The 144,179-nt window shown below is 37.5% G+C and overlaps 8 protein-coding genes across 14 annotated transcripts; all 8 read left to right on the top strand.

The window, feature by feature from the left end:
• Nucleotides 1–1,716: 1,716 nt before the first annotated feature.
• LOC306885280 (uncharacterized protein) lies at nucleotides 1,717–19,696 on the top strand (the record flags this gene model as incomplete). Its single annotated transcript, XM_079441702.1, has 7 exons — nucleotides 1,717–1,900; nucleotides 15,402–15,480; nucleotides 17,064–17,095; nucleotides 17,212–17,490; nucleotides 17,647–17,892; nucleotides 18,646–18,717; nucleotides 18,825–19,696. The coding sequence occupies 7 exons, from the start codon at nucleotides 1,717–1,719 to the stop codon at nucleotides 18,995–18,997; spliced, it is 1,065 nt and encodes a 354-aa protein (XP_079297828.1). The 3' UTR covers nucleotides 18,998–19,696.
• Nucleotides 19,697–21,697: 2,001 nt separating this feature from the next.
• Nucleotides 21,698–26,727, top strand: LOC306885637 (uncharacterized protein). The gene is made up of 6 exons (XM_079442300.1): nucleotides 21,698–21,938; nucleotides 24,916–24,956; nucleotides 25,362–25,649; nucleotides 25,799–26,044; nucleotides 26,137–26,196; nucleotides 26,294–26,727. Coding segments are annotated over exons 1-6 (819 nt in total). The 5' UTR covers nucleotides 21,698–21,936; the 3' UTR covers nucleotides 26,476–26,727.
• Nucleotides 26,728–31,605: 4,878 nt separating this feature from the next.
• On the top strand, nucleotides 31,606–44,780 carry LOC306884971 (uncharacterized protein). 4 transcript variants are annotated; one of them, XM_079441250.1, is made up of 11 exons: nucleotides 31,702–31,840; nucleotides 34,484–34,575; nucleotides 35,698–35,747; nucleotides 39,297–39,587; nucleotides 39,713–39,958; nucleotides 40,094–40,150; nucleotides 42,829–42,869; nucleotides 43,108–43,410; nucleotides 43,652–43,897; nucleotides 44,032–44,100; nucleotides 44,212–44,780. In XM_079441250.1, coding segments are annotated over exons 2-7 (651 nt in total). In that variant the 5' UTR covers nucleotides 31,702–31,840; nucleotides 34,484–34,573; the 3' UTR covers nucleotides 42,834–42,869; nucleotides 43,108–43,410; nucleotides 43,652–43,897; nucleotides 44,032–44,100; nucleotides 44,212–44,780. The 4 variants fall into 4 exon arrangements, with proteins under 4 accessions (XP_079297375.1, XP_079297376.1, XP_079297373.1 ...); XM_079441249.1 differs by lacking the exons at nucleotides 42,829–42,869; nucleotides 43,108–43,410; nucleotides 43,652–43,897; nucleotides 44,032–44,100; nucleotides 44,212–44,780 and adding exons at nucleotides 40,253–40,365; nucleotides 40,553–41,826 and having other exon boundaries at nucleotides 31,606–31,840; XM_079441247.1 differs by lacking the exons at nucleotides 42,829–42,869; nucleotides 43,108–43,410; nucleotides 43,652–43,897; nucleotides 44,032–44,100; nucleotides 44,212–44,780 and adding an exon at nucleotides 40,557–41,826 and having other exon boundaries at nucleotides 40,094–40,154.
• A 1,912-nt stretch (nucleotides 44,781–46,692) lies between these two features.
• On the top strand, nucleotides 46,693–51,082 carry LOC306885635 (uncharacterized protein). 3 transcript variants are annotated; one of them, XM_079442297.1, is made up of 6 exons: nucleotides 46,693–46,858; nucleotides 47,198–47,244; nucleotides 47,623–47,934; nucleotides 48,178–48,429; nucleotides 48,549–48,614; nucleotides 50,163–51,082. In XM_079442297.1, coding segments are annotated over exons 1-6 (879 nt in total). In that variant the 5' UTR covers nucleotides 46,693–46,856; the 3' UTR covers nucleotides 50,363–51,082. The 3 variants fall into 3 exon arrangements, with proteins under 3 accessions (XP_079298423.1, XP_079298424.1, XP_079298422.1); XM_079442298.1 differs by lacking the exon at nucleotides 47,198–47,244 and having other exon boundaries at nucleotides 46,770–46,858; XM_079442296.1 differs by lacking the exons at nucleotides 46,693–46,858; nucleotides 47,198–47,244 and having other exon boundaries at nucleotides 47,480–47,934.
• A 6,078-nt stretch (nucleotides 51,083–57,160) lies between these two features.
• LOC306885638 (uncharacterized protein) lies at nucleotides 57,161–61,052 on the top strand. The gene is made up of 6 exons (XM_079442301.1): nucleotides 57,161–57,306; nucleotides 57,793–57,848; nucleotides 58,777–59,079; nucleotides 59,294–59,542; nucleotides 59,642–59,713; nucleotides 59,822–61,052. Coding segments are annotated over exons 1-6 (795 nt in total). The 5' UTR covers nucleotides 57,161–57,304; the 3' UTR covers nucleotides 59,935–61,052.
• A 936-nt stretch (nucleotides 61,053–61,988) lies between these two features.
• LOC306885640 (uncharacterized protein) lies at nucleotides 61,989–134,759 on the top strand. 2 transcript variants are annotated; one of them, XM_079442305.1, is made up of 6 exons: nucleotides 61,989–62,125; nucleotides 62,863–62,912; nucleotides 63,588–63,875; nucleotides 64,041–64,292; nucleotides 64,405–64,464; nucleotides 64,590–65,233. In XM_079442305.1, coding segments are annotated over exons 1-6 (747 nt in total). In that variant the 5' UTR covers nucleotides 61,989–62,123; the 3' UTR covers nucleotides 64,685–65,233. The 2 variants fall into 2 exon arrangements, with proteins under 2 accessions (XP_079298431.1, XP_079298430.1); XM_079442304.1 differs by lacking the exon at nucleotides 64,590–65,233 and adding an exon at nucleotides 134,547–134,759 and having other exon boundaries at nucleotides 61,999–62,125.
• Nucleotides 70,218–82,317, top strand: LOC306885575 (nuclear GTPase SLIP-GC-like). The gene is made up of 18 exons (XM_079442191.1): nucleotides 70,218–70,331; nucleotides 73,128–73,160; nucleotides 73,247–73,297; nucleotides 76,668–76,960; nucleotides 77,069–77,272; nucleotides 77,382–77,576; nucleotides 77,686–77,864; nucleotides 77,991–78,030; nucleotides 78,297–78,380; nucleotides 78,455–78,548; nucleotides 78,669–78,805; nucleotides 78,931–79,104; nucleotides 79,194–79,336; nucleotides 80,197–80,320; nucleotides 80,823–80,931; nucleotides 81,187–81,320; nucleotides 81,402–81,486; nucleotides 81,574–82,317. Exons 2-18 carry the CDS (start codon nucleotides 73,148–73,150, stop codon nucleotides 81,627–81,629), a joined length of 2,115 nt encoding a protein of 704 aa, XP_079298317.1. The 5' UTR covers nucleotides 70,218–70,331; nucleotides 73,128–73,147; the 3' UTR covers nucleotides 81,630–82,317.
• LOC306885109 (uncharacterized protein) lies at nucleotides 102,410–106,527 on the top strand. The gene is made up of 6 exons (XM_079441451.1): nucleotides 102,410–102,548; nucleotides 103,214–103,254; nucleotides 103,910–104,203; nucleotides 105,214–105,459; nucleotides 105,573–105,599; nucleotides 105,685–106,527. Coding segments are annotated over exons 1-6 (744 nt in total). The 5' UTR covers nucleotides 102,410–102,546; the 3' UTR covers nucleotides 105,819–106,527.
• Nucleotides 134,760–144,179: the final 9,420 nt, after the last annotated feature.

The following is a 144,179-nucleotide window of genomic DNA, read 5'->3' as shown; positions in this document are numbered from 1 at the left end:
CTGAGGCAGGTTGAACTTCCTTAGCTGGCGGAGGAAATACAGCCTCTGCTGGGCCTTTTTGACAATAGAGTCACTGTGATTGTCCCACTTCAGGTCCTGGGAGATGGTGGTTCCCAGGAATCTGAATGACTCCACTGCAGTCACAGTGCTGTTCATGATGGTGAGTGGGAGGAGAGCAGGTAGCAGACGTCCTCCTGAAGTCCACTATCATCTCCACAGTTTTGAGCATGTTAAGCTCCAGGTTGTTAAGACTGCACCATACAGCCAGCTGCTCAACCTCCTGTCTGTAAGCAGACTCGTCACTGTCCTTGATGAGGCCTATGACTGTAGTGTCGTCCGCAAACTTCAGGAGCTTGACAGAGGGGTCCTTTGAAGTGCAGTCATTCATGTAGAGGGAGAAGAGCAGTGGGGGAGAGAACACAACCCTGAGGGGTGCCAGTGCTGATGGTGAGAGTCCTGGATGTGAGTTTGCCCAGCCTCACTAGCTGCTGCCTGTCTGTCAGGAAGCTGGTGATCCACTGACAGATGGAGGAGGGCACAGAGAGATGTCTCAGTTTGTCTGAGAGAAGGTCAGGTATGATGGTATTGAAGGCCGAGCTGAAGTCCACAAATAAGATCCTTGCATAATTCCCAGGTTTGTCGAGGTGTTGCAGGATGTAATGCAGTCCCATATTGACAGCGTCATCCACAGACCTGTTTGCTCTGTAGGCAAACTGAAGAGGATCCAGCAAGGGTCTAGTGATGTCCTTCAGGTAGGCCAGGACCAGTCTCTCAAGTGACTTCATGACCACAGACGTGAGTGCGACAGGTGATATTGGGCTTTTTGGGGATGGGAATGATGGAGGAGCGTTTGAAGCAGCAGGGAACTTCACACAGCTCCAGAGAGCTGTTGAAGATCTGTGTAAAGATGGGGGCCAATTGGTCGGCACAGACTTTTAGACAGGCAGGTGAAATACCGTCTGGTCCTGAAGCTTTCCTAGATTTCTGTTTTCTGAAGACCTTCTAACATCCTCTACACAGACTTTAAACGCAGGTAGAATGGTGGGGGAGGGAGTAAAGGGGGTTGCAGGGGGGGAAGGTGAATGTGTGAAGTGCAGATCAGAGCAGGTGCTGGGTGTCAGTCTGGCCTTTTCAAATCGAGTCTGTACTGCCGAGAACTGCTGGCTGAAGTCCTCAACAGGCCAGCCTGGGAGATGGGAGGTCAAGAAAGCACACTTTGTCAACGTCTCTCATCTCGACCAGGTTGAGCCAGAGTTGTTCTTCCCGAGGGACCACGCAGTGACTTAAGTAGCCTGTAAGGCAAAGTCTCCACCTGGGGAATGTCCATGTACCCCCTCCTGCCCCGCCATCGAGGGTAGTGAGAATGGAGGAAGGAGACGAGCAGCTTCTGGCTGTGAAAGGGGCCGTCCACGACTTCGTCATTTTCTTATGCACCTCTGGGAAGAAAGGAACCAGGGCAGAATGCGGTTTTGAGCCACGCTCCATGCTGTGAACCAATTGTCCAGCCGTGAGCGCTCAGAACTGGGTGGTGTATTCACCTCCAGCCCGATGCTCACTGGTGCCCAGGCAAGCATGGCTGTCAGCTCTGGGTCCGATTTGGCAGTGGTGACAACACCCAAGGGGGGCAGCACCGCCAAATCTTCATCCTCAGAGGATGATAGCCCATCCCCTGATGCTGTCATCGACACCTGATCCTCCAGCTGAACACAGGATGAAATGCCGGGACCGCCGAGAGACAGCCCAGCAAAATCACCCGGCAGCCACACAGGACAAGAGCTACCGAGAGGAGTGAGAGGTCCATGGGGACTGGCCTGGCAGAGAAGCTCTCCCTGTAACCCTCAGATCTCCCAGAGCACTAGTCGGCAGTCCTCTGCTGGTGGCAGCGAAACCAGAACAGGCAGTGACAGAGCAATCTGCTCCTTTCCCTTTAAAAAAGGAGAGATGCGATCGCAGCGTTGCTGTGGTCACATGAACCATCTACGAATGCAGCTTCAGCATGCTGAATGCCCAGACACTGAAGACAACGATCGTGGCCATCGACAGAGGACAAAAAATGCCCGCAACCAAGAGGACACGGATGGAATGCAATCTTTAAAAAGACGCGAACAGTCCACTATTAGCACCGTACCGCCAACCAGAACAGCTCTCCGACACAGCAGATGAATGCCTTTGTGGAGTATATCAGCTTTCATTCAACCACTCGGCTCCGAAACAAAAATTTGACCCTGGACCACAAAAACCAGTCTTAAGTCGCCGGGGTATATTTGTAGCAATAGCCAAAAAACGTTGTATGGGTCAAAATTATCCATTTTTCTTTAAGGCCAAAAATCATTAGGATATTAAGCAAAGATCATGTTCCATGAAGATATTTAGTGAATTTCCTACCGTAAATATATCAAAAATGTATTTTTGTTTAGTAATATGCATTGCTAAGAACTTAATTTGGACAACTTTAATGGAGATTTTCTCAGTATTTTGGCCCCTCAGATTCCAAATAGTTGTATCTCGGCCAAATATTGTCCTATCCTAAATTTATTCAGTTTTCAGATGATGAAGAAATCTCAATTTCGAAAAATTGACACTTATGACTGGTTTTGTGGTCCAGGGTCACACATCTGAATGAGTGGATGCACACTGTCGCCTTATATACCCGTATGAATGGGGAGTGGCTCAGTATAAAAATTCCACTAGTCAATTTTCATTGGCATTTTCTCTTAAACTCAGAGATGACTGGGTCTCCTAAGTAAACACTTAATGTCACAACATAACTCGTAGTGACCAACAGAAAAGGAACGAGGGTTACGTATGTAACCGAGATGTTTCAGTTTTATATGGTAATAAGCATGGTACGTTTTCACAATGATGCCTTTAAACAATTTAAAATGTGTATGAAAATACAAGAATGCACTCCAAAAACTAATTTGGATTGAGTTTGCCTTTAATTTTTACCAGAAACCATACAGTAAAATGACACCAAAATTAATACAGAAATAGTCAGGATTACTGTGAACAGGAATCAATTCAAAGGATGAGCAAATCAATAAAGAAAATATTTTTATGAGTGTTTGAAAATGGGAAATGGTCCAAACTCTAGAACGCACTTTGATTTCCAGAAGTGAATTTGCTTTTAATTTTTGCCAAAACTGTAGAGTTAAACGACTTGAAAATGAATACAGTAATAGTCAGGGTCACTTTGAAGAGGAATCAATTGAAAGAACGAGGAAACCAAAAAAGGAAAGATTTTTATGAATGTTTGAAAATGGGTAATGGTGCAACTGCTAAATGCACTTTCATTTTGGAGTAATTTTGAAGTTTCTCTAAAACTATAGAGTAAAATTACTTGAAAATTATTACAGTACAGGATTATTGTGAATAGGAATCAATTGACAGAATGAACAAACCTATAAAGGAAATTATTTTTATGATTTTTTGAAAATGGGAAATGGTGCAACTGCTGGAATGTACTTCGATTTTTGGAGTGATTTTGCCATTAATGTTCTCCAAAACTGTATGGTAAAATTACTGGAAAATTAATACAGAAACAGTTATGATGAACAGGAATCAATTGAAAGAATGAGCAAACCTATAAAGGAAAGATTTTTATGAGTGTTTGGAAATGGGAGATGATTTAAGTGTCAGCATGCCCTTTAAACTTGGGGTGAATTTGCCATTACATTTCTCCAAAACTATACAGTAAAATGACTTGAAAATTAATACAATAATTGTCAGGGTCTCTCTTAATACATATCCATTGAAACAATGAGCTAACCTATAAAGGGACACTTTTTATAAGAGTTGGAAAATGGGACACAGTGCAAGTGCCAGGACTGATTTAGTTGTTTTTGGTGATTTTGATTTTAATTTTCTCCAAAACTATACAGTAAAATGACTTGAAAATGAACACAGTGACAGTCAGGGTCACCCAGAATATATATCAATTGAGAGAATAAGCTAACCTATAAAGCAACACTTTTTATAAGAGTTGGAAAATGGGACACAGTGCAAGTGCCAGGACTGATTTTGTTGTTTTTGGTGATTTTGCTTTTAGTTTGCTCCAAAACTATACAGTAAAATGGCTTGAAAATGAACACAGTGATATTCAGGGTCACTCTTAACACATATCAATGGATAGAATGAGCTAACCTATAAAGGAACACTTTTAATAAGTGTTGGAAAATGGGATGCAGTGCAAGTGCCAGGACTGATTTTGTTGTTTTTGGTGATTTTGATTTTAATTTTCTCCAAAACTATACAGTAAAATGACTTGAAAATGAACACAGTGACAGTCAGGGTCACCCAGAATATATATCAATTGAAAGAATGAGCTAACCTATAAATGAACACTTTTTATGAGTGTTGGAAAATGGGATGCAGGACGGATTTTGTTGTTTTTGGTGATTTTGATTTTAATTTTCTCCAAAACTATACAGTGAAATGACTTGAAAATGAACACAGTGGCAGTCAGGGTCACCCAGAATATATATCAATTGAGAGAATGAGCTAACCTATAAAGCAACACTTTTTATAAGAGTTGGAAAATGGGACACAGTGCAAGTGCCAGGACTGATTTAGTTGTTTTTGGTGATTTTGATTTAAATTTTCTCCAAAACTATACAGTAAAATGACTTGAAAATGAACACAGTGGCAGTCAGGGTCACCCAGAATATATATCAATTGGGAGAATGAGCTAACCTATAAAGCAACACTTTTTATAAGAGTTGGAAAATGGGACACAGTGCAAGTGCCAGGACTGATTTAGTTGTTTTTGGTGATTTTGATTTTAATTTTCTCCAAAACTATACAGTAAAATGACTTGAAAATGAACACAGTGACAGTCAGGGTCACCCAGAATATATATCAATTGAGAGAATAAGCTAACCTATAAAGCAACACTTTTTATAAGAGTTGGAAAATGGGACACAGTGCAAGTGCCAGGACTGATTTTGTTGTTTTTGGTGATTTTGCTTTTAGTTTGCTCCAAAACTATACAGTAAAATGGCTTGAAAATGAACACAGTGATATTCAGGGTCACTCTTAACACATATCAATGGATAGAATGAGCTAACCTATAAAGGAACACTTTTAATAAGTGTTGGAAAATGGGATGCAGTGCAAGTGCCAGGACTGATTTTGTTGTTTTTGGTGATTTTGATTTTAATTTTCTCCAAAACTATACAGTAAAATGACTTGAAAATGAACACAGTGACATTCAGGGTCACCCAGAATATATATCAATTGAAAGAATGAGCTAACCTATAAATGAACACTTTTTATGAGTGTTGGAAAATGGGATGCAGGACGGATTTTGTTGTTTTTGGTGATTTTGATTTTAATTTTCTCCAAAACTATACAGTGAAATGACTTGAAAATGAACACAGTGGCAGTCAGGGTCACCCAGAATATATATCAATTGAGAGAATGAGCTAACCTATAAAGCAACACTTTTTATAAGAGTTGGAAAATGGGACACAGTGCAAGTGCCAGGACTGATTTAGTTGTTTTTGGTGATTTTGATTTAAATTTTCTCCAAAACTATACAGTAAAATGACTTGAAAATGAACACAGTGGCAGTCAGGGTCACCCAGAATATATATCAATTGGGAGAATGAGCTAACCTATAAAGCAACACTTTTTATAAGAGTTGGAAAATGGGACACAGTGCAAGTGCCAGGACTGATTTAGTTGTTTTTGGTGATTTTGATTTTAATTTTCTCCAAAACTATACAGTGAAATGACTTGCAAATGAATACAGTGACAGTCAGGGTCACCCAGAATATATATCAATTGAAAGAATGAGCAAACCTATAAAGGAAAACTTTTTATGAGTGTTGGATAATGGGATGCAGTGCAAGTGATAGGACGGATTTTGTTGTTTTTGGTGATTTTGATTTTAATTTTCTCCAAAACTATACAGTAAAATGACTTGAAAATGAACACAGTGGCAGTCAGGGTCACCCAGAATATATATCTATTGAAAGAATGAGCTAACCTATAAAGGAACACTTTTTATAAGAGTTGGGAAATGGGACACAGTGCAATTGCCAGGACTGATTTTGTTGTTTTTGGTGATTTTGATTTTAATTTTCTCCAAAACTATACAGTAAAATGACTTGAAAATGAATACAGTGACAGTCAGGGTCACCCAGAATATATATCAATTGAAAGAATGAGCTAACCTATAAATGAACACTTTTTATGAGTGTTGGAAAATGGGATGCAGGACGGATTTTGTTGTTTTTGGTGATTTTGATTTTAATTTTCTCCAAAACTATACAGTAAAATGACTTGAAAATGAACACAGTGGCAGTCAGGGTCACCCAGAATATATATCAATTGAGAGAATGAGCTAACCTATAAAGCAACACTTTTTATAAGAGTTGGAAAATGGGACACAGTGCAAGTGCCAGGACTGATTTAGTTGTTTTTGGTGATTTTGATTTTAATTTTCTCCAAAACTATACAGTAAAATGACTTGAAAATGAACACAGTGGCAGTCAGGGTCACCCAGAATATATATCAATTGGGAGAATGAGCTAACCTATAAAGCAACACTTTTTATAAGAGTTGGAAAATGGGACACAGTGCAAGTGCCAGGACTGATTTAGTTGTTTTTGGTGATTTTGATTTTAATTTTCTCCAAAACTATACAGTGAAATGACTCGAAAATGAACACAGTGACCGTCAGGGTCACCCAGAATATATATCAATTGAGAGAATGAGCTAACCTATAAAGCAACACTTTTTATAAGAGTTGGAAAATGGGACACAGTGCAAGTGCCAGGACTGATTTTGTTGTTTTTTGGTGATTTTGATTTTAATTTTCTCCAAAACTATACAGTAAAATGACTTGAAAATGAATACAGTGACAGTCAGGGTCACCCGGAATATATATCAATTGAAAGAATGAGCTAACCTATAAAGGAAAACTTTTTATGAGTGTTGGATAATGGGATGCAGGACGGATTTTGTTGTTTTTGGTGATTTTGATTTTAATTTTCTCCAAAACTATACAGTAAAATGACTTGAAAATGAACACAGTGGCAGTCAGGGTCACCCAGAATATATATCAATTGAGAGAATGAGCTAACCTATAAAGCAACACTTTTTATGAGTGTTGGATAATGGGATGCAGTGCAAGTGATAGGACGGATTTAGTTGTTTTTGGTGATTTTGATTTTAATTTTCTCCAAAACTATACAGTACAATGACTTGAAAATGAACACAGTGACAGTCAGGGTCACCCAGAATATATATCAATTGAAAGAATGAGCTAACCTATAAATGAACACTTTTTATGAGTGTTGGAAAATGGGATGCAGGACGGATTTTGTTGTTTTTGGTGATTTTGATTTTAATTTTCTCCAAAACTATACAGTAAAATGACTTGAAAATGAACACAGTGACAGTCAGGGTCACCCAGAATATATATCAATTGAGAGAATGAGCTAACCTATAAAGCAACACTTTTTATAAGAGTTGGAAAATGGGACACAGTGCAAGTGCCAGGACTGATTTTGTTGTTTTTGGTGATTTTGATTTTAATTTTCTCCAAAACTATACAGTAAAATGACTTGAAAATGAATACAGTGACAGTCAGGGTCACCCAGAATATATATCAATTGAAAGAATGAGCTAACCTATAAAGGAAAACGTTTTATGAGTGTTGGATAATGGGATGCAGTGCAAGTGATAGGACGGATTTAGTTGTTTTTGGTGATTTTGATTTTAATTTTCTCCAAAACTATACAGTAAAATGACTTGAAAATGAACACAGTGGCAGTCAGGGTCACCCAGAATATATATCAATTGGGAGAATGAGCTAACCTATAAAGCAACACTTTTTATAAGAGTTGGAAAATGGGACACAGTGCAAGTGCCAGGACTGATTTAGTTGTTTTTGGTGATTTTGATTTTAATTTTCTCCAAAACTATACAGTGAAATGACTTGCAAATGAATACAGTGACAGTCAGGGTCACCCAGAATATATATCAATTGAAAGAATGAGCAAACCTATAAAGGAAAACTTTTTATGAGTGTTGGATAATGGGATGCAGTGCAAGTGATAGGACGGATTTTGTTGTTTTTGGTGATTTTGATTTTAATTTTCTCCAAAACTATACAGTAAAATGACTTGAAAATGAACACAGTGGCAGTCAGGGTCACCCAGAATATATATCTATTGAAAGAATGAGCTAACCTATAAAGGAACACTTTTTATAAGAGTTGGGAAATGGGACACAGTGCAATTGCCAGGACTGATTTTGTTGTTTTTGGTGATTTTGATTTTAATTTTCTCCAAAACTATACAGTAAAATGACTTGAAAATGAATACAGTGACAGTCAGGGTCACCCAGAATATATATCAATTGAAAGAATGAGCTAACCTATAAATGAACACTTTTTATGAGTGTTGGAAAATGGGATGCAGGACGGATTTTGTTGTTTTTGGTGATTTTGATTTTAATTTTCTCCAAAACTATACAGTAAAATGACTTGAAAATGAACACAGTGGCAGTCAGGGTCACCCAGAATATATATCAATTGAGAGAATGAGCTAACCTATAAAGCAACACTTTTTATAAGAGTTGGAAAATGGGACACAGTGCAAGTGCCAGGACTGATTTAGTTGTTTTTGGTGATTTTGATTTTAATTTTCTCCAAAACTATACAGTAAAATGACTTGAAAATGAACACAGTGGCAGTCAGGGTCACCCAGAATATATATCAATTGGGAGAATGAGCTAACCTATAAAGCAACACTTTTTATAAGAGTTGGAAAATGGGACACAGTGCAAGTGCCAGGACTGATTTAGTTGTTTTTGGTGATTTTGATTTTAATTTTCTCCAAAACTATACAGTGAAATGACTCGAAAATGAACACAGTGACCGTCAGGGTCACCCAGAATATATATCAATTGAGAGAATGAGCTAACCTATAAAGCAACACTTTTTATAAGAGTTGGAAAATGGGACACAGTGCAAGTGCCAGGACTGATTTTGTTGTTTTTTGGTGATTTTGATTTTAATTTTCTCCAAAACTATACAGTAAAATGACTTGAAAATGAATACAGTGACAGTCAGGGTCACCCGGAATATATATCAATTGAAAGAATGAGCTAACCTATAAAGGAAAACTTTTTATGAGTGTTGGATAATGGGATGCAGGACGGATTTTGTTGTTTTTGGTGATTTTGATTTTAATTTTCTCCAAAACTATACAGTAAAATGACTTGAAAATGAACACAGTGGCAGTCAGGGTCACCCAGAATATATATCAATTGAGAGAATGAGCTAACCTATAAAGCAACACTTTTTATGAGTGTTGGATAATGGGATGCAGTGCAAGTGATAGGACGGATTTAGTTGTTTTTGGTGATTTTGATTTTAATTTTCTCCAAAACTATACAGTACAATGACTTGAAAATGAACACAGTGACAGTCAGGGTCACCCAGAATATATATCAATTGAAAGAATGAGCTAACCTATAAATGAACACTTTTTATGAGTGTTGGAAAATGGGATGCAGGACGGATTTTGTTGTTTTTGGTGATTTTGATTTTAATTTTCTCCAAAACTATACAGTAAAATGACTTCAAAATGAACACATTGATAGTCAGGGTCACTCAGAATATATATCAACTGAAACAATGAGCTAACCTATAAAGGGCCATTTTTATGAGTGTTGGAAAATGGTATGCAGTGCAAGTGCCAGGACGCATTTTGTTGTTTTGAGTTATTTTGATTTTAATTTTCTCCAAAACTATACAGTAAATTGGCTTGAAAATGAATACATATATATTGGTAGTCAGGATCAAATACATTGATAGTCAGGAACAAATATTATGAGCTTTTTATGAGTGTTTGAAAATGAGACAAATATACACACACACACAAACATTAAAATAAAAAAATAAAAAATAAAATAAAATGTATTAACATTAATATGATAATTAATGTACAATACAAACTTTTATGTACAATAATAATGTATTTGCAAACATTAAAATCAAAAGTGTAAAGGAAACGCCGGTATGACAGCCTCTTTACATCTGTTTAGACCGCTCGCAGCACCCGTACCGTAAGTGCACGATTAGACGCGCAAACAAAAAAAAGGTGCGGCTGGCTTGACCGTGTATTTTCAACGCGCGGCCCACTTGACCGCAGTGAGCGTACTCGTATATTTTGATTTTAATTTTCTCCAAAACTATACAGTAAAATGACTTGAAAATGAATACAGTGACAGTCAGGGTCACCCGGAATATATATCAATTGAAAGAATGAGCTAACCTATAAAGGAAAACTTTTTATGAGTGTTGGATAATGGGATGCAGGACGGATTTTGTTGTTTTTGGTGATTTTGATTTTAATTTTCTCCAAAACTATACAGTAAAATGACTTGAAAATGAACACAGTGGCAGTCAGGGTCACCCAGAATATATATCAATTGAGAGAATGAGCTAACCTATAAAGCAACACTTTTTATGAGTGTTGGATAATGGGATGCAGTGCAAGTGATAGGACGGATTTAGTTGTTTTTGGTGATTTTGATTTTAATTTTCTCCAAAACTATACAGTACAATGACTTGAAAATGAACACAGTGACAGTCAGGGTCACCCAGAATATATATCAATTGAAAGAATGAGCTAACCTATAAATGAACACTTTTTATGAGTGTTGGAAAATGGGATGCAGGACGGATTTTGTTGTTTTTGGTGATTTTGATTTTAATTTTCTCCAAAACTATACAGTAAAATGACTTGAAAATGAACACAGTGACAGTCAGGGTCACCCAGAATATATATCAATTGAGAGAATGAGCTAACCTATAAAGCAACACTTTTTATAAGAGTTGGAAAATGGGACACAGTGCAAGTGCCAGGACTGATTTTGTTGTTTTTGGTGATTTTGATTTTAATTTTCTCCAAAACTATACAGTAAAATGACTTGAAAATGAATACAGTGACAGTCAGGGTCACCCAGAATATATATCAATTGAAAGAATGAGCTAACCTATAAAGGAAAACGTTTTATGAGTGTTGGATAATGGGATGCAGTGCAAGTGATAGGACGGATTTAGTTGTTTTTGGTGATTTTGATTTTAATTTTCTCCAAAACTATACAGTAAAATGACTTGAAAATGAATACAGTGACAGTCAGGGTCACCCAGAATATATATCAATTGAAAGAATGAGCTAACCTATAAATGAACACTTTTTATGAGTGTTGGAAAATGGGATGCAGGACGGATTTTGTTGTTTTTGGTGATTTTGATTTTAATTTTCTCCAAAACTATACAGTAAAATGACTTGATAATGAACACAGTGGCAGTCAGGGTCACCCAGAATATATATCAATTGAGAGAATGAGCTAACCTATAAAGCAACACTTTTTATAAGAGTTGGAAAATGGGACACAGTGCAAGTGCCAGGACGGATTTTGTTGTTTTTGGTGATTTTGATTTTAATTTTCTCCAAAACTATACAGTACAATGACTTGAAAATGAACACAGTGACAGTCAGGGTCACCCAGAATATATATCAATTGAAAGAATGAGCTAACCTATAAATGAACACTTTTTATGAGTGTTGGAAAATGGGATGCAGGACGGATTTTGTTGTTTTTTTTGGTGATTTTGATTTTAATTTTCTCCAAAACTATACAGTACAATGACTTGTAAATGAACACAGTGATACACCGGGTCACTCAGAATCCATATCAATTGAAACAACGAGCTAACCTATTAAGAAACACTTTTTATAAGAGTTGGAAAATGGGACACAGTGCAAGTGCCAGGACGGATTTTGTTGTTTTTGGTGATTTTGATTTTAATTTTCTCCAAAACTATACAGTAAAATGACTTGAAAATGAACACAGTGACAGTCAGGGCCACCCAGAATATATATCAATTGAGAGTATGAGCTAACCTATAAAGGGACATTTTTTATAAGAGTTGGAAAATGGGACACAGTGCAATTGCCAGGACTGATTTTGTTGTTTTTGGTGATTTTGATTTTAATTTTCTCCAAGACTATACAGTAAAATGACTTGAAAATGAACACAGTGACAGTCAGGGCCACCCAGAATATATATCAATTGAGAGTATGAGCTAACCTATAAAGGGACATTTTTTATAAGAGTTGGAAAATGGGACACAGTGCAATTGCCAGGACTGATTTTGTTGTTTTTGGTGATTTTGATTTTAATTTTCTCCAAGACTATACAGTAAAATGACTTCAAAATGAACACATTGATAGTCAGGGTCACTCAGAATATATATCAACTGAAACAATGAGCTAACCTATAAAGGGCCATTTTTATGAGTGTTGGAAAATGGTATGCAGTGCAAGTGCCAGGACGCATTTTGTTGTTTTGAGTTATTTTGATTTTAATTTTCTCCAAAACTATACAGTAAATTGGCTTGAAAATGAATACATATATATTGGTAGTCAGGATCAAATACATTGATAGTCAGGAACAAATATTATGAGCTTTTTATGAGTGTTTGAAAATGAGACAAATATACACACACACAAACATTAAAATAAAAAAATAAAAAATAAAATAAAATGTATTAACATTAATATGATAATTAATGTACAATACAAACTTTTATGTACAATAATAATGTATTTGCAAACATTAAAATCAAAAGTGTAAAGGAAACGCCGGTATGACAGCCTCTTTACATCTGTTTAGACCGCTCGCAGCACCCGTACCGTAAGTGCACGATTAGACGCGCAAACAAAAAAAAGGTGCGGCTGGCTTGACCGTGTATTTTCAACGCGCGGCCCACTTGACCGCAGTGAGCGTACTCGTATATACATACACCCCGGTAACTTTAATAAGGTTAGTTTCATTTTAGCGTGTTTCTGTCATTGTCTGTAAACAAGCAAAAGCTGACAGCGGTAACGTTATTAACGACAGGGATGAGCACCGGGAGCCGAAGCGAGGAAACATCTCATAAAGCGCTGATTTAAAGTTATACAGTCATGCTAAATGAGACCATTAAAGTTTCTTTAGTGATTCTGGCTGAAAACAGCCACGATAATGTGAACCGCATGACTATTGTTTAGACTAGTCTTACAAAGTTGGTCATTTAATTTGGCTTCTTCAAGACTGGTCTTACCTTGTTAAATTAAGGTATGAAAAGGTAGATTTTTAGGGCCTAAGGCGCAGGGCCCTCTTGTTCTTCTAGGGATTTTTTATACTATCCGGGCACTTTTGGGGGCCTTGTGCTCAAAAACTCTTGAAAATAATAACATTAGGGAATGCATTAACTAACATGAACTAACAATGAAAAATATATTTCTACAGCATGTTAATTCTGCATTGATAGTATGAACAAACAATAAACGTTTTTTTACAGCATTTATTAATCTTTTTAATGTTAGAAAAATTCAAAACGTTCAAAACACCACTGTTGTATTCCATTTTTACAAATGATTTCTATCTGGTGCTAAGAAGTGCTAACTTTACCAATGTATGCAGACGATACAACAGTTTATGAATCTACACAAACATCGGTTTAATTAACGGCTATTTTGAATGAGTTGGAGAGCATAGAAAAGCTTATTTTAGAGAATAAGTTGATCCTAAATACATCTAAAACAAAGAGTATATATAGTGTTTGGGTCTAGCTATTCTCTACAGACCAAACCAGAGCTGAAATTATATATAAATAAAACACTTAGTCAACAAGTTAAGCAAGTAAAATTACTGGGTATCACCTTGGAAAATGGGAAGGGTAGTAGCTGTAGTAAGATATTTTGGATGAAATCCAGGAGGCTTGTGACTGTCCCATTGACTGCCGAGTAAATATGACTGTCAAAGCACAGAAAAATATGAAAAACAACGTCAAAATAGTCCAGTAGTCTCTCTGTGTCAGCGTAGCACCATTTTTGGAAAGCATCTGATAGACGCAAAGTGTGTCGGCTGTTCTCTGTCATCAGTAACGCATGGATATGCATTGTATGTTAATTTACTCTGATTAGTACGGAAACAGTGTATCCATGCGTTACTGATGATAGAGTAACACACTTTGCGTCCACGGTGACGACATTTTCATTTTTGGGTGAACTGTCCCTTTAAGCCTCTGTGTTTTAAAACTACAATCATCCAATGTTTCGTGACTCAGGATATTTGTGTTTTACAATTTATAATGTTCATATTCATATTTATATTGTGAGGGAAATACTTTGATTTCAAACTCTAAATTGAATGTATTTGAACTAACAAAGACAAGTAAACAGTCAGTGATAAAATAATAGATCAATTACAAGCAATGCAGGGTTTTTCCTTCGGTCAGAAACGGTCTTCAGTGGTGGCTGATGGTCATCCTCACAGTAAAAACAACTCTACCCACGTGATCTACGAGCCCAATACTGACAATACATTTAAAAGAAATGCAAAGAAACAGTTTGTGATTTTTATTTATTTATGAAATAGTAAACAATCACTGTCAGGACATAATAAAACAAAGTGCTTACAACTAATTTATATATACATGTGACCATTCCCATACATATAAATTGCCTACAAAAAAAAATCTTAGTCCCCTTCATTGGAAAGCAAAGAAGTATTTTCAAACACTTTACATAATATTTCATCAAATGTATCAAAGGAAATGACAAAAAGCTGCATGTTGTCTCAAGGCAACATTGTACTGTAATGGAGTCTCATGAGGCCTTGTAGGCGTACTAGATTATAATACATACAAGAATAGTAATTCTCATATTATATCTGCACATATTATGATGTTTCTGTAGAGTTGTTTCCTCTGCTTTCACAAGCAGTGAGGCGTCATTAGTGAAGTAAGAGATTGTGCATGTGCTTGTGTGTTTATGTTCGGGCTGAACGATTTCGGAAAATAATCTAATTGCTTCTTTTTTTTTTTACACCAAGATTGCGATTTAATATGCAATTATTATTTAAAGCTTTTTATATTCTGTATTATTCAACAAAGACAAGTAATAAATCATTGTAGAGTATGCAGTGTTGGGCACGTTACTTTAAAAAAGTAATTAGTTATATTTATAGTTACTTCTCACAAACAGTAACTGAGTTACATCATTATAAAAGAAACTAATTACCAGGGAAATAACTATTGCTACTTTTTTTTTTTTTTTTTTAAATGTTCAAATATGTCAAATAACTTGGATGCTCCCAATATTAAATGTTAAATGAATGAAATGGTCACTAAATAGAATAAATTATTATTATAAAACATTGTACACACATAATAACACTTATGATTTTATCCATTTTATTTATTTATTCCAATAAAATAAAAGTAAAAAAATAAATAAATGACAAAGATGAAGGGAAATGTTAATGCTTTTGACATGACACTTATTGTTTTGATATTTTTCTACATGCTATTGTGTCTTTGTGATTCACAGGAGGTGGAGGAGATCTGAAGATCTGGAGGAGAAGCACAGAGAGGGCAGCTATCATCCTCCTGGCAGTTAACCTTCTTTGGTAAGATCCTTTCAGCTCTCACATTGTGATCATATTTTATGTGTAAATAATGCAAACAATTATAAGTTTTTAAATGGTGTTCAAGAGTTTTTGGCGACAGTGATTGTTTAGTCACTGAGTTGGAAACTCTCATCAGGTGAGAAACACAACAGATCTGTAGCTGCGCTCTATGGATTATGTAGCTCTTGACCTCCGTTGGAGTGACCATAATTGGTTTTAATTTACAAGAGAAAAAACCCATCAAGGAGAGACAATCCAAGCTTCTCTCTCCATTCATATGTATCTGAGTAACCTCCAGCGGTACTGGTTTCCAAAGATGGTGTTCAGTAAACCCTTATGTGCACGTGGTAAGAGTGAAGCTTAAAGCAGAACTGAAGCAGTCAGTCAGGTTTGCATTTTTTAGTGAAGTGTTTTCCACTTTGATTAAAAAAAAATAACAAACACGATTAATGTAAGCGTTTTACAGAAAAAGGATGTTTTGTTATCGCTTTTGGAGCAAAGGTGCTGAGATCTTGCAGCATCACTGCGTGAGACGTCACGGGTACCTGTCATGTTTACCTTACAAATCTGATGAAATGGCACACATGGTTCCCAGATGAAGGTTATAATAAACCCAAACTCACAACAGCATGCAGAGATGAGTTTCAGACGCTCCACACGCTCACACGTTCCTGTGAACGAAGCCGCTGTGAGACGCACAAACTTAACCGACACGCATGGAATTAAAGACCATATACTGTGTTAGAACTGCATCGCTTATAATTATTTAATTAAATCATAGCGTTTGTGAATTTACAATTATGCTTATGATTTTTAAATGGGTTTAATATATCATGCAGCCTTGGAAAATAGTCTAATAATGTGTTTTATGGATTCTTGTCTGTGAAATGCGTCACTTCCATTATTTTAATCGAAGCAAGCAAAAATTGACTAGTCGACTAAAATCGATGAATCGAGACAGCCCTAATAGATATAGATGGATATATAATTAGCTTGAATCCCAGAGCCACTTCTTCTTTTGAGGGATCATTGATCGAGTTAATGTTAAGTTTTTAACCTCTTAGATTTGAGTTGATTTAATAAAGCTATTAACTTATAATATCTGAGAGAGAAACTGCACACATTATCTGTGTGCTTTGGAAAATACCTGATAATAGAACAAATCTGAGCCACTCAACCTTGAAGGAATTGCGTTCTCTCTTAATATATGTGTGAATAACTGACTCCAGGACTGTCTTCAGACCAGAATCAATACCTTTGTTAGTCTCTTTTTAGGCTTGTATTAGTCTGATGTTGACATTGGTGACAAGGATTATGAAAATTCTATTGTATCAAAGATTTTAATATCATAACCTTTTTAAAATAAAAAATATATATATCGTGATATAAAGTTAAGTCATATTGTGATATCAGATTTGGTCATATCTCCCACCCCTAGGTCCAGTGAAGTTTGTGTGCAGTTTCTTCTCATATGATGTATAGAAGTGCTGAATAACAATAACATTGTCAGTGTTTCTGTACAATATTCTTCACTTCAGCTGAGATTTGAGGAACATATAACCACCGTTTCCTTTTTTTATCAGGTGCCTGACTTCTCTGCTGTTCCTCTTGCCTGGTGAGTGTGTAATATAAAGAAAAAATATTTGTAAATAGGATTGGTGACATTAATAAGATGAATAAATACCACATTGTCCATATTGTGCAGTGATTTAACGCTGTTTTTATTTGTAGGTGCTTCTTCATTAACTGTGGAGGGACTAAAGGGCAGCAGTATTACCCTGCCGTGTGATTCAAGCAACGGAGAGGATTTATCCACTCTTCTGAGATTTGGATCCAAAATTGCTTATGGTCCCAATCAGCATGAACACTTCAGGGGTCGTGTGCACAAGAGTGGGAGTTGTGACCTCATTCTACAAGACTTGAAGACCACCGATGCTGGAAAATACATCTCAACAGTGTATGCCAACGGTCAACAGCTCGACAGCTACACTTATGATGTCCGTGTTAAAGGTAAGGTCAAAACTGATTTAAATATTGATTTGAGCTTTTGTTGCTTTCATTTAGTACCAGTGTTTATTTTATATTATGTTACACCAGTGTAATATCACACATCATCAATATTATAAAAGTGCCATGTCATAATTATGCTGTATTATTTCTCTTCAGTTAATTTAACAGGACGGACAGGTGAAGAGCTGATGTTTGATGATCTGCCGCATAAGGCTGAGAACGTCACTCATTTTACAAACTCGGACTGGACAGAGGTGTGGAGGAGAGGACTGGGTGTCCTGACTGATCAACTGACCAACAATAATAGCCGCCTGACCTTTAAACACTTCTCATCCAGTGATGCAGGAACATACAGAGTCCTGAACTCATCAGGAGGAATCCTGGTCACTGTGACGGTCACAGGTGAGAAAACTGATGGATGTTTAGAAATATTAATTAGTGGACAGGTGAGGTTTAACTCCGCGATCACTCCGGTGTGATTAGAGCCTTCAGTGCGTCACGTCATCAGCTGACAGGAGCCAGATCAGACGCGCCAGCGCTTGTCATATTATCACAAATATTCAGTGTTTCAACCATATAATGCTTATTTTAGCTTTCAGACATTTAAATACACAAGTACTAGCAAAACCATACATTTATAGTTTGTAAAATACACGCTGATGTCTCTGGAAGCAGCAATAATGATCCTTACAAATATAATCTGACATGTTTTATTGATATCATATACAGATTGTGTAGATAACTATAAACTTTACTCTGCTCTTCTCCTGTTTACCAGAGACTTACTTTAATGTGCTTCGGGAGGAGAGGATGAGTTTACATTTGAAAAACCACCAAATATATTTCAGAATCGGAATATCAGATATTTCATAATATAGTGAGTATGTTTGTGAATATTAATAAACAAAATAGGAAAAAGGGAATAAAAGCGATCCATGTGTGATCCAGCTCTATTGTAGCTGCGGTGTGTCACATGACAAGCATGACGCGTCGCCATGGAAACAATGAGGCTCTACAATCTAAAATAACAGTCGCCTGAATAAACTCAGGCTGGGCTCAGCTAGAATATTTTAAACTCACATGTGAAAGGGTTAATTATGATGAACGGCTAATTAATAATTACCTGTGTAATTAACCTTCCTACATTCTCTACAGAACCTAGTACGAGCTCGAAGGACAAACTGGACCGCAAACACGAGGACGAACCTCATGAAACTAAACGAGTTTGTAAGTAAAACCGAAGGTGTTGAGAACTTCACAAAATCTTTAAGCAGTGAGTTTAAAAAAGAAAAAATAATTTTTAAAATTATTCTCTTCCCACTTTCCCCTTCCAGCTGATGGGGTTTGGATTGGGATTGGGATTGGAGTTCTGGTGGTTCTGGTGGGTCTGGTTGTGTTTGCTGTCATCAAGATACGTCAACATCTGAACGAGAACAAGAACCATGATTCCTACCAAGAGGTCCCAACGAAAGAACCTGAAGAGGGTCCCAATAAGAGGTCCCAATGACAGAAACCGTACAGGGGCCCAGATCACCGAACAGCACTGGTTACTCAGCAGAGGATCCTGCCAACATCTCATTCCTGACTCAGTCAGGTGATTAAATGTCTCCATCTGCTGGTCACTTCAGCTTCATATTTAGGGGCTCATTTTCACTTTTTAAAAATAATAACAAATTGATTCAAAATTCAAACATTCATCAGCTAGCATTATTTATGGTATTGTAAGAGCAGTGTACTGTAAACATCCAGTCACATGCCTGTTTAATCTGATCAACTGAAATACTTACGGTTGTTTTCTGATGGATCTGGTGACTGCTTGATAGAAACTGAATTAGTTTAAATGTGCGCAGGACATTTACCGTTGCCTTTGACAGCAAGTTTGTTTGTTTCTTCAAAACATACTAAGTAATATATACCTGCTACTCCAGCTCTAATATTGTGTATTGATACTGAATTATGTTGCAGTAACAAACTACTTTTAAATTTCACAGCCATTTTTATAAACTCTTAACCAGTGTTGGGGAAAGTTAGTTTTATATTTGTAAACTGGACGCTTGTAATTGTTTGAATGTTTTGTCCTCTATATTTGTACATAGTGCATTATTTAATTTATAATGTTTGTACTGTCTATTATGTCTTTTGTACTGGAAGCTGCTGTCACCAGGTCAGATTCCTAAAATACTAATAAAGCTCTTTCTGACTCTTGACTGAAGTAATACTGTTACCTGCTTTAATCATGCTACTCCAGCTTTAATATTGTGTATTGATACTGAATTATGTTGCAGTAACAAACTGCTTTTAAATTTCACAGCCATTTTTATAAACTCTTAACTCGTGTAAACCAGGAATAGACATGATTTGTTTTAAATAGTACATTTTTGGTAATATAGTAAAAATGATTAATGAATCAAAAGCAGATTCTGAAGCTGTTCACACACTTTAACTTGTCAGGAACCTGGAATATTTATTCCCTCAGAAATCTTTAATTGCATCTACTTGCAAGCTGCTATAGAGCACATACAGTATTGGGAAATCATGAGGAGATTCATTACAACAGAAGTTTGATGCAGATTTCAATAAACAGCTGATCTGATATAGAGAGTCCTGTCTGGAAAGAACGTGGAAACACTGGTTTTATTCTCTGCATTGTGCTGAAACCTGTAGTTATGAACAACAGACTGTATTACTGGAATATACAACTCATCCAGTCGTACAAATATTATATTTCAAACATGAAATTAACATATTAATCTCTATTCTTAATGTTTTTTTGATTAATTCTCTTCTGCTCACCAAACCTGCATTTATTTGAGCCTTAAACAGTAAATATTGTAATTTTAAATAGTTTTGGAAGTGAATATCTGTTAAGATGTAATGTATTTCTCTTCTGTGATATGCAGCTGTATTTCCAGCATCATTACTCCAGTCTTCAGTGTCCATCCTTCAGAAATTACTCTAATATGCTGATTTCCTGCTCAAGAAACATGTATTATTATTATTTTAATGCTGAAAACAGTAGAATTTTCCAGGTTTCTTTGATGAATAGAAAGTTCAGAAGAACAGCATTTATCTGAAATATAAATCTTTGGTAACATAAATGTCTTTATCATCACTTTTGACCTATTTAAAGTATCCTTTAAGTACTAATTTCTATCATTTCTTTCCCAAAATATAAAAATAATATTAACTCCAGCTTTTGAATGGTATAGTGTATAATGTTATAAAAGCTTTTTATTTTAGATAAATGCTGATCTTTGGATCTTTCTATTCATCAAAGAATCCTGAACAAACTACTTAACTGTTTTAAATATTGATAATAATAATCATCAGAAATGTTTCTTGAGCAGCAGATCAGTATATTATTATGATTTCTGAAGATCATGTGACACTGAAGACTGGAGTAATGATGCTGGAAATACAGCGCTGAAGGACATCATATGCACACTTCATACTGTCTATTTTACAGAAATGCTGGATTAACTCAGGCATTGTAGGCACGTGCCTATATGCTCGCCTGTCCAGGAGGAGCCCGACACAATAAAGAGAGAGATATATATAAATTAAACTATGGGCTATCTACAACATTAAAGAACCAAAACCTCAGAAGACGAATTTAACAACCAACAGCAGCATGTTGTTAGCACACTGCAAGCATGTTTTAGCATGATGCTAACATGATTTAACAGACTGTTAAACTTTGCTTGCATGATTCTGCACATTGCTAACATGTTTTATTATGCTGCTAGCATAATTGTTATAGCATTACAAGAACACTGCAAACATGAATTCCCTGAACCCCCCCCCCCAGCTAAAACCAGCCTAAGCTGTCATAGCTGGTTTATCAGGCTGATTTTATATTGGATATACTGAATACAATTAGTCTGAAGAAATGGTAGATCAGAAATTAATCCTCAAATTTCATTCAACCATGAATATCTGAGAAACTGTTCGACTGTCAGATTTCATTTGTCATGCCACGTGGTTTAGACTTAATTTGCATATGTGAGACTTGTGCGCGAACTGTATACTGTATATGTAAAGTTTCCCAGCTATTCGTGGTTTGGGTGGAGTTTATCAGACTAAAAAGTTCCCCTTTTCGGTGCACAAGCCTGCAGTTATCCCTTTTTGTGACAGACAGCTTTGTCGACCAATCATTAAGACCTTTCTCCACCCCCTACCTTTCGCCACGCCCATTGCTCAAGCCTGCAGTTATCTCTGCTTGTTCTCGGTTTGTCGCGGTCTCTTATCTGTCACTTGGAGCACTAATTCAACAGAGGGGTCCTGACGGAGGGGAAAACCGCGAATGCACTATATTTAATAGTAATCAAAAGCGACCCCCTGTGTTTTGTTTCGCAGGTAGTTCTGTATCTGCTCTGGGCTGAGAAAGACACATGAAGATCTCCAGTCACTCACCTGGTTATTGTAGCTGACCACTGGCACTAAACCATGTAAGTTTTCACGTTTTTAAATATAAATCCAATGTTTGATTGTTTGTTTTGGACAGCTAAACCTGCTTGTGATGCCAAGGAAATGTATCACAGTCTTTATACTTAATGTGTCCATAGCTTTCTAAACTATCAAAGACACACTGAGTCGAGATTGCTGCAGCAGACCAGAACAGTCGTATTTATTACAACTTTTTTTTTTGCGTCGTAACGGATCAGGCTCCAGAGATTGCACTTACAATCCTAAACACCTTCTACCTCTTAAAGGGGACGTGTCAAATATGCATGTGTGTATGTAGGTGATGTGTGAATTATGTATCAGTGATGCCTTATTTTTAAAGATCATTATGTTGTGTATTTGGTGTAACAGAATATGTTGACATGCTTTAATGTACAAAAAACACATTATTTGTCAAATACTGTCCATTATTGTAGTTCCTCTATGCCCCGCCTCTCTACAAACCCCTCGTTCAGACCACAAGCACAGTCTGCTCTGATTGGCCAACATTAGCATCGTAATCGTAATGCTGTAGGAGGGGTTTGTAGAGAGGCGGGACATAGAGGAACTACAATAATGGACAGTATTTGACAAATAATGTGTTTTTTTGAACATTAAAGCATGTCAACATATTCTGTTACACCAAATACACAACATAATGATCTTTAAAAATATGACATTGTTCAAAACGTGGGATAATGTAAGAACACAAGTCAGCAAAATATATAACATTGTTCTAGTGGTTTTTGGATATTTTAATAAAAACAATCTTACATATTGTGCCTTTAAGAAACATTGAATTTTGCTGCTACAGTAATATGCCAATACCAGTTAACCTCAATTTAAAATACAAATAATTAAAAATTACATTATGAAAATATACAGGGTACTAATTTCAAGTGTGATTTAATGTGATTTTTTTTTTTAATCCATAAAGATTTAAAAGTCTGCAGAAGAACAGAATAGTTGATCTGAATGTTTCAGCATCTAGGGATTGTCAGTTTCTGTGAGTTCCTCGTCTGGTATCTTGTAAGTAGGGGTCGACCGATATGTGTTTTTCAGGGCCGATACCGATTATTACAGACCAAGTAGACCGATAACCGATATATTGAACCGATATATATGTCTGGTGTAAAAATGAAAATGAATGTCAAAATTAAGAATAACAAGGGCTCTGACAAAAACGGCCTTCCCTAGTGTTGGTTGCACTTCTTACTCTTGTCTTCCCCCATGCACCCATCTACAATAAGGGTAATATATAAAGAGAGAGGTAAAAGTGGGGCCACTGTATGCTTCATGATTAAGCCTATGAATACTAAATACCAAAGCTAAACAGCTTGGGAAAATGTAAGTATTTGGCTTCAATAATTTACATGTTAGAAATGTATGTGTAATAGCATAACCTCTCATAATTCTTCATTAATTATTTTCGGTTGACTAAATCATAACCTACAAGAGGTGACTATTCAATTCATCATCTAATGCACATCAGTTGATTAATTTAAAAAGCGCAATGTATATAATACGTGTAAATAATTTAATTGTCTTCATAGCTCCATTGTAGAAGTTGCGAAGAAGACCACAACTATTTTAATGAAACTATAACACTAATAGCCTGTTATAGGCTCACTTGGTTCAATAGCCTATTGAAATGTCCCAATTTCCGTCATCCTAATCTTGGCCTATGTGACAGTATCTTAGTCTTGGCCTATGTGACAGTATCTTAGTCTTGGCCTATGTGACAGTATCATAATCTTGGCCTATGTGACAGTAATTTCCATTAGTTTTCATTTACAGAGCAGTGCAAATGAAGGCATAAAACATTAATTTAATTTATCTTTTAATCAAATGAGAGTTGAACTCTATTTTTTGGCAAACAAATGGGTTTACTATTAAAATTAAAACATGGAAGAAATAGCGTATTGTGTGATCTTTTAAACAAAAGTTGTAATAATTGTAGTAGCATTAGTAAATAAACCGAACTTTTATTTTGACGGGTTGCCGTCAGGACCTCTTAAGTTTCTGTAGCCTATTTATGATATGACGATCGTTTTACTCAAACGAAACAGTCAAATGCTCATGAAGTAACTCTCAGAGCAGTTCTGGGGATGATGTTCATATATTTATGTCCTCATTTAGTGACATGGCAGATGCGGAATACACCGCGAGTGTCGCGCACTCCTGTGTGTGTGTGTGTGTGTGTGTGTGTGTGTGTGTGTGTGTCAAAACCGCGCGTCTGTGCCATTCACATATACAGAGACACGCCGAACATGCAGAATTCATATTTAAATAGTCTTTTAGCAGCTTAATGTTTACAGATAGTCCATATCATGTCGATTTAAGTGTACTGACCTACTTTTGATTAATTCATCCAAACTTTGACTAATTCCGTGACTCCGCGTTATACAGTAAATTCCATTTATATGACTGGATTCCGCGATTCCCCCTGCGTTTCCCCCACCTCGGAAACCATAAATAGATAATCTTGAGGTTTTTACAACTTCAGTGTAGTGGATTGTAATTTATTGCAACTTGAGCAACGTCTGCTGCTGCCTTTGAGAGAGAACTGATGCGCTGATGAAGCAGCACCAGTTAGCAAGCGCTTTCGGTGTGAGAGCGCCTTTAGTCTTCCACGTTGATTGGTCGGACTCCTGACTCTCAACAAATCAGATGCGCGGTGGGCGGAGACTGCTCTAGGCCACAGAGTGGTGAGTTCCGACAGGCTGCATCAGAGCCAAATAGCGCGTTTCATAATTAAATAATTTTATCGGCACATCGGTTTTGAAAATGACCGATGCCGATTATTATAAAAATGCTTAATATCGGTGCCAATAATCGGCCAGGTCGATAATCGGTCGACCCCTACTTGTAAGCACCTCACTAAGGGTTGTACTAGACTCAAACTAGATCTGTATTGTGTCTATCACCTCTCAGCAAGATATTGTGCCTCTGTCTGTCATATAACACATCTGTTTCTCTCAGGATATATCTTCTGCTGCTGCTGGGCTTTGTCACTTACAGCGGTCAGTATCATTTATGATCTGTTTTAATCAGTTTCAGCTAGTTATTCTAGTAGTTTTCTGTTGTGTCACTCAGCCGAGTGATTTGGTGGATATTTGTGTATTGATGCGGGAAACTTCCCATCATATAACAAATAATACACACTGACAACACTGTTTATTAATCAGTGAACTGCATAGATCATCCAATATCATCAACATCTCAAACATCTGCAATGTGTCACTTCTAATATCATTGTTTACTTGTTGCCTTTATTTCTATGTAGTTTAATTAGTTAAAATATCAGTTAAAATAACTCTACTAGGATATTTTACCATGACTATTACAGAGAAGAGAGAGAAACAGCAGACTGATTTTGCAGTATTGATACTTTGTATTAGATTAATATTTACTGACTGTATTTGCAGGAACCACTGCTACACCTGTGACAGGAGAAAAGGGAGGAAACATCACCCTGACGTGTGAAACTGAAGACCGTGAGATTTCTGTTATTAGTTTAGACAGTCGGTCAGGAAACATCCCTGTGTGTCCGACTGAAGACTGTAGTGGACGAGTATATAAACAAAGAAACTGTGACGTCTTCATCAAGGATCTGAGCTTCAGTGATGCTGGGAAATACTTTCTGAGAGTCTATTACTATAATGATCAGGCAGAGCTGGAGCGACAGATCAGGACGTACCAACTTTGTGTTCATGGTAAAGATGAAACTGATCAAACCAATAGTGTGTGTTTTCTGGTTTTTATTTAATAATTACATTGATATTGCATACTGGACTGGAAACGACAAACTCTGAATGATCACAGATTGATTACAATGATAATTAATGTCTTTGTTTCTCTTCAGATGAGGTTTCTGTGAAAACAGGTGAGGAGCTGAAGTTGGATGTTCTGCTGTCAAACGCTGATAAAGTGCAGCATCAGAGCAGAAGAAACACAGAGTGGACGGAGGTCTGGAGCAGAACTGATGGAGTTCAGAGAGAACGAATCACCATCAGAGATGGAAACCTGATCATTAATGAGTTTACAGATGCAGGAACATACAGAGTTCTGGACCCTGAAGGAAACACCTTGATCACAGTGATAGTCAGAGGTGAGAGAAACTCAGTGAGTGTTTAGAAATATTATGTTTAAACAGCAAATGAACACTAAACTGTTAGACTAACATTTGAATATTCTGTACAGAAACAAAGGAAAAACTGGACGACACTGATAAAGACAAAACTGATGGCACTAAATATCGTAGTGAGTTAAACAGGAGACATTGAGAGCATTACAAAAATACAAGACTGAAAGATTTAAAAAATAAAATAAGTGCTCTCTCTCTACTATTTCCTTCCAGCTGTAGGCTACTGGAGTTTGGCAGCTGCCCTCACTGTGGTCCTGCTGGCTCTGATTCTGACCGCTGTCACGTTACTCAAGCGCTGGCACAGAGGATACTTGAAGGGTGCTGCTAGTAAAGGAAAAGGAGGACTGAGTACAGAAGACCCAGAAGCATTAAAGGATCATGTAGACATCTGCTGAGGGCCCGCTGGAATATGATTGAACTGTACAAAATATTTCTGCAATATATCTTTAATTTTCAGTGTGTATGCACATTCGGACTGGACCTCAGGAATCAGTTTAGTAGCTCTATCTGCATTTTGTATTTATGTATTTATTTAAAAAAACAAAATTATTAATAATGTAAACATGCATATATATATGCCAAACAAAAAAAATATGCTTGTACATATGTATATTTTGTAAATATTTTAATTAAAAAAACAGATGTTTAAATAATGTTTCTATGTGGATTTGTTGGGTGACGTCAGCTAAAATGGGCCACGTTTTGGTAAATGACTTATAAAACCATCAAATACGTTATGCAGGAGATATAATGATATTCTTATAAATTAGCATGGGTCTCTTAAATATATTTATATTTTTTAAATGTGAAAAAGTATAATTGTTTTAAAATGATGAGAGTTAGAGTATCAGCAGGTACCTTCTTGAGCCACGATACAAAATTCAGGTAAAATGGGCCAAAAAAAAGAGAACAGCAGGTTATTTCAGCTTAAATCATTTTATTTTAACAGTAAATTGACACTATTGTCTTTAGTGTGCCGTAGCAACACCATACATGTATTTCATAAAATAGAATTTAAAATAATATTTAATTAAACAATGCAGTTAAAAATGAACTGATCATGTTGTATAGGTGTGTGTTTCTGTGCATTGGTGTCTATTGTGTGCATGCGTGTGTGTATGCTTGTATTTTTATTTTTTTTAAACTTAAGATTTTGTATGGATACATATCTACAGTAGGCCTATAAACCTATTTTCACCCTCAATGTCTGTATAAAAGTGTGTGTATGCAGCCTATTTTAGCTGAAAATTGTGGCCCATTTTAGCTTAACCAGCCATTTCTACATTAAATTACCTTTTTCACAAAAATCAAAGTTTCTTTTATAAATTAAACTGTTTTTATTTGTAGGTGATTATTCTATACCTTTATTTTTTGTCCTGTAAATACATTTTTACAAACTAAAACAAACTGTTGTATACATTCCTGAAAGTATTTTTCCAGCTATTTACAGCATAGCTTAGGTTTAACATCAGAAAAACAACATCAGTTTTAAGCCCAGCCCTGCCTCCAGGTCTTCTGGGGTGAATTACTCCTCAGGGACTCGGAGGACAATGCGGTGGACAGAGGAACGATGCATGTCAAACACTCTGGAGACCACTCTGTATGATGTACCACTGGCCAGAGAGAAGAGAAACACCAGGCTCTGGATTGTGGCCCTTCTCAGAAGATCCAGCAGCACCGTCAGGGCCCAACACCATTAAACACCTGTCCAGCGCCGGCACATTCAGCTCTATCCTGCAGTACAGGGGCTGCTCTGATTTAGGGAAAGAAGGAAAAGACTAAGTAATTAGTCAAATAAATATTGAGGTACTTTAGTAAACTACCTTTAGTAACTACTACCACATTGGAGAAAAAACTACTATTTAAAACCTTAGTTAAAGGGATAGTTCACCCCGACAAAAAAGAAAATTCCAATTATATTAGAGTATGCATTGAGTAATATATGCATAGAGTATGCATATATTAGAGTATGCATTGTCTTGCATACTCTAATATATTTAAGGGATTGAGAGTAAAAGTAAAGGCACAGTATTGTTCTGAAGAGGAATTTGTCAGGATGGTTTGGTATTAATATTACTGCTGCACTGCTGTGTGCTGCATCTGAATTAAGAATATGTTCAAGGTTGTTAAGTTTAAAGTTGTCCTCTTCATATACTGTCGGGTAGTTTAATCTACAACAATCCATCATGTTGTAAAAGACCACATCTTTGTAGCGTTGCTGTCCTGGGAGAGAAAACCCCCCCAAAAAACTATTACTTCACATTTGTACAAGAATGCCTAATGAATGTACTTCCTTACAGTCCATCGCTGATTATTTTGAAAATGAAAATAACATTTCTTGACAGAAAATTGATAAATTGTTGCTAAAGGCTGCATCTGAAGGACTCAGAGCGACCGAACACTGTTGAGCTGTCACAGCTGCTTTCTTATTTATTTAAAAAAAATTTTTTTTCATTTGTTCACAGTTTTATATTTATGTTTACTTAATTGCCTAAAATCAGGGTTGCACACCTTTCTAAATATGTTCACCATGGTCAAGACCGTAAACTATTATAAAATCAGATATCACATATCAGTCAGCATTTGAACTGCTATATATGTGTGAGCATGATTTAGTATTTTTAATATGCATCATTACATTATTCAGGGCAGCTGCGTGGAGCTGGTGATGCTGTTTGTGGAGTTGTCTTTATATATCTTTATTTCAGGTGATTTCATCTAAGGCTGTGGCTGAAGTCAGTTGTAGTTTCATTTCTTGCTCTTTTCTTCAGTGCTTGTTCACAGCAGCTGTTCATCTTTGGCTGAATTCACTCATTAGTGTTCATTCTCTCTGTCAGGTGGGCTATATTAGTAAACTCATGTAGGGAATAGTGAACGAGGGTGTAGGGAGTGATTCAGTGGCGTAACTTTGCTTTGAAAAGTGGTGGGGACACCGCACAACTCGTTTTGCTATTTGTTTATTTAATAACTGAATTTACTTGGGGACTGAGTTCAGAGTTGGAAATGCACTTAATTTTCACTTTGATGTACACATGCATCACATTCACAAATATGTCTATAAACATCCAAATAAGCAAAACGTAACATTCACAATGTGAATGTTACGTTTTGCTTATCACAACACATCCAGGGTAGCTAATATCAATCAAAATACGCAAGATAAATGCTCAGCTGCAGCGTATTCATTAATCCCCAATCAATTGTGTGTGTGTATTACGATTCATTCCACTTTGAATTACTTGAATGAATGAATTTTCTCTTAATACCAGCCGGACAACTTGCTAAAAGCAGGTGTGATCGATGCACGCGCTCAACATTACGTCAAGAGTCAAGACAAGCCCACAAAATGTTTCCTCATCCAATCAAATAATTTAACCAATCCTGAACTACGCAAAACCTCGTGTAAAACATGAATGAGGGTTAATTTGTGTTTAAAATGGCTAAACTACCTTTATTAATTAAATAAATGAAATTGTTTGACGAATCTTTTTTTTTATGACGTTTTTATAAAAGCTCTATTTTTTCCTCCCCCACCCCACATGTAAAGGCTAGTTAATGGTAAATGTTGCTACCTATAGCATAAATGTTAAAACATCAACAAAATGTCCAAAAGAAAGTGTGGAAGTGATATAAGAAGCTTTTTAGTGAAGCAGCCACGCACATTGCACACTGAGTCCGAATTTTTCGCACGTTGAAAAATAAATACGACCTCACGTTGTCAATCACGTTTGCACACTGCCTCCGAAATTGTCGTCCGTCAAAAAATAAATTCGGATCGGGTTCGATTTTTTGCGTTTCTCGCATCCGTATAAAGCATTTTGAGATGCTTTGAGAAGGTGTTTTGACAATTCAGAGCCACCGTACAAGCGAAAGCCAAAATCCAAAATAGTGTCAGACAAATTAATACACTTCGTCTTGCAGCAGAGAGCACTTTATGACAAACAAATTGCGGAATACAAAGATACAGAATATAAAGATTTTATTTTTTTATGCCTGGCGCGCACCTTTCCGATGCCGCAGTTCGATGTTTGTGTGTGTGTGTGTGTGTGTCCATACCTCAGACAGTCTCTGTTCAGGATAAATTGGTTCACGGAAATTGGTGGTCTTCTTTTTATTATGTGGATTCAGTATCGCTAGCAAAGTATCAAACTGAGGCACTGACATCCTGAAATAAACTTTGAATCTCTCGGGATAATCCCGCAGCTCTTTGATAAGGAGGTGGAACTCTCCTTCCTCTCTGCGCAATCTAAGGATTGGATGGACCCAATATTTCCTTTTTATTTTTCTTTTTTTAAAAAGAGAGAGGACAACAAAATCATCCTCACTGCTTGAAGACATTTTGTATAGTTTTGTGAATTTTTCCCCAACGGATTAATTAAAACGCATCGGACTCAGTGTAGGTCTCTGTGCGTGACGAATTTTTAAGATTGCGAATGTGATAAAACGCATGAGAAAATTTCGGACTCAGTGTGCAGAGACCTTAAGACTAAAATACAGTATTAACATTGTAGACTACAAATACATTTTAAAAGAGGTACAGGATCTGTAGACTAATTAATTATAGGGAAAGGAAACTACATATCCCATGACGCATATCGCGTATCTCGCGATAGTTTCACAACGAGACTTAATATTCATCTTTGAGGACGTTGAAAAGCTTCTGTCCGGCGGAAAAATGTGTTAAATGAATGAATTAGATTATGAAGAGTGACGATTTGTAGATGGTGCTTTTCCTTTAATATATACCTTACGCAATCTATTTTTCAGATACTTTTTAAAAGTGGTGGGGACAATATCGAGCCTGGTAAAAAGTGGTGGGGACATGTCCCACCCGTCCCACCCGTAAATTACGCCTATGGAGTGATTTGAAACACTCTGAGTGTTGAATCTGAGTGCTTTTACTTCACAGGACTGCAGGAGGATACTCTCCTGATACTTTACAGTGTATCTAAAGCAGACTGCTAATTAAAGATGACCAGTCCTAACTGATCAGCTAAGAATTATTGTTTCTACTGAATCCATTAATGGTTGTTTATAAAAAATAATAAAATAAAATAAAATTGTATTCATAACGTAAATGGCAAACATGCAAAAAAGACAGTGTGCATGTACATATGTATATATATTTCTTTCAGTTTTCTATTTAAATATATGTTTAAATAATGTTCATATGTTGGTTTTGTTTGTTTAATAGTGCATTTGTATTATTCTTTGTAAATCTGCTTTGAAACATGTTGTTAATACAACTACAATAAACATTTTAGTTGTTGTTTTATATTTTTGTATGAATTATATATTTATAATTATTTAAAATATAAATAGTATATTTACTATTTATATAATATTTATATTTATACTCTGTAGAAATCTAGACACACACATCAGTCATATGCAAGCTAACAGGCCACACACAGCTCAGTCTGCTTTGATAGAATAACCAGCAGAGGCCAATAAAGACTGATCATCCTCCTCCTTCAGACTCCAGACATTTCCTCTGAGAAACAAAGCTCTCATCTGTGAGAATTATACTTTCGGACATGTTCGAACCAACCAAGTCACGTGATTTCAGAGGATATGCAGTAGCTCCTCTCTTCAGAACAAACATCCAGGGGCGGGGAACTAACTTTTGGAGGAGTGTTGGTGAGTCAAAAGACCGCACACTGTCGAATGAGAGAAGAGAACAGGCTGTTTATGAGACTCGTAGTTTAAGAGAGAGAACACGCTGAAGTTTGAGTCGGAGTCTCCACCTCAGAACAAATAGTAAGTAGTTTCTGTACTTTTCTGCTCGCTTTTTCTGTCAGTAAATCAGCAGGTGTGTGTTTTGTACAGGGACGCATTTACCTCTTATCCTTATTAATATCTATAGCCACCCCAGCAAACAAAAATATTTCATAATCAGTGCAAACCGTTACAGTGTTTTCTATCGCAATAATCGCTCATGTTCAGTTTATAAAGATTGAATGTAACTTGAGCTGCGTGCTCTTCATTCATCTGATTTATAAAATCGCGTCGCTCAGATCGGCTCATTTTACACATTAAAATGAAGAATGACATGATTCATGGTATGGAATTGGTATAAATACGCAGTTTTAACACTGACGTTTATTGGCAATGTTCAACTATTAGTTTAACGTCACAAAACTGGCGTCTGTGCATGCTTCGTTGTTTCTCACCCTGTCCTTCGCTCAGTGCTGACAATAGTGATGGGTCGTTCTTGAACGATTGTTCATTTTATCAAATTCTCAATAAAAAACTGAACAGAGCAGATGCAGAGAAAGAGGTGCGTGCGCGCTGACCTCGAGCCGTTGCGGCAGTACCAGCGATCACAGAGACTCGCTAAGGTTTGTCAAAGAAGTCGCTAGATTTGTCGCTAGTCGCTTTTTGGGAAAAAAGTCGCTAGGGGGGTCTGAAAAGTCGCTAAATCTAGCGACAAAGAGAATTGGTTAGTTCGTCTATATCGAGTCTCGGGAACAACTCAAACCCGAGACTCGATCAAGAACTAATCAATTCTCTTTCCGGCTCACGCTGCATTGGTTAAGCGTACGGGGCTGTCACGTGATGAACGAACGACTCAAACCCGAACACTTGTCAGATAAGAGGTGGTGCGCTAATCATAGACTAAAGACCCAGGTAAACAATTAAGTAATATTTTCTGTTTCTTATAGCATAGTTTTGTATTGTTTGTAGTGTGATAAACGTTTGCATAAGTAGTAGATGTGTTTGGAAAGTAACAGATAACATTTGAATTATATTTTGCTAAAATGAACGAAATGACTCGAAAAAAGATTCGTTCATTTTGCTGAACGAGACTCAAAGGTCCGAGTTGGTAAAATGATCCGAACTTCCCATGCCTTCTCTGCACTGCACAGTGCACACTTCCTAACGGGAAGTCGCCTCGGAGCAAGCTGCGCGTGCGCGGGACTCGAGCTACACGTTTGGGCTGTACAAACCAACAGAAGATTTGATTGGTTATCAGTTCAGGCTCCTGGTGACTTTCAGAATTTATGCAGTGCTCCTTTAAATAATCCATAAAGCATTATAAAAACCTTATAATATATTATATCATCTTGTGAATATTCATAAGAACATTTTTAATGTATTAGTTTAGCATTATATTAATATTAGTATTCTAATATTTACTTATTAGCGATTATAGCTTTTAAGAGTATGATGATTTATAACACAGTGAACACGTTGCATCATTTTAAGTTTCAATGGATTATATTTCTCATAGTTATAATGTATTATAAGTCTCATATCTTGCCACCTTTCTTATACTTTACCTAAAGCTATAAATGACCACTTATAGGTATAGTAATAATAATAGTAATATTTTTTCTCTCAAACAGCCATAAGATCAGATCAGATCAGGTTGCTTTGAACTATTTTTATTGTAATATCAGTTTGATTATGTTGATGGTATTCTTTAGACAGCTGTTGATAAGTTACTCTGTAACCACATGTCAACTCTTAGTGTATTGACTAGAAGCATCTTAGCACCTACATGTCAGCTAACTCTCATGAGAGCATCAGTAGACTCAGGTTAAGTTTAGGGTATAATGCTGACGTTCTTGCAAAGTTGCTTATAGTCAGTTTGTCTGTTGGGAAACCATCAAAATAAAGTGTTAGTATATATTTATCAGACATACTACTATACTCCAATGACTGCTAGTTGCAGAGTAACTTATCAACAGCTGTCTAAAGAATACCATCAACATAACAGCTATCTATTTACAAACGTTTAAGACATTTACACTTTATAAAACATTGCATTTTTATCAGTTAAAATGATTAACTAGCTCACATCAATATTAATATTAGCCTCACAGGGAACACATTTAAATATCACTTCACACCTGACCACTTACAAGATGTACTGTAGTAAGATACTATACAGATCTTAAATAATGTCAAGATATATAGTCCATTATCTGTAAATCTACTGTAAAAGTAGATTTAATATGGTGTTCATTGTGTTATAAATAATCATAATCTTAAAAGTTATATGTACAAATGTGTAAGCATTATAATGTATTATAATTGTTGTTATAAGACGATATAACATATTATAAGGTTGTTTATAGTGCATTATGCATTGATTATAATGCCTTAAGAATACCCTTATAATGTATTATAAATATGGGCTTCATAGAAAGTGTTACCGTAATTTTTTTTTTTTTACATTTTGGACTGCAGTGATTTATAAAGTGTAAATGTCTTAAACGTTTGTAAATAGATACCTGTTTTTATACAGTCTATGATAGATGCACTGGAAAAAGTGAACAGTTGGATCAACTTAAAAAAAAAATACTTCAGTTGGTAACACCTATTTGTAATAAATTAAGTTGAGAAAAATGTATTTTTGTGGTAATCAAAAGCGACCCCCTGTGTTTTGTTTCGCAGGTAGTTCTGTATCTGGTCTGGGCTGAGAAAGACACATGAAGATCTCCAGTCTATCACCTGGTTATTGTAGCTGACCACTGGCTCTGAACCATGTAAGTTTTCACGTTTTTAAATATAAATACAATGTTTGTTTGTTTGTTTTTTTCTATCATATGTGTTTTTGGACAACTAAACCTGCTTGTGATGCCAAGGAAATGTATCACAGTCTTTAAACTTAATGTGCCCATTACAATTACGATGATAACAATAACTAAGATTTTTAAAAAAACATTTTTTTAATTGATTTTATACAACAGTTAAATAAAAAAAAAGTTAGTATCAAGAGACTTGCGTTTTAGACACCATATTGCCAGTTTTTGCACTATTTAGCCAACAAAAAACTTTCCAAACAGCTCCAGCACTGTTTTGTGTCTCTGAGCATCACGACAGTGTTTTGTTTCTGAATAAATCAACCTTTAAATGATTCGGTTCAGTGGCAATGACTCACTTGTTAACAGTGACTTACTGCCACCTGCTGGCGGTTTTAATTTCACATTTAAAGTATCTTTTCATTTTTAAAATAACTTCAAATATCAGTATTCAACATTTCATGTTTAAAATATCAAAACTTTATTTATGCATTTCTAACTGCAGGTTAAAGCACTCCATGTCCCTTTAAGCTGCATTAACGTGTAAATACATCTAAATGCCATAAACTTCAGCAAAGATGAGTTTTATTGATACTGATTTCATTTGTTTAGTAACAGCCTAAATGTCAGCTGTCCACGGCAGTCCTTAAGATATCAGCACAATAACATGCTCAGCAAAATATCGTCTAATTATCTTTATTGATAAAATCCCAGACAATATTGAGATTTTTTATTATTTTTTGGTCAATATCGCACACCGTTAGTACTGACACACAATGATTTGCAACGGTTGCTTTGTCACGTCCAGTGTAGACCACCTCAAGCTGTTGGTTTATTTCTGTTGTTTTTTTTTGGATAGTAGAAGTTACGAATTGCCGGTAACTTAAAAATTTAGCAGCCAAATTGGCTGGTGAGTGAAAAAAGTTAATTTCAATCCGTGCTTGTGTGTTAAATCTTTAAATAAAAATGAAAGTGAAGGTTTCGAGTTGGCAGTATTTCAGTTAGTGTCCATATTTTGTTCCTGCATTCATGTCTGTGATATATGTCTGTATCTGTCTCATAACTGCTCTTCTGTATTCACAACAGGTTCAGATGCTTGAATCTTCTGCTGCTGTTCTGCCTTGTCTATCTTAGCGGTCAGTATCATTTTCTTCATAAATCGTATCCATTTCTTGTAGTCAGTTTTTTTCTCAGTTGCACCTTTGACATTTGTTGATTTGTTTTACGTTTCCCAGCATATTACATCATGAAGTCACTGATTTATCTTTGCAGTTCATTTATTTGAATAAACATTGTTCAAATTCACTACAGCTCCAAAGACACATGTGCTACAGTATAATAATGCAATCAACAGTAAAATGTTATGATGTTCCACTGATTATACAATACAATACAATACATCTTTATTATCAACCATGGTTGAAATTTGTCTTTGACCACACCAGCGAAAACCAAATACACACATAAACACATAATCCTACTACAAAACACATAAGAAGAACATCATACTGAATCACACCTTTTGGTTAAGTAATCCGACCGCAGCAGGTACAAAAGATCTTTTATAGATATTTGTCTTTGCTCTAGGCCAGTGGTTCTCAAACCTGTCCTCGGGACCCCAACCACAGCATATTTTGTATGTCTCCCTCATTTAACACACCTGATTCAACTCATCAGCTCATTAGTAGAATTTGCAAGACTTGAACTGTGTGTGGCCTATGAGAGAGACAAACAAAATATATGTTGGCTGGGGGTCCCCAGGACAGGTTTGAGAACCACTGCTCTAGGCATTAAAAATCGTCTCCCAGAAGGCAATAAAACAGATTGATCACACAGAGGATGAGTTATAAATACACTCCGCTTTCCCAACACATCTTGAGGTGTAAACCTCACCCAGCTTACTCTGTGGTCTACCGATGATTTTACTATCTATGCTAGTGACTTTTGCCAGACTATTTTTCTGCTTACAATTAAGGTGCCCATACCATGAAGTTGAATTATAGGTCAGCACGCTCTCTACCAATGATTTGTAGGCAATCTTCAATATGTTTTGACTCACTCCAAACCTACCGATTTTCCATATTAGGAATAGACATCGCATGCATTTTTTCTAAATATAATTAGTGTTATCTACAAAGCTCAGTTTACTGTCAATGAATGTGCCAAGATATTTAATATTATCAACAATCTCAACTGGATGACTCTCTATCAATACAGGCACAACTGCAACATCTTGCCTAGTACGACTGATGACTAATTCCTTAGTTTTGTTTATATTTAATATCAGTGCATTATTATTACACCAGCCCAAGAGGTTCTCAACATATTTCATATATTCAACCGACTCATTTATATAATGTTTTTGGAGAAGTCCTACCAAAGCCATATCATCTGCATACTTAAAAAGTTAAAGTTAGAATTGTGAATAATAAAATCATTAATATACAGTGAGAATAATACAGGTGATATGACACTTCCTTGAGGGCCATTAACAGTGCATTCATCTGACAGCTGACCATTACCTCTGAGTACGGGACAAAAAAGTCCTTAATCGTCAAAACCAGGCACCTGTTGACACCCATAGATATGAACTGTTCTAACAAAATACCAACCCTCATTGTATTAAATGCTCATGTAAAATCTAAAAATACAATTCTAGCTTATGAATTTAAATTTTGTAAATGACAAGTTACAAAATTCATCATAGTTAACACAGCATCATCAGTACCCCTATTTCATCTATATGCAAACTGCAAGGGATCAACACTTGAAACAACAGATGACATTAGATATTTGGCAAGAATCCTTTCCATAGTTTTACATAACACAGAAGTTAAAGTTATAGGGCGAAAATCATTCACAGTATAAACTGAAGGCCCCTTTGGTTCTGGGACTATCACACTTTCTTTCCGTAAAGAGGGTACAGTTCCAGCTTGCAACAAAGCCTGAAATAGCCTTATCAATACACTTTGTAACAGCAGCTCTTTAACACTTTACCACTAATACCATCAGACCCCCAGCTTTACCAGGTTTTATCTTAGAAATAGAAGCGACCACATCTAACTCCGTCAAATTAATAGGTGAGCACTATGGGATGGTCTGACAAATACTATTGCAGTTAAGACTGCTAACCTCAGTATCAAGTCTGTTCAAATAATTATTCATATCATTAATAGGTATAGTAATTGGTGGATCACTATGCCTTTCATCATTCCTACCCATCATAATATTCAGACCATCCCACGCTTGCCGAACATTGCCTGTTGTAATATTTTCCTCAATCTTATTCTTATAATGTAATTTAGCTCCCCTCAATTTACCCCTTACAACTCTTTTACACTCTCTAAAAGTAATAAAACCACTATAAAAAGCTCTCTTTTTTATCATTCAAACACCTTTTCAAGTCTTTAGAAACCCATGTCTTATTATTAGGAAAAATTCTGAGTTTTGGTCCCAATCACGTTTTTCTCACAAAACTGTATATAAGCTGAAATTGTTTATTTAATTCATATCCTTCCCAGTATTAAAAAACAAGTGCCAATCCGTGTCATCAAAACAGTCTTGGAGCTGCTCCACAGAATTATTCGTCCATACCTGAATGTTCTTATTGACCACAGCTTGCTGCTTAAGTTCACTTCTATATTTAGGCAGCAGATGTATAACGTTATGGTCAGATTGTCCCACAGGCAGCCGACACAAGGTTTTATATGCGTCGCTAACATTTCCATTGCCTTCATTTATATGTATTTTTATTCTAGTTGACTAAATTAGCTATACTAGAATGTTTTCAATGAGCTTGATAAAAGAGAATAAACAGAATCAGAAGAGCTTTATTACCAAGTATGTTTATTTACAAGGAATCTGACTTGACAACAGGAGCTTCCAGTGCAGAAGAAAGTACAGACATAGTGCAGACATGCATAGAAATAACACAATAGGGATGGAATATAAGAAAAACAGAATTAAATAATGTACTATTTACAGAATAGAAGTATGGGGGAAAATGTAGTTGTTGAAATAAATGTACAGATATGTTATAAGTGTGCAGATATGTTATTTACAAAGTGTGCAGTTTACAAGTGTACAAATGTAGGATTCTGTGTATAAATATGTCAGTTGTGATGGACTAAATATAATTATGAAAGTTTAATTGTTCAGGCTGAATATAGCCTGCAGGAAATCTGTTCTTGTGTCAGGCTGTTCTGGTGCTCAGTGATCTGTAGCTGAAGAGAGAGTGAGCTGGGTGTGAGGGTCCAGAGTGACTTTCTCAGCCCTTTTCCTCACTCTGGAGATATAAAGATCTTGGAGGTTGGGTAGAGGGGCACTGACAATCCTCTCAGCAGTCCTGACTGTCTGCTGTAGTCTTCTGAGGCCTGTTTTGATAGCTGAGCCAAACCAGACAGTTATAGATGAACACAGGACAGACTCAATGATGGCAGAGTAGAACTGTTTCAGCAGCTCCTGTGGCAGGTTGAACTTCCTCAGCTGGCGAAGGAAGTACAATCTCTGCTGGGCCTTATTAGCAATGGAGTCTATGTGAGTGTCCCACTTCAAGTCCTGGGAGATGATGGTGCCCAGGAACCTGAATGTCTCAACTGCAGCCACAGAGCTGAACAGAAACACCACATTTATTGTTCAGTATTGATGCTTTGTATTGAATTAATATTTACTGTCTGTATTTGCAGAAAACACCGATATACCCGTGACAGGAATAAAGGGAGGAAACATCACCCTGACATGTGAAATTGAAGACCGTGAGATTGTTCACATTGATTTAATCAGCGAGTCAAAAGACATTGATGTTTGTCAGACAAAACGGTGTAGTGGAAGAGTATATAAAAAAGAAATCTGTGACGTTGTCATTAAGGAGCTGAGCTTCAGTGATGCTGGGAAATACATCCTGAGAGTCCATTACAATAATGATCAGACAAATGTGGCACAGCAGAAGGAGCGGATGTACAGACTTCATATTACTGGTAAATTCAAAACTGATCAAACCAAGTTTTTTTTTTTTTTTTGGTCCTCAGTCCTAAATATGTGATTATGACCTTGATTGATTGAAACAATTATAATAATGATTAATATCTTTGTTTCTCCTCAGATGAGATTTCTGTGAAAATAGGCAAATCGCTGAAGTTAGGTGTTCTGTTGTCCAATGCTGATAAAGTGGAGAGAAACTCCAGTGAAGGGTGGAGAGAGGTGTGGAAGAGAGGTCATGGAGTCTGGAGCGATCGACTGACCGACGCTGATGGGACTCTGACTATTAAACAGTTTACAGTCAATGATGCAGGAACATACAGAGCTCTGGACTCTGAAGCAGAAATCTTGATCACAGTGACAGTCACAGGTGAGAAGACACTTGGATATGTGGAAATTAATATTTATAAAACATTTGGACAGCTGAGCTTTATTCATCATGATTTAAACATCAACATAAACACTGATGCTTAACTGTGTGACTGACCTTTGATATTCTCTACAGAATCAGAGGACAAACTGGACAGCACAGATAAAGGCAAAACTAATGACACTAAACATAGTAAGTAAAACAGAACGCATTAAGAGCTTTACAAAAATTTAAGCAGTCAAAAAACATTTAAAAAATGGTGATATTTTCTCATCTTTCCCCTTTCATCTGTAGAGCACTTGATTATGACAGCTGTATTCTGTTTAGTGACTCTGGGTATGATTCTGATTCTGAATCTGATTCTTATGTGGGGAAACCAAAACATATAGGTGTGAAAGTAGAAGAAGGTATTGAGAAAACCTAATGATCTAAACTGAAAGATTTGTTTGTTCATGCAATGCTAATTGTCTTATTTTGCACATTGTAACGACTGTATCGAGAACACAGTGAATTGTTATAACACGTGTGTGTGTGTGTTACTGCTACACCGATGACACACAGCTCTATCTTTCTTTTCAACCACATGACCCAAAGGTAGCTGCACGGATCTCAGATTGGGAGTAATTGGGATAATCTTTTATGACCAGCTGACCTTCAAAGAGCACATTGCAAAAACTGCTCGATCCTGCAGGTTTGCACTACACAACATCAGAAAGATCAGGCCCTTTCTGACACAGCATGCTGCACAACTTCTTGTCCAGGCTCTTGTTGTTTCTAGACTGGACTACTGCAATGCTCTTCTAGCTGGACTGCCATCAAACACAATCAAACCTCTACAAATGATTCAGAATGCAGCGGCACGACTGATCTTCAACGAGCCCAAAAGAGCGCATGTTACACATCTCTTCATCTCCTTGCACTGGCTACCAGTGGCAGCTCGCATCAAGTTCAAGACACTGATGCTTGCTTAAAGAACGACCACAGGCTCAGCACCCTCCTACTTCCCCTCACTATTACGAATCTACATCCCCTCCAGAAGTCTGAGATCTGCTAGTGAGCGACGCCTTGTGGTACCATCACAGAGAGGCTCAAAATCACTCTCCAGAACATTCTCGTTCTCCATTCCTGGCTGGTGGAATAATCTTCCCACCCCTATCCGGAACGCCGGATCCCTGGCAACCTTCAAGCAACAACTGAAAACTCATCTCTTTCGGCAGTACTTGACTTCATCCTAGACTCAAAAAAAAAATAAAAAAAGCCTTAATCTTTCCCTCCTTCCCTTGCTAGCTTGTACTTATTTGAATAATGACTGAGACTTGGTGTTAAGACTTGGTTGTAAATCACTTTGGATAAAAGCATCTGCTAAATGACTAAATGTAAATGTAAATTGCTTGAGTTTGTAAACACGTACAAATGATAAAACTTGTACTCTATTATCTATAAAATTTTGCAATTAATCCTGATCACATGCATGCTGAACCATGGGCCTATCACGGATCACTATCACCTATCACTAAAATATCACGGTTGTATTGATGAGGCTCACACACTGAGTCCTGCTATCAGAATGAGTTTATTCTGTTCTATAACACAGTCCTGGACTTGGTTTACTGCCGCGTTATACTGTCACCTAGTGGCCAAGTGAGCATGGAACACACATCAATACAATCAGATTCCATATACAGTAGATGACAGCTTATTGATACAGTTCTTTATCCAATTTATATTAAATGTATGATGTGTGTCCGGATTTTGTGAAGATATTACAACTGGTGTGACGTCTTTGGGTCACATGACCAGGAAGTTATATAGTTTTGAATATTTGAAAAATTCACACAAAAAAATAATAATAAAGATTTCCAAAATCCAAGTGTTGTATGATGTGTGGCAGGTGTATGTGAAGATATAACTGGTATGACATCATTGGATCACAAAGGCAGAAAGTTATATAGGTTTGCATCTTTCAAAGATTAACGAAAAATACTAAATTAAATTTCCAAAATCCAAGTCATGTCTGATGTGTTAGAAGTGTCACTGACTATATTACAGATACCATAACAACACCTGTTTCTACCAGTTAAAATAAAATATTGGAATACAGTGTAATATCAATCTAACACTTCACAATGAACATCCCAGTCACAGCTTCAAATCATGTATTTATGTTTTTGTACTTAATTCACATCTTTACATTTCATTTGAATGTTTTCAAATCGTGCAATGCATATCTTTTTTTCTTTTCTTTTTAATCATTTTCATGCACTTTTGAGACAGTCCCTTAATTTGCTCTGCGAGTGTCCAGCATAAAAGCGTTACCGTACCTAAAGGAAAACACCTAATGTGTCCCAGCCCCTAATGCTCACGTGTGTGATGCTTTTGCTTTTGTTTCCTCGCGCGAAACTTGCAGCAGCTCACTAAGTTTTGATGCTTGAAAGACTCATACCGAACTTTTACTATGTAAGTTTTTTATTATTATATTTATTTCGATATAAATCCTGCCTGCGTGTTTTTGTGTTAAAGAGTGAACATGTTTATGTTTAACATATCTATTGTTGTGATTATGATTTATTATGGATTCATGACGGATTTTATTAATAGGGATATAGCCCAATTATTAGATGAATATAGTTAATTATTGGATTGGACTACATTGACAAGTGCACTGGCCCTTTGTGTTTCAGGGATCATTTATAATCTGAGTAGCCTATTACTGGAATGATTTAGAGTTTGATGTTTCTTATCAGACATTTAAATCTTTAAATACAATTGAAAGTGTAAATTTGGAGTAATTTATATTGTAGTCAGTTATGTGTTTTTTGTGTGTGATATACTGTATTTCTCACATTATATCCCTTTTTTGTTCTCATCAGGTTGAACCTTCTGCTGCTGTTTTTCTTTGTCAATTATAGTGGTCAGTATCATTTTATGAAATGTAAACAAAGAAACGCACTTCAATTAAAATGCATTTGTGTTGTGAGCATTTGCACCACCTGCTGTCAAACCGATGAAGATGTTTTCTTGATTTGCTGCTGCTTTTTCTATTTGCATGTGTTTTCTGAAGTTGCATGGCTTTGAGCTCTCTCGGCCACCGTATAATAGAGAGAAACACCACAGCTGTTACTTTTTATTAAATGAATCTGTATTTGCAGGATCCTCTCCTGTAGGAACCAGCACTGTATCTGTGACAGGAGAAAAGGGAGGAAACGTCACACTGCCATGTACATTTGAGGCCAGAGAGATTTCTTATATGAGTTTAAACAGTCGGTCAGAAAACATCCCTGTCTGTGAGACTGAAGACTGTAGTGGACGAGTATTTAAACAAGGAAACTGTGACGTCGTCTTCAAGGATCTGTGCTTCAGTGACGCTGGGACATATATGTTGAATATCTATTACAGTTATGATCAGGCAGAGCTGGAGCGACAGATCAGGACGTACCAACTTCATATTCATGGTAAACTCAAAACTGATCATCAGCATGTGCTTTCTGGTATCCTTTAGTAATTGCATTGCTGTTGCGTGTCGGACTACACTGACACATCACACCTAATATTCAGAGTAGTGGTTGTCAAGTCTTTTCAATGGCTGATTTCTAAATGATTCAAAATTATTTGGTCTCCCAATCTTTTTTTTTTATGGTCTCGATTGATTGACACCATCATAATAATGATTAATGTCTCTCTGTTTCTCCTCAGATGATATTTCTGTGAAAACAGGTGAGGAGCTGAAGTTGGATGTTCTGCTGTCAAACGCTGATAAAGTGCAGCATCAGAGCAGAAGAAACACAGAGTGGACGGAGGTCTGGAGCAGAACTGATGGAGTTCAGAGAGAACGAATCACCATCAGAGATAGAAACCTGATCATTAATGAGTTTACAGATGCAGGAACATACAGAGTTCTGGACCCTGATGAAGAAATCTTGATCACAGTGACAGTCACAGGTGAGAAAAACTCAGTAAATGTCTATATATATTTACACACACACACACACACACACACACACACACACACACACACACACACACACACACACACACACACACACACATATCTGATCTTTCAATATCCTCTACAGAATCAGGTACAGAATCAAAGGAAAAAATGTACAACACAGATTATGTAAAATCCAATGATGCAATATATAGTAAGTAAAACAGGAGGTATTCAGAGATTTACTAAATCTTTAAGCAGTGAGTATAAAAAAAACTATTTTGTTTTATAAAATTGTGTTCTCTTCCCTTCTTTCTCCTTCTAGAAGTAATATTTTGGATTGTGATTGTTGGACTGCATGTCCTGGCTCTGGTGATTTATATTGTGCCTTGTGTCAAGAAACACTTGTGTCAAGAAACACATTTTTGTGGAAGGTGGAAGAATATCCTTACCAATGGGCCCCAATGCAAGGGAATGTAAAGAGAGCCTAGAACATCTAGTGATATCGCTGCTTTTGTAATTTATTTTTATATTTAACAGATTTACAGAGGATTCTGTCAACAGATGTATGTAAATATATGTAATTTACAGTACAATAATTGCATTATTTAATTTCATGCGAGTTACCAGGATGGTGTTTAGTGTTTGTGTGAATGACACGGTGCACCTTCTGTATGTTAAACAGCATTACCAGCTCCGTTTATTACTAACCAGTTGGACTTTATTTCTGTCACATGTCTATGAATAACAGAGCTTTATATTTTACTTCAAATGTTTGTTTTGGTGATCAGTGTTTACTTTATAAAGTTATGCTCTTGACTCTTTAATGTTAGTGTTAGTGTTTGTGACGCACAATTGTTATGATAAGAAATCCAATAAATATTGTAATTAAGTAGTTTTGTTTAACTGTTGATGGTAATATCATCATCTAATGACCCGATTCACTGATCTCAATTAGTGTCAATGGGTGATTTGTGATTAATTTCATATTGTTTGTGGTAGTAATATTACTCTACAAGATAAGTTATGAAGGAATTTAAAAACATTTTATGCACAAAACCTTTAGAGCTACAGCAGCATTTAGACACAGACATCAAGAATCAGCACAAGAACCTCAACACAGGAGACAAAACACAATCAGAAGTGTCAACAAAAGTAGTTTATTTGACCAAATAAAGGAAAAAGTAACAATATTAATGGCAACAACAATAATATGAATAATTATTACAATAAAGAAACGGGATAAACAAAAAAAAACTAGTGAAATATTTACTTGAAAATAGTCCAAACAAAAACAAGGACACAAGTGACGCTAAAGAAGAAAAAAAAGAAAGAAATAAATCCAATCTCACTCAGTTTCAACCTGTAACCTAACTAAAGAGAAACAAAACAATGAAAGCAAGTCTTCTGCGTTTACACGCCCTTACTTTCCTACCCTGTACTAACCAAACAAAAGGATACATGAACAGGCTCACTTCTAACCTGATGCGTCACTAGGTGTGTGTAGCGGGTACGTCACGTGACATATTACCTGTCTAAAGCTCCTGTGGCAAGCAAAGGTTGTCAGCAGCCTGAAGAAAAAGTCATCACAAACGTTAACAACATGACACCATAAGAACCCTCGGTGACGCAGGTGTCACAAACAATGGTGATTATCTGGAGAGGCCTTTTTAAAGCATTATCCCACACTTTCAACCCTAAGTGACATGCAATAAACACCCAGGTTCAATCATGTGACAATGTGTTCATTTTCTGTTGCCATGGCTACATTTCCAGTATGGTGTTCTGTCTGTCTGTTAGCACATGTTGCAGTGTCAGCAACGCTTGTTTTTGTTGCTAAAAGTATGTTTCAAACCATGCAACAATTCTAATATTTTAATAACATATCCTAGATTACTCTTAACCTGATTTTAATACATTTCTTGAACAAATCGATATAAAACAAAGATATTGTGGTGACATATATGTCAGATCGGGCTATTAACCTTATAAAAGTAGGTGGAATTTATTTGTCACATTAAAGGGATAGTTCACCCAAAAATGAAAATGTGATGTTTATCTGCTTACCCCCAGGGCATCCAAGATGTAGGTGACTTTGATTCTTCAGTAGAACACAAACGAAGATTTTTAACTCGCTGTCTGTCAGTCATATAATGGCAGTCAATGGGACTCACGGCTTTGAGAGAGAAAAAAACACACACACAAATTAAACCCAGCAGCTCGTGACGATACACTGAGGTCTAAAGACACAAAATGATCAGTCTGTGCAAGAAACTGAACAGTATTTATATCTTGTTTTACCTCTGATCCACCGCACGGATATCTAAGTAACTAAAAAAAAAAAGGAAATGTGTTCAGAATTAACTGGATGGAAAATGTTTGTGAATTTATGACACGGACATTATCAGGTCATATGAACAGAAAGTGAAATAAATTAGAGCATCTCAATAAATTATGAACAATACAGCAATTTATTCCAAACAGTGTGGAACAAATGGGCCTTAATAGGAACATAAATAAATCATTTGTTTAAATTCTATTTACATTCAGTCTTGCACAACGTTGTAAGACAAAAGAGAAAGAAAGAAAGACCAAGACATTTTTTTTCTTACAAAATGTTGCAATACAATGTTTTTACAATGTTATAGTGAATTTACGCCTTTACAATGATTCTTTTATACTACGCCACGTAGTTTACATCAATAAGTTACATTTGTATGATGATAACGACGAGTTTTATTTATTTATTTTAATAATGGAGTGATACATTTTGTTATGTTGAGAACTTTGGAGACACTCCCTTTGTGCTCGACGTTTGTTCAGCGAGTGAACTTCAGACGATCCTCAACAGGTTTATAAACAACACACATGAGGAATACTTTCGGTTTGCTTCAGTCTTGAAATACTTTCGGTTTGTTCAGTCTTGAATCCTGGCTAAACACGCAGTGGGACTCATGCAGAACTTCAGCCATGTAAGCGTTCATGTTTTTAAATATAACTACAGTCCGTGTGTTTTTGTGCTATTATAGTAACTATATTGTTGTTTTCTATTTGTGGGGAACTACCCTGAAATGATTCAACATGTTTATGCTAAATCTGTGATTATGTCGATGGTTTTATTAGTTAAGTTATTAGTATAGGCCTATAACAATTAAATATATAAAATGTAAAAAAAATGATATTTAACAAATAATCCACGTGTTAAATATCCAGACGGAATGAAAGTAACTGTTTAGATATTTGACCAATCAGGAGAGTGTTTTATAAATGTGTATCTGTCACATAAACCAGCTCTTCTGTATTCTCATCAGGTTTTCAAATCTTCTAATGATGCTGTTTTGCTTCATCTATTACAGTGGTAAATATCATTTCTATTTGCAAATGACAATATTTATTTTCAGTTGCATGTAGAGATGTGTTGATTGTTTCACTTTCATGTCATTCAGTCAAGTGACTGTGGTAGATAATTATGAAAATTCCCCACCACGGTATATTATTATTATTATTATTGCAGGAATAATACAACTGCACTGACACATCTGATACAACTTTATTTTTTTCATCAACATTTGAAGCTTTTGAAATGTGGCACAGCTAATATTCTTGACTCCTTATTAATTTTATTTACATACATCTTTAAGCTAACTAAAATAAGAATATTTTATGATGACCTTGATTACAGAGAATAAACAGAAACACATATTGATACTTTGTATAAAAGTGTCTGTATTTGCAGGAACTCCTCGTGCAGGAACTAAACTTCTACATGTGACCGGAAAAAAGGGAGACAGCATCATCCTACCTTGTGAATTTAAGGCCAGACAGATTTCTCATTATCATTTAAGCAGTTGGTCAAAGATGATCTATGTTTGTCAGAATGAAGAATGTGAGAGTGAAAATGGCCGAGTGTTTAAACAAGGAAACTGTAACATTGTCATCAAGGATCTGCGCTTCAGTGATGCTGGGAAATATGTGTTGAGAGTCTATTACAATAATGCTCAGTCAATGCTGGAGCGACTAACCCTGGAGTACTACCTTCATATTCAGGGTAAAGCCAACACTGATCAATGCATCAACATGCTTTCTGGTTTTCCTAGTAATGTTAACAGAGTCATAATGTTAGTATTGCATGCAGGGCCATAACCAGCAAAGACATTTAGTTATATCCTATATTCAGATTAGTTCATTTAAATAGAGGCTGATTTTAAATGATTACATTTTGTCCCCTAATATTATGGTCTTGATTGATTCCACCGTAATAATAATGATGAAGGATGAACTGTCTGTTCAGACGAGATGTCAGTGAAGATCGGTGAGGAGCTGAAGTTGGATGTTCTGTTGACCAATACTAAAAAAGTTGTACATCAGAGCAAAATCATCACAGAGTGGACGGTGGTCTGGAAGAGAAGAGGTGGGGTCAGGAGCGATCGACTGATTGTCAGAGATGGAAACCTGACCTTTAATGAGTTTAAGGCCAGTGATTCAGGATCATACAGAGTTCTGGACTTTGATGATGAAATCTTGATGAGAGTAACTGTTACAGGTGAGAAGCTCAGTGGATGTTATAAGAAATATTATTCTTAAAGTGCACAGCTGAGGTATGTTCATCATGAACAACAGATTGATACTAAACTATATAACTAATCTTTGATATTCTCACAGGATCCGGTACAGACTCAAAGGAAAACCACACAGATGATGACAAAACTGATGACACTGAACGAGTTTGTAAGTAAAACAGGAGACAGTATAAGGGATTAATTTTCTACCACATGTTTTGTGGTCACACATGTGGCAATATGTGTGAATCAAAACTTTAAACACATTTAAAAAAAATTATTTATTGCACAAAACTAGGTGTGTGAAGTAACAAATTAAATACTACCATTACTGTAATTAAGTATATTTTATTAGAACATTTAAAAATTGTTTTTAAAAAATTGTGTAATTTTACTTGAGTACATTTTAAGTGATGGAACTGAACTTTACTTCACCGTTTTCCTCCATTTGTGGTCATTGCATGCTTTATTGCATGCTTTATTTCTCAGAATTGCGACTTTATGTCTCCCAATTGCGAGTTTATATCACGCAATTCTGACTATATTTCTCAGAACTGCGAGTTTATATAGTAACTTAATGAGTGTATGACAACCAGAAAATGAACGTTTTTGTCTTCATTTGGATGGGGTTGAATACTTAGGGACATTTTGTTTAGATTCAGGAAATGTAATGAAATAAATTATATTGCCCATCCTCTCAGGATACCTGGAGTTAGTGTTACAAGTACCACAGGCACATCATTTTTGCATTTTTTGTAGCATAAACACCATCAAACCGATGCAAGCTTCGGATCTTCCAATGTTTCTCTATGGCGCTGAAACCTAAAGATGCCCGAGTTCCGCTCCCCGTGCATCTGATACTCGTCTGTCATTGGCTTATCTGCGTTCAAGGGGAGGGGCTTACTGATAGGTCAATTGAATAGCCCTGTTATATAATGATGTCGTTATGTCAGATTGAGTTAGACCTATCAGACGGCACCATCTAGAGCAGGCATCCTCAAATCTGGCCCACTCCTGCAGAGTTTAGCTCTGACCCTAATCAAACACACCTGAGCTGCTAATCAGAGTCTTCAAGATCATTAGAAAATCACAGGTAAGTGAGTTTGATCAGGGTTGGAGCTAAACTCTGCAGCAGATTGGCCCTCCAGGGAAAGATTTGAGGAACCCTGATCTAGAGTTTCATGACAAAACTGTATTTATGTCAAAAACTCAGGATTTACTGAAGAGAACTCATACAAAGCAAAAACAAAAGCTCATTTTGACCAGTTACGTCATCTCTCACTTATTCTATGCGATCTCACGGTTTAAAGCCTGTCATAGGAAATCAACACATGCTGCTGTGAATAATAAAGTGAGGCATCTGGTAACATGGACTTCTATGATTTTCAACACATAACTGTTCAAATCTCAGAAAACTGAGTTTAGGGTTTCACAACCCTTAAAACGCATTTTTAAATGTTTGATTCACAATTTTTGAATTAATTAATTTTTGTATTTATTAATATTATTATTATTTTTTTGCTATTCAGTTTTGCATTTGTACTTCAGTTTTGTGCAATATATATTTAGGTGTGTTTTAAAATTTTTGATTCAATGATTTGATTTATTGACTGGAATACGTTTGCTGGAAAATTAATCCCACGCATTGAGAGCTTTACTGATTATTTGAGCAAAAGAACATAAAAAATGTGTTTTCTTCCCAATTTCCCTCTTCCAGCTGTAATTAACTGGATTTTGCGTACTGGAATGTGTTTTATTGTGGTTCTGCTGGGTCTGGCTCTGATCGCACTTGTCATCAAGAATCCCCTACCCTACTCAGCCCCCCTTGCCTCATTTACTATGAATATGCAAATTAGCCCCGCCTCCACTCAGTCACACCAGCCAGAGCCTCCTGATCCACTAATTAACACAATGTAATGGCAATACACGGAAAATGACTGGATAAAACTGTTTTTACTAGCGGACAACGACAGAGGAAACAGTAACATTCGCTAAAGTTACTTGATGATGTTGTGTCCTCAAAATACTCAGCAATGTTGTTGATTAATGGACTGGCACATGGTTTGTCTAAAAGCATATTACAAACACCACATAGACAAATAAACAACATAAAAAGCTGGATTTTCACTGCAGGGGGACTTTAAGAATCAGCAAATGTGTGTAGTTATCCAAAAATGCACAGGAAGTGAATCAGCTATGCCAGGCATAGTCTTTGTGACATAAAAACATCTGTCAATATGTCTTTATTTGAGAATCTCATTTTATTTGTGAATTTAATTCATTTTTTTGTGAAACACCTCACATATATTTGTGGATCTCATTCTATTTATTTGTGAATGTTTGATTTTTACATTTATTTCGAGTAAAGAAACAATTCTGACCCCATACTAGTCACTGGTTACTCGTAATTAGTCTTCAGCTGATCTGATCAATAGATCTGCAAAGGATTCTATCAACATATGTCTGAAATATTGCAGTTTGTTTGTATCATGTCTTTATGTTTATCACTGTAAAGTTGTTTTGAGGCAATCTGTACTATATAATCTGTATAGTATCTGTAATTAAGTTTCATTTAGCTTAAGTTTAATAGAGCATTTGCATTATTCTTTGTAAAACTGTTTTGAAAGTAGTTATTGTAAAAAATAAAAAATAAAAGAAAAGTTGCAAAGCACATCTTTTAAGAGTGTTGTTTGTTCATATGTATTTTTGTACGAATTAGGGGGGGGGGGGGGGGGGTACTGGACGAGTACTTCTGTGACAAAAACTTTTTTTTTTAATCGTGGTTCTTCATTGGCTCTTCATGAAGTAAACAAGGGCCGAACTCCTTATATGGGCATTTCTCACAGGACTCGCTCGGGAGGAATGTCTCTAAGGAAGTGTGCTTTTGGTTGTGTGTGAAAGATAACCTTGTTCAGCTTCCTGAAGAACCCAGCATTACGTAAACAGTGGATGCAGTATTTTGTGCCGGAGCAGCAACAGAGTTTCACAAGTGTGTTTGTTGACGAACGTTTTATAAGCAAGGCCCAGTCCGACGCTGGATTTGCACATCGTTTGATGCTGAAAGATGGAGCGGTCTCAGCTATAAAACAGTCCCGGGTCATGATTCAGAACTGCAGATGATAAGTGAAACGGCATCAAATGTCTCTTGTTGGTGATTGGCGTTCATGTGCTCGACACTCTTTAGCTCCGCCCACACGGCACGCCTCCAGGAGCTCTGCTTTTTTTTTGGAGAGAATTGTAAAACTGTATCTTTCTTTTATAAATATGATAAAACTAAAGTATTTTTGATGATATGAAGGATGCAGTACTACTCTATAGGTACTCATTATTAACATGAGATTGGGTGAAACTGTGTGTGTTATGTCCCCTTTAAGTAATTTTTTCCACTATGGTCATAAAAATATTTTTCTATAAATATTTATATATATTATGATGAAATCTGAAGATACAATTTAAACAGTTCATGTCTGCGGCATTTACTTACAATCTAAACAGCTGCATGACATTCAGACTCAAACAGCTGAGATCAGACTGAAATCAGAGATCTTGTTCAAGCGCTCTAAACATCATGCATCTGTAAATGTGGACGTGGAAGCAAACAGCCAGAAGCTGCACAGTGTTTAATGGACTTCCCCTGCTTAGTGTTACTGAAACGTACAATTATGCTGAGATTCGTAATTTTAAAAAAGATTAAGTACAATTATTACTTATAAGTCCATTATATGGAGAAATGTTTTCATCAAAAACCTTAATTTCTTTTCGACTGAAGAAAGAAAGACATGGACATCTTGGATGACATGGGGGTGAGTAAATTATCAGCAAAAGTTTTTTTAAAAGTGAACTAATCCTTTAACCTGTTAAATTGTCTTACAGGTAATAATGCACTTGAAGACCAGGTGCAGACACACCTGTGGCCAGATTGTCCCACACATTCTCTCCTGCGCTGGCTTTGTGTTTCGGGATTCAGGTTGGTCATCATCATGATCCTCACAACTTCTGGATCAACAATGTCCCTGTTCTGAAGAAAGAGGTTGTGGAGCACAGCATGCAACAACATCTGGCTCAAAGGCATGGCTCAGTTCATTTGCTGGTGGTTCACTTCGGATGTGACAGCCATATGAAGTTGGAGACCCAGCCAGCTGAGCAAAACCTGCTCCCACTGTCTCCAGGTCATCTGCAGTGGGGAAAGCAATCAGCCTTCTCAAAATCCTGAAGACTGCCCTGCTCATTCTGGGCACAGAGGAGTTGGGGATGTTGAAGGCAGTGACAGCACCCAGTATTATGATGATGCTGCTGTGTGTGCATATTGTCTATAATGTGTATATGTACGGTGTTGTGGAGTAACTAGTTACATCATGTAACTAAATTACGTAATTTAATTACAAAATAAATGTAATTGTAATCAGTTACAATTACTGTGAAAAAAAGTGTAATTAAATTAGTTACTTATGAAAATGTTAATAATTACAAAGGGGGTTATATCTGATTTTTTCACACACGCACAGATTTAATTGATTTCTTTCATAAATTGCAGCAACTGCTGTAAAATATGAGACACCAATGTTTCAGGGCTTTAGGACACAGAATAGGACACATGCTTAGTCGATAACTTTTATTTAATATTTGGATTTATGAATATGATTTTTTTAAGATTAACTGTTTTTTCCAAGGCATTGTTAGATGCCAGTGTTTCCTGTTATAACTATGCAAATATTTGATAAAAAAAACTGTAATAGTTACTAAACTGTTTATGAACTGTAAATTAATGATTACACCGATTGGCTGGTCGCAGGAAAAATTACTTCTAAAAGCTCTTGCTTGTGTATTTGGACTTTCGGACTTAATGTATAAAAATGTAATATTAAAAAATCTATATATTTAAAATGTTTTCATGAGCAAGATGAATGTTGACACCGTGGCTTCACCCGACGCGATAAAATACAACAGAACCAATGATTTGTGTTTTGTATGTCAGTGAATATAAACCATCAAAATCAGTAAACTGTGCATACAGCTGAATTATTAATACATTTTTATACATTAATCAAGTGCGACGTGACAAAATACAATAAAACTCCTGATCAGTATAAATGTTATCATATTATAGCCTTTGTCAGTAAATAGATCCCATTATAATCAGTCATGCTTATGCTGTGAGAGCGCAACATCCGTAATACGAACAACTGATGCTCCGCCCAATACATCCTGACTTCCTGTTTCTTGCATTAAATGCATAACCGCATTACTTCCTCCTACTTGTCTCCTGTCTGCAGCGATATATACTTGAATCTTTCTGACAAACATGACGTCTGCAGGATACCACAAGCAGCACGTTTTTTTTTTTTTTTTTTTTTTTTGGAGACCATTGACACTACATGTCTTTTAAAAAAATAATCCATAAAACTCTTATTTTATGAATGTGTATTTACCCAGTTGTTTAGTATTCGATATTGAACATCTAATAAAATTTTGGAGCAGAATGTGGTGATTAATTTAATAATTATGAAAGTGCAATGCCATATACATAAACAAAAATGGACTAATACTAAATCCAACATTACATTAGGAGACAGTAGTGACCTAATGGTTAGAGTCGGACTTGTAACCTAAAGGTTGTGGGTTCGAGTCTCAGGGATTGTAGTTGGGGGGAGTGTATGACCAATGCTCTCTTCCATACCACCGAACCCCTAACTGCTCCCCGGGCGCTGCAGCAATGGGTTAAATGCAGAGCACAAATTCCAAGTCCACTTCACTTCAATTATAATCAAACTAAAGCATTACATTGAGGTTTTGTAAGTTAACAAGAAATTTATAAAATCATAGAAATTCTCAAATAGAAATATAACATTTATGTAACTGGGGGGGGGGGGGGGGGGGGGGTGATTGGTTTAACAAAGATAAAAAGATGATAGTTTTATGTTTCTTTTTACACATTTTTTAATATGTAAAAATCTTCAAATAAAGTGAAAGGGAATTTGTAGAGTTTGTTGTAACTTTATAGTAGTCTACATAACAGCTCTTCTGTTTTCTCTTCAGGTTGAATCTGCTGCTGTTGCTGGGTTTGGTCATTTACAGCGGTCAGTATCATTTATGTTAATAAATACATTTTTGAATTTCAGTGTCAGAGTTATTCCAGTAGATTGTTTTTTCTTTTGTGTCACTCAGTCAAGTGATTTGGTGGATATTTGTAGATTGAAGGTGGAAATTTCCAATCATATTACATTAATTACACACTCTGCCGTCACTGGTTTGTCAGAATCAGAATCAGAATGAGTTTTATTGCCAGGTATGTTTACACATACGAGGAATTTGTTTTAGTGGCAGAAGCTCCACAGTGTGACAGAAAGACAGCAACAGGACACAGATAATAAAAGAATAATATATGTGCAGTTAATTCCAGTTCATTCATTAATTAAACACTGTTCAGGAATTGATTTATTTATTCTCTTTGCGTGACGCACACACACACACGTTCAGCCTTTATTACAGTGAGAGAACTAACACATTTAGTTTTGTATACTTTACATTGAACTTTGTATTGTATTAAATATTTACTATCTGTATTTGCAGAAACCAGCACTGTATCTGTATCAGGAGAAAAGGGGGGCAGCGTCACACTGTCATGTGAATTTGAGGCCAGAGAGATTTCTTATATTAGTTTAGACAGTCGGTCAGAAGTCATCCCTGTCTGTGAGACTGAAGAATGTAGTGGACGAGTATTTAAACAAAGAAACTGTGACGTCGTCTTCAAGGACCTGAGCTTCAGTGATGCTGGGACGTACTCTTTGCATGTCTATTACCAGAATGATCAGACAAAGCTGAAGCGACAGATCAGGACGTACCAACTTTGTGTTCATGGTAAATCAAAACTGATCAAATCATCAACATGTGCTTCTGGTTTTCCTTTAGTAATTGTGTGATATTGCATGTATCCAGCACAGACTCTGAATATTAGTGGTCACCAATATGGGTTTTTCTAATAATTTTATATAAATAATGAATGATTACATTTGGTCCCTCAATGCTAAATATGTGCTTATGGCCTTGATTTAGTGACATCATCATAATAATGAATGTCGTTGTTTGTCCTCAGATGAGGTTTCTGTGAAAACAGGTGAGGAGCTGAAGTTGGATGTTCTGCTGTCAAACGCTGATAAAGTGCAGCATCAGAGCAGAAGAAGCACAGAGTGGACGGAGGTCTGGAGCAGAACTGATGGAGTTCAGAGAGAACGAATCACCATCAGAGATAGAAACCTGATCATTAATGAGTTTACAGATGCAGGAACATACAGAGTTCTGGACCCTGAAGGAAACACCTTGATCACAGTGATAGTCAGAGGTGAGAGAAACTTTAGAAATATTATGTTTAAACAGTAAATTCATACTAAAACGTGAGAATAACATTTCAATATTCTGTACAGAATCAAAGGAAAAACTGGACGACACTGATGAAGACAAAACTGATGACACTAAATATCGTAGTGAGTTAAACAGGAGACAATCAAAACTTAACAAAAATCTTAATCAGTGAATTTAAAGATTGAAAGAAATGTAAAAAATAAAATAAGTGCTCTCTCCCTACTTTTCCCTTCCACCTGCAGGCTACTGGATTGTGATTGTGGTTCTGGTTCTGCTGGCTCTGATTGGGACTGCTGTCATCTTACACACACGTCTGCACAGAGGTTACTCGTGTGGTGTTGCTCCAGGAGGAAAAGAGGAACTGAGTACAGGAGACCCAGAAGCATCGAGGGCCCATACTGATGTCTGCTGAGGGCCCGGCGGAGCGTGATTAAACTGTACTCTTGTGCAGGACGTCTGTTGACTTGATTGGTTAAGACTGGAATACACCACATGACTTGAGCAGTCGGAACATATTTTTAACACCGTAGGCATCACACACTTGCACTTGCCTACTTTATAAATAGTGATAAACAATGTGTTCAAGAATTGGCTTTAAATATCACACGTGATACCCTTAGACTGGATGGAACCAAAGTCTGAAAAAAATCAGTGCTCATCATACAGTACAGTACAAATCTGTCAGCTCTGACCGACTGACCAAAGTAGCACCATAGCACTGACTGAAGGCAAATGGCTTCAACTCAGGGAAAAGATCTGTACAAAAGTCATGTTACTTGTAAATTTGCCTTCAGAGTCAACAGATCTTCAGAAGATACTGTCAACATATTTCTGCAATATATTTGTAATTTTTAGTGTGTATGCACATTTGGGTTGGACCCACCTCTGTCTGTTAACTGTATCTGCATTTAGTATTAGACAGTGTGCATGTAAATATGTATATTTTGTACTGTTTCATATTTAAATATGTTTTAATAATGTTAATATGTTGCTTTTGTTTGTTTAATAGTATGCATTATTCTTTGTAAATCATATTTGAAACATTGTGAAAAACCAAATACACTATCTATACTACAATATTTAATATTGTTTTGTATTTGTGTATGACTTAGCTGTTTTAAACATGATATGCAGTCGTGATTCTCAACAGCCAGAAGCAGCACAATGTTTGATGGACTTTCCCCCTTATTATTAGTCCCTAGCCTGGCTGTATCTGGAGGACTATGTCTGGACTCACAAACCTACACACACTGAAGTCCATGAGCTAATAGACCACACATCTCCTCACAGCTCAGAACAGTCTGCTTTGATAGAATAACCAGCAGAGGGCAATAAAGACCAATCATACTCATCCTTGAGACTCCAACCATTTTCTGAAAAACAAAGCTCTCAACTGTGAGAATTATACTTTCGGTTTAGTTTTTACTGAAATCTCGCTAAACATGCAGTAGTTCTTCAATTTAAACAGCCAGAGTGTAAAACTCATGCAGAACTTTTACTATGTAAGTTTTTATCCTTTCAAATGAAGCTGTGTTTTTGTGTTATTATACATATAGTTTGTTTGTGGAAAGGGTTGGCTGCTAACTAACCTGCTAATGATGCTAACATGTTTATCATTATGCTGATGAATAAATATTATGTTTTTTTATTAGTGGAATTATTAATGTAATTATTGTTTTTTTCTAGACTGTTAACTCAATTGTAATCAAATGATTTCTGGGTAGCAGGTTACTGAATTTCTAGACTGTTTGTGTTCATAAAACATTTGGGTTTGAAGGATCATGATTACACTGAACATCTATAAAATGCATAAAACCAAAGATTTGGATTATAGTTTGATGTTTCTTATATAAAACCCACATGTGAATGAATCCTCAAATACAAGTTAAACTGTTGTGTAGCATTGTGTCTCATTCTATCAGTCAGTAAAGTATTGTATTGCTGTATTAATCTCTGTGTGATGTGTGTCTGTATCTGTGTTTTCTCAGGTTCAGATGCTTCAATCTTCTTCTTCTGCTGCTGTTTTGCTTCATCTATCAGAGCGGTCAGTGTCATGTGTTTTATTATAAATGGTATTGACTTTTAGTTCCAGGTAGAGTTATTCTAAGATATTTATTCTAAGATATAACAATATATTTTGTTGATATTTAGTGAAGTGAAGTGACATTCAGCCAAGTATAGTGACCCATGCTCGGAATTCGTGCTCTGCATTTAACCCATCCAAAGTGCACACACACTCACACACACACACACACACACCCGGAGCAGTGGGCAGCCATTTATGCTGCAGCACCCGGGGAGCAGTTGGGGGTTCGGTGACTTGCTCAAGGGCACCTCAGTCGTGGTATTGAGGGTGGAGAGAGCGCTGGACATTCACTCCCCCCACCTACAATCCCTGCCGGCCCGAGATTCAAACCTGCAACCTTTGGATTACGAGTCAGACTCTCTAACCATTAGGCCACGACTTCCCTTCCCTTTTATGGACTGATGGTAGAATTTTCACTGCATATTAAATCATCACACACTGTGACATCACTGACGTATCTATGCAGATATTAATTAATCTATTAATAAATATCGTTTGGTCTGGCATCTGCTTTAGCTTTGTTTAGTCATGAATGAGGTCTGTTTGTGAACTCTGAAAGACCAATAAAACACGAAACTGACTCATAAGATGAACAGTTCTGAACAGATGAAAGTGGAAATAATCAACAGGGACACTTTAGACACATTTTCATACTGTAATGTTTCTGCAAATTGCATAATTTTATTTTCATGAGAAATAGCCTATGGCTCGAACTAATAACCTTTTTTAAAGCATTTCTGATGTTAAATATTGAAGAAACTAAAAAGTAATTAGCAAAAGTAACCAAAATGACTAAAATAACTCTCCTAGAATATTTTCTGATGTCACTGATTATGTGTATTTTTTCAGTATTAATTATTTGTATTGAATGAATCTGTATTTGCAGGAGCCCCTCCTGTAGGAACCAGCACTATACCGGTGTCAGGAAGAAAAGGAGACAGCGTCACACTGCCATGTAGATTTGAGGCCAAAAAGATTTCTGTTATTAGTTTAAACAATGGGTCAGAACTCATCCCTGTCTGTCAGACTGAAGACTGTAGTGGACGAGTATTTAAACAAAGAAACTGTGACGTCGTCTTCAAGGACCTGAGCTTCAGTGATGCTGGGACGTACTTTTTGAATGTCTTTTACCAGAATGATCTGGCAAAGCTGAAGCGACAAATCAGGACGTACCAACTTCATATTCATGGTAAATCAAAAACCATTCAAACTATGAGCAGCTGCTTTCCAGATCTCCTTTAATAATTGTGTGATATTGCATGCAACCAGCAGAGACTCTGAACGGGACACTAATATTCAGATTAATCGTCTCAAATATGAGTTTTCTAATGTCTGATTTTATCCACTGATAAATGATTATATTTGTTCTCTCTTAAATATATGCTTATGCTGTTTCTCCTCAGACGAGATCTCTGTGAAAACAGGTGAGGAGCACAAGTTAGATGTTCTTTCCAATGCTAATCAAGTAGTGCACTGGACCAAAAACAAAACAAGCTGGAGGGAGGTTTGGAGCAGAAGCAGTGGCGCTCAGAGCGATCAACTGACCGACACTGATGGGACTCTGACCATTAAAGAGTTTACAGCCAATGATGCAGGAACATACAGAGCTCTGGACTATGAAGGAGAAATCTTGATCACAGTAACAGTCACAGGTGAGAGGAAATATTAAATGGACAGCTGAGGTTTATTCATCATGATTTGAACAGCAAATTAATGCTAAACTGTGACTAACCTTTTGATATCCTCTACAGAATCAGATACAGAATCAGCGGGAAAACACTACAACACAGATGATGACAAAACTGAGAACACAAGACAACATAGTAAGCAAATCAAGAGGCATTGAGAGCTTCACCAAATCTTGAAACAGTGAGGTTTAAAAAAAACAAACAAACATTAAAATGTGTTCTCTTCCCACCTTCTCCTTCTAGCTGTTGTGTTTTGGATTATGATTGTTGGATTGACTATAGTTCTGCTGGTTCTGGCTTTGATTATGATTCCTGTCATCAAGAAGCAGTTTCTGAAGAAGAGAGTTTCATACTGAGGGACCCAAACTATAAAGAGGGCCCTGAACCCAGTGAAGCCAGCGGGTACTAATGCCTTCAGAACCAACAGGATTCTGTTAAAGTATTTCTGCAGCATATATTTAATTTACAAAACACATGAGCATTTGCACTGCACCTGTACACCAGCTCTGTGTTTAACTGGATCTGGATTTAGTTAAAGTGACCTATAGACTGGTAACTGAAGGATTACCAATCATAAATCATAGAGGAATTATTGTTTCTTTTGAATTCATCAACTATTGTTTCTTAAAAAAGAAAGTTTTCACAGTTAAAAAATCTTATCACTGAGAATGAAGACTGTGCATGCATGTATATTTTGTAGCATTTTATTTTTACATGTTGCTGTATTTTTAATATGGCTTGAGCTTCATAGTGCCAACATCATCTACTGAGAGTTTCTCCTTTGCACTGTTGCTTTTGTCTGTTTAATAGAGCATATGTTAAGCTTATGGGTGGTGATGGTGCAGTGGATAAGACACATGCCTTTGGTGTGAGAGACCCGGGTTCAAATCCACTGTGAGACACCAATGTGTCCCTGAGCAAGACACTTAACCCCTAGTTGCTCCAGAGGCGTGCGACCTCTGACATATATAGCAATTGTAAGTCGCTTTGGATAAAAGCGTCAGCTAAATGAATAAATGTAAATGTTATTATTTGTGAATCTGCTTTGAAAGAATGTATTGACAAAAGCTAAACAAATTAAAACACTTTTTTAAGAAACATGTTTGTTGACAATGTTTTGGTTGTATTGTTTGTAAGAATTAAATATCAGGGTTTCTGTGGGTCCTTAAAAAGTCTTGAGTGTGTGTTTTATGTGTTTTATCTGTTAAACGTTTGATGCCCAAAAGACATGCATGAGCTTGATTCATTTAATTTTGTGTTATTATAACTATAGTTTTGTTTTGTGTAAAACTAAACCTGCCAAGGAAACAAATAAACATGATTACAATGAATGTATCCATTAATGTGATGCACAGTTATGAGTTATTTTCACTGAAACCAGAATAACAGCTGGAGGATTTAACTCTTGCAAGTGAAGAAGTTAAGACAAAAGCTTTCTTACTGTAAAACTGAATAATAAAGGCCTACTTATTATAAAATATTCCTTTTGCATTTACAGTTATCTCTACAGTGCTTTTCTATTATGGTATTAGGGATATTGTCTTACAGTAAAGAAGAACTACTGTAACTCAGATCGAAATATCCAGCATGTTTTTTATTTCTCCTCGTGGTGACTGACTGTCCTTGCTTTCCAAACTTTAGCCTACATGTTACCCTCCGAAGGGTAATTTCATTTAGTCTCATACACTTAAGTAACTAGCAGAAAGAACTATGGCTAAAGATAGAATAAAGGCTAAAGATTGTAACAGTAATAAAACTGTCAAACTGAATTTATAGTTATTAAAGGAAGGGAAAAGACTGAATGTCTGCATATTCAGAGTACATGAAGAAATACTATAGTAATTCATAGTAAATACTATAGTGTTTATGAACTATACTATAGTAATGTACTTGAATTAATTGTTGTGATTCTATAGATGCTGTGGTAATATAACAACTATAGTAATATAAACAAATTACCCAATACTATAGTTTTCTACAAATATAGAGTATATTATACTACAATACACTACAGTTTACTGTAGTAAAAACTAAAGTATATTATTTATTACAGTTTATCAGTTCACTATAGTTAATAACACCACAGTATGCTGCTATTAACAAAGTGTTGTAAATAATATACAGTATGATACACTTTACTATAGTATGGTTCAAAAATACTGTAGTATTTACTATAAATTACTATAGTATTTTTTCATGTGGTGTTGGGGAATTATGGATTTATTGAATGATAAATGTTTAGTTAAGCTGTAGAGAAACTGTGTCAAGTGTTTAAAATGTTTATTGCATTTAAAGTAATATGTTATGCGCGTGCTAATTCATTAATGGAATTAAAACTAGGAGTTCAGATTAGGCTACAAGATGAAAAAAAGAAGAAAAATTTTGAGTGACAACCTAAACAGCCAATGAGAAAAGGGGGCGGGAATAGTGATATTTCATATCATACGCAAGAAGTTGATACGAAGTTTTACTTAAGTTTCGCAAAACATGCAGTGGTTTACGGGATTTTAACTCCAGAACAAAACACCCATGCAGAACTTTTACCATGTAAGTGTTCATGATTTAAAATATGAATCCAGTGTTTTTATTTTACTAGTGGTGTGTTTATGTTGTACTGCGCGTGACGCGGAAGTGAGCATGTTTACGATTAAAGGTGATTATGATAATGACGATGATTATGATTTTAATTAGTGCGGTTATTAATATAATTAATTACTTTCCTACATTGAATACTCTGACGAGAGGGTTTTTTTTCTCTTTTTTAGCAGGAAAGGGAATTTCATAAACTTATTTATTTGTGTCAGTTGTGTTTGGGTCATTTTGAAATAATTGATTAAACCAAATATTCAGATTATAGTTTGACGTTTCTTCTTATTTTTTTTTTACCATGTTCAAAATCCAAATTTGTTGGACCTTTAAATAAAATTGAAAGTGAAAGTTGTCACAGAACGGTGTGTAAATAATCACACAACGAAAAGGAATCGATTGAAATCATTAAATAATGACAAAACTATATCAATAAACATACGGACAGAGACTAAGCAGGAACTCAAGGAAAATGAATATGACTCAGACAAAGGGAACTAATGAGGTAATTAATGAACAAAGATGGACACGAATATTACAGGGAAACTAGGTCACAAAGAGCAGAGCTGAAAACTGTGATTGAAAACAGACTAGACCTGTAACAACATAATAATATATTATTTTATTGCAAGTATTTTATTGCTGTATTAAACTCTTTGTGATGTGTGTCTGTTAACTGCTGTCTGTTTTCTCATCAGGTTAAACTGGTTAAATCTTCTCCTGCTGCTGTGCTTTGTAAATCATAGTGGTCAGTATCAGTTGTGTATTATTATTATTTTAAATTTTAATTTCATTTAATTCACACAGACTTATTCTAGTCAGTTGTTTAATTTTACTGGATGCTCGTGGATTGATGGTAGAATTTCCTCAGCATATTACATTATCACACTGACATGACTTATCTTTGCAGTCCATCTATTATTAAACATTGTTTGGTCAGAGATTTTCAGGGATTCACTATAACTGCACTGACACATGTGCTCTGGCTTTGTATTGTCATGAATGAGGTTTATTTGTGAGTTCAGAGAGACCAATAAGACACAAAACTGACTTATAAGATGAACTTTTCTCACCTCTGACAAAAGTAAGAAGAATCAGCTGGAATATACACACAATCTCATACAGTAGTGTTTTTGGATTCTGCATAACTTAATTTCCCCAAATAATAGACCATGGTCCAAACCAGCAACCTTAAACTTTAATCTTTACAGACATTTCTGATGATAATTATTGGAGAAACATCAGTTCAGTTGTTGAATCACTTGAATATGTGGTGAATGTCTTGAGCAAAAGAAAAGCTGACTAAAATAACTCTCCTAGAATATTTTATGATGACATTACAGAGATTAAACAGAGATACCACATGATTATTATTTTTTTTTTTTGTCTTAATACTTTGTATTGAATGGCTCTGTATTTGCAGGAACCAGCACTGTATCTGTGTCAAGAGAAAAGAGAGGAAACGTCACACTGTCATGTGAATACGAGGCCAGGGAGGTTTCTGATATTAGTTTAAACAGTCTGTCAGAAAACATCCCTGTGTGTCCGACTGAAGACTGCAGTGGACGAGTATCTAAACAAAGAAACTGTGACATTGTCATCAAGAATCTGAGCTTCAGTGACGCTGGGAAATACTTTCTGAGAGTCTATTACTATAATGATCAGGCAGAGCTGGAGAGACAATTCAGGACGTACCAACTTCATATTAATGGTAAACTTAAAAAACGTGTTTTCTAGTTTTCCTTTAGTAACCGTGTGGTCTTGCATGTAACCAGCAGAGACTCTGAACTGAAAAGGCTTAATATTCAGATTAGTGTGTTTATGGCCTTGATCGGTTGACACCATCATAATAATGAATGTCTTTGTTTCTCTTCAGATGAGGTTTCTGTGAAAACAGGTGAGGAGCTGAAGTTGGATGTTCTGCTGTCAAACGCTGATAAAGTGCAGCATCAGAGCAGAAGAAACACAGAGTGGACGGAGGTCTGGAGCAGAACTGATGGAGTTCAGAGAGAACGAATCACCATCAGCGATAGAAACCTGATCATTAATGAGTTTACAGCCAGAGACGCAGGAACATACAGAGTTCTGGACTCGGAAGGAAACATCTTGATCACAGTGATAGTCACAGGTGAGAGAAGATTGATGGATATGTGGAACATAGTGGCTGAGGTTTATTCATCATTATTTTAACAGTAAATTGATGCTAAACTTTGTCACTAACCTCTCAATATCCTCTACAGAATCAAAGAACAAACTGGACAGCACAGATAAAGACAAAACTGACGATACGGAGAAAGTTCGTAAGTAAAACTGGATGCTTTGAGAGCTTTATAAAAATTTTTTAAGTAAATAAAAAGTTTATGCAGTGAGTTTAAAAAACATAAAAAAAAAAATGATGCTCTCTTCCCATCTTCACCCTTTCCAGGTATAATCTATTGGATTATGATTGCTGGACTGCTTTTGTATCCAGGTCTGTTGGTTCCTCTAGTTACACTTACTGTCAAACACACTAATTTCTAAAAGCAGGACATGTTTCACACCAAGGGATCCCAGTGCAATGAATTTGACAGATGATGTCATTTATCACTGGTTGCTTGTAAGTTTGCCTTCAGGGCCAGAAGATTATTCTGTCAACATATTTCTGCAATATATATGTAATTTACTATACATATGAAAGTTTGGGCTGCTCTACATGATGCTGACTGTATTTGCTTTTCATTTAATGAATCCTTGCGGGGTTGGGGGTACTCTTGTTTTACATTTATGAGCTCAGTCAGTCAGGCTATAAACACTCTTTGCTCACTTTCTCTATACGTTTCATTCATTCATTGTTATGTAGAGGACCGATGTCCATGTATGTGTAAGATTTGCATGCCCACATGTCTAGCTGTATCTTTACACATTATATATACATAAGCATTATTATGCACAGTACATAAGCTGAGTTTTAGAGAAAATATAAATGCCATCAGTTTATGGCACATAAAGGGTGATTAAATGAAATATTTTGAATGTTAAATGTGCTGTTGAGAGTTCTGATTAAATAAACAACTGTAAAACTAAGAATTCACTCATGTTGTGCATTTTCTGGTAGATATTCTGATCATTACCGATGCTAAACCTTAAACCATAACTGCAATTTTATAATAAATCACACTTTCAGAAACAAGTACTGCCTAAACAATGAAAGGGCAGATAAAATAGCCAAACGTGGGAGGGAAAGATAACAGACATTTGTCTTTCAAGACCAAGAGCGTTGTATGGTAAAAGAATATTACAGAGTGACAACAACAGAATGACCAGGAATTAAAAGATAGAAATACCCTCTGGGCGGGTCCACAACGCGCATTCACTTTGCTTATTATACACAGCAGCACACAAACATACATAATTATAAAAAATGTCATACATGTCATAATGGATAGTCATTGCATGTATCAGAATTAGCCTACCTATTTGCTCGCACATGAGCAGATCTGTTTGTTCTCTGGAGATGATCTGGAGGATTTCAGACAGACTGGTGTGACACAATCTGGGCCTGGTGCTTTCTTTCTCTTCTGGAAGACCTGGCACACCTCGCTTTCGCTGATCTGAAGTGCAGGTGTGGGGGAGAGGGGGGTTGCTGGAGGTGTTAATGGTTGTGTGGAGAGGTGTTCAGAGTGGGTGTGTGGGGTGTTTGTTCAAAGCTGCAGTAGAACTCATTCAGATTGTCTGCTAGTTGTTGATTCTCCACAGTGCTGGGGGATGGTGTCTTGTAGTTAGTGATCTCTTTTAGACCTTTCCACACTAATACTGAGTCACTGGAAGAGAACTGAATCCTTAGCTTTTCAGAATAATTCCTCTTTGCCACTCTGATCTCCTTTCCCGTGTGTATTTGGCCTGTTTATACAAGACTTTGTCCTCCTTCCTGTAAGCATCTTCTTTGGCCTGATGAAGCTGTCTGAGTTTACAGAGAACCATGGTTTGTCACTGTTATAAGTTAAATGAGTCCTGGTAGGAATGCACATATCCTCACAGAAACTGATATATGATGTTACCGTCTCTGTGAGCTAATCCAGATCATTTGCAGCAGCTTCAAAAAACACTCCAATCAGTGAGGTTGAAACAGGCTTGTAAAACTCGTTCTGTTTCATTATTCCATCTCTTTACAGTCCTTAATACAGATGGTCCCACTTTATATTTTGTCCCGAATACCTGTGTACTTACATAGTAACTAGATGGGTCCATAGTATGTAACCACAGTGTAAGTACACATTGGTACATAGTGTCACGAATCTGGTCCGTGCAATTCCATTCATTCACCACCAGAGGTCACCCGCTCACCACATGGACTTTCACACAGCACATTGAACTTCATTTCCCACCATCCATTGCACTCACTAATCACTCACAGCTGTCAACTATCACCCAATCACACACACACACTGTATAAGCCTTGGACTTTCTCTGTTTCACTGCCGAGTATTGTTTAGCCCTGCTACTCTACGAAGCGTTCTCCGTTCATAGTTTTCCTAGTTAGATTTCCTGGGTTCTGATTCCTGCCCGGTCTCCTGGTTTATTCTCTCTGTCTTGCCCTGTTTGGACTCTGTTTGCTGCTTGTTCGGATTATTGCTCATTCTCCTGGATTATTCTCTCTGCCTAGCCATCTGGATACTGAACGCTGAAAATTGATTTACGGAAGACGCAGTCATCATAGCACTCCACACAGCCCTTTCCCATCTGGAGATGTCAAATACATATGTCAGGATGCTATTAGTTGATTTTAGCTCCGCTTTTAATACGATAATCCCCCACAAACTGGTACGGAAACTCTATAAATTGGGCCTGTCCACCTCATTGTGCTTATGGATCAGATACTTTCTAACCAACAGGCCACAAGTAGTAAGAATAGGGGACTACACATCATCTGCCCTCGTTCTGAACACAGGAGCTCCGCAAGGATGCATGCTCAGTTCAGCAATCTTTACTCTCTTCACACACGACTGCACCTCTATTCATGCCTCCAACACTATTTTGAAATTTGCAGACGATACTTTCGTAGTGGGTCTCATATTGAACAATGTGAGACTTTCTACAGGAAGGAAATTCATCATCCGGACCTGTGGTGTTCAGCAAACAATCTGGTTTTGAACACCAAGAAGACCAAAGAGGTTGTTGTGGACTTCAGGAGGTCCGGAAGGACAGCACATGCACCACTGCTCATACAGGGGGTAGAAGTGGAGTGTGTGGAAAACATCAAGTTCCTGGGTATCCACATTTCAGCGAATCTCACTTGGGCCCTGAACACCTACCTGGTAAAGAAGGCTCAACAAAGACTTTACTTCCTCAGGAAGTTGAAGCAGGCTAGACTTTCCTCTCGGTTGCTGATAAATTTCTATAGGAGTGCCATAGAAAGCATCCTATGCTACTGTGTAACTGTATGGTATGCCAGCTGCACTGCACAGGACAGGAAGGACTTGGCCTGGGTGGTTAAGGCTGCACAGAGGATTGTTCGGGATCCACTTCCAGATCTGGACTTGGTTCATGTAGAATATGTCCAGGCGCATCACTACAGATCTCACTCACCCGGGTCATGGACTGTTTGACCCTTGCCCTCAGGGCGGAGGTACAGGACCATAAAAGCACACACAAACAGACTGAGAAACAGTTTCTTTCCAAGAGCTGTGACTCCTATTACACCCTTTGCACCACACCCTCAAGCTAATGATATAATCTGCACTTTATTTTTGTTGTAACTGTTGTTTGTTATTTAGTTTGTAACTGAGACTCAGTGAAGTGAAGTGACATACTGCCAAGTATGGTGACCCATACTCGGAATTCGTGCTCTGCATTTAACCCATCCAACACACACACACACACACACACACACACGTGTTGGTTTTTGTGGTTTATGGGGACTCTCCATAGGCGTAATGGTTTTTATACTGAACAAACTGTGTGTGCTATTGCCCTACACCAACCCTACACCTAAACTTAGCCCTCACAGGAGACTTTGTGCATTTTTAGATTTTCAAAAAAACACCATTTAGTATGTTTTTAAGCCTTTTGAATTACGGGGACATAGGTAATTCAAAAGTGTCCTCATAAACCACCTTCATATTGTAATACCTCTGTCATACCCATGTCATTATACAAATTTGTGTCCTCATAAACCACATAAACATGCGCGCACACACACACTCACACACACACACACACACACACACACACACACACACACACACACACACCCAGAGCAGTGGGCAGCAATTATGCTGCGGCGCCCGGGGAGCAGTTGGGGGTTCGGTGTCTTGCTCAAGGGCACCTCAGTCGTGGTATTGAAGGTGGAGAGAGCGCTGGACATTCACTCCCCCCACCTACATTCCCTGCCGGCCGGAGACTCGAACCCACAACCTTTGGATCACGAGTCCAACTCTCTAACCATTAGGCCACGACTTCCCCAGACAGAATTTCATTGTACCATGTGCAATGACAATAAATTAAAGTAAGTCTGACATAATCAGTCAGAATTGAAGAGAACATGAATTTACAAGACATGTGTTACGTCTTCCCCTTAATCTAGGGGTAAATAGGGAACGACGAACAAAAAAAAAGTGGAGACTTTGAGGATCTCCAACTCTCCAGTCCCAGATTCACAGGAGAAACAAACAAATCTCAATTTCAAATGGCGTGTCTGCCTTTTATTTATATAACTTCAGCAGGAGTTATAAAATAATAATATAAAGTAAATAAAACACATTACAAATAAATCCAAACAAAAATGTTACCTCGGGAGGAGGGCCCAAGTCAAAAGAAAACAAAAACAATACCTCGATCTAAAAAGGGGATAACATTAACTTACCTATACAAAACAGAAATCAAAACAAAACAACATATATCTTCCCTCACTCCCTAACAGGAGAAAAGTTAAGGGTATCCTCCGCCCTACATTACCCATAAACTCTTAACTTCTCATAAATTGCATAAGTCAAAGAATCACATTATCACACACACATTGTGACCACACACCCCAAAGAGTGCAACCCGCTCGTCTGGGCTTGGAGAGCGGAACAACCTCAAACGCCGCGCTGTCTCTCCCCTTCCTCAGCGCTCTCTCTGCTATTTTATTTTAGACTCCTCAGGACACACACCAATCAGTGCGCAGGCAGCACTCACAGGTAAACGAGCACAGGTGGTAGCCATTAATCCTATTAATCAGACACACAATAAGAGAAAAAGAAAGAGAAAAACACATATGCACTAGCAAATAACACTCTTGGACGTAACACATGCATAAGGAATAAACAATGACTGCATTTTGTATACACTGACTTCATCCCAGCTAACAAAAATTATATTATAATATAGTTTTTATAATATTTTGCCTACATTCCCATTAACTCTTACACAATTAGTGTACTACTACAGTAAAATGTCAGTTTTGAATAAAGTCTACCTATTGTTTTTGTAATATTTAAATTTGTAATAAACTCGAAAAAATGTGTCTTAGCAGAGTTTTTACTACTTAAGAATTATGTTAATTTGAAATCCATATCTGTGTCTTTAAGAAATTAATTGCTTAGATTTTATGGAGGACCAAACCTGCATAAATTAAATATGAATAAATGAATCAATGAATAAATAAATATATTAATGAATAAATAGATAAACAGATAAATAAATGTGATAATAGGAAAATAAATAAAAGAATAAACGACTTGATAAAATAAATGATTAATTTGTAATAAAATTAATTTTACCCCCCTTAATTTTTTTTCTGCTTTTATACATTTATACATTTAAATTTGTTTATTTTTTTTCACTAATTCTTTTTTAATATATTTTTTATTATTTATACATTTATTTAGAGATTTATGCATTCATTTTTTTTTAGAATGATTTATTCCCTCATGTATTTATTTTTTGATTTATTTATTCATTTATTTTTACTTTTCCGTGTGTAACATGTAAATGAGGAGGGTGGTCCTTGTGCAGCTTCAGTGCATCATTGGTTGAGAGCTCACGCGTCGAATCGTCAGGTACTTTCTTTTTTCCTTTGTTTAACAAATCAAGTAGTCCACACCCACAGGTGAATGAGATTTAACGTCGGATATCTTCCTCTGCTCAACCTGACAGCTAAATCAACGGCATTGTCCTGTTCCACAGACATTATCCTGAGAGATATAAGGTAATTGTTCAAATTATTATGCTGCTTAAAGATCTAAAAATTTAATAGCAAAACTTATTTTCTTATTTTAGCTTATGTTTTTAAAACAATCCACAGAAAAGCATTTTATTATTCTCCTCTTATCAAACAAGCTTTTGACATGATCATATGAAATGAATGTAAAGCAAGGAATTTAAGGATATAATATTAAAAGGCCTTTATTATAAATGTGCGCAAAAAACAACAACAACAGCCTATGCTTTGTATTATTGATCTACTATTGTGTTATTTTAATGTAATATCTTACTAAATTATTATTATTTTATTTTTATTTTTTTGGGGGGGCGGAATATAAATTTGTAAAAAAGAAAAAAAGCTGTGTGATTTGTGAGGGGGGAAAAACAGATTATTAAAAGACATTGGTTTAGGATTGTAAACCATGGCCCCAGTGACTGAGCCTGTTTCCTCCCAAGTTTATTTTTTTTCCTTCCATTTCTGTTAGTGTTGGAGTTTGGGTTCATTGCCACTGTCAGCATTTGGCTTAGTTAAGGACACTAAATATTCAGCAATATTATTGAATTGACTACTAATGCTGTTGGATGAGAACTGAAGTGAGCTGAACGACGACATCACTGTTTTCTCAACAATTAAATTATTTTTTTTTCGGCAGCGGCTATTTACACTAAGTGCAAATAGCATATTTTTTTTGTGACAGATGCTATTTACACTAAGTGCAAATAGCTATAGATTCTATTTACACTATGTTAAAATAGCAAGATTTTCTGCTATTTATGCTACTTATTGCAAATAGTGGCAATTATCTGCACCTCAGTATTGTAGTACATTATAAAACAGTACGCAATAATAACGTACTGAGTGTAAATTATAATTTTAATTCAAATTTATTAAATGCATGCCACCTTATTGGGACAATAAAGACCTCCCTACACCTACCCTAACCCTAGCCGATATTTTATTTTCAACTTTTTGATTATTTCCTTAATTTTAATTTTTATTGAAAATAAATGCCTTTCTGATGCGATATGAGATTTGAAAAGGGAGAAAAAAATGTTTGGCAAAAGGTGGGCTCGAATTCGGGTTGCTCGCGTCAAAAAGTATACACCTTACCATCTACACCACTGAAACTGATGTTAAACTAAATTCTTTTTTTTAATGTTGACTAACCCAATCACACATTAGTGGGCGGAATTAGTGTATATAGCCTTTGCCAACAAGATGGCTATTTGCACTTAGTGTAAATAGACACTCCGTTTTTTTCTGCTTTAATTAATCTCTTTTGTATCACTGAATCATTCTTGTTTATCACTGTAAAGCTGCTTTGAAAGCTTTGTATAAAGGACCACATAAATAAAGGTGACTTGACTTGACAGTGAAAGCTTGCAGCAAGAGAAAGAGATACGTGATGACCAAGTGTCACAGCCACACATGCGTTCAATTCCCAGGGAATGTATGACCTGATAAAACGTAAACCTTGACTGCAATTGAAATCACTTTGGATAAAAAGTCTTGGTAATTCACTCAGAACACAGAACAATCCTTTCTCACTTTTTGTTTTGACAGGGAACTTACTAGCTTTGGATCTTTGTTCTGTGAAAGCAAATTTGTCAATGGCTTCATAGACCATAAACTTTCCTACACAATTTTATTACGTTGGTACAGACACTGTAGTTGCGTTTTTATTACGCTGCTTGAGGCACGTATGTATTATCGGTATTATTAACGCAAATTATTTTAAGGGCACAAATTTTTATTAAGGCATGATTAACGCAGTGTGCATTTTCTGTTTGACCTGTGGCCTTGCCCGTATACAGGATATGTATATCTTATATACCCGTATATCTTTATGGAGATGCTGATTTGCTTTTTTAAACTATAGTTGGAGAAATGGAGATGCACAGTGTTGCCAACTTAGCGACTTTGCAGACCCCTTGAGCGACCCCCCCCCCCCCCCCTTTAAAAAAGCGCCTAGCGAAAAATCTTTAGGGTTTGCCCAAACCTTATTTAGTTTTTGCGACTCACTGGTACTGCCGCGCGAGCACGAGGTCTTGCTGTCCCTGCGCGCGCACACCTCTTTCTCTCTCTGTGTCATCGGTCACACGTATCTAAAATCAGGAAGAGATAGCACGTTATTCTCAGCTTCATTGAGACCAGTCTCTGCGTGTGTTAGCCTCACGCGGCTTATATGGCCGCGGGCAAATGGGCCACAGGTGTGGCCGATCCAGCCGTGATGAGCGAGTGCAGGTGTCTCGCTTCTTTCTCCAGGGCAACGCTGATGAGTGCTCTGGACCCTCGTCACAGCGTCTACATTAGAGGAGCAGCGCTTTCAAGTATTATGTCGCGTCTCTAATTTTACATGCAAGTATAGCCGAAATCACAGCACAGCTATTGTCATTATATTATGTGAATTTGATTTCATCAGACAACAGCTCGATTATCAGGATTTTTGTGCAATTAACATATTGGGAGGGAGATCGATATTTATTTTTTTATGTGTCTAATAGACAAGAACAAGTTCTTTGAAAAACATCTATAACCTTTGAAACATGTCTAGTCTTCATGCTCTATGTTGACTATGGTTTCAATAATAATACACACATATTTGCATAAAGCATCCATATTTATCCATGCCCATGTTGATTAGAGTATTACAAACTTGAAAAGTATTAATTTAAGGTACATTTAGAACAAATAAAAATGTGTGATTAAATTGCAATTAATCATGAGTTAACTCATGACAATCACGCGATTAATTGCGATTGACAGCCCTAATAATAATATATGTTCTTTCCCCTCCAGGACTTTCCATCGACCCTACAATGGCTAGCCAAGGTATTAATATTAAAGATCATTGTGCATTTGCCTTACATTCATTGACTGAATATACAAAATAATGAGTGGATTTATTTCTCTGATAGGTACTAAACGAAAACGTGATCATGAATCATCTGAGTCACCACTGACAACAGGCAAGTAAAAAATTTGAATCGGCCCACTTTTAATCTGATACTAGTACTAATCATGTGGTTGCCTGTAAAACGTCTGTAGAATTTAGAGATACACACTGATTTAAAAGGATCATATCACATCCACCCATCTTCCAAACTGCTTGATTTCAGCACCACAGGCATGTTGGAGTATATCAAGGATAGGGCTAACACACACACACACACACACACACACACACACATACACAGACAGACAGACATACAGCACACTATCCCCCGGTTTCACAAACAAGGTTTAGGCCTAATCCCAGATTAATATGTAAATCTGAGCTGTTTCAATTTAAAGAAACTTGCACTAACTGATCTTAAAATATGTCAGTGCCTTTTTTTTGTCTCAAGATACACATCAGTATTGTTTTTTTCAAAGGCATGTTTATGAAAAGTACTTAAATGTCCTAACTGAACTATTGCCTAATCCTGGTTTAACCTAAACCCTGTCTGTGAAACCAGGCCTATAGGTCTTAACGGAGGACCCGAGTCTATATTTTAAATGGTCAGCCGGGTCCGGGTCGGGTCCCAATCTATTACTTCGGGTCCCGGGTCTATTTAACATTGTGTGTAATACCAGAATCGATCGGAGAACACTGCACCCGCCAGAGATCAGTGTCAGTCAGCATGAGTGTGTTTTGTAACTTGCAGGTTGTAAAGGATTAGAAAAGTGTAAGCGGGAAATAATAATAAAAAAAAACCCGCGTTACCTCAGCCACCAGAAGCAGAACGCGGGCGGAGTTAATGTAGTACTGCAAGCGGACGGTGATCATAGATTCCTTCATGAGTGATGTGAAAAAAAAAACCTTAAACAAAACCTGTTATTAAACACGCACGCAGTAAAGTGTAACGCACTTCTTGTTCTTTGTGTTGTTTTTCCTAAAAAAATAATTGCTCCGAGTCTTTATTACAACCAACAAAAAGTATCGTTATTGTAAGGTAAACGCAACAGTCAAACTTGACTCGAAATGGAGAGAAAAAAAAAAAACCCTGAAGTTATAGTCATCCGTCTCCAACCGTGACAGCAAGTAGACTTTTAAAGCTGGACTAATGAGTGGATTAAGAAGGCTCTTTCAGTAGGCAAGAAGGGGGAACGGAGGACCAAGAATGCCACTTAAAAATAAAATGAAGAATCAATTTATTGATTTAATAATTCAAACATAAAAATGTATATAAATAAATCATTTTAAATGGACAAATTAATAGACATATTTAAAGATGTTTATTTCATTCAAGTTTTTTAATTGAGTTTAATAAAACAATAAAACAATACATTTAAAAAGTCATTTTTAATGTATAAATAAATAGACAAATTTAAAACTGTTTAATTCATGTTTTAAAACGTAGATGAATAAAACAATAAAAAGTGCATTAATAAATATTTTTAAATGCACATTTTAAAACGATTTTTAAAATTGCATTTGGCAAACACTTTTCTCTCTCTATTTACCAATTGGTTTTCTTTGTCCTTTTGCCAAAAGCTTTTCTTGATCTGTTTGTCAATCGAGTTAAAAAATGCCAGTACACAGTACACACGTGGGAGCAACCAATCAACTTTCGCCTCGATTTGAAGAGCCAACCCCTCTCTCGCTTGTAAATGTAGCACGCCTTGTCATTGGACAGTGAGAAAAGCTATACATCATTACAGCGGGAGTAAAAAAAAAGCTATACATCATTACAGATGGATTCAAGCGACGCAAAATGTCAGGGGAATCTAAACGTGTTTGGAGAGGGATTGGATGATTTGTTAGTTTTAGCTGATTTCTGCGATAGAAAGTCTCCTCTCAGTTATCAGGGGCTGGCGCAAAATGTGGCATTGGCATCTCGCAGCGGCACTTCCGGCTGCATCTCCAGCAGCATGAACTGGGTTGAAGATGAAAAGGGCTACCAAGCCTCTTCTGAAACAGTCAGAAGCATCTTACCTGGGCTGTGGAGAAAAAGAACTGGATTGTTGCTCAGTGGTCCAAAGTCCTCTTTTCAGATAAATTTAAATTTTGCATTTCATTTGGAAATCAATGTCTGGAGTCTGGAGGAAGGCTGGAGAGGCACAGGACACAAGCTACTTGAAGTCCAGTTTGAAGTTTCCACAGTCAGAGATGATTTGGGGTGCCGTGACGTCTGCTGGCATTGGTCCACTGTGTTTTATCAAGTCCAAAGTCAATGCAGCCGTCTACCAGGGGAGTCTGGAGAACTTTATGCTTCCATCTGCTGACAAGCTTTATGGAGATGCTGATTTCCTTTTCCAGCAGGACTTTAGCACCTGCCCACAGCGCCAAAAACACTTACAAGTGTTTTGCTGACCATGATATTACTGTGCTTGATTGGCCAGCCAACATGCCTGACCTGAACCCCATATGATATCTATGGGATATTTTTAAGAGAAAGATGAGAAACAGTTGATCCAACAATCCAGACGAGCTGAAGGCTCAATAGTGCCTCAGCAGAGCCACAGGCTGATCGCTTCCATGCCATTCCTCACTGATGCTGGAGTTTGTGCTAAAGGAGCCCCGACTAAGTATTGAGTAATGAACATACTTTAAATAACTTGAACTTTTCTGTTTTGCAAATCCTTTTTTTGATTGATCTTAGGAAACATTCTAATATTTTGAGATACTGGATTTTTGACTTTCATGAGCTGTAAGCTCTAATCATCAAAATTAAAACAAAAAAACTTTTGAAATGTCTTACTTTACATGTAATGCATCTAAAATATATAAAAATATATATATAAAAGTTTCACTTTTTGAAATAAGTTACAAAAGAAAATGCAGTTTTTCATGATATTCAATTTTTTTTTTTAGATGTACCTGTGCCGATCGGGTGCAGTCGGGTCTGTGTCTTCCCAGCCGGGTTCGGTCCAACTTTCGATTAGCTAATGGTCGGGTCCGCGTCGGGTCTGGGTAGTACATTTAAGGCATTTCTCGGGTCCCACTTTCAAATACAATATATTTGAAAGTGGGATTCTCTTCGGTTTCGGGTATAAATATTTGGACCCGTGAAGACCTCTACAGCACACACATTCACACTAAGTGCCTCCAATTCACTTGTCCTTCATGTTCTTGTTGTGGGGGAAACCGAAGCACCGGAGGAGACCTACACAAACACAGAACATGCAAACCCCATGCTTACCATCTCATGATCATGAGTCAAGCACCTTGACTCGAGCGTCAGTATTGGACATCAATTTAACATTGACATTAGATGTTGAATTTACATTGAATTTTGGTCACCCAACGTTGCAAACGAAATTTAACCAAATATCAACGTCTTATGAGGTTGCCTGCTGGGTACATGTAACTACACATCTCATACCCACTGAAATTCTGCTTTCTGTTGTGCATAGATATGGAGGCTATGGAAAATGCAAAGCAAATTATGAAAAGACTAACTAAAAACCTGCACAGCAACATCATTTCCAAGATGGATCAATTCGATACATTCAGCAGGAAGAAGGCAATCATCGGGATTTTTGGAAGATCAGGAGAAGGAAAGACCTCCCTATTAAATGCAATCTTAGGGAAACAGGATCTCTTACCGTCTGGTTGTTTTGGTGCCTGTACAGCTGTTGTTACTCAGGTGGAAGCCAATCTGACTGACTCCAACTACACAGCAGAGATCGAATTCTTCTCTAAAGAGGTTACCTCATTGATCCTACCATGCCTTGAGAAATGTTCTATATTCTCTATAATAAATATGCAAATAAATGGAAGCATATATCTTTGTGTGTGTTGTGTACCAAAGTAGGAGTGGGAGGAAGAGCTCAAATATCTTTTCAGAGTTATAAAAGATAAAAGTGAAGACAGCAAGAAAGTTGCTGTAGAAAAGATCACTGCCCTTTATGGAGATGATGCAGATAAAAAAACACCAGAAGAGCTCAAAAAAGACAACAAATTTGCTGTTATTAAAACCTTTTTGTCAGTGAGTAAGACGCTAATCTCAAAAAATGATGTAAGCAAGGAGAATTATATGTTTAAAATTTCACATACTAAATGTGTAATGATACATTCTGAATGAGCTTTTTAGCAAAGTAAAGGAAAGCCATTTATTATCTCAACAGCTCTCTGAATTTACCAACGCTGTTGCAAGTTTCATACAACACAGTGAGTCAAGTTCTGGTTGCTGGTTCTGGCCACTTGTGAAGAGCGTGACGATCAAGATACCAGACTGTCATGAACTCCTGGAACACATTGTGCTTCTAGATTTTCCTGGGACTGGAGACCGCAATAAGATTAGAGAAGACCTGTGGAAAGCTGTAAATATATTACTACACTCTTTTCAAAAGAACATTTTGCCATACACACAATAAATCTATGCCACCATGAACATGTTGAATACTCACGGTTATATTTCAAATCCTGTAGAAATTGACAGAGTGCTCTTCTGTGTGGATTGTAAGTAGTATCAATCGAGCAATCACTGACAGAGACTCCTGGGGAATATTAAAACACTGCATTCAAGAACTGGGACCAGGAGGAGAATGTAAAAGCATCAACTTCATATGTACAAAGACTGATGATATCAATACACGAACGTATATGAGGTATATGTAAATATTATATTTAGGAAATTATGAGTTGGGAAGTGGTCTAATTCTGAGTCAGATTCTAGTAATCTAGTCGTAAGAATGCAACACTTCAGAACTTTTTAATGTTTTTTTTTTTTATAGATCTGCACGGCTTACAAGTGCCCAAATCTCAGAAGACAAGGTTTGGAAAATACGAAAGGACTGTACTAGTAGTGTTTAGTATTTGTGTAGCATTATCTCTTTGTTTTCATTCACAAAGTTTTTTTTTTTTTTTTACTTCTGGATTTGAGTATTATGCCAGTGAGAGCACAATTAATGAATGCAATAATTTACTCAGAGGACAATGCATTATCATAATTAAATGCATAATCCGCCACTGAATCAGACTTTACAATAGATATTATTGGTCAGCTTATATATCTGTGTTTGTGTTTAATCATTCTTCAGGATCAGAAAAAAGTGTGCATACTTCATAGAAATGAAACTGCCAAGATGAGGGTCCAAGAAAATTTTAAAAATTCTGAAATGAAGGTATTTTTTATTGTTGGCATTTATAATACCTTTTATAATTTTATTATTATTAATTTGCTTTTTTTTTTTTAAAGAAAATATTGAACAATGACCATCAGTTTCAAGTGTTTACTGTAAGTTCCAATGCATTCTTTGACCACAATTTAAATCTGGAATCAAGTGAAACAGGTAAACTATCCTCTATTGCCTTCATATTTTTTAAATAATCTAAAGTTAAATTATTGTATAAGCCAGGCAAAGCACTGAACAAATGAGTTCAAATCACATTTTGGAAATATTTATATGTAGAAATCCCAAAGCTGCAGGATGATCTGAGGAATCTTAACAAGAACATTAACAGAGAACTGACCAAAGATCATGTCAATGAAGCAAAGGGAGTTTTGTCTCTGATCCAAAGTGTCCAGCTGGATACCGACAAGAAAACGGTACGAGTCAGAATGGCTTATATTTCATATTCAGTTGTCTTTAGAATGAAGACAATGTATTATTCTGTATGTATGTTTGTATGTATCATTCTGTAATTCGCTGTTGTTGTATGGGTGTGTTTTAGATTGAAATGGAAATCGATAGCCGCAATGAATTTGAAAAGAAATTAACAAAGTCACTAAATGACCTGGACAAACATTTTGACACTATTTATAATGATCTGGAGCAGAAACTCTCAAAAGGAGTGGAAGAATCAGTGAACTCATGTGTTACTTCCACAAAGGAACTGATATCTGATGTGAGTCTGATTCAAATATTGTGAATAATCTGTCAACATTTTCTTGCCCTTTTAACATCTTTTTTGTCACTCTGAATTTAAATGGACAGATATGCTATCAAACCCTTGAAGCTTTGTGCAGAAAAAGTGGATGCCATATCCCAAAACACATGACCAAGTTTTTAGACCTGAACAAGACATTGGCCAAACACCTGCATGAACACGTTGATGAAGATTTCGGTCAGATTTTCCCGTAAGTTCTGTTCTGTTCAAATTAAGTTTGTGTGTTTAAGTCCTTTTAATTAACATTATAAATAATGATATTAATAATACACTTTACAGCCCAAACTTTTCAATATGAGGAGACAAAATACAACTTTATTGAGAGCTGTCGGCCAAAAGTAAATGGTGGATTAAATCCAATTATATTTTAATCTATATTTTATATTTATTTTTTTTAACAAAATCACTTGTTTTTTTTTACATCTTAATGCAAAAAATAAAACAATATGTTAAAATAAAAATGTTTTGCTCACTTCCCGAATTTTTTTTGGTCTGAATATTTGGTTGATTTGGTTGATTACAGCTGAATAAATTCACATTCATAAAGCAAATTTGCGTATTTGGACATTTCCATACTTGTTTTCTGTAATTCTTATATCATATTACAACAATTTAGTAAAATGTGAAATGAAGTGACATTCAGCCAAGTATAGTGACCCATACTCGGAATTCGTGCTCTGCATTTAACCCATCCAACGTGCGCACACACACACACACACACACGCACACACACACGCACACACACACGCACACACACACGCACACACACACACACACACACACACACACACACACACACACATGGAGCAGTGGGAGCAGTTGGGGGTTCAGTGCCTTGCTCAAGGGTCTCACCTCAGTCGTGGTATTGAGGGTGGAGAGAGTGTTGGTTATTCACTCCCCCCACCTACAATCCCTGCCGGCCCGAGACCGCAACCTTCGGATTACAAGTCCGACTCTCTAACCATTAGGCCACGACTTCCCGACTTCCAGAATACTAAAAATCTGTATTCTGTACAATGTTTTAAAAATAAACTTTTCTTTTGGCTGCAGTGTGACTGGAAAAACAGGAAAGTCAGTGCAGGAAGAGATTGATAAATTCAGTGTCATCCAGAGTGACTCTGCTTACCCCAGCTCTGACAGACTACATCACATTCACAACTTCATCAAAACAGAAGTGAGTTCAGCTGTCCTTCATACAGCCCTGGTCCTCTGTTTTTGCTTCAACTGAAGAAAATGGGAATCCTCATCTCTTAAAATTAAACAAGATGTTTGGTCACACTTTATCTTAAGGTCCAATTCTCACTGTTAACAAACCATTAACTGTGACTTAAACAATAAACTCCTAATTTGCTGCATAACAGTTAGTAAGGTGAAGTTTAGGTATAGATTAGGGATGTAGAATATAGTTATGTAGAATATGTGCTTTATAAGTACTAATAAACAGCCAATATGTTAATAATAGGCATACCAATAAGCAGAATTGAGAAATGAGAATTGGTCCATATACTAACATGTTACAGTTGTTTTTATTAATCAGTAAGTACTGAAATGTACTAAAAAAGCCCCTAAGGTATAGGACTGAAGCAAGCAGGAACCTTGCAATAAAATAACTTTAGTCACTCAATGTTTTGAAACTTTACTGACTCTTTGTTTGCTTTTTCCTCCTCTTCTGAAAGGAAACCAAACTGAAGTCTGAGCTCAAAAGAGACATTGTTAATATAAAAAAGGACATCTATTCATCAATACAAACAACCATTCAGAATAAAATGGCTTCATGTTATAAACGTAAGATAGCATTATGAGTTACAATTAATCACAAACTATTGTAAATTTGACTTTTTATTTAGTAGTAGTATAACTTTATTGTCCACCTAAGTTGAAAATTGTCTTTGGCTCACCAACACAAGTGGATAACAAGAAACACAATTCAAAAAATATTTTTAATTCATAAAATGCACATTCAAGAACTTATTCATTTCCTTTTTCTTATGTGTCTCATGAGAAAGAAAATGAATGAATGCTGAGTGTTGTTTATTTTAGAAGCTGCAGCAGAGACAGGAGAAGGATCCTTGAAGAGAATGAGAGAGCTGTTAATAACCACTGTCGATGAGATAAAACAAGACATGTTCAATGAAGCAAAAAAGGAAGTGCTTAAAAAGTTCAATAACTTAAAGGTACTGATGTCAAATTCATTAAGACAAGCATGCATTTAGTTGAACAATGGCTAACTAAATCTTCTCTTGTGTTTTGTTCAGCTCTACATAAAGGATGCTCTTGAATCAAGACTAAAGAAGTCAATGGATCTCCCACTGTCAGAAACCAGCAAAATCACATGGATGGGTAGGAGAATATCACCCTACTACACAACAGAAAAAGTATTTGACAATCAAGTATTGACTGATTATTATCGATCGTTGTCTTTTCTAGATGTTTCCAGTGAGATTGAACAGCTGGAGAGACTGTCAGAGCAACTGTCGGACTGATGGTCACCAAGCATCAAGAGAAGCAGCACAAATAACAAAAGGAACAAACACAAAAAAATAATGTTTTCAGCAATTTTTACAATTTAATTGATTTTACAATGAGCGTTTATTGTTTTACTCATATTTATTTGTCTCTTGGGATATTTTTTCAATACTTTTGTTTGGTGGAATAATGCATTTTATCTTAAGTTGTTAACCTTTATAACATTTGTCATAATGTTTGGTTTTATTTTAAATGACAATTGCATGATACACAAAGTGTACTGCATTGATTTATTGCACTGCTTTTAGTTACAGCTATTTTACAGCAAGGAACGGAAATTGATTAAAAGCTTGGTGTGACTGTCCTATTTTAAATAACCTAACATTTAGATACATTTAGAGAGATGGGAATGTAGCAAGGGTCTAATTTCAAATATCTTAATTTCCAAATCACTTAATTTCCAGCGATATCGTTGACTTGATTGCACAGATACTATATGAACTGAACTGAGCTGGATGATGACATCTCTGAATCAATGATAAACTGACATTAACTGAAAACTGAGTGTTTACTATTGTCCTTTTACATTATTGACACACTCTTTTCTTTATTAATACTGTAAAGCTCCTTTGACACAATCAGCATTGTTAAAAGATCTATATAAATAAAGGTGACTTGAATTTTGGGTCAATTTCTGAATATCTTAGCAACATTGTACATTCTTAATCTTTGAAAGTACTTGATATATTAAGCATAGAAGTAAATGCATATCATAAGTTTTGAGGTCAAAACTGTTAGCTGGGATATAGGAACAACTGTAAGTGACTGAACACAAGCAGAAATGCTGAAACAGCAATCACAGACAGATCACCAAATCAGAGAGAGCTGCGCTTATCAGCAAATGACAGACAAAGAAACATTATATGGAGTTGTTTCACTTGACTAAATCAAGTCAAGTCAAGTCGAGCTGTATTGTCATTCCGCTACATGTGGGGACATACAGTGGAACGAAATGTCGTGCTTTGCAGGACCACGGTGCTACATAAATACAGACATACAACAATGAAGTAAAAAACACTATAAATCTATACACAACTAACCTACTGACAGATTTAACTATAAGTATACTTTATTATATATATATATATATATATATATATATATATACACACACACACACACACACACACACATATACATATACAGGTCCTTTTCAAAAAATTTGCATATTGTGATAAAGTTCATTATTTTCTGCAATGTACTGATAAACATTAGACTTTCATATATTTTAGATTCATTACAACACAACTGAAGTAGTTCAAGCCTTTTATTGTTTTAATATTGATGATTTTGGCATACAGCTCATGAAAACCCAAAATTCCTATCTCAAAAAATTAGCATATCATGAAAAGGTTCTCTAAACGAGCTATTAACCTAATCATCTGAATCAACTAATTAACTCTAAACACCTGCAAAAGATTCCTGAGGCTTTTAAAAACTCCCAGCCTGGTTCATTACTCAAAACCGCAATCATGGGTAAGACTGCCGACCTGACTGCTGTCCAGAAGGCCATCATTGACACCCTCAAGCAAGAGGGTAAGACACAGAAAGACATTTCTGAACGAATAGGCTGTTCCCAGAGTGCTGTATCAAGGCACCTCAGTGGGAAGTCTGTGGGAAGGAAAAAGTGTGGCAGAAAACACAGCACAACGAGAAGAGGTGACCGGACCCTGAGGAAGATTGTGGAGAAGGACCGATTCCAGACCTTGGGGGACCTGCGGATGCAGTGGACTGAGTCTGGAGTAGAAACATCCAGAGCCACCGTGTACAGGCGTGTGCAGGAAATGGGCTACAGGTGCCGCATTCCCCAGGTCAAGCCACTTTTGAACCAGAAACAGCGGCAGAAGCGCCTGACCTGGGCTACAGAGAAGCAGCACTGGACTGTTGCTCAGTGGTCCAAAGTACTTTTTTCGGATGAAAGCAAATTTTGCATGTCATTCGGAAATCAAGGTGCCAGAGTCTGGAGGAAGACTGGGGAGAGGGAAATGCCAAAATGCCTGAAGTCCAGTGTCAAGTACCCACAGTCAGTGATGCTGGTGTTGGTCCACTGTGTTTTATCAAGGGCAGGGTCAATGCAGCTAGCTATCAGGAGATTTTGGAGCACTTCATGCTTCCATCTGCTGAAAAGCGTTATGGAGATGAAGATTTCATTTTTCAGCACGACCTGGCACCTGCTCACAGTGCCAAAACCACTGGTAAATGGTTTACTGACCATGGTATTACTGTGCTCAATTGGCCTGCCAACTCTCCTGACCTGAACCCCATAGAGAATCTGTGGGATATTGTGAAGAGAAAGTTGAGAGACGCAAGACCCAACACTCTGGATGAGCTTAAGGCCGCTATCGAAGCATCCTGGGCCTCCATAACACCTCAGCAGTGCCACAGGCTGATTGCCTCCATGCCACGCCGCATTGAAGCAGTCATTTCTGCAAAAGGATTCCCGACCAAGTATTGAGTGCATAAATGAACATAATGGCCATTCTTTTATTGGTCGGATGAAATATGCTAATTTTTTGAGATAGGAATTTTGGGTTTTCATGAGCTGTATGCCAAAATCATCAATATTAAAACAATAAAAGGCTTGAACTACTTCAGTTGTGTTGTAATGAATCTAAAATATATGAAAGTCTAATGTTTATCAGTACATTACAGAAAATAATGAACTTTATCACAATATGCTAATTTTTTTAAAAGGACCTGTGTATATATATATATATATATATATATATATATATATACACACACATGTATTTACCCTATACAAACTAAGAGAATAAACGATAAAAAATACAAACTATACGAATGCTTCACATAAATATTGACCCTATACAAACTAAAAAATAGAAGATAAAAAATACAAACTATACGAATGCTTCACAAATACTGTACATGTGCAAAGAGAGACATTTTGAGTCAAGCAGCTGGTTGGGGAACAGTGCAGGATGATTTGTAGTGCATGAGCATGTAAACATACATATATTGCTGAGTCTTTTGTGGGATTGTGCACACGCAGCAGTGTGTGTAAAGTGTCTAGTGCACATAGAGGAGAGTGTGTTACTACAGGTGGTTTGTACAGGCCCACTCACCTGTGTGTAGCACACTTCCAATTGCACAAAAAAAGTTCCATACAGTTTTTTCTTTGATGTGGTAAGGTTGGAGTGGGGGGGGGGGGGGTTCATGTTTGGTTCATGTTTCAGGAGGTAGGGGTTTACATGGGGTTTTAGAGGGGGACGGGGTGATTTGAGTTCAGGGCTCTCACAGCCTGGGGGAAAAAGCTGTTGAGCAGTCTGGCGGAGCGGGCTCTGATGCTCCGATACCGTCTTCCTGATGATAGGAGCTGGAAGAGACTGTGGGAGGGATGAGTGGAGTCCTTCACGATACTGTTGGTTTTGCTGGAGCATCGTGTAAGGAAAATATCCAGGATGGAGGGGAGAGGGGCACCGATGATCTTTGCAGCTGTGTTCACTGTCTGCTGGAGGGTCTTGCGGTCAGCAGCACTGCAGTTCCCGTACCAGACAGTGATGCAGCTGGTCAGCACACTCTCAATGGTGCCTCTGTAGAATGTGGTGAGGATGGGTGGAGGGAGACTTGCTCTTTTCAGCCGGCGGAGAAAGTGTAGGCGCTGTTGTCCCTTTTTGGAGAGTGACATGGTGTTGGTGGTCCAGGTGAGATGTGATGTGCACCCCCGCAATTTAGTGCTGCTGACTCTCTCCACAGTCGAGCTGTCGATGGTCAGTGGGGGGTGGTCAACGGAGTTTCTTCTGAAGTCCATCACAACCTCCTTTGTCTTCTCCACATTGAGGGGCAGATTGTTAGTGCCACACCATTCAGCCAGTTGTGCCATCACTTTGGTTTTGATGTTGGGCATGACTAGCCTCTCAAAGCACTTCATCATGATTGAAGTCAGTTCTATGGGACGGTAGTGATTGAGACAGGACACAGGTGTTTTCTTTGGTACCGGTATGATTGTTGTGGATTTGAGACATGTGGGGATGACTGCCTGGCTCAGCGAGGTGCTGAAGATATCTGTAAGCACATCTGTCAGCTGTGCAGCACAGTCTCTCAGAACACGGCCAGGTATGTTGTCAGGACCCGCAGCCTTGCGTGGGTTAATCCTAGATAGGGTCTTCCTTACGTCGGCTGGAGACAGACAGAGCGCCCAGTCGTTGGGAGGTGTGGGCAGTTTTTGTGCAGGTGTGTCATTCTGCATTTCAAACCGTGAATAAAGGTGGTTGAGTGCATCGGGGAGGGATGTGTCCTCATCACAGGCCTGTGGCGGGGGCTTGTAATCAGTGATGGTCTGAATGGCTTGCCACAGGCTCCGTGTGTCTCTGATGTCTGTGAAGTGATTGTTGATTTTTTGAGCATATGACCGTTTTGCATTTTTGATGCCACAGGACAGACTGGCTCTTGCTGTTTTGAGGGCTGCTTTATCTCCTGATCTGAATGCTTCATCTCTGGTCTTTAGCAGCCCACGAACCTCTGCTGTCATCCATGGCTTCTGGTTGGCACGTGTGGTGATGTTCTTGGTGACTGTCACATAATTAATGCACTTTTTGATGTAAGCAGTCATAGTTTCGGTGTACTCTTGCAAGTCTGTGTGGTTGTTGTAGGTGGCTGCCTCTTTAAACATGTTCCAGTCTGTGCACTGAAAGCAGTCCTGCAGTGCTGAGGTGGCATTGTCTGGCCATACTGTGATCTGCTTTTGAACCGGTTTGGTGAGTTTGAGAAGTGGCCTATATGTTGGGATTAGCATGACAGTGATGTGGTCTGAGTACCCGAGGTGGGGGCAAGGTACAGCCTTGTAAGAGTTCTTTACTGTTGTGTAAACAAAGTCCAGTGTGTTGTTTCCCCTTGTTGCAAAGTTCACATGTTGGTAGAACTTTGGTAAAACTGTCTTTAAGTTTGCGTGGTTGAAGTCACCGGCCATGATGAAAAAGCCGTCGGGGTTATTTGTTTGTTGTTCACTGATGGCGCTGTACAGTTCACAAAGCGTGTCCTTAGCGTTTGCACACGGGGTATGTAAACCGCGACAATACCAATGACCGTGAGCTCCCGCGGCAGATAGAACGGTCGACACTTCACAAACATAAACTCCACCAGCGATGAACAGTGTTTTGATAATACCGCAGCATTGTTACACCAGTCTTTGTTGATATACACACACAAGCCACCTCCGCGGGTCTTACCAGATAGTGATGAATCTCTGTCCGCTCGGAAGTTGGTTAGCCCGTGCAGCTGAATGGCGGAGTCCAGGATGTTGTCGTTTAGCCATGTTTCGGTGAAAACAAACACACAACAATCCCTTGCCTCATGCTGTGTAGACCGACTGAGTTGAATTAAGTCCAGTTTGTTTTCCAGAGAACGAACGTTTGAGAGCATGAGTGTTGGAAGAGCCGGTCTTGTGGGGTTAGCTCTTAGTCTAGCTCGTATACCTCTGCGCTTACCGCGCTTCCGTCCTCTCTCACACCGCTTGCGACGCTGCCTTGTGCGGGTAGCGTCAGTAGGGGAGGCCGCGATCTCGAGGTCCGGCTCCAGCAGTAAACAAAGGCCTCGTAGCTTCTCAGTAGCCGCCGGCGAGAGTTGTTGTTTGTATGCGTTGCCGATATCCAAAAGACTTTGGCGATCATAGATGAGTTTTGGGGTGATTTCCTTATGAGTTAGCGGTAAACTGACACTATTTGGAGACGAACAGACGACATTAAAAGACATAAAAGCACCGTCTTTGGGAACCGGAGCAGCCGCTGTGTCTGATTGTGCCACCATCTTGGATCGAGAGTCTCAGACTCACTATACATGTATTTTAAATTATTGTAAATTGTTAAATGTCTTTTTCAACATTTTTCAGAAAGTAGAAAAATGTTACTGTACGTAAATAGTTATTGTGTCATCGATATTGGCTTTGATAATATTGAAATGAAAATAAGTAATATCACCCATTCAAGCACAGGTGCACCAGTTATTAATGATGTTAAACATCTTTGGTTCCTTATTAAACTACAATGTTAAATCTCATCTCAGAGCAAAAAGTTCTAAGCATAAATACACAACAGATGAGATCTTGCCCTAATTCACCCTATTCAATTTCAGCATTGCAAAAAAAAAAAAAAAAGGGTTAAATTATGTTAAAGTGGAGTCAAGAAACAGTACTTTTATAGTTAAAGACAAAATATGAACATTACATGACATGCATTCCACAATAAAATCATCCCCAAGCTGCTCAAAATGACATTGACCACTGGCTGTCAAACTATAGGTTTATAGACAAAAGAGATCCGCACTCATCCAAACAGTCCAAAAAGATTTATAATATTAATTAGTCAGAGGTCACTAAATAGTGCAAACAACTGCAAAGGTACAAGAGTGCAAAACGTTTTCGGGCATTAACCCTTCCTCGGTGCCATGTGCTACTATAGAGAACTATATAAACTATAGACAATAAAATAAATAGATTAATGCAAGTAATCCATACATATTCTTAGAATGAAATTGACATTTATATTTAGTGTTCTCATTTTGTTTATTGGACTTTGTGAACTTAGATTATTTAAAATAAGTGCTTGACATGAGTAATGAATAATGAACAATAATGTAAAAAAATAAAGTTTGAATCAACATTTCTAAGCTTTAAATTAAACACTTTCTAAATAAGTAAATTAAATAATTAAATAAAATGAAAAATCCTAATTATCTGTGCTGTTCTATATATAGTTCAGTCCAAAATACTCAAAATAGTCCCCAAAATACACTGGTAAAACTGATGTGTTAGATTTATTTAAAATATATATGCACCATTTTTGCATCACACTTTTTAAGTAAACCCAACTTGGAACAATTGTACTTAAAATAAACAATATAATCTTTGTTACATGAATTTAAATATTTGAGTTCACGCAACATTCTTTACTTAAAACATGCAACATGATATAATCTAATAAGTAATTTCAAGTTGTGTTAACTTAACATTTAAACTCATTTATATTAAAAATACAATTAATTGAGTTCCACCAAAATAACATTTTAACTTATTTTGTATCTTAAACTATTGGTCTGCTTATTGCACTTTTCATTTCACTCAGTCACAGTTCATAAAATTTACTTAAATGTAACACTGGGTAAAAAACATGCTATTAAAGCATTTAGCTCACTTACAAACATAAGTAAACAAGTAGACAATTTATTATCTTTTTAAAATAATATGTCCACTCAATATAATTACTACCCAAATGAACACAGAGACCTCAATACCTGGTACACCAATCAATGACGGTAACAATCAGTGAAGTGTTTGAGAATGAATGGGTCATTTTTGAGTAGAAAATGAACTCCAGATGTCAGACAACAGTACGCTACTAAACCTAACAACAAAAGCAACCATAAAACAGAGTAAATACAACTCGAAAACAGTGAAATATTTTATATTTTTTAATTATTCATGCCCCAGTGCATGATGGGAAAAACAGGATCATAACTTAAAGAATCCTTGTAAACATAAACAATTCTAAGTAAAATATACTTATAAATTCAAACTTTAACAAGCTTAAATTGAGTAATAATAATTTACTTTATTTTTTAATTATTGCCTGAACTAAATTAATGTAGAAATTACATTTGTTTTATGTAGTATATATTTATTTAATTTTTTTTGTGGAACTGATAATGCTTAATTTGCATGGGTTTTAAACAACAGGGCAGCAGCTGCAAATGAAGTGCTGTTTATCGTGAGGTTCATGCATATCATCTCAAGGGCAAACACAAAGGTGAAATGCAAACAATATGCAAACTCTTGTATTTCCTGATTAATACATTTGCATGTGAGTCAAGAACAAAACTATAGCTGATGATCATAATGTTCCTCAAACAGAGCTGAGAGGTTTTGTGAAGAAACTATGCAAAAACATGACTGTTTTATCATAAAAAGTTATAAAACTATCATGTTTTATTTTAAAATATTTATTTCCTCACAATAAAAACATCAGAACTTCACAAAAATTTAATATTTTAATGCTTCTCTAGACGTGAATTATCAGACAGTACTCAGTGCAAGCAAATCTATAAGCTACTGATTTTACAATTATTCACAACAATATTATGTAAAATAAAATTCACAAAAGAGATCATTTCCATTACATTTTCCATTTGTTTAACAAACAAGTAGTCCACACCTGTAACGGGGTTGACGAGACGTGCGGATCCATTTGCGAAACTTTATTATAAAACATGGTCATATTCAGGCAGGGTCAGTACACAGCAAACAGGTATGGCAGGGGCAAAACACAAGAGCAATCCGTAGAGCAAGCGTGGGTCGACGATCAGCAAACAACATCCAACAAGGGCTAGGCAGAGAGATAAATCCAGAAACACGGGCAGGAATCAAACACGGGAAATCTAACAAGGAAAATAGAGAACAGAGAACAGAGAACGCTTTGTATGCAGCAGGGCTAACAATACTCGGCGGTGAGCAAGAGCAAGTCCCAGGCTTAAATAGTGAGTGGTGGTGATTGTGAAATGATGATCAGGTGTGGGCGAGATAGTGAACAGCTGTGCATGTCGTCAGTGCAATGGATTGTGGGAAATGGAGCTTATTTTTTCAAAACAAAACAATGATAACTGCATCAAAGCTCCAAAACAAAAGGCTAGTAAAGTATGTTAACAAAGATATGACAAAGATTATTGGTACACATGATCTTTAGGGTGTCTAGTATTAATATATGCATTCGCATATATTTAGGTTTGATTAGTGTGGTCATAAGTAAACATGTTGATAGTCACAATAGTGACCGGTGGGATAAGAGTGAACTTAGGTATACAGTATAAATCCAATTACAGTTGCTAGTGAAAATGACAATAAAATGTTGCAATGACAAAATTGCGCTAAATTAAAAATTCAAATGTTACAAAAAATTTACAAATTTGATGTTGTAATGCTCGTAGCATTAATATAAAAATTTGATGTTATATTTTACAAAAAAGTAGCAATTTTGAAATGCGGTGATGGTTGAATGTTTTTTTGTCTCATTGTTCCTATCAATGTTGCATAAGGTTTTTTTATGCATAATAGTAACCCTAGAATGTGATGAAACTGTTTAAAATAGCTGGGCGAAGATATATAACAATTTTTATGACTGCAGAAATATGTTATTTCAGTACTCATTAACCCACCTTTCACAATTGTGACCGAACATAAAACACAATTTTTCAATCACTTTTCCAAAAAAAAAAAAAAAAAAAAAAAAATTGATTATTTCAAAGGGTTACTAATGACACATCATTTAGATATTTTGATGTCTGGGAAAAAAATGGGATTAAACGGGTTAATATTAAAGGGTATTATTATTTTACTAATGTAAGTATTATTTTACAAAATTAAATTTTTTTTTTTTGATGTTGTAAGGACCACACATTGGCCCAATGATGATATCCAATGCCGTGGGGCTAAGGTATGATGCATGTAGGTCTTTTATTTCCGTAGAGAGTACCTCATTTATTAGGATAACGTTTCAGTTTTGTTCTTGATCTGTATTTAATTTGACTCCAGTTTCAAGTGATCATTAAATTTAGACTGCTTCTAATTAGTAATCATAAATATTAGTTACACATTAATCTAGATATCGGAATAATTTGAATATCCCATACTTTCATAAATTCGTTCATCAGGAACTTGTCTCACACTGGCCCAGGGGTCATGGATCTTATGATCAGAATCTCACCAGTCTGATCTTAGTCAGAGGGTGCAAGGTTAACCTATACCTATAAGTCGTACGCTGACTGCTTGCTCAGAACAAAAAGTATTGTTTGTTAGGCCACTTCAATAGAACTAGCTAACTCAGCGACAGACAGAAATCAAAAGGTCTCCAATGACGTGCCTACCTGCTGCTCCATTCATTCATTATCCTTCAGTTTGCTCCTGGAGTTTGATCCTGGACACGTATTTGATGTAACATCTGCCTCCACATGGTCTACCAAGTCATAATGACTTGAGGAGAGTTCAGAATAAATCAAATACAGCATTTTATTTTGTCAGATAAGAATGTATCATGGCAATTACATAATTAAACAATGAGAATCTAATTCAGTCAATTGTTCAAAGATTAATTTAAGAGTGAAAAACCTATACCTGACAGCGGAGAGACACATTGCAGAATGGTTCAACACTGTTCAGTCTTGCTATAATAGTAAATTTTTGCTGCATCAGCAATCTGGTTTCAAGTGAAATAAGTATTAATAAATATATTTGTTAAGCATTTATAACATGTGAGTTAAAAATGGCTCACTATTTGGCAGCTATTGCATTAAAATCTCATGTAACTGCTTATACATAATTTGTAATGCATTTGTAAGTGAGCTATTAATCATTTAATAACACCTTTATGAACCCTTGATGAAGGGAACCTTAATGTAAAGTGTTACCAGAAAAAAAAATCTCTATGCTCTAAAAAAAAAAATCACTCTCTTGTCATGGCTTAAAAGCTTAAACCAACATCTTAAAATTTTAAAATAATCTTTCCACAAATCGCTCATCTTTGATTGAGAATGTTTTCTGGCCAGGTGGGACCTTTGGGTCGTGGGATCCTGACCCTTCTGTGTTTTTCCACACTTTTTATGCTCCCATGCTGCAGTGTGTGATGCAGATCCATGACCCCTGGGCCAGTGTGAGACAAGTTCCTGATGAACGAATTTATGAAAGTATGGGATATTCAAATTATTCCGATATCTAGATTAATGTGTAACTAATATTTATGATTACTAATTAGAAGCAGTCTAAATTTAATGATCACTTGAAACTGGAGTCAAATTAAATACAGATCTAGAACAAAACTGAAACGTTATCCAAAAAAATGAGGTACTCTCTATGGAAATAAAAGGCCTACATGCATCATACCTTAGCCCACGGCATTGGATATCATCGTTGGGCCAATGTGTGGTCCTTACAACATCAAAAAAAAAAAAGTGTAATTTTGTAAAATAATACTTACATTAGTAAAATAATAATACCCTTTAATATGAAATGCTTTAATATAATCTTGCTTTATGCTACATCTAATTATATATGATGATGACGAGTGCAATGAGAAAAGAATAGACATGAGAAATGTTTTTCTGTGGATTGTTTTGAAAAAATAAGCTAAAATGAAATGATGTGCTTAAAGTTCTAAAAGTTAGTTTGTCAAACATTTTAAGGAAAAGTTACCTTTTTTTCTCTCAAGAAGATAAAGTCTGTGGAACAGAACACTGCCGTCGGTTCAGCTGTCAAGTTAAGTAAGAGTAAGATATCTGACATTAAATTTCATTCACCTGTGGGTGTGGACTACTTGTTTGTTAAACAAATGGAAAATGTAATGGAAATGTTCTCTTTTGTGAATTTTATTTTACATAATATTGTTGTGAATAATAGTAAAATCAGTAGCTTATAGATTTGCTTGTACTGAGTACTGTCTGATAATAATTCACGTCTACAGAAGCATTAAAATAATTACATTTTGGTGAAGTTCTTATGTTTTTTTGGATAGTTTTTGCATAGTTTCTTCACAAAACCTCTCAGCTCTGTTTGAGGAACATTATGACCATCAGCTATAGCTTTGTTCTTGACTCACATGCAAATGTGTTAATCAGGAAACGCAAGAGTTTGCATATTGTTTGCATTTCACCTTTATGTTTGCCCTTGAGCTGAGATATGCATGAACCTCACGATAAACAGCACTTCATTTGCAGCTGCTGCCCTGTTGTTTAAAACCCATGCAAATTGAGCATTACCAGTTCCACAAGTTAAGAGACTTGTTCCACAATACAAAACAAACAAAAAACACAAACTATTTTGGGGACTATTTTGAGTATTTTGGACTGAACTATATATAGAACAACACAGATAATTAAGATCATTTTCATTTTATTTATTTATTTAGGAAGTGTTTAATTTAAAGCTTAGAAATGTTGACTCAAACGGTAACACTTTATTTTAGGGTCTCTTAACTAGTTGCTTATTAGCATGCATATTACTAGAATATTAGCTATTTATTAGTACTAATTAAGAACATATTGATGCCTTATTCTACATTCCTAATCCTACCCAATACCTAAATTTAACAACTACCTTACTAACTATTAATAAGCAGTAAATTAGGAGTTTATTGAGGGCAACATCGTAGTTAATAGTGAATAAATGTTCCCTATTCTAAAGTGTTACGACTCAAACTATTTATTTTGGACATTTTCATTCATTATTCATTACTCATGTCAAGCACTTATTTTAAATAATCTAAGTTCAAAATGTCCAATAAACACAATGACAACACTAAATATAAACATCAGTTTCAGTCTAGGAATATGGTACGGTTTACTTGTATTAATCTACACTGTAAAAAATTGCTGTTAAAAACGGCTATATTCTGACAGTAGCATTCTGTTTTTTTTTTATTACAACAGTAAAATCCCATAAAAAACCCCTATGAATTCTGGGTAATATTTGTTGTTTTCGAGAAAGTATCCAGTAAAGCAGAGGATGATTAAACAACTCCAGGGACAGCAGATGAAATTTAGCTCTGTAGCTAATTCTGGGGCAGTTTTCGGACTGTCTATTGTCCCTGTCAAATAAAGAATTAAATAAATAAAAAAACAAACAGCATCACCAGCTTCACGCATTACAGTCTGACTTTATTTCTGCCATATCTACAAAAATTATTTGAGAATTAATAGACATTTAGATGCTTTATTTAAAATGTTTCGTTTGACCTCACCATTATCGCGATCAGCATTGTTTTAGTTGGGCTCTTGACCTTTGACTTTTTAATGCAAGATTTTTTTGGTTGTTATAACGGTGTTTGTTAAACACATTTGCTAATAGCAGAAACTCGCAATTGCTATAGCAATTCTGAGATATACACTCGCAATTCTGAGATATACACTCACAATTCTGAGATATAAACTCGCAATTCTGACTTTTTATTATCACAATTCTGAGATAGAAACTCACAATTCTGAGATAGAAACTCACAATTCTGAGATATACTCTCGCAATTCTGAGATATACACTCACAATTCTGAGATATAAACTCGCAATTCTGACTTTTATTATCACAATTCTGAGATAGAAACTCACAATTCTGAGATAGAAACTCACAATTCTGAGATATACACTCGCAATTCTGAGATATACACTCACAATTCTGAGATATAAACTCGCAATTCTGACTTTTATTATCAGAATTCTGAGATAGAAACTCACAATTCTGAGATATAAACGCGCAATTCTGAGATATAAACGCGCAATTCTGACTTTTATTATCAGAATTCTGAGATAGAAACTCCCAATTCTGAGATATACACTCACAATTCTGAGATATACACTCGCAATTCTGAGATATACACTCGCAATTATGAGATATAAACTCGCAATTCTGACTTTTATTATCAGAATTCTGAGATAGAAACTCCCAATTCTGAGATATACACTCACAATTCTGAGATATACACTCGCAATTCTGAGATATACACTCACAATTCTGAGATATAAACTCGCAATTCTGACTTTTATTATCAGAATTCTGAGATAGAAACTCACAATTCTGAGATATAAACGCGCAATTCTGAGATATAAACGCGCAATTCTGACTTTTATTATCAGAATTCTGAGATAGAAACTCCCAATTCTGAGATATACACTCACAATTCTGAGATATACACTCGCAATTCTGAGATATACACTCGCAATTCTGAGATATACACTCGCAATTATGAGATATAAACTCGCAATTCTGACTTTTATTATCAGAATTCTGAGATAGAAACTCCCAATTCTGAGATATACACTCACAATTCTGAGATATACACTCGCAATTCTGAGATATACACTCACAATTCTGAGATATAAACGCGCAATTCTGACTTTTATTATCAGAATTCTGAGATAGAAACTCCCAATTCTGAGATATACACTCACAATTCTGAGATATACACTCGCAATTATGAGATATACACTCGCAATTATGAGATATAAACTCGCAATTCTGAGATATATACTCACAATTATGAGATATAAACTCACGATTCTGACTTTTTTCATCAGAATTCTGAGATATATACTCACAATTCTGAGATATACACTCGCAATTCTGAGATATACACTCACAATTCTGAGATATAAACTCGCAATTCTGACTTTTATTATCAGAATTCTGAGATAGAAACTCACAATTCTGAGATATAAACGCGCAATTCTGAGATATAAACGCGCAATTCTGACTTTTATTATCAGAATTCTGAGATAGAAACTCCCAATTCTGAGATATACACTCACAATTCTGAGATATACACTCGCAATTCTGAGATATACACTCGCAATTATGAGATATACACTCGCAATTATGAGATATAAACTCGCAATTCTGAGATATATACTCACAATTATGAGATATAAACTCACGATTCTGACTTTTTTCATCAGAATTCTGAGATATATACTCGCAATTATGAGATATACACTCCCAATTCTAAGATATATACTCGCAATTCTGAGATATAAACTCACAATTCTGTCTTTTTTTTATCAGAATTCTGAGATATATACTCGCAATTATGAGATAGAAACTCGCAATTCTGAGATATACACTCGCAATTCTGAGATATAAACTCACGATTCTGACTTTTTTCATCAGAATTCTGAGATATATACTCGCAATTATGAGATATACACTCCCAATTCTAAGATATATACTCGCAATTCTGAGATATAAACTCACAATTCTGTCTTTTTTTTATCAGAATTCTGAGATATATACTCGCAATTATGAGATAGAAACTCGCAATTCTAAGATATACACTCGCAATTCTGAGATATAAACTCACAATTCTGTCTTTTTTTTATCAGAATTCTGAGATATATACTCGCAATTATGAGATAGAAACTCGCAATTCTGAGATATACACTCGCAATTCTGAGATATAAACTCACAATTGATCCAAGCTATGTCCTCCCATCCCGGAAGGCACTTAAAACGATAGTCACTGAAAGGTATAACAGCACCAAGGAGAAGAGCATGAGAGACCTACAAAAGGCAGAATTTGTTAGTCTTACGGCTGATATGTGGTCATCCATCAATATGGACGGATATCTTGGTGTAACTTGTCACTACATTACACCAGAAGCAAAGATGGTAACTGTTGTATTGGGTGTAAGGAGGTTTTACCAAACCCACACAGCCCAGCATCTCATGGAGGCTAAAACCTTGCTCATGTCTGAGTGGGGAATTACCTCCAAAGTTCAGTGTATGGTGACTGACAATGCATCCAACATGATCTTAAGTGCCCAGCTACTGAAGCTTCGACATATCCCATGTTTTGCACATAACTTAAATTTGATTGTGAAAAAGACCCTAGATGAAACCCCACTCATCAATGAAATACGCCAGAAAGCCAGAAAGATAGTGGGGTTGTTTAGATCCAGCTGCAAAGCAAAGGACAAACTTGTGGAGAAGCAGGGCTTGATGGGCAGACAAACTCTGAAACTGATACAGGAGGTTGAAACGAGATGGAACAGCACTTTTGACATGCTGCAACGCTTATATGATCTACGAGAGCCAGTGGCTGCTGCTATTTCCAATTTAAACTGTGATACTGCTCTGCACAAGTTCTGAGTACGACATAATTCAAGAATCACTGTCATTACTGCAACATTTAAACTTGCTACAACAGAGTTGTCAGAGGAACAGAGAGTATCTGCCTCAAAACTCATACCACTTTACAGGATGTTGCAGCACAAGCTTGTAGAGAAAATAGGCCTTGCAAAGCAGGAATCAACTGTACAATTAGGTAAGCCACAATGACCATACTGCCAATGTTATTGGCCATAAGTGTCATATTGTTGTCATTAATATAATTAATATGGTTTGCTCCTGTTTTGCACAGGCTCACACCTGCAGTCCAGATGTGGCGGGTATGAGTCATTCATTGACATTGGCTTGGCATTGGCTACACTGCTGGACCCAAGATTCAAAATTGTGGCTTTTGGAAATCCTGCCAAAGGCCAGGAGGCTGAAAAACACCTCACACTGGAGTGCGCTTCGCCGATGCGTTCAAACTCACCAACTCATGGTGAGCACTTTCAATCTTCATCTAATTTTATGGAGTTATATAATCTGTATAATTATGTAACTTCATACATGACATGAGTTTAGACTTTGTAACTAATTGCTATTTTCACTTGTTCAATCAGAGTCACAATGGTCAGCATCAGGTCCATCATCATCATCAACAACACCAGCTGAAAGCCAGGACTGCTTATGGGAACTTTTTGATAATCATGTACGTGAATCCCACACGACATGCAGTGCTACAGCTGATGCCACAGTGGAAGTAAAAAAGTACCTCACAGATGCATTTCTGCCCAGAATGGAAGATCCCCTAAAGTACTGGAAGGAGAGAGCAGGTATTTTTCCTACTCTGTACGTTCTAGCTAAAAAGTGCATGCCAGCGACAAGTGTCCCTTGTGAGAGGACTTTTTCAAAGGCTGGAGAAATTCTATTTAAAAAAAAGAAGTAGGCTAAGTTCATCAACAGCAGAACAATTCATATTTTAAAATAAAAATCTCTATATTTAAAAAAAGGAAGACATTGTGGCTTGATGTATTTTATTGTCTATTTATCATTACCAAAGTAACACTTATTCACAAAGTGTTCATTCAGATGTCGGACCGATGTTTCAAAACTTTACAAGAAGAGAACAATAAAAACACACATTTTAATTGTTTATTATAATTTTGTAAAAGTCACTGCTTCAACCAGGATTCGGACCCACGGAGACATCATTGCAATTGAGCACACTTACCACTCCCCCACATCACCTGGTGACATCACTGACACAACATACATTACAACTCGTCAATTCGCTCATTTGTTTCTTTGTCGACGCTGTTTCAGAGCAATACTTGAAAATGCCCACTAGGTGTCACTGTAGAGACAGGCATCGAAACGTTTCGAAGCCTCGACACATTTGCTTCAACTGCTTCAGTGTTTTTCACGAAGCCTCGCTCTGCCCACCACTATACAGAACTAGACTGAGAGAGCATTTAAAGGCTTTTGCAGGTGTTGAGTTAATTAGCTGATTAGAGTGTGGCACCAGGGGTCTTCAATATTGAACATTTTCACAATATTCTAATTTTCTGAGATACTGAATTTGGGACTTTCATTAGTTGTCAGTTATAATCATCAAAATTAAAGGAAACAAACATTTGAAATATATCAGTCTGTGTGTAATGAATTAATCTAATATACAAGTTTCACTTTTTGAATGGTATTACTGAAATAAATCAACTTTTTCATGATATTCTAATTTTATGACCAGCACCTGTATGTTCCAGTCTTTCATTGGTTTCATATTTCTACATAATGACATTTCCTCTTCTTTTACTTGGTTCAAATCCGACTTAACACAAGTCACGTATAGATTTTTGGTTAATATCTGATAATTTGCTTTCTTTTGTTAAGTCTTGTAATATCTCTACTGCACCACTAACTGATCGTGCAGGTAATGAATTAGAAATTTCGAATGTTACTTGTAGTTCCCTAAGGAAACCAGGATATTGGAAATTAAATACTTCTCTGTTACGGAATTCTGATTATTGTTTGGGGATTAAAGGTATAATTGATTCTTTAAAAAAATAATAATACTAATTCTTATACCTTAAATTGGGAATTTGAGTGTCGTAATTTCACAATAAAATTTAGTAAAGAATTGTCAAAATCAAAGGGATCACAATATGATTCATTATTAAAAGAAATGAACCCTATTACGTGTATTACCAATCCAACTGATGCAGAGAAAGAAAATGTATACTTGTTAAGAGAACAACTAAACTTCCACTTATGTGGAAAAGGCTAAAGGGGCCTTTGTTCGGTCTAGGGCCAAATGGCTAGAAGCCGGGGGGAAAAAACTCTGCATACCTTTTTAATTTAGAAAAGAAAAAAAAAACGAGAAGAGGAAATGTCTTTGAAAGAATTGGATATCATCAAAAAAAAAAAAAAAAAACTTTCAACAAAAGACCAGGACCTGATGGGTTGTCTTTCGAGTTTTACATTGTTTTGGGAAGATATAAGAGAAGTCATTTTAAATGTGTTTAATGAATGTGCTGTAAATGGAGAACTTACAGAATCAATGAAGCAGGGAGTAATTACTCTGCTTCCAAAACCTAATAAAGACATTTTGCACTAAGATAACTGGCACCCAATCACACTGCTTAATTTGGATTACACATTATTAGCGTCTTTATATGCCAATAGATTAAAACCATGTTTGGAGGAAATCATATCTACCACCCAGTCTGGATTCATGAAGGGGAGAAATATTTCAAACAATATCAGACTGGTATTACTCCTCTTAGATTACTCAGATTTAGTAAATGAGGAAGCTCTAATTTTGACTTTTACAAGGCTTTTGACACCGTTGAGCACAATTTCATGTATCAGACCCTTAATTATTTTGGTTTTGGCCCGACCTTTAAAAATGAGAAGAGTGTGTGAAATGTCCGTGTGCCATCGAGATAACGTGTGCACCCGCTCTCCGATGGCTAAACAGCAGGGGTTGGAATGAGGTAAGTGTGTATGTAGATGTATAATGTGTGTGCCAGTACTGCCGTTCCCAGCGGTGAAGATCAACTCTTCACAATGATGCATACATATTACAATAATATTTCAAGCAGTGTTTCTTTATCCAGTGGTACATCTTCTCATTTTATTGTCTGACGAGGGATTAGGCAGGGGTGCCCTATTTCCCCATTTTTATTTTTATTAGTAGCAGAAATGTTAAATCTTTATACTGTACATTGTTCCCAAATTAAAGGTATTGAGATGGAAGACTGAGCTGTTCTCTGATGCCTCAGGTTTATCAGTCAATCACTCTAAAAGTGAAATTATGGCAGTACACCGCTTAGACGACTCGTGTATATCTGGGATACAGGTAAAACAGGTAGTTAGATACTTGGGTATTGTAATTAGTAAATCAGCCTCAGAGAGAATAAAAAAATTTTTTTGACAAAGATTGCAAAAGACAAGTAATATTTTCAATTGTTGGCTTCAGAGAAATGTATCTATTCAAAGTCGTGTGTTGATCTCCAAGGCTGAAGGAATTTCTAAACTTGTATAACCTGTTTTATCCCTTTATGTAGACTCTTATATGTGTTCCACAATTGACAAGATGTTATTTAAATTCATCTGGAGGAGCAAGACAGAGTATGTTAAAAGAAAAACAATAATTAGAAATGTATCAGGAGGAGGAGTTAATGCTTTAGATTTGAACACTGTTAACAATGTCTTTAAAATTAAATGGATTAAGCATTGTCTTTGTGAGAATAATTTTCCATGGTTTTCTATTCCCAATATTATTTTGTTTAAATGTGGTGGCCTTCATTTTCTACTTGCTTGTGACTTTAAATGTAATAAGCTCCCCATTAAGTTGTCTAACTTTTACAGCCAAGCTTTGGATTAGTCTATAAACATAATTTCTCTCCCCATTTGTGTTATTTGGAACAATCAATATATATTATTCAAAAGCAAGACCATTTTTTGGAGTGACTGGTTTAACAAAGGTTTAATTTTTGTCACAGATTTATTAAACCAGTGAGGTGCTCTATATAATCACACTGAATTTATTGGTAATAGCGGATTAAATGTATCTTCCAGTGAATATAGAAAACTAATTAATTTTATTTCCTCAAAATTACTTGTAAAAATGTATATGTCTGTAACTGGCTCTCTTCCAGATCTTACAGTTGGGGCCCTTTCTATCAGGGATAAACAAATTCAATAACCTTTATATTAGGAAGATTTTAACCAAAGAAAACAATATTCTTCCTAAGGCAATGGTGAAGTGGAAACAGGTTTATCCCTCGCTTTTACTTCAGAATCTGTAGTCAGATTTGAATAAATATGTAATTCCTTATAAAGTCAAAGAAAATCATTTCAAAATAATTCATAGATATTACCCATGTAATGATTTTATCAGTAAGTTCAAAGAAGGATTCTCACCCTTATGCTGTTTTTGCAAAGAGGAGTCGGAAACAATGTTTCAGTTGTAATTATACTAAATTATTTTGGTCCCAAATATCTTTATTTATTTTTGAATTGTTTTACAAATTTGTTGATATAAATGATATAATGGTCTTGTTTTTGAATTGTGATACTGGTCTAGTAGAAATGGACAATGCAATTAAAATAATTAAATTATTATTTAATATAATTAAAATTCTTGTTTTATTTGGGAAATATCATATATATAAAGCAAAATGTATGTTAAACGTACCAAATGGTAGACTATTTTCCATTGATTTAAAGATTTTATATGAATCCGTAACTTTAATACAGAACAACCGTAAAGCTGTTAAGACATCTCAGCTACTAAAAAGGATACTTGATGTAACAGATTGATCCTTGATGAAAAAAGTGTATTTCTTGCTCTTTTTTGAAATTGTAATGATTTACAGACTCATGTATTTTTATACTGTTGTCGCATTGTACTTTGACTCTGTTCCCCTGTTGTTATTGCAAAAAAAACAAACAAACAAAAAAATCATACTATATAGAATGTTCTTTTTTAATGGTAGGGAAGTACGTTCAAATCCAAATGTAGTACCTATTTATGCAGTATGCGATTTCGGACGCAGCCTAGGAATTAAGATTAGGCTACAAGATGAAAAAAGGTTTAAAGGGAGAGACGTCATAGACATGAGTGACAACCTCAACAGCCAATGAAAGAAGGGGGCGGGGATAGTGATATGTCATTATATCATGGACAGCAAGTTGATACGAAGTTTAACTTAAATTTGGCAAAACATGCTGTGGTTTACGAACTTTTAACGCCAGAACAAAAGACCCATGCAGAACTTTTACCATGTAAGTGTTCATGATTTAAAATATGAATCCATTCTCAGTGTTTTTATTAAACTAGTGGGGTGTTTATGTTGAACTGCGTGTGTCGTGGAAGGGAGCATGTTTACGATGAAAAGTGATTATCATAATAAGTGCGGTTATTATTATAATTAGTAGACTTTCTTACATTGAATTGACTAGAGGATTTTTATTTATTTATTATTTTTTAGCAGGAAAATAATTTCATAAACGTTTTCGTTTGAGTCAGTTGAGTTTGATGGATCATTTTGAATAGACTATTACACTGAAATAATTGATTAAACCAAATGGATTATAGTTTGATGGTTCTTATTATTTTACCATGTTCAAAATCCAAATTTGTTGGATCTTTAAATAAAAATTGAAAGTGAAAGTTTGGAGTCTGTATTGTTATCACAAAACGGTGTGTAAACAATCGCAGGACGAAAGGCTTGTTGTTTGTGTTTTGAGTTTGACTGATCATGTTCAGTATTATTGCATAAATCCGATTATTCATGTTTCATATAAAATCCACATTAAATATTCAAACAAAATGAAAGTGATAGTTTAGTAATGTTTCTCTACTCTGCAAAGCACCTTATCTCTGTATAAATGAGTTTGTGATGTGTAGCCTGGGTCTGTCGCATACATCAGCTCTTCTGTCTCATCAGGTTTCCTATACTGCTGCTGTTTTGCTTTGTCAATAATTGTGGTCAGTATCATTTTGCTTGTAAATTATAACAATTTTTGATTTTCAGTGTTAGGTGGAGTTGTTTTAGTCAATGGTTTCTCTTTTGCACCAAGTAACTTTGAGATTGATGTCTCACACTTGAAATCAATCATTTTTTTTATGTTATGGCTTTTTCTTAGTTTTGATGGTATCTTATTGTAAAGATTTCAATTATACATTTTTATTGTAAAGCACTTTGTAACTTTGTTTGGAAAGGTACTATAAAAATATTATAAATTAAACTTAAACGTGCAAAGCATTCTAGTTCATTAAGTAGCCTATTAATACAATTTAAAATGAGTATTAAAAGCTGAACAGTTTGTATCTCTATAGAGAGCAAGAAGTTCATTTGTTTGTTTATTGTAAATGATTGTATGGAGAAGGTGATCATGGCTTGAATCAAGCTTGAATTCAGTTCAGATGCAAAATATTGGAGAAACTTCATCATCAGTTTAAAATAGTTGAATCCACTTGGATGTTTGGTGATTGTTAAATGTCTTGAGCAAAAGAAAACTCAGATGATTAAAATAACTAGAAAATGTAAGTGACCTGATTATAGAGAATAAACGAAAACACCACATGAATTTGAGAATTGATGCTTTGTATTGAATGAATTTTATACTGTTTGTATTTGCAGGAACCTCCTCTGTACCTGTGACAGGGAAAAAGGGAGGCAACGTCACCCTACCATGTGAATTTGAGGCCAGACAGATTTCTGATCTTGTTTTAAGCAGGGTGTCAAAAACGATACTTGTTTGTGGGAGTAAAGGATGTGAGAGTAAAAATAGCCGAGTATTTAAAGAAGGAGCATGTAACATTGGTATCATGGATCTGAGACTGAGCGATGCTGGAATATACATTTTGTATGTCTACCGCAATAATGATCAGCCAGAGCTGGAACGAAAAATAAAGTATCAACTTCATATTCAGGGTAAAGTTAAAACTGATTAAACCATCAACATTGTGCTTTCCTAATAATGTTAGCAGTGTAATTGCATGCAGGACTGTAACAAGCAAATATGTGACCCAGAGCACAAAAGCAGTCTTAAGTCTGCTAGTATGTCTCTATTTGTTTCTCTGTTACTCTGGGATTAACATCCCATGGTAACTAGGAATTACAGAAGCTTCAGTCTGGATCCAACCCTTAAATGATCTGAGATGACCGAACACCTGAGAAAAGATAATGCCAACCCCTCAGAGGACCTCAGAGGATGCCAACGCTCAGACAACATACAGAATTACCAAATTTTGCCAAGTTAAATATATTAAGTTTCTGCAATATATAAATATATTGTGGAAACTTAATTTCCCGTAGAGCTTCTTTGCAACGATTTGTATCATAAAAAGCGCTATACAAATAAACTTGAACTTAAGTCGCTGGGGAATATTTGTAGCAATAGCCAAAAATACATTGTATGGGTCAAAATTATCCATTTTTGTAATGCCAAAAATCATTAGGATATTAAATAAAGATCATGTTCCATGAAGATATTTTGTAAATATCCTACCGTAAATATATCAAAACTTAATATTTGATTAGTAATATGCATTGCTAAGAACTTCATTTGAACAACTTTAAAGGTGATTTTCTCAATATTTAGATTTTTTTGCTCCCTCAGATTCCAGATTTTCAAATAGTTGTATCTCAGCCAAATATTGTCCGATCCTAACAAACCATACATCAATGGAAAGATTATTCTTTCAGCTTTCAGATCTTGTAGAAATCTTAATTTCGAAAAACTGACACTTATTAAGACTGGTTTTGTGGTCCACGATCAAATCTAGTAAATGTCACACCTCCCATTCAATAAAGGCCTTTCAGGCTGACTTTAAAAATGATTACATTTGGTCCCCTTTGGACTAAATATGTGCTTATGGTCTTGATTGTTTGACATCATTATTACAATAATTATTGATTAATGCCTTTCTGTTTCTCCCTAGATACAAGTTCTGTAAGAATAGGTGACCAGTTGAAGTTGGATGTTCTGTTGGTCAGTGCTAATAAAGTGGAGACAAACTCCAGTGGAAAGTGGACGGAGGTCTGGAGCAGAGACCACGGGGTCTGTAATGATCGACTGAATGATAGTGATGGGACCCTGACTATTAAAGAGTTTACAGCCAGTGATGTAGGAACATACAGAGTTCTGGACTCTGATGGAGAAATTTTGATCACAGTGACTGTCACAGGTGAGAGAAGATCAGCAGATGTTTAGAAATATCATTTTTAATACGTCATCATTAGCTTGGGGTTTTCTTTTAAAGTAAATCTGTATGGATAATTTTTTTCTTATCTTCTACAGAATCTGGCTCAGCGGAAGCAAACACATGTAAGACAGAAGAACAGTAAAGTAAGAGGCTGTTAAAATATTGAATAGTGAGTTTAAAAGTATAAAGTGTGTGCTCTCTTTCCAGCTTCCCCCCATTCTGCTCAAGAACATTGGAGTTGGGTAGAGAAATTTCTTTTTGGTTATGTGATTTCAATTTTTTTTGCGTATATAGTGATTATGGTAATTCAGATTGTGCTTAGGGTTGCTGGGATGCTCTGATGTCTGCATGACAGATGTTACTTGTAATTGTTGGAAAATGCCATGCTCTCTGCCATGTTTCTCTTTCTCTTATTTTATACACATGCACAATTATATAGATATATATTTTGGAATTCAAAGTTAAGATGGTGATAGGGGCTTATGGGCTCGAGTTTATTGATTTCAGTCTTCTGGAGTACAGGGTGCATCTGGTAAAAAAGTAATTCTTCAGCCAGAAACACTCTTAATATATCCAGAATATCCTTTCCACATTCCTATATGATGTAATACCTTTTGACATTAAAAATCTTTACTGTTCAAAAACATTTGACTGGTAGGTTATATATATTACAGAAAGGTTATATTGGAATGTTATTTTACAGGTAGTAATGTTTTTTAAAGAAGTCTCTTCTGTTCACTAAGCCTGCATTTATTAACAATAACATCAACAATCTTACTGTTCAAAAACGTTTGACTGTATAGGCAACTTTAATTTTTTCTCTTATTTATAGCTTTTAATTGGCTTAGAAATCGGATACACTGCTGGACAATAACCAATAATAATGATTTGTTTATATACTACAAACACTTTTTGTATTATTGCATAATAAGGCAGAATAGTTTCTATACTGTAATAAATGCAATCTCAATTTACACTGCATTGTTCATATACTGTATTACCTGGAGATGACTTGAAAAACACAAATAAACCATATATTGTTGCAATCGTATGTTTAATGTCCTCATGTTTCCAAACGTTTCTGTTTTTCTGTGAAAATAACTGTTTTCAAATAGAGATAGCAAGACGCTTTTGTCCATATTAGGAATTTCCTGGTACGACTTTCTGCAGGAGAGCGCCCTCTGGCTTCAAGTATGAATGAAACACACTGTCACACTGTGTTTAGCGCTCCGTGATGTTCATCTCGCCTTATTCTGGGTCCAAATAAAACATCAGGTCATGCACAGACTATCCTGCCTCTTTGAATTTAAATCTATATTTATTCACACCGCCTCTTGAAAATGTGAACAAACTTGCCCAAAAAGTGTGGGAGACAAATTTAGGTGATATTTAAAGTTGGGGCGGGGCGGGGGAGCGATCTACGCCCATTGGACAGACCCTTGTTTATGTTCATAGCAAAATACACTCAGGCCAGTTCCGGTTAGATTCTGGCCTGCCGGAGACTTACCGCTCGGCCTGACTCTGTCTGCCGAGTCAGTCGGGCCAGATGCGGCAGCTGTTAGCGAGCCGACACTGCCGCATCCCAGCTGGAATCAGCCTTACACTAAAGTAAAGTGTACAGCGCACCGGACAATATCTACACTCAAAAAAATGCAAGGTTATTTTTTTTTAACCCAAATGCTGGGTTCGGCCTGTTGGGTCATTTTATTGGGTTGTTTTTAATATTCTTACCCAGGTGCTGGGTCTTTTTTAACGCTGGGTTATTTCTTTTCTATTGTCAGAGTGGGCTTTTTTGTCCTACAGGAGAAAACTGTCTTGTCTTGTATTTTGTTGATCCACTGGTTCACATTTAAAAATATGTAGCAAAAAGAGCAGTTTGGCTTATTGAAAATATAAATTCATTCTCTGTCAGCAGATTTTGCTTTCAGAACGGCTTATAGCGGTTCCCCGGGAGCGGCTGAACACAAAGCAGCGCTGCACCTGACTTTAAATGTGCAGCGCTCAAGTTTATTCAGTGAAATCACAGGCTTTTGAAATTTAATCGTCATATTAATCTATATAGCAATTCTTGTCTTTCCATCGCCAAATTTAAGACCATTTATAATTAAGACTTTTTGTACCAGAGTTTTCATTAAATTTAAGCAATAAACAGAAGAACAGGAATCCTAAGAACAGGAGCCCCCTAAGAACCCACAAAAACATTTATGTCATGCATTTGGCAAAAAGGTTTTGTTTACTATGCATTTTACCTTTAAAATTTGAGGCAAGTGCAACTCTGGTGTCCCCTTTTTTTTGTGCACAGTGGTGTGATGGGGATTTAAATAAAAATACAGATTTCCAAACATATGGGTATCCGCTTGACCTTGGTAAAAGATAATCTTGACTGGAAAATACTGTTTTCATGGTCAGTTTTTCCATTTTTATTTGCTAATGTTAGTAAATGTTTACGCTAGAGTGCATGTCCTACTGCTCTGTAATTACAGTTTTTCTCAATCGATTTGACACATTTCTTCAAACTCAGGTCACTGTTCTCAAAACAGTTAACACAGTGATCTGAAAACTTTGTAATTGTCCTAAACAGATTGAACGTTTTCATTCGTTTCAGACGAATTACAAATCACACAAATAATTTTCTCAAAACAATGTGAACAAAACTCTCCAATGTTTTCATAATAGTTAATACAACCAACCAATACTTTAAAATATCTGAAAAAAAGGTTTTACACAAATCACAAACATTTATGTACCATTTGTCCAAACACAAAACAAAAAACATACAAAACTCTGTCATTTGTCCTTATGTCAAATGAACATGGTGTATTTTTGATTGGCCCTAAACTGATAACTCCTCGGTTAATCATACACTCAACACAGGAAATGCAGTTTTCCTAATCGTTTACACATTTAGCACAATTGCTTTAGCATAAAAATAAAATGGAAAGTATACAAAGAGAAAGAACGAATATGCAAAAAATAATTAGAATAATAATAAAATAAAAATATAATAAATAAAAATGGGGGGGGGGGGGGGGGGGGGGTAAAGAAAGAGGTGTAAGTTTAAAAGGCAGTGGAGTGGGTGGAAAAGGGGTGTAATGAGAGAGAAGAAGAGTGGAACAAGTAGAAAGAGATGAGCAGAGAGGAAGATGTGAGAAAAGAGGAGAAGAAGAAGGAGAAAAGATGTGCAGAGAGGAGGGCATTGGTGTAGTGGAAAGAGCAAGAGCAGAAACCGCAAGAAGACATGGACGAGAGGAAGTGGACAGCAGAGTGGAAGGAGAAGTAGAAGGTACAGAATTTTTTTTAAATGAAATCAGAATGACCCTAATTGACCATGTTAGAAATCATGGCCTCTCCTTTAGAGACGTTTTGTACTATGATTGTTGATGGTACACATTTTTTGTCCTCCTAGGACAACTTTCATTATTTACTGTAAACTATTTTTTTTCAGAATTGATGTTTGAGATCATTCAGGTGGACGATCAAGATTATTTTGAATGAAACAGGAGCATTGTTGACATGGTCCAGAATAGCAACACCAGCCACACAGGAAGAGGTCTGTGGAGATCTTGAGACAGGAGCTTGTCAAGCATGGAATCAATCTTCTCACATTTTTTCCCCTATGATGCAAGTGCAGCAAATATGTAGTGTAGATAAAATGCAATGAAATTCTCTTCTAGAAGCAAATTAATGGCAATATCAATAATTCAGGATAATTCATGTATACAGCAAACACACATGTGTGTATAAACAGTGGTGGCCAAAATTATTAGAACACCAGCTATAGCTGGTCTTCTAATAATTTTGGCCACCACTGTTTATACACACACATGTGTGTTTGCTGTATACATGAATTATCCTGAATTATTATCCTGCTATATATATATATATATATATATATATATATATATATATATATATATATATATATATTTACACTCACCTAAAGGATTATTAGGAACACCTGTTCAATTTCTCATTAATGCAATTATCTAATCAACCAATCACATGGCAGTTGCTTCAATGCATTTAGGGGTGTGGTCCTGGTCTAGACAATCTCCTGAACTCCAAACTGAATGTCAGAATGGGAAAGAAATGTGATTTAAGCAATTTTGAGCGTGGCATGGTTGTTGGTGCCAGACGGGACGGTCTGAGTATTTCACAATCTGCTCAGTTACTGTGATTTTCATGCACAACCATTTCTAGGGTTTACACAGAATGGTGTGAAAAGGGAAAAACATCCAGTATGCGGCAGTCCTGTGAGCGAAAATGCCTTGTTGATGCTAGAGGTCAGAGGAGAATGGGCCGACTGATTCAAGCTGATAGAAGAGCAACTTTGACTGAAATAACCACTCGTTACAACCGAGGTATGCAGCAAAGCATTTGTGAAGCCACAACACGCACAACCTTGAGGCGGATGGGCTACAACAGCAGAAGACCCCACCGGGTACCACTCATCTCCACTACAAATAGGAAAAAGAGGCTACAATTTGCACGAGCTCACCAAAATTGGACGGTTGAAGACTGGAAAAATGTTGCCTGGTCTGATGAGTCTCGATTTCTGTTGAGACATTCAGATGGTAGAGTCAGAATTTGGCGTAAACAGAATGAGAACATGGATCCATCATGCCTTGTTACCACTGTGCAGGCTGGTGGTGGTGGTGTAATGGTGTGGGGGATGTTTTCTTGGCACACTTTAGGCCCCTTAGTGCCAATTGGGCATCGTTTAAATGCCACGGCCTACCTGAGCATTGTTTCTGACCATGTCCATCGTCCATCCCTTTATGACCACCATGTACCCATCATCTGATGGCTACTTCCAGCAGGATAATGCACCATGCCACAAAGCTCGAATCATTTCAAATTGGTTTCTTGAACATGACAATGAGTTCACTGTACTAAAATAGCCCCACAGTCACCAGATCTCAACCCAATAGAGCATCTTTGGGATGTGGTGGAACGGGAGCTTCGTGCCCTGGATGTGCATCCCACAAATCTCCATCAACTGCAAGATGCTATCCTATCAATATGGGCCAACATTTCTAAAGAATGCTTTCAGCACCTTGTTGAATCAGTTCCACGTAGAATTAAGGCAGTTCTGAAGGCGAAAGGGGGTCAAATACAGTATTAGTATGGTGTTCCTAATAATCCTTTAGGTGAGTGTATATGTATATATAGCTGGTCACTAACTTTTTTAGCTGGTGAAAATGCTAGTGTAATATATATACAATGTATATAAATGTATGACCAGTCATGAAAAGGAGAATCAGACAACAACGATCACAGACTGCTGAGCTTCTGAAGTCTTGTATCAAGTGAGACTGGACAAACATTTTGCTAGCAAAAAAAACTTTAACAAGCCTGGTCACCCCCCAGTTTTATTGAAAATAAATGCTATAAATGTGTACAACCATAGTGTAGCAATCATTACATGTTTTTTTTTCACATTTACCCCAATAATTACCCAATTACCCACTTGTCAATTTTCCAGACATGATTAAATAGTGCCATAGTCGTGGCCTAATGGTTAGAGAGTCGGACTCGTAATCGAAAGGTTGCGAGTTCGAGCCCCCGGCCGGCAGGAATTGTAGGTGGGGGGAGGGAATGTCCAGCGCTCTCTCCACCCTCAATACCACGACTGAGGTGCCCTTGAGCAAGACACCGAACCCCCAACTGCTCCCCGGGCGCCGCAGCATGGCTGCCCACTGCTCCGGGTGTGTGTTCACGGTGTGTGTGTGCATTTGTTCACTACTCACTGTTGTGTGTGTGCACTTGGATGGGTTAAACGCAGAGCACCAATTTCGAGTATGGGTCACCATACTTGACAATACGGTCTTTTTTCCGATTTATGCCAAAACAACACTCAGTGTTGAAAGGGGTAGTGGAGACACACATTTCCAAAACTGAAAAAATATTTATTAATTACTTTGATACAATAATAATAATAATAATAGGCTAAAATAAAATAGCCTAATAATAATAATGAGCAATGAAAGATGGGCAAGATTATAATTCTTATTAAATCGCTTTCCGTTCCACTCCAAACACACTACGATTGAGCGACTGCTGCATATTCATGCCTTAACTTTCAGAAGAGTGTATCAGTTCAGTGTTATAACATTGAAATCGCTGAGACAGAGATGAGAAAGAGATTTAATAGACTTGGTTGAAAATGAAACAGGATGAAACGTCTTAGGTTACGTATGTAACCCCAGCTCCTCGAAGGAACGAGACACTGCGTCAGGAGACGCTTTGGGGAACACCTTCAGCGTGACCGGCTCTGAATACCAATGAAATCTGTCCAATGGATAGGAGGGACGTCACGGGCGAGGCAACGTAATGACCAGCTGGTATAAAAGTACGTGCGGTGAAACCGGCGTCAGCTTCTAGAATGAAGCAAGCGCTGGCAGGGATGCCGGAAGTTCCTCTTCAAGAACTCGAGCTGCATCAGGAGACGCTTTGGGGAACGAGATACCCACGGCACCAGACTTCCAAGTCCCTGCCCTGTGTGTATCCATACTGAGCACAGCTAGGGCAAGAGAACGGAAGAGCCTGGAGTGGCTCGCATGTCCAGGCCATAAAACCTGACAAAGGTCAGGGGCGTAGACCATCCCGCAGCGTTGCAGATGTCCTGGATAGGGACACCTGCGAGAAAGGCCTTGGAGGCCGCCACACTCCTCGTGGAATGAGCTCTGACTCCCATCGGCGAGGGGAGGTCAGAAGACTCATAGGCCATCTGAATGGCATCCACAATCCACTGACTGAGGGTCTGCTTGGAAGCAGGAAGACCTCTCTTATGGGGACCGTAGCAGACAAGCAACTGGTCCTCCCTTCTCCACATGGCAGCTCTGTGGACATATGCTCGCACTGGACATATATGATTTAGCTTTTGCTGGTCAGGCTCCCGAAAGGGAGGAGGACTAAAGGCCTGCAGTACGACAGGCTGTGGCGTGACCGAAGGAACTTCGCAAAGTCCAAGTGAGAAGGGGTCACTGACAGGGCCGCAACTCCCCAACTCTCTTCAGAGATGAAATCGCCAGAAAAAAACACGGTCTTCAGGGCGATCTGAGATCTCCTCAATAGGCTCAAATGGAGGTCTACAGAGAGCATCAATACCACAGCCAAGTCCCAAGGAGGGCCCCGGGACCGTACTGGAGGCCTTAGCCTCAGTGCACCACGGAGGAAACGTCTAACTAGCGGGTGTCTGCCCACTGTCTGTCCACCAAGAAGGGTGTGGTAGGCTGAATTGCCGCCACAAAAACCTTCAAGGTGGAGTGGGCTAACCCTGCGGAGAGTCGAGCCTGCAGGAACTCCAGCACTGTACCAACCAGGCAGTTAACTGGGTCGAGCTGGCAATCTCTGCACCATGTAGTGAAGAGTCTCCACTTCAGCGCGTACAGTCTCCTCGTAAAGGAAGCTCTGGATTGGAGAATGGTCTCAACAACCTCGGTTGAGAGACCGAAGCTACGAGCCATGCCCCCTCAGGGGCCACACCCACAGCTTCCACAACTCCGGTCGGGGATGCACAAGGTGCCTCCTGCCTGTGAGAGGAGATCCCTCCTGACTGGAATCTCCCATGGAGAGCCGTCGAGGAGGGAAATCGGGTCCGAGAACCATACTCGGCCCGGCCAGAACGGGGCTACTAATAGCAGCCGGAATCCATCCCGGCGGACTCTCTCCAGAACTCCGGAGAGCAGAGCAATCGGGGGAAAGACGTACAGACAAAGCCTCGGTCACGTCTGTACCATGGCATCCAGCCCCAGTGGAGCTGGATGATGTAGAGAGTACCAGAGGGGACATTGCGCTGTCTGAGTAGTAAAGAGGTCCACCTGAGCCTGGCCAAACACTCTCCAGATCTGCTTCACCACCTCGGTGTGAAGCATCCATTCCCCGGATAACAGCCCCTGCATCGACAGGGTGTATGCTCCCACATTGAGATGCTAACTCAGACGATCAGAAGGGAGCGGCATGCTCAAAGTGACCCTCTAAGTTGAGAGGAACAATGCCAGCTCGACCAACAGGAGAGCCGGGAGGGAGCAGCCTGCTCATAGATGACCCTCATAGTGAGGGGAGCAATGCTAGCTCTACCAAGGCAGAGCTCTGGAGAGCGGAGAACTTAACGCTCAGAAGGGAGCGGCATGCTCAAAGGTGACTGGGGGAAGATGAGCACCGTACGCTGTGGTGAATCGTGCTCTACCCCAGCAGGGCTACCCTCATAAGCCCTGATCCCACCCAGCAGGCACACAACGTCATATGACGTTAATATTAGGTTGGATTTAGGTCGCGACGTCAGGTGACCAAAATTCAATGTCAAGCCAACGTCTAATGACAACGTTTATTTGACGTCCAAGACCGACGTCAATTGACGTTGATATTTAGTTGTTTTCAGGTTGTGTTGTGAAGTAACCAAAATCCAACGTCGAGCCAACGTCTAAAGCCAACGTCATATTGACGTCAAATACTGATATACAGTCGTCGGGTATGGCAACCAAAACCCAACGTCGTCTAGACGTCATAATGGTAACGTCCACACAACGTCAGATTCTAACATCATTTGACGTTGGTTTTAGGTTGTGGCATTAACTAACCAAAATCCAACGTCGAGCCAACGTCTAAAGCCAACGTCATATTGACGTCAAATACTGATATACAGTCGTCGGGTATGGCAACCAAAACCCAACGTCGCCTAGATGTCATAATGGTAACGTCCACACAACGTCAGATTCTAACATCATTTGACGTTGTTTTTAGGTTGTGGCATTAACTAACCAAAATCCAACGTCGAGCCAACGTCTAAAGCCAACGTCATATTGACGTCAAATACTGATATACAGTCGTCGGGTATGGCAACCAAAACCCAACGTCGCCTAGACGTCATAATGGTAACGTCCACACAACGTCAGATTCTAACATCATTTGACGTTGGTTTTAGGTTGTGGCATTAACTAACCAAAATCCAACGTCGAGCCAACGTCTAAAGCCAACGTCATATTGACGTCAAATACTGATATACAGTCGTCGGGTATGGCAACCAAAACCCAACGTCGACTAGACGTCATAATGGTAACGTCCACACAACGTCAGATTCTAACATCATTTGACGTTGGTTTTAGGTTGTGGCATTAACTAACCAAAATCCAACGTCGATCCAACGTCTAAAGCCAACGTCATATTGACGTCAAATACTGATATACAGTCGTCGGATATGGCAACCAAAACCCAACGTCGCCTAGATGTCATAATGGTAACGTCCACACAACGTCAGATTCTAACATCATTTGACGTTGTTTTTAGGTTGTGGCATTAACTAACCAAAATCCAACGTCGAGCCAACGTCTAAAGCCAACGTCATATTGACGTCAAATACTGATATACAGTCGTCGGGTATGGCAACCAAAACCCAACGTCGCCTAAACGTCATAATGGTAACGTCCACACAACGTCAGATTCTAACATCATTTGACGTTGGTTTTAGGTTGTGGCATTAACTAACCAAAATCCAACGTCGAGCCAACGTCTAAAGCCAACGTCATATTGACGTCAAATACTGATATACAGTCGTCGGGTATGGCAACCAAAACCCAACGTCGACTAGACGTCATAATGGTAACGTCCACACAACGTCAGATTCTAACATCATTTGACGTTGGTTTTAGGTTGTGGCATTAACTAACCAAAATCCAACGTCGATCCAACGTCTAAAGCCAACGTCATATTGACGTCAAATACTGATATACAGTCGTCGGGTATGGCAACCAAAACCCAACGTCGCCTAGACGTCATAATGGTAACGTCCACACAACGTCAGATTCTAACATCATTTGACGTTGTTTTTAGGTTGTGGCATTAACTAACCAAAATCCAACGTCGAGCCAACGTCTAAAGCCAACGTCATATTGACGTCAAATACTGATATACAGTCGTCGGGTATGGCAACCAAAACCCAACGTCGCCTAGACGTCATAATGGTAACGTCCACACAACGTCAGATTCTAACATCATTTGACGTTGGTTTTAGGTTGTGGCATTAACTAACCAAAATCCAACGTCGAGTCAACGTCTTAAGCCAACGTCATATTGACGTCAAATACTGATATACAGTCGTCGGGTATGGCAACCAAAACCCAACGTCGCCTAGACGTCATAATGGTAACGTCCACACAACGTCAGATTCTAACATCATTTGACGTTGGTTTTAGGTTGTGGCATTAACTAACCAAAATCCAACGTCGAGCCAACGTCTAAAGCCAACGTCATATTGACGTCAAATACTGATATACAGTGGTCAGGTATGGCAACCAAAACCCAACGTCGCCTAGACGTCATAATGGTAACGTCCACACAACGTCAGACTCTAACATCATTTGACGTTGTTTTTAGGTTGTGGCATTAACTAACCAAAATCCAACGTCGAGCCAACGTCTAAAGCCAACGTCATATTGACGTCAAATACTGATATACAGTGGTCAGGTATGGCAACCAAAACCCAACGTCGCCTAGACGTCATAATGGTAACGTCCACACAACGTCAGACTCTAACATCATTTGACGTTGTTTTTAGGTTGTGGCATTAACTAACCAAAATCCAACGTCGAGTCAACGTCTTAAGCCAACGTCATATTGACGTCAAATACTGATATACAGTCGTCGGGTATGGCAACCAAAACCCAACGTCGACTAGACGTCATAATGGTAACGTCCACACAACGTCAGATTCTAACATCATTTGACGTTGTTTTTAGGTTGTGGCATTAACTAACCAAAATCCAACGTCGAGCCAACGTCTTAAGCCAACGTCATATTGACGTCAAATACTGATATACAGTCGTCGGGTATGGCAACCAAAACCCAACGTCGCCTAGACGTCATAATGGTAACGTCCACACAACGTCAGATTCTAACATCATTTGACGTTGGTTTTAGGTTGTGGCATTAACTAACCAAAATCCAACGTCGAGCCAACGTCTAAAGCCAACGTCATATTGACGTCAAATACTGATATACAGTCGTCGGGTATGGCAACCAAAACCCAACGTCGCCTAGACGTCATAATGGTAACGTCCACACAACGTCAGATTCTAACATCATTTGATGTTGGTTTTAGGTTGTGGCATTAACTAACCAAAATCCAACGTCGAGCCAACGTCTAAAGCCAACGTCATATTGACGTCAAATACTGATATACAGTGGTCAGGTATGGCAACCAAAACCCAACGTCGCCTAGACGTCATAATGGTAACGTCCACACAACGCCAGACTCTAACATCATTTGACGTTGGTTTTAGGTTGTGGCATTAACTAACCAAAATCCAACGTCTAAAGCCAACGTCATATTGACGTCAAATACTGATATACAGTGGTCAGGTATGGCAACAAAAACCCAACGTCGCCTAGACGTCATAATGGTAACGTCCACACAACGTCAGATTCTAACATCATTTGACGTTGGTTTTAGGTTGTGGCATTAACTAACCAAAATCCAACGTCGAGCCAACGTCTTAAAACCAACGTCATATTGACGTCAAATACTGATATACAGTCGTCGGGTATGGCAACCAAAACCCAACGTCGCCTAGACGTCATAATGGTAACGTCCACACAACGTCAGATTCTAACATCATTTGACGTTGGTTTTAGGTTGTGGCATTAACTAACCAAAATCCAACGTCGAGCCAACGTCTAAAGCCAACGTCATATTGACGTCAAATACTGATATACAGTCGTCGGGTATGGCAACCAAAACCCAACGTCGCCTAGACGTCATAATGGTAACGTCCACACAACGTCAGATTCTAACATCATTTGACGTTGGTTTTAGGTTGTGGCATTAACTAACCAAAATCCAACGTCGAGCCTACGTCTAAAGCCAACGTCATATTGACGTCAAATACTGATATACAGTGGTCAGGTATGGCAACCAAAACCCAACGTCGCCTAGACGTCATAATGGTAACGTCCACACAACGTCAGACTCTAACATCATTTGACGTTGTTTTTAGGTTGTGGCATTTACTAACCAAAATCCAACGTCGAGCCAACGTCTAAAGCCAACGTCATATTGACGTCAAATACTGATATACAGTGGTCAGGTATGGCAACCAAAACCCAACGTCGCCTAGACGTCATAATGGTAACGTCCACACAACGTCAGACTCTAACATCATTTGACGTTGTTTTTAGGTTGTGGCATTAACTAACCAAAATCCAACGTCGAGCCAACGTCTTAAGCCAACGTCATATTGACGTCAAATACTGATATACAGTCATCGGGTATGGCAACCAAAACCCAACGTCGCCTAGACGTCATAATGGTAACGTCCACACAACGTCAGATTCTAACATCATTTGACGTTGGTTTTAGGTTGTGGCATTAACTAACCAAAATCCAACGTCGAGCCAACGTCTAAAGCCAACGTCATATTGACGTCAAATACTGATATACAGTCGTCGGGTATGGCAACCAAAACCCAACGTCGACTAGACGTCATAATGGTAACGTCCACACAACGTCAAATTATAACATCGTTTGACGTTGATCTATAGTTAGTATTAGGTTGTGGCATAAAACAACCAAAATCCAACGTCAAGCCAACATCTTAAGCCACGTTCATATTGACGTCAAATACTCATATACAGTCGTCAGGTATGGCAACCAAAACCCAACGTCTCCTAGACGTCATATTGGTAATGCCCACTCAGTGTCAAACTCTAACATCATTAGACATTGGTCTTTTGTTATTTTTAGGTTGCGGTATTAACTAACTAAAATCCAAAGTCGAGTCAACGTCTCAAGCCAACGTCATATTCATGTCAGTTACTGACATTCAGTTGTTAGGTATGGCGACCAAAACCCAACGTCACGTAGATGTTATAATGGTAATGTACACACAACGTCAAATTCTTACATCATTAGACGTTGATCTTTTGTTAGGTTTAGGTTGTGGCATTAACAAACCAAAATCCAACGTCGAGCCAACGTCTTAAGCCGATGTCATATTGACGTCAAATACTGATATAGTCATGAGGTAAAAAAAAAAAAAAAAAAAAAATTCACAAGAGAACTGTACATTTAATGCTGTTTTTACAGTATTTTTCTGTTATTTTAAATTATTAGCAAAATTCTTTAGAACAACTTCTATAAATTAACAAATGTTATTTTAAGTAGCTATAATGTTATTAATCACAAATTATAGTAGTTCTCATTTTTTAAGACAGGAAAATGGTTGTATTATTTATACTCTATTTTTTTCTGTTGTCTTAAATTGCATATAAATTAATGTAAATTCATACAAATAATCTGTAATATGTAGCTCATTAAAGGTTTATGTCCATAGCTGTTTAGCATTTTTCTTTGTAATTTTAAAGCACATCATATCAGTTTTATATTTAGGTGTTTTTACATTTAACCTCTGCAATTCTGAACACAAATATAGCTGACTTATTTCATTACATCAAAATATGCATAGTCTGTTTTTTAAAGCTGCACTACTCTCCAGGTTGAAACTTTCATGCCTCTGCTCACACACAAGCTGATCCAAATAGCTTTGCAATGGAAATTGTGAACAGAGAAAAGTATGCATAATCTTTAAAAGCTCAAACAAAAACAAACAAAAAAACATTGACTTCACAAACACGTCATACAGACATCGAAAAATATTGGTATGCTATCTGATCAGAGTATGCATTTGTTATTTGTGTGAGAGAAACCCTATACCTACTGAGAAATTTGAAATGAGAAAAAAACAAGAGCATAGAGAAAAGGGTCTGAGAGGACTGGAATGCATACATTCCATGCAATGTGTAGAAAACATACATTCAAATATGGAAAATTTAGAATACTCAATTTGTCAAATGTGCATGTCTGCGTTATGGAAACACCTTGCTGTGAGGTGACTGCATAACCACGGAGTCATTTGCTGTTGCAAGCAATACAGTGATGAAATGAATAAGAGTACATTCATTATCAAAGGCCTCAATTATTGTTGAATTAGTCGCACATCAACATTTACAGTTTACATTTTCCCATACCACGAATGCTGTAACAGCATTGCCACTGCAGTCAACAGTGTAATCTGTAGACAAATGTTGCAATTATGACAGTGTTTGTAGTAAGTGTTACTGTGGACAAAGGAATAAACCTAAACCAACAGGTGGTGTAACACTTAAGGGTCAGATATAGAAAATGCCACAGTTGTAGGCACAGCTGCATTTAGGCATAAGAGTTATACAGTTGAGGCAAGGGATTTGTTAAAGTTCAAAAGGGTCATCATTGGTCATGTGAATGTAACTGTAATTTACAAGTATAGCCAGACATGTAAACACCTTCTCTGTACTCCTAAACCTAACCCTATTTTAACTATAAATTCATATGGAAATTATAGGTGAATAGTGAATGGCACAGATGTACCTGACCCTGGTTTTGAGCATAAGTGAAAACACAATTTTACCAATTACTTACATGTAACAGCCTAAAAAATAAAAATCAATACATATTTGCTATCTTTTGTTTAAAACATTTTTTTTCCTACAGTTACAATGTTGTTTGACGTCTCTCTATGTTGCTTTGTTCGTGATTGGTTAATCTGAATGTCATCCAGGAATCTGACCAATGACAGCAGGGCACGCCTCCTCCCGCTCAGATTTGAATGTTGAGCTCAGTCGTTCGTTACAGCAGCTCTGTTTATCTGCAGTCCTGCTCCGTTCAGTGCTCTAGGAATGGCTTTCACATGATTGTCTCATATCTGACAGATGAGTTATTATTTTGACCGATTTTGAGTTATGCGGTGTCGATTGAGAACACAGACACAATGGCTATGGACACATAATGGAAACACAGAAGGTAAGTACCTCTTATAATTGTTTTTTTTGTTACTGTTAAAGTGATATGATAATCGCGATGACATAATCTGTTTCTGTGTTTTGTTATTATGTTTTAATACTGTCCAGATAAGGCTGTGTGACGATGTCTTGGGCATGATTAAAAGTGACTCGTTGTTGTTGTTTTTATATCGCGAAATGTAAATATATCCGCATAGCGTTAGTACTAACGTTACAAGTTCTGGAGGTTTATGTAATACATACTGACAGAATAAATAGCGGGAGCTGGACCTTAATATGAGTTAAGTACTGAAGGCCGCCTTTTGCTGATCTTATTTTTAATAACAGAATGAAATAGTAAAAATAACGATATTGTTATTTTATTGTCAAATAAAATGTCTCACATCTGGAACATGAACAACTGACATGTGTTCAACAGAGAGATCATGAAACCACCTGAAGAATACTATGCAAACCATGCTTTCGGATCCAACTTACTGCTAAGTGTTTGTATAAAGCTGGTGAGTAGCCACACTTTCTGTAAGCCTGTCTGTCTCTGTCAGTAAGTCAACAATTACTATTGTTTTATTAAACCTGTTAAATATTTGTGTGTGTGTGTGTGTGTGTGTTTTCCCTCTCATGGTCCAGAGGTTTTGGGATTGAAAATCTTCTGTCATATGATCTTCTGTAAAAGTGAGTATTCATAATGCTTTAATGATCATGTGCCGTTATATGTGCTGAAATGTGAACATGGGCAAAGCAGGCAAACTCTGCATCAAGGCACCACATCTGATTCAAACTTAATTCTTGAGTTTAGCTCACTCAAAATCAAAACTCCCTCATCATTTTCCAACCCTCATGTCTTTTTTAATCTTCTTTTGTGTTCCACAGAAAAAAAAAGTCAGTTATGCAGGTTGGAAAAGACATAAGTGAGTAAATGATGACATCATTTTCATCATATCCACCTTATTCTTCACATAAAAATGGCCCATTTATAGATTTTATGGGTCTTGCTTCCAGATATTTTTACTTTTTTAGCTATACAGAACTGCTCGTTTAGGTGCTTAATATTGTAAATTGGTTTGTCATACCATATTATTTTAGTGTATTATCTTAATTATGAACACACTGGTTTGTAATACAAACAGTTTTACTATTTACTGCATGTTGTTATTGTTATTTAAGGCTAATGAACTTGAAGTCTCGCCCATAGGCTTACTTCTGCGTTTAGGAATAAGGTGGATGAAGTATGAAGATACTTGAGTAATTAATGATCTCCTCAAGTACATTTGTTAGACATCACCCACGTGTGATAGAAAAGCAGTGTAAACAGATTAATAATTGTATTATTTATAAATATACAGGTATTAGCATTTTAGCAATTGATAAAAATATTCTATTTATTTTTTTAGTGTACTAATTGCCATTTTTTTTACATCTGGGAAAAGTTGTTATTTGTTGTGAATACTCATTTATTTATTTATATTTCCTGTAGCTCAAATAGTAGAGCATGGCGCTAGCAACGCCAAGATCATGGGTTCGATTCCCAGGGAAAGCAAGAGCTGATAAAAATGTAGAAACTGTAACTTGAATGCAATGTAAGCCGCTTTGGATAAAAGCGTCTGCTAAATGTAAATGTATTTATAATTACAAGTAGGGTTAACTTGTAACTTGCTCAAGGGTAACTCAAGCCCTGTTTACACTAGTGGGTTTCCTGCCAGGACTGAGACTCAAACCCATGACCTTCAGGCTAGAAGTCTCCCTCTCTAACCATTAGGTCACAGCTAAATAATTAAATTAGTCAGAATATCTCATAATGTCAAATGTTGTTTAAAGAAAAGGTACATAAATGGAATCCTCCTTTTTAAGGACTTTTCAATAAATCTGTCGTCTTTTTTTTTGTATTTTTTTTTTTAACCCCCAGATGCAGCAAGGATCCAGCTGATTACTTCAGATTTGGAGGACTTCTCTTTATCTACTGTGTCTGTCACTTCTGGTGCAGAATCATGGACCTTTATTTGTATGTTTTGATTTTTACTTTTTATTACACTTGTGTAGCTAGTATTCAGGATTAAAATACAATGTAATTTTTTTCCACATATATTATCAGAGCTATATTGGAGCCCAAAAGGGTCAATCGAATATTGATAAAAACACTATAAACCTGATTGGGATAATACAAGCTAAAGTACAGTTCCCTGCACAATCTTTTTAAAAGAAAAAAATTATGATACTAACCCAAATTTTTTTCAATTGCTTCTCAAGAATTCCTCTTCAGGAAATTTGTTTACACAAATTTACATCTGAATAATAAAACAGTTTTAAAGAGATACTCCACCCCAAAATGAAAATTTTGTCATTAATCAATTACCACCATGTCGTTCCAAACCCATAAAAGCTTTGTTCGTCTTCTGAACACAATTTAAGATGTTTTGGATGAAAACCGGGAGGCTTGTCAATGTCCCATTGACTGCCAAGTACATTACACAGTCAAGGTCCAGAAAAGTATGAAACACATCGCCAGAATACTCCGTCTGCCATCAGTGGTTCAATCATTATGTTATGAAGCGACAAGAAAACTGTTTGTGTCAACGTAGCGCCATTTTGGAGATTATGCCCTGGACACAAAATGTGTACACTCTTCTGTATCAGCCTCGACACAGGGATGCGTCTTCTGCTTTGATTTGAACGCAAACAGCGCATCCCTGTGTCAAGGCTGATACAGAAGAATGTATGTGTTTTGCATCCAGGGCATAATCTCCAAAATGGCGCTGTGCTGATGCAGAGGAGACGTTACGGTGCCTAATTGTTGAAGAAAGTCATTATTTTTGTTGTATTTCTATATAAAAAGTATTCTCATCGCTTCATAACATTACATAACATATTCTGACAATGTGTTTCATACTTTTCTGGACCTTGACAGTGTAATTTACTTGGCAGTCAATGGGACAGACAGAAGCCTCCCGGGTTTCATCCAAAATATCTTAAATTGTGTTCCGAAGATGAATGAAGCTTTTACAGACTTGGAACGACATGGGGGTATGTGATTAATGACAATTTTCATTTTGGGGTGGAGTATCCCTTTAAGCCTGGAATACACTACACGACTTTTAAAAATCTGAACAGATTTTTAAATCACCAGGCATCATACACTTACCGATTTTGTAAATAATGACAAAGGAAAGCTGGGCATCATATATAATTAGGCCTGGAATACACTACACGTTTTTTGTCCTGATTTTCAGCCAATTTACAGTCTGGAGAAGTTGACACTAGTTGCCAAAAGTCAGAGCCAGTCTGCAGATTTGTTAGTTGACCGATTCAACAGAAAATGGCATAGTGTATGATAGTCACAGACTCCGGTTTTTTAGCTTCAGACTCAGATTCTATCTAGTTGGAGGATATCAAAAATGTTTGATATTTTCAGATTTTAGAACGTATATTGTTTCCATTTGTCACGCGTCTCCAAGGCTCATGTTTCTGAGTGAGTTTGTTGTGCTCGGAACAACTTTAAAGTCTGGTAGTGTATGATCCTCGGTCATGTAGTGTATGATGCCCAGTTTTCCTTTGTCAGGATTTACAAAGTCAGTATACAGCCAGGTCCATAAATATTGGGACATCGACACAATTCTAACATTTTTGGCTCTATACACCACCACAATGGATTTCAAATGAAACGAACAAGATGTGCTTTAACTGCAGACTGTCAGCTTTAATTTGAGGGTATTTACATCCAAATCAGGTGAACGGTGTAGGAATTACAACAGTTTGCATATGTGCCTCCCACTTGTTAAGGGACCAAAAGTAATGGGACAATTGGCTTCTCAGCTGTTCCATGGCCAGGTGTGTGTTACTCCCTCACTATCCCAATTACAATGAGCAGATAAAAGGTCCAGAGTTCATTTCAAGTGTGCTATTTGCATTTGGAATCTGTTGCTGTCAACTGTCAAGATGAGATCCAAAGAGCTGTCACTATCAGTGAAGCAAGCCATCATTAGGCTGAAAAAACAAAACAAACCCATCAGAGAGATAGCAAAAACATTAGGCGTGGCCAACACAACTGTTTGGAACATTCTTAAAAAGAAGGAACGCACCGGTGAGCTCAGCAACACCAAAAGACCCGGAAGACCACGGAAAACAACTGTGGAGGATGACCGAAGAATTCTTTCCCTGGTGAAGAAAACACCCTTCACAACAGTTGGCCAGATCAAGAACACTCTCCAGGAGGTAGGTGTATGTGTGTCAGTCAACAATCAAGAGAAGACTTCACCAGAGTGAATACAGAGGGTTCACCACAAGATGTAAACCATTGGTGAGCCTCAAAAACAGAAAGGCCAGATTAGAGTTTGCCAAACGACATCTAAAAAAGCCTTCACAGTTCTGGAACAACATCCTATGGACAGATGAGACCAAGATCAACTTGTACCAGAGTGATGGGAAGAGAAGAGTATGGAGAAGGAAAGGAACTGCTCATGATCCTAAGCATACCACCTCATCAGTGAAGCATGGTGGTGGTAGTGTCATGGCGTGGGCATGTATGGCTGCCAGTGGAACTGGTTCTCTTGTATTTATTCATGATGTGACTGCTGACAAAAACAGCAGGATGAATTCTGAAGTGTTTCGGGCAATATTATCTGCTCATATTCAGCCAAATGCTTCAGAACTCACTGGACGGCGCTTCACAGTGTAGATGGACAATGACCCAAAGCATACTGCAAAAGCAACCAAAGAGTTTTTGAAGGGAAAGAAGTGGACCGTTATGCAATGGCCAAGTCAATCACCTGACCTGAATCCGATTGAGCATGCATTTCACTAGCTGAAGACAAAACTGAACAAGCAGGAACTGAAGACGGTTGCAGTAGAGGCCTGGCAGAGCATCACCAGGGATGAAACCCAGCATCTGGTGATGGCTATGCATTCCAGACTTCAGGCTGTAATTGACTGCAAAGGATTTGCAACCAATTATTAAAAAGTGAAAGTTTGATTTGATTATTATTCTGTCCCATTACTTTTGGTCCCTTAACAAGTGGGAGGCACATATGCAAACTGTTGTAATTCCTACACCGTTCACCTGATTTGGATGTAAATACCCTCAAATTAAAGCTGACAGTCTGCAGTTAAAGCACATCTTGTTTGTTTCATTTGAAATCCATTGTGGTGGTGTATAGAGCCAAAACTGTTAGAATTTTGTCGATGTCCCAATATTTAAGGACCTGAATGTATGTATGATGCCTAGTGTTTTAAAAATCTGTTCAGATTTGAAAAGTCATGTAGTGTAATCCAGCCTTTAGAATTAATAGTCGTTTGAAACTTGTAGATGTTTTGTATTTCTTGTGCTGAGAATATTTAATTCAACTCATTAACTTCTCATCAAACTGTTCTGTTAATTGGTACAGTATTTTAAATGTTGAAATGTATTTGAAATGTATTTCCTTTCAAATTTGCACTGTTTTACTTCAAAAACTGAATGATTGCATTTTCAGTTTTGTACAGTATATGTAGAGACTTTGTATTTTGTCTTTCAAAATAAAACTTTTAATTTACAATTGTCAGCATCCTTTAACACTATAATTTTTGTTTTTTAATAACCTGTAAAATAAGAAGTGTTTCTCTGTAGAACGTTTAGACTAGTATTTTACTTTTAGCACTTTATTGAATGCGTTTGATCATAATAATCTAGGAAAATCTGTGAAAGGACAGTGTTCCTCTGTACACGATTTAGTGATATCACTTTATTTAATTGGTCAGTAAAAAATCCATAAAATAACAGTTTTACACTGTTAAAAAAAAATAAAGAAACGGTCAAATGACTGGCAGTAACGGTTGCCAAACATAAAACTGAAGTAAATAAAAAAATGGGACAAACCACGCTCATATTGATGTAATGTGGAATACCATTCATATGCCTTAAATATGGGATGATTCTATGTTAATGTCAAGCCTTGTTTGCAAATGTGTGCTAATATTGCCAATTTACAAAATAATGACAGACTGCTGATGTTACTGAACTCATAGTGTGAAATATCCAAAAACATTGCTTTTGGTACCATATAAGAGTCATAATTTGCTCAGTCAGTTGTTTGTTCTCTCACTTTTGTGTACATACAACAGACCCAAGTAAATGTTTAGAGATTTTTCCTCACTGCCTTTTAGCATTAACACCAGGAAGGTTTTAGGTTTCGAAATTGTGCAATATCAGTTTTGTCTTCAGAAGATAAAAGCATAGCAATTTGGGTGGGCCCATGATCTTCCATCTAGCACCACAGTAGAACCAATGTGACATCTACATTAGATATGACAAACCTAACACAAACTATAACAAGCGGTTCATAATGTGTTATGTATAATTAATTATTTGGACATTTAACTCCTCTTCCTTTTGTATTCACAGGTTGATAACAAATGTGTTAATGGCCAGTTTCGATAGGGATGTAATGCAATGTTTGTCCACTGTTGGAGGCTGACAAAAAAGGTTGACATCAGAACTTAATGTAAGATTGACGTCAACCTCTAATGTTGGATAGATGTTGCATTTTTCATTCTGACGTCAATCTGACGTTGGGTTCTGACGTCAACCTGATTTTCATTTTCAACCAAAATACAACGTCTGTCCAACGTTGGGTTCTGACGTCAATCTGACGTTGGGTTCTGACATCAATCTGACGTTGGGTTCTGACGTCAACCCGATTTTCATTTTCAACCAAAATACAACGTCTGTCCAACGTCGGAGATTGACGTCAATCTGACGTTGGGTTTTGACGTCAACCCGATTTTCATTTTCAACCAAAATACAACGTCTGTCCAACGTTGGGTTCTGACGTCAATCTGACGTTGGGTTCTGACGTCAACCCGATTTTCATTTTCAACCAAAATACAACGTCTGTCCAACGTTGGGTTCTGACGTCAATCTGACGTTGGGTTCTGACGTCAACCCGATTTTCATTTTCAACCAAAATACAACGTCTGTCCAACGTTGGGTTCTGACGTCAATCTGACGTTGGGTTCTGACGTCAACCCGATTTTCATTTTCAACCAAAATACAACGTCTGTCCAACGTCGGAGATTGACGTCAATCTGACGTTGGGTTCTGACATCAATCTGACGTTGGGTTCTGACGTCAACCTGATTTTCATTTTCAACCAAAATACAACGTCTGTCCAACGTTGGGTTCTGACGTCAACCTGACGTTGGGTTCTGACGTCAACCCGATTTTCATTTTCAACCAAAATGCAACGTCTATCCAACGTTGGAGATTGACGTCAATCTGACGTTGGGTTCTGACATCATTCTGACGTTGGGTTCTAACGTCAATATGACGTTGGGTTCTGACGTCAATCTGACGTTGGGTTCTGACGTCAACCCGATTTTCATTTTCAACCAAAATACAACGTCTATCCAACGTTGGAGATTGACGTCAATCTGACGTTGGGTTCTGACATCATTCTGACGTTGGGTTCTAACGTCAATATGACGTTGGGTTCTGACGTCAATATGACGTTGGGTTCTGACGTCAACCCGATTTTCATTTTCAACCAAAATGCAACGTCTGTCCAACGTCGGAGATTGACGTCAATCTGACGTTGGGTTCTGACGTCAACCCGATTTTCATTTTCAACCAAAATACAACGTCTACCCAACGTTGGAGATTGACGTCAATCTGACGTTGGGTTCTGACGTCAATCTGACGTTGGGTTCTGACGTCAATCTGACGTTGGATTCTGACGTTAATCTGACGTTGGTTTCTGACGTCAATCAGACGTTGGTTTCTGACGTCAATCTGACGTTGGGTTCTGACGTCAATCTGACGTAGGGTTCTGACGTCAACCCGATTTTCACTTTCAACCAAAATACAACGTCTCTCCGACGTTGGGGTCCAACGTCAATCTGACGTCATATTGACGTCCGGTGCCTGCTGGGCACTCACATCAGGGCTTCTTGGCCGAAGACCTCTTCGCCAGCTTGGCTGGGAGGCCCTGACCGCGCACCCTTCTTACGGGGGCGAGCTTGCCTATACGAGGATTCAGCACGCGGCAGGGGCTGCTCTCGCCCAGCAGCCCTGTGAGCTAGAGAGCGGCGAGGGAGAAACCGCTGGAACGCCGCCACCCGCCTCCCGAACCGAAAAAGGCCAGAAGGCAAAGGGGGGCATCCAGAAGGAACACCCTGTCGCGGTCTTTAAATCCGACGGGGTCAACCAAAGATGCCTCTCCACCGCCACCAGGGCTGCCACAGATCACCTTGACGGTCTCCCTGGCGGTGCGGAGAGACAAATCAGCGGTTTTGCGGAGTCCACGGATGTCCTCCGCACTAAATCCCTCGCTCTCATCCAACTCCTTGAGCAGGTCAGCCTGGCATGCCCGCAACACCAACATGGTGTGCAGACATAAGCCAACCCGACCCGCTGTCGCGTACCCCTTGCCCTCAGAGACGACGCAGCGTCAGGGGACAGATAGCTCGCAAGCGTCTGTTCCACACGCGGCATTGCTCTGTAACCACGCTCACTCGTCCCCATCACATTACCGTAGTAATCAAATGAGGGGATGAAGAGGCGGAGCAAAATGTTTTCCCTACGACCTGATCCATACGACCAATGTGGATACCATCACGGATAAGCTCACGGATTTGAAAAGAAAAATTGATGGATTTGGAGACCAGAATGGACAAAGAGAGTTGCCGTGAAAATTGGCTGCTCGCCCCAAGACCAAACAATCTTATCTTCTTTCGGCTCTCTCACACCAGCACTGCCTTGGCCAAGGTCGCTGTTGGAAAAACAATCCCGGGAAGAGCACTGCAGTGAGACGCTCTTGCATTCCTCCCCCCTTCCACAGACACCTGCGGATTGTTGACTCTGTCTGGGTCCTGATCAAGGCTGTCTCCATAGCAACGTGCTGTGTCTCTATCACATTCTGCGGACTGAGACAACTTGATTTGAATGCCAGCGTGGCGGCTCTCCAGGCCTACAAATACATATATACACACACATACGCACATATACAGATATGCATTCAACTTCCCACCCCCGATCCATCGCCTTCGCCACTTTGTACTGCCAGCCTGACAAGCGAGAATGGCTGCAGGACCGGATGGCTGCTTGCCGGAACTGGATTACCTCCCCTGTTGCAGTCGTGTGGCTATGTTGTTGATTGACTATGTGCTTTTTGTTGCTGGGTTGTTTTTCCTGTTCTCACACTGTACTCCCAAAGGAGCATAGTCTGTGAATTATTTTTTTTCTCCCCCCTTTCCTCATGTCATGCTGTATCTCTTCCTCACTCTAAAACAAATTCCTCGTATGTGTAAACATACTTGGCGAATAAAGCTCATTCTGATTCTGATACATATATAATGTGTGTGTGTGTGTGTGTGTGACAGAGAGAGAGAGAGAGAGAGAGAGAGAGTACAGAAACGTTACGCCTGTAAGTTCAAAGTGAAGGCTAATAATAAACCCTACTCCTAAAAGCACTCATTTCTTTCTTTCTTAGACAACCAACCAATCACAGTCTTCAGCCCCGCCTCCTCACAAAGATAAAAGTTTTTGTCTTTTCCTTGCTCAGAGTTGCTCTCAGATTGGTCCTGAATCACTTTTAAGCTAAGACGCCTAGTTAGAAATTTTTAAGCTAAATTAGGAGCTCTCTAAAAGGATTCTTAGAATCTTTAGGAATACAGGCCCAGGTCTAAGACCGCACGCTCCTTCTGCTGCTCTTCGACGCGAACATGAGCCGGCGGTGAGGTCAAGACAACCGTGGCCAAAGTGTTATCAGGGCTCGAAGGGCCAGGGACCCTGCCCTGGCAGAACCGGAGGACCACCGGCACCAGAATCAAAGCCGCGTTCCTGAGGCTGTCTCTCGGAGGAGGAAAGCTGCACCCAGCGCCGAAGACGAGCCACTGAAGAAGTCAGCTTGCTCCGCTGTGTGTGCTCACCACGCTCCCCTGCCTGTTGCGGGAGCAATTGTCATGTTTGTGTTTTGACTGTTCCACTATGCAGTGCAATAAAGTCGAAAAAAATACAAAACTCACCTCAATATCAGGGCAATTTTCCTCCTCTCACTCCCCTCTCCACCATCACACACTCTCACACTCGTGTGGTATTAAACTCCCCGCCCCCCAATGGCGAGTTATCCCTCACGGTGTGCAGTCCGCCTTGCCCGCTGTCACAGTTCACAGAAGCGTGGCAGGCACTGCCAGGGGCATCAGAGTGGGTTATGAAATCAGTAAAGAATGGCTACATGCTTCAGTTCTTCCGCAGACCGCCCCGTTTCAACGGTGTGTTAATGTCCACTGTACGGGAGCGGAATGCCTCAGTTCTGCGAGAGGAGATACACAATCTTCTCACAAAGCACGCTGTGGAGGCAGTACCCCTCACAGACCGCAAGAGCGGCTTCTACAGTCAATCTTTTCTGGTGCCAAAGAAAGACGGCTGACTCCACCCAATCTTCGACCTGAGACCGCTGAATCGCGTGCTTTCAAAGCGCTCGTTCAAACTGATTACACTGAGACAAATCTTCTCACATATCATGCCGGGAGTTTGGTTTATCTCCGTGGATTTAAAGTATCTCCGTGGATTTAAAGGATGCATATTTTCACATTCAAGTAGCCCCCCGCCACAGGCGCTTCCTGAGATTTGCATTCGAGGGGATAGCATACCAATTCACCGTCCTGCCCTTCGGCTTATCCCTGGCCCCTCATGTGTTTATGAAATGTGTGGACGCTGCTCTCTCTCCTCTGAAGCAGAGCGGAATGCGCATCCTGAACTGCGCATCTCGACGACTGGCTAGTCTTAGTCCAATCAGAGAGCGCGCTGCTCAGCGACAAACTCAGACTCCTCGCTCATATTCAGAGCTTAGGGCTGACTGTAAATATGCAAAAGAGCATGGTGGTACCGAGCCAGAACATCTCCTTTTTAGGAGTGGAGTTCAACCATACTAATAAGCAAAAATGACTTTAGATAAACTAACAATTGTGCTTCATTGTTTTTTTATTGCTGAAGAGTGTTAAACCTTCTTATCCTGAGTTTTACTTTACAGACATGAATTTACTTTTCCTTCACAAGATACAGGGCTTTTACATTTGTATTAATGTAATTTCTTGTATTAAAAACAATCAAGCCCTGCTCATATTTAAAAAGAAACGCAAAAGTAACGCAAAAGTAACGTAACGCATTACTTTCCATAAAAAGTAGCTAAGTAACGTAATTAGTTACGTTTTTAGGGAGTAACGCAATATTGTAATGCATTACTTTTAAAAGTAACTTTCCCCAACACTGGAAATCAGCAAATAATGTCAAAACTCAGAAAATCACAGAATATCAATACATGTATGGGCAGAGACTAAGTAGGAACTCAAGGAATATGAATATGACTCAGACAAAGGGAACTAATGAGGTAATTAATAAACAAAGATGGACACAAATGAACTTATTACAGGGAAACTAGAGAAAAGAGCTGAAAAATATGATTGAAAACAGAACAGGGCCCGTATCCCTAAAGATTCTGAGAATCCTCTCAGAGAGCTCCTAACTTAACCTAAAATTTCCTTGCCAGGAGTTTTAGCTTAGAAGTGATTCCAGAACATTTTCAGTGAACTCTGAGCAAGGAATGGATGGAAAATCCTATCTTAGTGAGGAGGTGTGGTTGACCCCGTTGCTAGGTATGAGTCATCATTTCAAAAGCCGTGATTGGTTGATCCTACAAGTTTGATGAAAATGAAGTTTTGGTGATAATGAGCAAAGGATGTACCCTCAAATCAATAAACATAATTATACACTCTAATCTTATGCAGACTGTAATTGTAAATTTCACAATCAAGAAAATATCTGGAAAATGAATAGTAAGCTGTAGGGGTTATAGCCTAACATTAGAATCTAAAATATGTGAAAACTTAAGCTCATTACACCCTGTTCAAATAATGATTTGTCTTATTTGCTCATATTAATATCCTAGCTGGCATATTTTGTACTTTCACTCCCATATGGACCCCATTGAAAACAAGATGGCCTATCTCAAGGGGCTGTCCTTAATGAAGTAGTAATTGCATCTCTAAGGAGATCCACCACAAACATGATTCCTGCACGATCCAATCTGTAGCGTCTCAATAATTCCCTGTCATCCAGTGTTTGCAGGACATCTCTCCTGCCTCCTCTGTTGGCCATTTTGTGCAGCTGCGTAGGGGAACTCCTAAGCCACTAAAAGTCCTCTTCCCTGCTCTTAGCAGATCTCGCCTTAGGAGCCCTTTTAAGCGCTAGGAATCTTGAGGAATAGCTTTTATATTAACTGGGATTTTCGTGTCACTTTTAGGGGAAATTCTAAGAAAACGTCATGACTCTGAGAATTTTCTTAGAATTTGGCCGCTAGGAGCCACTTTTTGCACAAAAATTCTTTAGGGATACGGGCCCAGATCTGTTACAACAGTCAGTTATATATTATTTTATTGCAAGTATTTTATTGCTGTATTAAACTCTTTGTGATGTGTGTCTGTTAACTTCTATCTGTTTTCTCATCAGGTTAAATCTGCTGCTGCTGCTGTACTTTGTAAATCATAGTGGTCAGTATCAGTTGTGTATTATTATTATTATTATTTTAGATTTAGATTTAATTTCATTTAATTCACTCAGAGTTATTCTAGTCAGTTGTTTTTCTGTTGCATCACACAGCCAAATCATTTAACTGGATTCTTGTGGATTGATGGTAGAATTTCCTCAGCATATTAAATTATCACACTGACATGACTTATCTTTGCAGTCCGTCTATTATTAAACATTGTTTGGTCAGAGATTTTCAGGAATTCACTATAACTGCACTGACACGTGTTAGCTTTGTATTGTCATGAATTATATTTTTTTGTAAGTTCAGAGAGACCAATAAGACACAAAACTGTCTTATAAGATGAACATTTCTGAACTCTGACAAAAGTAAGAAGAATCAGATGGAATATACACACAATCTCATACAGTAGTGTTTTTGGATTCTGCATAACTTAATTTTCCCAAATAATAGATCATCGTCCAAACCAGTTACCTATACTTTAATCTTTACAGGCATTTCTGATGATAATTATTGGAGAAACTCAGCCATCAGTTCAGTTGTTGAGTCACTTGAATATATGGTGAAACATCTTGAGCAAAAGAAAAGCTAACTAAAATCACTCTCCTAGAATATTTTATGATGTCATTACAGAGATTAAACAAAGACACCACTTTTTTTGAGTATTAATACTTTGTATTGAATGATTATGTATTTGCAAGAACCACCACTGTATCTGTGTCAGGAGAAAAGGGAGGCAACACCATACTGTCATGTGAATACAAGGCCAAAGAGATTTCTGCTATTAGTTTAAACAGTCGGTCAAAAAACATCCCTGTCTGTCCGACTCAAGAATGTAGTGGACGAGTATTTAAACAAGGAAACTGTGACATTGTCTTCAAGGATCTGAGCTTCAGTGATGCTGGGAAATACATTTTTAGATTCTATTACCGTAATGATCAGACAAAGCTGAAGCGACAAATCAGGACGTACCAACTTCATATTCATGGTAAATTCAAAACTGATCAAACCAAAAACATGCGTTTTCTAGTAACCGTGTGATATTGTATGTAACCAGCAGAAACTCTGAAAAGAACTGGCTTAATATTCAGATTAGTGTGCTTTTCTGGCCTTCAGCGATTGACACCATTATAATGATTAATGTCTTTGTTTCTCATCAGATGAGATTTCTGTGAAAATCGGTGAGGAGCTGAAGTTGGATGTTCTTTTGTCAAACACTGATTAAGTGCAGCATCAGAGCAGAAGAAGCACAGAGTGGATGAAGGTCTGGAGCAGAACTGATGGAGTTCAGAGAGAACGAATTACCATCAGTGATGGAAACCTGGTCATTAATGAGTTTACAGCCAATGACACAGGAACATACAGAGTTTTGGACTCTGAAGGAAACATCTTGATCACAGTGACAGTCACAGGTGAGAGAAGATCAATAGAAATAGATATGTGGAAAATAAAGTGCACAGCTGAGGATTGTTCGTTATGATTTTATCAGCAAATTGATGCTAAACTTGATGCTAAAGAGGCGACTAACCTCTCAATATCCTCTACAGAATCAAACCGTCTTAGTACAGAATCAAAGAAAAAACTGGACAGCACAGATAAAGACAAAACTGATGATACAGAGAAAGTTTGTAAGTAAACCTGGATGCTTTGAGAGCATTATAAAAAACTTTAAGCAGTGAGTTTAAGAAACATTTAAAAAATTTGTGCTTTCTTTCCCTTTTCCAGCTGTAATCTATTGTATTATGAGTGCTGGACTGGTTTTGTATGCAGCTCTGCTGGTTTCTACTCTGGTTACGCTTACCATCCAGAAACACACCAGTTCCTAAAAGCGGGACATGTTTTGCACCAAGGGGTCAAAGTGCAATGAAATTTACAGATGATGTCATGTAGCAACATCACTGTAAGTTTGCCTTCAATACTAAAATATTATTCTGTCAATATATGTCATTAACTATACATATGAACGTTTGGCTGTGTTGACTGTATCTGGATTTAATTCATTCTTTTGGGAGGGTTTTTTTTTATTTCGCATTAATGAGCTCAGTCAGTCATGCTATTAAGGGGGCACTCTTTGCTCACTTTCTCTATATGTAGCCTTGGGTATTTAAGAAAGATAGGTTTAAAAAGAAACTGCCCCTTTCAAATTTTGAACTTTGTCACGACTGTTGTATGGGAACAGTGAAAATGATTTTGTCATTAACTTGTTATCTGTATATACCACGAACGATGGGGCATGGTAAAGATAATCCCGGAAACGTTCACAGATGGCCCACTTCAAAGCTAAAAACTAGCTTTCCAGAGTGCAGATGGTACCTCTTCTCTGATGGACTCAGGGTGCGGGAGCCATAGGCGATCACTCTCATCTTCCCCTGCTGTCTCTGATATAACACCGCACCCAGACCAACTTGGAATGCGTCACAATGTAATATGAATGGCTGAGTGACGTCAGGATATCCAAGGACAGGGGGCTTTGTGAGTGCATCTACAAGCTGATTCAACACTTCCTGGTGAGACCTGGTCCACTGTATGGGTGTCCGTGACGCTAGGTGACCATTATTTTTCTTTCCTGTTTTACTGGGCCTCTTCACGGTCGGGTCTGGAGTGTGATTTTCAGGGTTTGGGGCGGTGAGTAGGTTATACAGCGGGTGGGCCAAACGGGAGAAGTTGGGGATGAATGGTCTGTAATAGGAGAGGAACCCGAGCATCTGGCGTACCTCACCAACGGTGGCAGGTGCCTTCTCTTTGAGAGCCATCACTGGAGCCATCTCTGCGGGGTCCATTGTATAACCCTCTCCTGTCACCAACTTGCCAAGAAACCTCACACTCGATTTAAACAGCTCACACTTCTTCGGGGTCAACTTCACACCATGTTTCTTATAGCGTTGAAGGATGACACGGATATGCTCTAGGTGCTCCTCAAAGCTGTGACTGTGTACCAGGTTGTCATCAAGGTACGGGAGGCAAATCGTGTCTCTCAGGTCAGCCAAACAGTACTCCATGCTCCTCTGAAACTCTGCAGGTGCCGAACTCAAGCCAAAGGGTATACGCACCCATTCGTAGAGCCCCCAGGGTGTGATAAATGCTGTGAGAGGCCGGCTCTCCTCATCCAGATAACCCTGGTGGTAAGCTTTACCCTGATCTAAGACCGAGAACAATGAGCTCCCACCCAGAGCATCCAACATGTCCTGAATCCTCAGTATCGGACTGACTTACGGTTGAGTTCCCTGAAGTCAACACAGAGACGGAGACCACCGTCCTTCTTGCGGACGCACACCACCGGCGACGAATAAGGGGATCTGGAAGGTGTGATCCACCCCCTTCTCAATAGATCCTGCAGGAATGTGTGAGGCCTTTGCCTATGACAGTGATGATGTGGGTTGTATACCTTCTCTCAAGATGCATATCACTCTCCATGATACCAGCCCAGTGCAAAAGACCTACATGTCCGTCCCAAAGCCTCTTCACAGTGAAGTTAAGGAGTACCTGCAGAATCTATTGAGAAGGGGGTGGATCACACCTTCCAGATCCCCTTAACCATACCCTATTGTCCATGCTGCGCACCCTGGAGGACAAGGATAAGGAAGATTGGAAGGAGTCCCTCGCTAAGGTTGTCCACGCGTACAACTGCACAAAGAATGAGGTAACGGGTTACGCGCCCTATTACCTCATCTTTGGACGGTCTCCTCGCCTGCCCATTGTCGTCGTCGTGACGTATTGTCAAGTATGGTGACCCATACTCGAAATTGGTGCTCTGCGTTTAACCCATCCAAGTGCACACACACAGCAGTGAGTAGTGAACAAATGGACACACACACACACACACACACACACACACACACCGTGAACACACACCCGGAGCAGTGGGCAGCCATTTATGCTGCGGCGCCCGAGCACCTCAGTCGTGGTATTGAGGGTGGAGAGAGCGCTGGACATTCACTCCCCCCACCTACAATCCCTGCCGGCCGGGGACTCGAACCCGCAACCTTTCGATTACGAGTCCAATTCTCTAACCATTAGGCCACGACTTCCCCAGTTGATCTGTTGTTCGGACTTGGAAGGGATGAGGCTCGAGACACGTACGATGACTATGCGAGTCATTGGATAAAGAGGATGCAAGAGGCCTATCAGATTGCAGCTAAAACAGCCGTTAAGGCAGCAGCTCGGGGAAAAGTCTACTACGATAGGAAAGTTCAGTGAAGAGACCTCCACCCAGGCGACAGAGTTCTCCTCAGAAACCTTACCCCCAGAGGGGGGCCAGGAAAAATTCAGCCCTACTGGGTCGATCAAGTATATAAGGCGAAGGAGAGAAAAGCGGATGGCAGTTCCGTTTATGAGATCAGCCCAGAGAATGGAAAAGGGAGGGACAGAGTGGTTCACAGAAACCTCCTGCTGCCTTGTGACTTCTTACCACCCGCAGAGACTGTCCAATCACAGAAAAACTCCCTGGGCTCATCAAAGTAAAGAACCAAACCTCGACATCAGCAACGACACCAGCCAGAACAGAGTGACACCTCTGGTGATGAATACAGTGGAACCTGCTATTGGCATCTTAGACCTGGCAGAGGGAGACGGCAGAGACAGACTTCACTGAATCCTCTATTAGAGCCTTTCCAGCCTCAGCAGAGTCCTCAGAATCATGAAGAGGATGTGCCACTACAGAGCGAAGAGGATGTGCCACTACAGAGCGAAGAGGATATGCCACTACAATCTCAGAGACCTGATTTGAGCTTTGACAGGCCTGAGTTTGGTGAATCAGGGGCAAACCCTCTAGCCTCGACACCAGAAGAGCAACAGACAGTAAGACAGAGACCTCAGAGACTGAAACATCAGCCTGTGGTACTGAGTTATGACACACTGGGTCAACCATCCTTGGTACCACGAAACTGCTTGGTAACGGAGACTCAGGTAACACAGATTATAGTCTGGCTAGATGGCTGAGGTGTTTTAAAGAAATGCTTTAATTGTTCCCAGAAATTTAATTTTGTGGGGGAGAGTGTAGCCTTGGGTATTTAACAAAGATAGGTTTAAAAAGAAACTGCCCCTTTCAAATTTTGAACTTTGTCACGACTGTTGTTTGGGAACAGTGAAAATGATTTTGTCATTGACTTGCATTACTGGATTACACTGTGTTCTGCATAAACTGGTTCTTGTTAAACTCCGGTTCGCCAGCAGGGGGCACCCAAACCTTACACTATGTATCAGTAGCTGACTGAGCGAACAGAAATAGCATTCAGTACGTAATTAGTGTCGGTGTACACGCAACAGAAAGCGTTGCCCATTTAACCTGTGTTTTTCATATTGTTTTAACAGGTAAACTGACAATAATCATTACGGTAGTGATGCCCAACAGTATAATGTGTTCCTATAGAGTCGAATATCTGGCCTGAGACATTAAGAAAGGGTGACTGTAACCGTGAGTAAGAGTGTCGTGCATAAAATGGCGGACGAGAGTGTTATCAACTCCAAGAAAGACTATGGCCGTTTCTCAATATGCGTACTTGTCTGTACTTGTGTTCTTGTGGACTTGTGAAACGTCATCAGTCGCTGCCCAAGTACTGTTCCAATTCAAAGTTCACATCTAGCCAAGTCCAGTTCAAATCCCCGGATGTGTTCTTGATCCGCCCCTTTTACCGAGGATGCATCGAGAGGTGACTTGTGCGGACTTGATACGGGCCATAACCCAGAATTCAGTTCGGACCAGGTTCGCATCAACCGTTTTTCCCGCTTTTTTTATTTAAATTGTAGCTGAGTGGGTTAATGAAAAGAGGCAGTTGTTTCCACATATTTTATTTTAAACGACGTAAATATAATCACAGTAGGTTACCTGAACCATATATTAATGTTTAATAGTTTTTAAAATAAAAAAGAGGCAGTTGTTTAATATCATTTTCAATTTCATTATAAATATAAAGTGAAAATAATCAGAGTAGGTACACATTAGTTTGTAGTATACTAATATAATTAATATATTGAAAATAAAAAGTTAATTCAAGTAAAGCATGCAGGCCTATTGCATGCTGAGTGACGCTATCAAGTACGCTGCTGTTCCATTTGTAGAATGACTGGACTCGCGTCCTCCCGTCCTCGAGAGTTCGTTCTTCTGAGTCGAACTTGGCAAGTCCAAACTCGAAAGGACGGAAGTCCAGACTCTGCGAACTTGGTATTGAGAAACGGCCTAACTTTCAGCACGAGCAAAGTGAGAGGTAAATGTATAAAAATACATATAGTGGAGATAAGAATGCAAAATGTTGAATTAAATAGATGTGTACGAACATTGATTAGTCGTGTGTAGTGACATACAGCCTGAGTTAAGAAAACACACGTGTCTATGAGAATACGTTAACACGATAAAACTTCATTTGACGTCACTCTGTCAGCCATTACATTTGAAAGAACATTCGTGAAATACAGTTAATAAGAATTCCAGTCAGATTCAGTGGTAAAATGCTTTTACTAATCATGTTGTCATATTGTTATGGAAAACACAGTAACTGGTGTTCGGTTAAGATCTAGTTCATGAGATAAAGTCAGTTCATTAGCATATTTCATATAGGATTAAAAATGATTAAAAAAAGTATGAATACAGCTTCATACAGTTATCAATGCTGGAGTAATATGGTTATAAAATAATTAGTCATCTTCATAGTTTGTTTATAGAGTTTGCATTACTCGCTTGTATTCATGTTAAAGTGGGTTTGTGGTGTTTAAATGTTATTTGTCATACTTTTTCTTTATGCTGTGTGCGAGTGGGCACAGAACACATTCAGATCTATTAGGTAATGAAGTTTATGAGTTTACAGCAGATCTTTTTTGAGAATTGAGTGTAAAGATTAATGTGTCCAGTGCCATGTATCTGTATAAACATTTGCACTATAAGACATGCTATTGTTTATGATACTCTGTTAAGATAGCTGACTAAGAGAACAGAAATAGCATTCAGTACGTGATTAGTGTCGGTGTACACGCAACGGAAAGCGTTCCACATTTAACCTGTGTTTTTCATATTGTTTTAACAGAAAATAAATGTGTTGCCATAAGAACGGATGACACATCCTTCTTGAAAGTGTAACATATACAATCCGTTCACAATTTAAAGAAAGGTTTTGTTTGTTATGTGGAGGACCAATGTCCATGTACAAGTGGCCAAGTTGCAGAAGTGACAAATACTACTACTAATAATAATAAGCTTTATTTTATATATAGAGCCTTTATAAGTAGCATCTCAAAGCGCTTTACATACATATACAAATATGGAGTAAAAATGATATGCACAAAAGTACAGGCAGTAATAAACAAATCAATCAATATAAGGCCAATATAATAAAACGCAAAGTAATCACATAAAAGCTACCCTAAAAAAGTAAGTTTTAAGGGACGATTTAGAAACACTAAGAGATTCTGCATTTCTAATCTCAGGGGGAAGGGAATTCCACAGTTTGGGAGCCAATGAAGAGAAAGCCCGATCACCCATAGTTTTAAGCCGAGTTGATTGAACAGTTAAAAGACCAGCTTCAGAGAAGCATAGAACACATGTAGGTGTGTAGGGGGTTAAAAGCTCTGACAAATATTGAGGAGCCAAATTATTCAAGGCCTTACAAGTGAGCATGAGAATTTTAAAATCAATACGAAAACTAACAGGAAGCCAGTGCAGTTTTTCCAAGACAGGTGTGATGTGCTCCCTTGCACTGGTCCTAGTCAGTATTCTGGCAGCTGAATTTTGTACCAACTGTAATTTACTTAGGGTAGCTTTTGAAACTCCAGCCAGCAAAGCATTACAATAATCAATACGCGAAAACACAAAAATGTTGATTAACTTTTCAGTCACAGAAAAAGTCAACATGGGACATAATTTGGCAATGTTTCTGAGATGGAAAAAAAAGATGCTTTGACTGTATTACGAACATGCAGATCAAATGTTGGCATCAAATATCTCCTTTTTTAGTTTAGTTTGAAACTGTAAAGCAGAGCCATCCAGACCTAAATATACATTAATTACATGAGTGAATCTTTTAAATTGTTGCGCGACTCACTCCTGAAATTGCTGTGATTGACCAGGGGTGTTTCTAGCTTTTGAAAACATCAGGGGCTAATGGTGAGGGCATATGAATGTATAGAGCACAACAGGGCTAAAGGCACATCTTAAGAAAAATGTGCTTCATGCATGACTGCAGAAAAAATAGTATGTTTTTATTAAACATTGATAAGTTTTATAAAAGTTCATTTTTATACATCAAATGCAGAGCTTCATGCTTATTTTATCTGTTGTTTTCTTATGGCACTTGATGAGCAAGGATAGTTTAATGTAGCACTTTATAAAAAAAAAAATAAAAAAAGTATTTTTTTAATTCCTTCCGTTTTATCACTTTTATATTATACTTTTGTTCATTTTATATGAAGTCGTATTGATACGTATTGAAATGAGTGTTTTGTAGAACAATACTGTATCATCCACTTTAAATAAAACTGAGAGGTGTTGTTTAACATGTTTAAATATATTTACAATGACATGAAGTTTCTTCATCATTAACTACAGAGAGTTTTTCAATTTCCACTGTTTCTTTTGACTGATTAAGGTATTTGTGTTATTCTTTGTAAATCTGCTTTGTACTGTGAAAAACTAAACAAACTGAACCACTTTTTGTAAGAAATGTTTCTGTTGATATTGTTTTGTTGGTATGTTCTTTTGTATGTGTAAGATTTGCATGCCCTCAAGAGAAATGCACGTCTAGCTGTATTATACACATCATATTTTAGCATTATTATGTACATATAAGCTAAGTTTAAGAGAAAATAATGGCAACAGTTTTATGGTGCACAAATGTTGATGTTTTGAATGTAAAATGTGTTGTTGAGACTTCTGATCAAATAAACAGCAGTAAAGCTAAGAATTCACTCGTGTTTTGTATTTTCTGGTATAAATCTGGTCATATATCATACTTTCAGAAAAATTACATTTGATCTTCAAAAACATTTGTCTTTCCAGATCAAGAGCATTGTATGGGAAAAATAATATTACAGAGTGACAACAACAGTAGGACCAGGAATTGAAAGATAGAAATACTCCATTAATAATAAAGTTGGTATTGTGGAACGTAAGGGAAGAAACGGAGTAGAGGAGACGGTCTTGAAGAATAGGAGATCGTAATCTGGACAGAACACTTCACATTATAGGGGAGAATCCAGCTGGATTTTGCAACCATTTTCAAATATCAGAAACAGTAGACCATGTGCACATTATTTACTAGTGATGTTACTCCTGACACCGAGGCTTCGAATCTTGTGTTGAGAATATCAGGTCGGCCTACTTTCAGACGGAGCTCCATATCGAGGCTTGTTTCATTTTAGTCAAGTGATGTTTGAACTCTCCTAAATTTTCTTAAAGATAGAGTCAGAGCACAGTAAATAGGCTTCTCTCTCTCTCTCTCTCTCTCTCTCTCTCTCTCTCTGTATTTATTTCCATGAAACCCTGAAGTTGCACACCTGGTGCATGGCAGAATCGAGCCTGAAGTCAGTGGAAGAAATATTGTTTCTATTCTAATAAAAGATTTATAAGAATAAATATTACAAAATCTTTACAGAATTTGTCAACTGAGACTTTTAACAGTATTTTTGTGGGAGCCGGCTCATGTTGGTGTGGTGGGGAACAAGGATGTGGACAAGATAGATAAACAGGCCCTTAAGCATAATGTTGTTGACTTACTTTGGGTATATCTGAAGTGAAACAGATGTTAAAAAGCTGTGAGAGGAACAAAGGAAATAAAGGATGGAATTTGTATAATATGCAAAAACAAGTTGGTTTAGTTTGAGTCAGTAATGGCAACAGAAAGGAAGATCCAGTAATATCTCGTCTGAGAATTGATCATTCTGCCCTCAACAAATCAGTGCAGATGATACAGAAACATGATTCTGGTCAGTGCAATAAATGTGGACTTCCGGAAACTGTAGAGCATGTATTCATTGTATGGTGTATGAAAAAGAAAGAATTCAGTTAAGAATGACTTTATTTCTATTGGCATGAACTCTTTAACTTTGCAGAATATATTAAACAGTTCTTACAAAGGTTATGAAGCTCCGTTAATTTATTTTTTGAAAGCAACAAAGTTATATAAGAGAACATAGACAGTGCCCTCTCCTCTGATATCAATGCTCCATCCCAGTAGGTGGCAGAATATGCACCAAAGCTGGTTTTCCAACCACCATTAACATCAAAGAAGAAGAAGATCCAAGCTTAACACCTGTGTGTTTACCTGTCACCACCCCATAGACTTGATTTACGTCATTTTGGCAGTCAGATCAGAAGACTCATGCGGAAGTTTTACCATGTAAGTTTTCATGCTATTAAATATAAGTGTGTTTTTGTGTTATTATACGAGTAATTGTGTTTCTGTTTGTGTAAAACTAAACTTGCTTGTGATGAGGAAATATATTTAATCTAAATGTCTTTTACTGAGATTATGATGATAACTAGTGTTGTTTGGCAGCAAGAAAAATCATTTCATACATTTTTATGTCCACTGAACGTTTCAAATCTTGAGGATTACTCTGGAATCATTTATAAAACTAAATATTTAGATTAGGCTACAGTTTGTTTCATAATCTTATATTGCTATGTCCTGTTCAGCCAAAATGAAAGTGAATTTCCACTCACCAAAGCATATTATCGCTGTATTTCTTTGTTATGTGTGTCTGTATCTCATAACATATCTTCTGTATTCTCATCAGGTTCAAATGCTTGAATCTTCTGCTGCTGCTGTTTTGTTTTGTCTATCATAGTGGTCAGTATCATCTTTTTTAATAAACTGAAACTTTTTTCAGTGTCAGGTACGGTTATTAAATCTAGTTAATTGTTTATCTATGGCGCCTCTCAGTCAAGTGATTTTGGTGGACATTTGTGGATTGGTCAGCAGAGGTTCGTCTCTATGGTCAGGTGTGACTGAGTATCTGTTCAACTTAAAAGAACTCAAAATGGAATCAATCCAAAATGGTTTGGATTTAACATTAACATGTAACAGAACATTATTCAACACTAGTTTCAACACTACTTGAAGTGAATTGGTTATATTGAAATGTAGCTTTTAGCATAGCTAAATTGAACCACTGAACCAGATCATTATGTTTTTAGTGTAAATCTGTGGTGGAAAATAGAAATGCAATGCGCCCTAATTTAGAGAACTAGCATGCAGTGTTGGGGGTAATGTATTACAAGTAATGCGAGTTACGAAATCAGATTACTTTTTTCAAGTAACTAGTAAAGTAATGCATTACTTTTTAATTTTCAAGAAAATATCGGAGTTACTTTTTCAAAAAAACTTTTTCTAAATGTGAATGTGTATTAATTAATCTCACTCGCAAAAAACT

The sequence above is a fragment of the Barbus barbus genome (genome assembly GCF_936440315.1).
Source record: "Barbus barbus genome assembly, chromosome: 19".
NCBI classification, from domain to species: domain Eukaryota; kingdom Metazoa; phylum Chordata; class Actinopteri; order Cypriniformes; family Cyprinidae; genus Barbus; species Barbus barbus.
This window is presented reverse-complemented; position numbering and strand designations above follow the sequence as displayed.

Coding starts and splice junctions, on each gene's coding strand:
- LOC306885637 (XM_079442300.1), top strand. Junction 24,957..25,361: donor GGGCTTTGTCACTTACAGCG/GTCAGTATCATT, acceptor CTGTATTTGCAG/GAACCACTGCTACACCTGTG. Junction 26,045..26,136: donor GATCACAGTGATAGTCAGAG/GTGAGAGAAACT, acceptor TATTCTGTACAG/AAACAAAGGAAAAACTGGAC.
- LOC306884971 (XM_079441247.1), top strand. Junction 39,959..40,093: donor GATCACAGTGACAGTCACAG/GTGAGAAGACAC, acceptor TATTCTCTACAG/AATCAGAGGACAAACTGGAC. Junction 40,155..40,556: donor AATGACACTAAACATAGTAA/GTAAAACAGAAC, acceptor ACCCAAAGGTAG/CTGCACGGATCTCAGATTGG.
- LOC306885635 (XM_079442296.1), top strand. CDS start 47,550: ATGATGACCTTGATTACAGAGAATAAACAGAAACACATATTGATACTT. Junction 47,935..48,177: donor GTACTACCTTCATATTCAGG/GTAAAGCCAACA, acceptor CTGTCTGTTCAG/ACGAGATGTCAGTGAAGATC. Junction 48,430..48,548: donor GATGAGAGTAACTGTTACAG/GTGAGAAGCTCA, acceptor ATATTCTCACAG/GATCCGGTACAGACTCAAAG.
- LOC306885638 (XM_079442301.1), top strand. Junction 59,543..59,641: donor GATCACAGTAACAGTCACAG/GTGAGAGGAAAT, acceptor TATCCTCTACAG/AATCAGATACAGAATCAGCG. Junction 59,714..59,821: donor TGAGAACACAAGACAACATA/GTAAGCAAATCA, acceptor TTCTCCTTCTAG/CTGTTGTGTTTTGGATTATG.
- LOC306885640 (XM_079442304.1), top strand. Junction 62,913..63,587: donor GTGCTTTGTAAATCATAGTG/GTCAGTATCAGT, acceptor CTGTATTTGCAG/GAACCAGCACTGTATCTGTG. Junction 63,876..64,040: donor GTACCAACTTCATATTAATG/GTAAACTTAAAA, acceptor GTTTCTCTTCAG/ATGAGGTTTCTGTGAAAACA.
- LOC306885575 (XM_079442191.1), top strand. Junction 78,806..78,930: donor TGGATACCGACAAGAAAACG/GTACGAGTCAGA, acceptor GGTGTGTTTTAG/ATTGAAATGGAAATCGATAG. Junction 79,105..79,193: donor CAAAGGAACTGATATCTGAT/GTGAGTCTGATT, acceptor TTAAATGGACAG/ATATGCTATCAAACCCTTGA.
- LOC306885109 (XM_079441451.1), top strand. Junction 103,255..103,909: donor TTGCTTTGTCAATAATTGTG/GTCAGTATCATT, acceptor TTGTATTTGCAG/GAACCTCCTCTGTACCTGTG. Junction 105,600..105,684: donor CTCAGCGGAAGCAAACACAT/GTAAGACAGAAG, acceptor CTCTCTTTCCAG/CTTCCCCCCATTCTGCTCAA.